Source organism: Lethenteron reissneri, chromosome 24, assembly GCF_015708825.2.
Source record: "Lethenteron reissneri isolate LAM-NWPU_2019-01 chromosome 24, ASM1570882v1, whole genome shotgun sequence".
NCBI lineage: Eukaryota > Metazoa > Chordata > Hyperoartia > Petromyzontiformes > Petromyzontidae > Lethenteron > Lethenteron reissneri.
The window spans coordinates 12,080,675-12,198,193 of NC_083802.1; the positions used below are offsets into that span (position 1 = coordinate 12,080,675).

At 43.6% G+C, this 117,519-nt stretch overlaps 1 protein-coding gene across 1 annotated transcript; it reads right to left on the bottom strand.

Annotated features, from left to right (window-relative positions):
* Positions 1-29,194: 29,194 nt before the first annotated feature.
* On the bottom strand, positions 29,195-108,411 carry LOC133346604 (fibrillin-2-like). Its single transcript, XM_061558292.1, has 65 exons — positions 108,184-108,411; positions 106,724-107,195; positions 103,497-103,579; positions 102,616-102,714; positions 101,662-101,757; positions 99,830-99,925; positions 95,678-95,875; positions 94,844-94,969; positions 91,134-91,259; positions 90,577-90,729; positions 89,756-90,097; positions 89,216-89,287; positions 88,920-89,045; positions 87,602-87,724; positions 87,311-87,433; positions 86,482-86,634; positions 86,118-86,168; positions 85,527-85,652; positions 82,830-82,955; positions 82,188-82,307; positions 81,896-82,033; positions 80,594-80,644; positions 79,910-80,035; positions 78,304-78,528; positions 77,522-77,647; positions 76,831-76,959; positions 76,333-76,458; positions 75,613-75,738; positions 75,113-75,235; positions 73,804-73,929; positions 73,114-73,239; positions 72,654-72,776; positions 72,248-72,370; positions 71,506-71,631; positions 71,279-71,401; positions 70,403-70,525; positions 69,828-69,989; positions 68,533-68,601; positions 68,143-68,268; positions 67,853-67,978; positions 67,045-67,197; positions 65,511-65,582; positions 65,257-65,382; positions 63,745-63,870; positions 62,674-62,799; positions 62,382-62,498; positions 59,726-59,854; positions 59,365-59,484; positions 58,088-58,213; positions 57,177-57,329; positions 56,113-56,181; positions 55,781-55,906; positions 53,544-53,663; positions 52,718-52,840; positions 51,929-52,060; positions 51,066-51,191; positions 45,173-45,379; positions 43,993-44,118; positions 42,462-42,584; positions 40,413-40,529; positions 38,857-38,985; positions 37,928-38,047; positions 36,558-36,789; positions 34,008-34,203; positions 29,195-31,826 (listed from the first exon to the last, which is right to left on the bottom strand). Exons 2-65 carry the CDS (start codon positions 106,897-106,899, stop codon positions 31,392-31,394), a joined length of 8,667 nt encoding a protein of 2,888 aa, XP_061414276.1. The 5' UTR covers positions 106,900-107,195; positions 108,184-108,411; the 3' UTR covers positions 29,195-31,391.
* Positions 108,412-117,519: the final 9,108 nt, after the last annotated feature.

The following is a 117,519-nucleotide window of genomic DNA, read 5'->3' on the forward strand; positions in this document are numbered from 1 at the left end:
TACCAATCAATTTCACTGTAGTGTGCCCCCAGGTGCCTTTTTGAATGGCTTCACACAATTATGGATAATTATTTGGCTAGAGGACTGGTACCCACTCAGAATTGAGGAAAACTGTCACTGTTTTGCCCTCATGATACATGTTTTATTACACTCCGCACTTACATATTACCGTTTTATTCACTGATGTAGATATAAATATGGTAATGTTGATGGGGATGGAATGTTTAAGAAATAAATGGAAATAATTAGAATTATTTAAGCACACAAATTAATGTGTTCCTTGACCACATTTTTAATAAAACAATAATTGTACATTCCATTTTTCATGGGAAACCATAAACACTTACAGCTTGATGTGTTTAAGATAACTTAGATTTATGGCTTGCATCAAGACTACACTGTGACATGAATGGTAATTTGTTGAGTTTGGAAGTTGGTACGTTTTCTCAAGTAACTCAGCATCGGTCCAGTAGTTCGCACATTGCACTACGACCTAAGTTTGTTTCCTGGCCGTGGCTAATATCAGTGGCGATATGTTAAGGGTGCCGTGGTGGCCAGATGTCAACTACTTCGAGTGGTATACAGGAGGTCGTGGGTTCGATCCACAACCCTGACGCCTGTATGTTTGCGATTTGCATGTCCTGCCCCTGGTCGCGTGGACTTTTCTCCGGGTTTTCCGGTTATTTAATCCACATTTAGAATCGACATGCGTTTAGAGTATTTGGCTGCTATACATTTCCACGTGCTAAGCCACTTCGTTGAGCTATCATTTGTGGCCAGGTCGTTTCTGAAAAAGAGCTATACAGCTCAGTGGGCCTTACCAAGTATGAATAAAAAATAGTCAAAACAAAACTCGTTTATCATCAGTGGCGAGTGAATCTGAGCAACTAGTTCTGGGGCCCTTTTTACAACCCACACTCACCAGCGTGGTAAAGTATGGCCAAACAACCTCCATGAATAAAAGCAGAAAACCAATCAAAAACTTAGGCTCCACTCCAAAAAAATCAAGGAGCCCTAGTGATAAAAATTGCTAATAAGCATACGATATCACGCCTCTATCTTGGCTGCATCTATCTTCTCCCATCCTGCTACACCTCTTCTTTGACCTTGACTTAAAGTTTTCGTGACTGCAGGAATTCATACTCGATGGGTCTTTCGGTAAAGTCCCAAATAGTACCTCTTCTTTTGTCTGCATTTGTCTTATCTCTCCTTGTGTATCATTACTATACCTCGAGTCCCCAATGGGCAAGTGCCACTCCTGTTTTATCCAGAGGTGGATTTACAAAGTAGTGGAGGTATTTTTTTTTACAAAATACCCTAAAAGAACATTCTAGAATGAAGATTGTTCCAAAAGTGAGTCTGCCAACAGTGGCTAGTACGGCATATGTATAGTGTGCCATTGTATACCACGCAGCGTTACAATTACAATGTTTCATGTAAACATGTACAAGGAATTTCCGCTGCAGCTACGTATCTGCATTGGAGATTCGTTGCATAATGGGTGTCTTTATTGCTATCAGTCGTAAATATGGTACCGCTGTGTAACATTCCGATCAACAGGAGTGAATCTAACAGCATCATTATAGTTACAGTCAATGTGCATGTACGGCCTTTGGGAAGGCCCTCTTCCAGCAGTGGATAGATCGTGGCTGATGATGAAGGTTGTTTAAGACTCGGTGTGTTGTGCATATAAAAAATGCCCTTTTAGATTTCACATGCTCCAAAACTGTGAGGAAGTGTACGTATGCTCTTTTCCCCATCCTAGGATCATTAAAGTAATGAAAACCACAATGTGGAGTATTGGTGCTTTGACAATGCAATGACAACGTTCTGAGTAAAGTTTGATAGCAGTTGCTTGTTATGTTGTACAAACGTTTCCAATACCATATTTATTTGTAAATAAAACAACTTACAATTAATGTTATATTGATACGCTAACTGTTTAAATAGCAAGGTGTTGTAGGATAAAACAATAACACTCTTAACAGTACGCGAACTAAATGTTTAGGTTTTATAGCCACTGACTAAAAATAACCCGACGCATACTTTCAGGAAAACATTAAGTGCGTTCTACTATATAATAAGGCCCTTGGAGCATAAGTACGCCGAAAACTGAATATTTATTTGTTACCAATAGTGAAATGTTCTAAACATCTGCCTTTGTATTGTGAGCAAGCTTTGGAGCTTGTTGTTTTATTGTACGTCTGCATTTAATTTCTTGGTAGGATAGTTTGTATTTTAATGACATGATTTGTGGGGTGCTTTTTCTGAGAAAAATTTTTTTATTTGTAAACATTTTGTTTATCGTGAATTTTCTTATAACATTTAGGTTGTCAATTTTGGTTGAAAAGTTATCCATCTTGATTTGATCAAATACGAGAAAAGGGCTCAAAATCACGCTGCATGAAGGGGCTAATAAAAATTCTGAAGGCTCTCGTTTATATTTTAATCTCCAAAACAACAACTTTAGAAGCATAAACAATCAATCTTTGTACTGCACTTCAATGCTTTACAGATCCATACTGCCCGCCTTCAGACCAGTATGCTTAAATAACCCTTCAAGAGCTGCATAGGCATGGTGAGGCCCTCATCCAGCAGGGAGTTGATAAAATGTGGCGCCACGGTTGTGAGATGTTAACTACATCGCCGGTTATAGAGGAGGTTGTGGGTTCAATGCCAATCCTGACGCCTGTATATTTGGAGTTTGCATGTTCTCCCCGTGGTCGCATTAATTTTTCTCCAGGTCCTTTGGTTTCCCCCTCCACATTTAGAATAAACATGCATTCAGAGTATGTGGCTCCTGTTATACATTTCTACATGATGAGCCACTTTGTTGACCTATCGTTTGTGGCCAGGGCGCTTCTGAAAAGAACTGTGTATCTCAGCGGGCCTTACCCTGGTAAAATAAAACATAGAGTTTGAGAACAACAACAACGATTTAAATATTCACTCTCGAGCTAATTTTTTTTTTAACTATGGAATCGTGAATCTGCAAGTATCCAGCAAAATGATTCCACCACTTCTCAAATGCGTGCAGTGTAAACATTTTATTTTTAGTTATTTAACTTCACCCCTAGCTCTAATTCACAGTAACCTTAAATCCCTTTACATAGACATATATTTGACAAATACCCCAGAGTAAATGTAGAACCCCAAACCTTCCAACATGTTCTCAAGGTTCTTGGATTATTATCTCACCATGTTTGACATAACTCAGCCTGGCATGCTTCCAAAGATATTATTTAGGTTGTGGGAAAAAGGTCTTGCAGCTATTCAGTGGCTTACTAAATAGTCTCGTACATAAGTCCATTAACCGATTAAATATCATAATAAACAAGTAGATGCAATTCTAGATTGATGCACAAACGTGTGTGTAACATCGGGCACTTTCTTTTCACAACTGAAACTTTTCAATGGCTTTCCTTGTGAGCTTGTTAGCTCATCGTATTTCTCCAGTCTTAATAAACATTCTGATTCTGATATTTTAGGGCTGAGGTTGCCAGGTAACCAGATCCTGTTGGGGGGGGGGGGTGGAGGTTTGTGGATTTCGAGGTCGTGGGAGACAATAGACTCTATCTGCCAAGCATGACAACCGATGTGTGTGTCGCTTCGTGACTTATCTCAGCTGGTGTAAAGCTTCATCCACCAAATCGTTCATTGTGATGCAGTATGCATTATTAAACAATCAGAATAATGTAGAGCAAAATATGTGTCCGCTTTGTATTTAAATGTTAAAAATATTTTTTTTAGAAACGTGGGTAAAAAGCTGCGTGATACTGTGTGCACACGATTCATGTCATGAGGTGAACAATCAGGGCGTGTTACATAAAACACAGCCTATGACCCGATCTTGTAAGAGGGAGGCCTTCATCCAGAAGAAAATAAAAAAAAGGACCAGACCGTGTTCATAACCCCCATTTAAATATTTACGTGACGTAATTTACGGTGATGTACTCTGTTGAAAAAGGCCAGGCATATTTTGTCAATTCCCGTTTTGTGTCGAATCGGTCATCAAGAAGTGCTTGTCATTAAAGCATGCATTATGTCATTATTTTCTATTTGAAGAATGAGACTGTTGCCCAGCCCATGGGTGTGTGCATGTCTGCGTGTTAAGTGTTTACATGTGCACGACGTTACGATATTACTATGCAATAAGCACCATTGGAAAAAAAAAAATTTGCTTCGGGCGAAGGAAGAGGCAGTAAGTGAGTGGGTAGGCAGGCAGGCGGCACTACATTACGGTCGGGCACGGCAATAAAGTTTGGAACGCTGCTCCTCCATGAACATTTGCGCTCATCGACGTCCGCCGCGTTTGAGCTGCGGGCAGCTCCTGGGAGCTGCCACAAGCATGTTTGGTTTTACGCGAACGAGTGTGGGGAAGAGACTTGGCCGAGATGCTAACCGCGTCTGACTTGTTGATGCCGCGTTGACGATTGGCCAGCCAACCCGGCACTCGACCCCGACACCGAGGGGGCCTCAAGCACGCCTGTGAGAAAGAACAGAACGTTCGTCTCCCACAAAGCTCTTGTGGATTTGTTACCTACCTCACACTAATCTGGAAATAATTTTTATGTATTTTCTTTGCAATTTTTTTTTTTTTGCCAAAGCATTCCAACATTTTATGTAATTTAAGCTGTTCTTCGTCGACTCGAATGGAGGAAGAGGAAGAAGACAAAAATTGACTGAATGCGATGTGTATTAATGTATTATGCGACGTAATTTTACATGGTATGCAATTGTGGTTGATGTTAAACAAAACAAAATGGCTAAATTATTTTAGCCACGTTTGTAGCAATGCCGCCAATATGGTTGGGACATTTTTCATGTAAACAATATATTCAATTTTATATCATATATTTCTTGTAACAAAACTGTTCATTAAAACATGGTTCAGGCATGTACTGTGTAATTAGACAATTACATGAAACTATGTGTGAACATTTAGGTGAATTTTCCATTTTGTCTAAATACCACTCTAATTAAAATGTTATATTTTGATTGACATTTTTTTTGCTTCTAAATTAGCAATACACAGTTATTTGCGTTATGGCTGCTTTTTATTGAGTTTGCTTTAAATCATGTCTGAGATGTTACTAAGCACACATTTAACTGTTTCAGTAGTGGCCAAAGAGTAGCATTGGAATCAAATGAAATATAAAAGTAAAAATGGAGTGTAGCAGTGGCACAGTTGTTAGCACATTGTAACCTCATCCGCGGTTATATGAATTTGATTTGGAGCCAAGGCTAACATCCGTGGCAAATTATGTTTGAACCAGTCCTGAAGACTGCCATCACCATCCCTCACTGATTAGTGTGATTAAAAATGGTCAAACAACCACCAGGACCAACATGGAATGGGGAGGTAGGTAGGTATGTATGTATGTTGCACTTCTTTTGCACCATACGTAGCCAACCGTGATAATCGGAGACAAAGAGATCTTCATCCAGAAACTGATTCGCAAAGGGATGTAAATTATAATTGCGAATACTATGAGAAAAATGTTGTCATGTGTTTACTGGCAACGTAGCCTTTCATGATCCGTCTGTACATTTTTTCTATCACCGCAATTGCTTTGCAAGTATTGCAAGATGTTAGTTGGATTAAAAAAATTCCCCCCTCTACATTGCAGAGATTTATATATATACACACACACATATACACTCGAGCACAAACCATGCAAGTATGAAATATAGTCTTTGCACAACTCGTGACATAGTTTAGCACATTTAATTAGTCTAATAATTAAAGACGCATTCATGGCAAATTATATGGTGTGAACAGTAAGTATGACGTGCGTTTGTTCGGTTCCTACCAACACCATGGAAACGTGTTCACGTCTCTTCCAGCATGGCCACGAAAACCCAGATATGTTTTTGTTGGCCCAGATCGAGCCCTGCTGACAACAGGGGAACCATTTCTCACATCGACTGGACAGGCGCCTTACCTGTACGGCCAAGCACTCTATTTTTGTATTTGCTTGTCACGCGATTAAAACAATTGCATTGTTGTCGTTGGATCTGCTACCTTAAATGTGTCGACACAAAGTTGATGTGGTGAACTGAATTTCCTCTTGGAACAAAACAAAAAAATGTTGCGGGCGGTAAGTTTTTGCTATGCATGAAAGGATTAGTGTCATGCTGCGTTTGCAATTAGGTTGTATCCTCATTAGGAGAGCACAGTTTGTCCACAGGAAACCCATGTTCTGTAATACCTTGCTTGAAAAAAAAAGCCATCTTAATAGAAGGGAAACGCGATATTTTAATGTTTAAAAATATGCACACAGTCTCAAATGAGCGGTGTTCATTTCAATTCGACGGTGTCCGTGTTCTATAAGAGATTCTGGGCGAGCGATTTAGAATGTCCACATTCCTGTGGCCGGGAGCTTGCTTTAGACACCTCGTGGTCAGGTTGATTAATAAACGAGCACTCAAAGATTCACTGAAGTCGTTTGCTCGCCAGCAGTCGTCGCCTCCTGTTCACTCTTCTGTCGCTACTGCCATCGTCATCGTTGCCATGAACTTTAATAGTTGATCCATACACCGATGTCGAAGACTTGGTCTAACAGAATCTCTGTTTTGTTTCACCCATACTCTGTTCGACCAACATACTGCAGGCGAAAACACATATTTCAACTTCTCTCCACACACTGCTTTAATTTGGAATTCACTCCCCACCATCTCTTTTCCCACATTCTTACAACTTTGCTCAAATCAAGAAAAGCATTCAACGGTTATATGTTACACATTCAATCGTGCTGTTTGTTTTCCGACCCCTTCGCATGTAGGGCCTATGGGCCTGTGCTCACCACCACCATGGAGGGATGCACGATGGACTTAGTCGACCTCCAACTGGAATTTGAACTCGCAGCCTCAGAAGTAGCGGGTCAAACTCTGCTGCAGCGCCATGCAGCCTAATTAACGTAAAGAGATCTATAGAACGTGAACCCGCTTTGACTGGAGTAGTGCAAACTGTGCACTGTGAACCTCAGTTTGAATCAGAGGTCGCAAACGGGTTTTGATTCCTTACCCGTACCCGTACCTGGCCGCACCAGGGTCGAAAATGGGTACCCGTACCCTACCCGTACCCTACCCGTACCCTACCCGAAGTGAGTGACAAACGGTTACTCACCAGTGACTCACGGCCTACCCGTACCCGGCCGCACCAGGGTCGCAAACGGCTACCTGTACCCGTACCCGGCTGGGTACGGGTAGCCGGGTATCGGGTAGGGTACGGGTATCGGGTACCCGGTTGCGACCTCTGGTTTGAATCCTGGTCACAGCAGAAACCGGTCTTGGGCCCTCCACCACCATCCCCTTCCCCAACCACCAGTGTGGTGAAGTATAGTCAAATCGACTCCCATGACTGACACAGAACGTGGGGAGGTCTTCATCCAGCAGTGAATTGGCACTGATGTTAACACTTTTACATGTTTTGTTATTTTTTTCTAAATGGAAAACATTCTAGTGAAGCACCACTAGAGGGGGACATTTCAAATATTTGTTTTAGAAAGTACACTTCTTTAAATGCTTCAATAAAAGTATGGTTTCGTGTAAGATATGGCAGATGCATCGGAAAAGGAAGGGGCCATATAAAATTCCAAGGAATGGTGATGTTTCCCTTTTTGTCCCCTCTTTAATTGCTTTCTTGCCAAGTGAAGCAAACAAATCCACTCATCATTCTGGAGTCGATGAAATTGGTTTCCGGTCACATGTGGAAATAATTACCTGTCACAGTCTCATCGCCTCTCTACCAATTCCGATTAGCGGGGGTCAGAACCCACAGTTTATGTTCAGGTTAAAATAAATTAAATTCTAGACTCTTAGTTGAAAAGCAGTGTGTAGAATCCATACATATATGTGCAGCAATGAATTGCAAAACAGGTTGGCCCCCAACACAGCTTTAGGCTCCAGTTTCATCTGTCCTATTAGAAACAACTTTAATGTATATTATGATGAATTGCTGCATTATACAGATAGAAAATATGCAAAATGCCTGTAAACAAAATGATGCGCAGTTTACACTTTACGATGCTCAAGGTTTTTGGAAGCAAACATCTCAATCAAAAACATCTGTTGTTCTTTTTTTTTAATCCACAATCTTAGATTCTCTTTTTTTAAATAACAATAATCACAATAAATAAAATGCCTGAATTAACACAGAACCCAATGTGATGAAATTTGTCAAGATGAAGATTGCAAGTAACCAAGTACAAAAGATCTCCCAAGTTGTGAACGAAAGAACAAAGGCTGACCAAATATGGACGCATTGTCTCTGCCAGGGGTATTAGCCTATGTTTTGATGTTAATGTGTAAAAAGTTTCTCCCACGCACACACACCCCTCTCCCACCCCTCCCAATCCCATCTCGCCAGCTCCCCAAGGGGGGAGCAGTGGCTGGCTCGATCTTTTTTTTTGCCAGAAACCAGACCGGCAATGTTGGTCCAACTCAGAAGTGATTGGTTTTAGTTCTTCTTTAACCTTGCATCGTTTGCCAGAAGAGGTTTAATTTTACAGCATGTAGAAAGAAAGGAGATTCGTTCCCATATGTCTTGTATCAGTTATGATATAACCAAATAGTGTGTTTATTCCCTGAAAGGTTCTCCACTGTAAGTTTATCGGCACAGTTAATGAATTGTAGTTCAACATAGTGCCATGTATCGGAGAATCAACAGGGGATATATTAAAGCCCTACAAATGTGTTTTTTTTAATGTAAAAATAGGCATCGTATGCCTTTTGATGTATCTTTCGTTTGAGACCGCACGATACGCGGTAGACACGACCAGCTGCTAAATTAGAAACTCGGGGATTAGGAGCAAAGCTTGCCAACTGTCTGATGTTTTCTTTTAATGAACTGCGAAGCTCCTTCCCATACCATGTCCGCCTCGTAAAAATCTTCCACAATGAGCCGTTTCTTCTGGGTTCAAATTGCAGGTGGTTTCGCGCAGGATACTCGACCGTTCGCACCGACCCGCCGTCGTTCCAGGGCAAACGTGGTTTGTCCCTGAAAATCAGGAACAGGGCTTTGATTCCTGCCCGAACGCTGGTGGATAGTGACCAACAAACAACCCCTGGCTCCTGGAAGAGACGGATGCTTTTGGAGGGTCCATGCGTCCGCATTCTCACGTGGTTCAAGTTACAGCGTCCCGTCTGCAAGGCTGGCCACGGCGCTAGGGCCCCCCTTGGTCTGGAGGATGAAAGCGCCACCGTCTCCTCTTTTGTTTTCTTCCAACGTACGCCGATAGCCGAACTCAAAAGGCTGAGAAAGTTACTGTACCTCCAGGAAACAAATGCCGCAAGATACGCGGATAAGAATTATTTTTTCTTCCTGATTTTTTTTGGCGTGACATGCGAGCAGATTCGGACAAAGATGGTCGAGGATTACTCCATGACATAGCAGCTGCGATTGTTTTTTTGCTGCATTGCCCACACCGAGGGGTAGACTCCCATCACCGGGAAAAATATTTGCGTGATGTATGTGCTTGAGAGTTTTACTGCTTGACTTCATTGTGTCTTATTGTTGCCAGTTTTACTTTGAGAAATGCACTATTATTTATTACATTTGTAACGTATGACTTGGGCTTCTAAATCAAACTGTGGAACGTAATTTTCTTCATATGGTTATGTGTTGAAAATTTTGTGTGAACATTTTAAATGATCCAGCACAATTCTCAAAGCCAGTGAAAGTTGTTTCCATTCTCAAAACAACAAAAAAGTCAGCACTATTTCTTTTTGGCCCACACTTATGGAAACAAAGATTTCAACAAGTGTTTTCCTAGTTAATCTATACATTGGGGGTTATTCTCATCCAAGTCAAACTAGTTTTCCCTCTCAAAATTAGCAGGGGGCTCAGACCAAACGGTTTGTTTCAACGAGTGCATTTGAAAAAAAGGAGCACGGTTAACCCGGACAAATTTTGTTTTTCAGGGTTGTTTTTTTATATAAGGGCCTACGTTATTACTACAGTGTGGAGCACTGGTTATGAGCCCACCAAAAATAGGGAGAGGGCGCCAAGGCTAGCGAGTGCTTCCGGAGATGGCTTCAAACTCGCAACGTTAATCGCACGACTGGCCCGTGAGGGGAAATGGCCCCCACACTGGGCACGAGTTTGCTTCGACCTGTGCCAGCCGTTAGTGTTAATTATACCCACTGGGCGTGGAACATTACAGCGTCCTGACAGCTGTCTGGTACAAGTGTAAAGTATTGCTCATGGTTCTTTTTTTAATCCCCTAACAAAAAAAATCTAGCATCATAATTTATATCCTTTACATTCATGTTTTCCATGTTCTGTCACACGAACAACATTTGGCAACAGCAAACTACGGCTAAGAGTTAGAAAGCCTAAAGGTGTTGTTGGACTCTTCACGAGCCCACTGAGAACATTTAATGACACTTCAAATTAATTTCCACCAAGTTTTCTTTCGCCATATTGTTTTACATTGCATTGTTCAATCCTAATGCAAAATACATTTGTAATTTAATGCCAATGCTCTGAAGTGGAATATTAAATTTTTGTATCAGAAGAGGGAGATTAATAATTATTGTTTGATATTTTACGAGTTAAAGAAGGCAATGCCCTCATGTTTGACCTATTTTTAAATCCTTTATATTAAGTTCGTTTGCTTGCTTACGACCGTGCGAATCTTTTGGTCGTTTTTTAAACCACTTCCCATGATCCAATCGAGCTGACATTTTCCACACAGACTCGTTGTGCGTGACAATTAATGTTCGTGAACATTTTTTTCCAAAATGTTACACTTTTTAGGACAAAAATATTCTATTTAATTACCAATTGCTTAATGGTGCAATGCAATCATCTGACCCATAGGTGGCAGCCATCTCAAGCCAGAGGACGAGAGGACTCTAGCCGCCACGCATATAAATGATTTATAGTGAAAAACTTTGTTTTTACGGGTTATACTTGTTACGCATCCACTTTGCGTCTATACAAGGTAAAGGTGCAGCCCGGCAATTGCTTGCTCACACCACCGCTGGTGGAAGGGTCTCCAATAGAGGGAGCTCTTAGAGAGCTCCTGGAGAGCTTCATAAATTTGGCCGACCACACGTCCAGCCATCTTGGAAGAGAAGGGCGTAACATATTTATACCAGCCCATACACGACCGGCCGATTTACGAACTGCGGTTTACTCGTCTATGCTTGGTGGACAGAGGCGGATGTATTTGTGAAATTCGCGTCGTGGTTTCAACGGTCACGGTGCGAGATCGAACGAGCGACCTCTGGATTCGAAGTCCAGTGTGTCAATCCTTCGCATCTTGGACAGTGTGCTGACCATTGCCACTGCACGTCATGACGTTTGTGTCTAGAGGAAACACTAACGGTAATATTTCGATTTAAAGCTTTTCGTGACTGCAGGGATTCATCTTCTTGGTTCTTTCGGTAAAGTCACGTAGAATGGAAATAATAAAATAATAAAAATCAAACATAATAAAATAATTCTCACGACGTTTCGGCCACAACGCATGCAGCCGTGCTCAGGTGAAGAACAGGTCTGTCGATAAGACAGAGTCTGAATGACAGACCTGTTCTTCACCTGAGGACGGCTGCTTGCGTTGTGGCCGAAACGTCGTGAGAATTATTAAATGTTTTATTTTTATTATTTTATTATTTCCATTCTACGTGACTTTACCGAAATAACCCAGAAGACTAACGGTAATGTTAGTGGTTATTAACTAATTATATTGTTATATTTTTTAAAGGCAAGTGTGTTCTTTCAGTATTCAAAATGTAACCCACCACTGTTTTCAATAAGTAAATGAACATTTACTTAATTTGCGCATGTATACACAGGTACCAAGAAACATTGTAACTTAGTATTTTTTCTCTCATGCTATTTGAATCTGGCAAGCTTGGAAGTGCATGATATTAAGCCAAGTAAAGCTTAGACGGTTACTACATTAAAATACCCAGACAGTTTGCTGAGTAAAAACTGGGCCAAATATGTCTGCATACGTGCAGACATTTGGTAGCTCTCTATTTGTTTAGCTGCCTGTCTTTAAAGTGGTATGGTGCATCCTGCCCATTCGGCCTCTTTTCACTTTACGTGAGATTAATGTAAACTTTGTGAAATTAGACTTAACAAAGTGTCGACTGTAAAGCACTGTTTAAAAAAAAATATTCGTCTGGGAGTAGTGGACAACACAATTGGTCCAATAAGACCTCGCACCGTATTTGTGCAGCTTTTTGTTTCCAAGCTTCTGCGCCTATTTTCAAAGCAGTTTCGGGTCCCATTTTAGGGTCTGATTTTGTAGGTCCGATTTTTTTGGTAAAAAAAAATTTCGTCCGATTATTTTGGTCCAATTTTTTTTGTCTGATTTTTTTGGTCTGATTCTCTATGCGGATTGGGGTGCAGACCCAAAGCCACACAAAGACTCCATCACAGCAATTGGGGAGTTCCGAGCAGAATTGGAGCCGCAGGTGCTCACGTCAGTACACTCATTCCAAGGACAGTCTGTGAGCCGACCAATCTGCCTCCCTTCCCATGTCACACACAAGTATCCGCACATGCTAATGTGCGTGCGTGAGAGTTACTCTGAACCTTTTTCTCGATCGGCTCAGCCATTAATGGGTGCCTGGTGTAGTGTACGCATGGTGCTTGTAATCGATCACTTCACAGGCATAGGCTGGTGAATCGCTGCAAGATATATGAAACTCCCAAACCACCGTTGCTGTGAGGATGATCATTAAAGTGTTAAATGCTCTACTCCTGGGTTTCTTCTGAGTGCTGCAGATTCTTCTCGCATGCCAAACAAGTAACATGAAGTGCTTAGGCTTGCTGATGCTTCCTATGGAACACTATCTCTTCTGCATCATCTCTATCCCTGTCATGAAGCAACAGAGGCAACATCAGCAGGGACAACAGGGGTAACATGTTGCACACTCGAAATGAAGGACGTGGGCAGGTGCTCCAAATCGAGGGCAGACATTTATTGTGGTTAATAGCAATCTTGTGAAGAACAGCACCGTCACTCTGTAAAATGCAACAGCACGTGTGTCACACAGCAATTCTTCTGAGTCGCCATTAACCATGTGGCTGGTGTCCAAGTCCGGTTAATCATTCACCCTGCAAGCCACCTACAGGCCCAACTCAGTCATCGCATGCTGCTGTACACACATGCATTGATGCACTGCACAGCACATCAGGACTTTCACAGAACCACACTTTACTCCCTTGCTGCACAAGGACATAATTAAAAGAGTGTTCCCTTCCTAATGTGCCACAATCAGCCACATCACTATGTATATAGTTGTATGTTGAACTTCTTTCGCACCGTACGTAGCCAACCGTGATAATCGTAGGTGCGGGGGAAGGACAACAAGCTAAACACAAAAGCAGTGTTTTCAATCTAAATGATTTAAAAGTGCATAGCTCCGGTGGCTTACTAATATCGGAAGGAAGAGCGAAGAGCGTTCTAGACGGCCGCAGAAGCACATCTGAAAGTGCGCGATGTGGTGACCGTCTTTATTCGATAGCTAAATTCTGATAAGGAAGTTTGATCTTCTTGGTTCTTTCGGTAAAGTCACGTAGAAGGGAAGTAATATTTTTTATTTTATTTTAATTATTTTATTACTTCCCTTCTACGTGACTTTACCGAAAGAACCAAGAAGATGAATCCCTGCAGTCACGAAAGCTTTAAATCGAAAAAGGAAGTTTGATATATCTAATTTTGTTTTTTGTTAATCGGCTTCATACCACAGCGATCCAACAATAGCAATAGTAATTTACTGCATTAGCACAATTTAGGCTGCGTTTCTAGTCAGAGTTGCCAATTGGAATTTCGTTGACCTGAGAGAGAAGCCCTTCCTTGGGAATTGAGCACAATTTCTTGTGCTTCCCTTGTTCTCTGATGGCATCCTGTCTAATAGGACAATACTGAATCAAGTGTTTAAAATGTGTTGCTTTCCTCAAAGATTGTATAGATAACTTCTCCATGCGCATTTGGATTGACATGCAGGATAAAATCAGTCCCGCTAGATTTTAGACTTGAAATAAAATAATGCACTTGTACACAGTATGGATTTGTTATTGTTACAATTGAATGTACAGACATCATCTGACAGGTCCGTTGTCAATACACTGCTGTGTGAAAGCCTCTCTACACATTGTGCTATTGATCATGGGACTGTTTGACCATACTTCCTTCACGCTGTTGGTCAGTGTGGCCTGATGAGGTGGGGTGGGCAGGCAGGACCGGTTCAAATGTCACTTTCCACTGATATTGGCTGTGGCTGGGAATTGAACTTTGGTTGCCAAAGTTGCTGGGTTCATAGCACAATGCACTAAACACCTCACCGTCAATCCACCCTGCTGTTATACAACGTTTATATCGTTTTTTATTACAACTAAATATTATTTTTTATGCATTTGACTGTTATATAGTGCTTAACAATGCACGATCATGTGTGCATTGTTAGGCACAAAATATGAGTCATTTTTATTATTTAAATAAATACTACTTATGCTTCCAATTGCTTCAGGATTTTGATGGGGTTGTAAAAAGAGAACTTATATATGCTGGGTGCCTAAAAGGACAGCAGGGGAATGTGCCTTTAACGTGAGGTTGCATGTTGGCCCGGCACACATGGGGTTGGGTTGTCAGCACAAGGCCCGGTCACCTTCATTCTATTCCAGGTTGTGTTGACCTCAGGCAGCCTCGAGTGGTCTCTGGTGACTGAGAAGACAATGGACGAGAATGCACGCTGCCCCTTTAAGCCAGGCCTGCATCTATGAAGGGGGGATGGGGGGGGGATGCTCCTTCACTAGATCATCACGGTATTTGTTACGTCTGTTGCAATATTGTGCCCTCCTGCTGAACACAGCTTGTCTCTGCCAGGACACAGTGCTGTGAATACAAATCAAAGGCACGATCATTGGCGCATTCAGCCCATGGCTCTGAACCTGATTTCTAGCTACGGCTAAAGCGAGTAGTGGGATATTTCTGAATCGGTCCTGGTTCTCCTCCCTGCTATCACTTAATTTAATTTCAGCAACTGACTAGCATTGCGATTTATTGTAAAATAACCCTCATCGACAAACCGCATGGATAGATGTGCATCAATCAATGGATTGAAATGAGCTATGAATGGAATTGTAAGCATTAACGATTCCTTGAATTGTTTGAGCATGATTTACAAGTTGCCGTGTTACCATTTTCTCCGCATTATAGGATGCTCCGGAAAGTAAACGTACCCTTAACTTGTGTTCATTGTCAATAAAGTCATACAAATCTGGCCACACACGTATATCTATGAGATGTTATGGTGGACCTCGAGCTTTTGCTTAAAAATACAGGGGGGGGGGGGGGGAAGTCTGTCTCATAATTCGGAGAAAATGGTATAAAACGTGTTTTTATATTCGAATGTCCATTTCACAGTTCATAGTGAGGGGTGTGCATGCTTACTGGATGTCCACACTGTTCAAGCAAGTCGTCTATAAGCACACGCTTTCTCCCATGACGTTTCGATTGCAACACAAGCAATCAGGGGAAAACCACAGCACAAAAAATATTCTTGCTGTGGTTTTCCCCCCTGATGATTATTGTGTTGCAATCGAAACGTCGTGATTTAATTTATTTTATTTCATTCCTACGTGACTTTGCCGAAAAGCACCAACGAGTATGGATCCCTGCAGTCACGAAAACTTCAAATCTAGATTCTCCCATAAGTGTTGTCAATGACACAATCTATGAATGCCTCCTCCTGTAAGGATGACTTTATGCTTTGCAAATATTTGGCATTGTCTGGATTTTTCTCCTCTTCCCCCCCCCCACAAAGATGGCACTCAATATAAACCACGTGCTTCAGTTTTAAAGCGAACGTAGCTTTATCATGAGCAGCCGTGCTTTATTTGAACTGCTGTCAGGAGGCCCATTCATTCACACACATTGCTTTTATGTTATTTTTTGCATATGCACGGCTCCATTTCCGGCAGGGTCTGGATTTGCGACCCAGAAAATGTCTCCACACCCTGTACACCACATCCAGTATTCTTCTCGCTATGGGTGCAACCGGCTATTACAGTTTTATGACAAAGTAAGCCCTGCACACGTGCAGTTTTCTAGCATTAAGCAGGTGAAGTGTCTTCGATTCGACAATGACCCAAAGCTAAAATGGTAATGGTATAGGATGTAATGTCAACAGTAGTTGGTCTGTGAGATCTCTTTTACCTAGTGGCAAAATATAGTAGTAGGTTTTTACCCTTTTAAACTGGTACAAAACTGACACCTTTATTCAAGGCATCATGTTTGCAATAACCACAACACAAGTAGTCAAAAAAGCAAACAAAAAGAAGCAACTCTGATAATGATAACAATATGCACTGTCCTTGAAGTTGATTGGTCCACACCCGAGACAGCTTTCTTTAGAGCCTAGTCCCCATTGGTGTTGAACCAGATGACACCAGAAGGCGTACAAATCAAACACAGTGCAATATCAGAGTATTGAGAGCTCGGGGTAAGCATTAACACTATGACTACTTGTGTTGTGGTTATTGCAAACATGATGCCTTGAATAAAGGTGTCAGTTTTGTACCAGTTTAAAAGGGTAAAAACCTACTACTAGTAGTTGGTCTGTGACCATCAGTGGTGATGCTCGACCACTGGGAGCCTTAAGTAGGCCTCTATCACGGTGTAAGACCGAAGAGATATTGACAAGAGATAGAGATTGGAGCAAGATGATATAAATGCGGACAAAAGATGGAGGTGTAACGAGGTGAGAGATACAGATGAAACAGAAATGTAGTGAAATGAGAGATGCAGATGAGATCAAGAATAAGTGAGATGAGAGAAGAGCTGTAGACAAGGTAGATATCCATCTTGATTTGAAGCTTTCGTGACTGCAGGAATCTATACTCTTTGGTTTTTTCGGTAAAGTCACGTAGGTAGAAAATAAATATTGGAAAGGCACTGAAAGAACCAAAGAGTAAGGTAGATATTAGATAGGTTAATTTGACATTATGTTCATTGTCTTTTTCTTTTCATTAGGATCTGAATTCAGGTTGATATATTTAGTGCATACCTGTTATTGTGAATGATACTGGGGGTTCCTTGTGCTGCTTGAGGCCCTAAGATTTTGCAGGGCTTGTCTAGCAGCACCACTGGTGACCATCACAATTGGTAGCATGTGAAAGCCAATGAGTCAACGATGAGCAGTGGCCAGATTTGAGTTCAGGAGCTCTGAGGTATCCAATGCAGTGCCACCATAAGGCTCTATTGTGAGTTTAGAGACACACGTTGTACTGATTTTCCCTGTATAAATAATATAATTAATTAATCGCAGCCCTTTGTCAATCCACGAATGGATGAAGGCCTCCACATGCAATGTTGGTTGTGGGAATGTGTTTGATCATACTTCACCATCCTGGTCAATGCAATGGCCGTTGATGCAAGTGCAGACGCTGGACTGATTCATGAATCGCTCATCGCTTAACGTTGACTTGCACACAATATCAGCGAAGCAACGTCAATACACTTTCACAATTGTATTTAGATATTTGACAATACGTTTGTGTTTTCTAACTGTCATTAATATTTAACGCTCTGGCCGTAGTGGCACCTGCGCACAGTCTTCTGCCTTGGAAGGTGATGTTGGTGAATCGTCTGTGGGACACCCAGCTGTAAGATTGTAACAGCCTTTAGGAGACACTGATTTTGTTTGCGTTCTCATTTGTAGAGGAAAATTTCCCCCAGATAATTCGGTTCCCTCCGACAAAGAATACTTCATAAATGTACCGAACCCTCGACGGAAGACACACTGCATATGTTTTCGCGGCTTGTGTTGTACGCCTTTCCAATGTGTGTGTGTGTGTTTTTATGGGTTGTTGTTCATGACCGTTTCCAACATTGAACGGGCAGAGTGAGATGTCAGAATTTATGCGAAACCACGCGAGGTAACAACTCGTAAACACATTCGAGAACCTCGAGTGGAATTCTGGAAAACAAAGTCTTGAGATGCAGGCACAGGCTTCCCGGTGGAATAAAGTACTGTCATCTATTTATGTATGTGTCCCACATTGATGTATCATTTTGGAAGGCGCAAAAAGTGCAGGCGAATCTATTGATAGGGTTAATATTCAGTGCTGTGCATTTACCTTCCTTTGAAGGGCCTAAATTCGGATTCTGCCCAAGCGTGTATTTACGGCGCATGGCTCAAGGCATGGTGTACCCCAGTAATGACAGTCACAATTTGGAGCCCATTCCCCTTCTCTCCGCCCCACTTTTTTTGAGCAAAAAAGGGGACCACATCATTCCGAGGCTTGTGGAATTTCCGGGCGTCTGTTTTACATTTTGAGATCACCGTTTTTTTAAACATTTTGTTTAGACTTGCCCTTTGGCATCGCAACGCTGGCCTGTGCCTCCATCGCTAAACAAAAGTTTTTTTTTTTAAAGTCCTCGACGTGCGAGAACTTTTTTTTACGGGTAAAGATTGAAACGATGTTTGCGCTCGGTGCATACTTTCTTGTGTGTGCTTTGTAGGTTAACATCTGCGATATGAGCGTAAAGTACCAACTTCCTCTGCAGATGTTAGAAGCGGAATGTAGCATCTTTCTAGGTCAGCCGCTCTGCATATCTCATGAAGAGTCCAAATGCGTTTAAATTTAAAATGTATTCTCATTTCCGTTTAACACATGTTAAAACGGTTAATGTGTTTATCCATTTTGTTAAATATAATTTTTGTTTTGTTTTAAAATGTAACTATTACAAGATTTTAGTCGGCATGAAACAAGCCAAATTTGTTACACATTGTTTTTTTACATGGATTTCATGGCTTTCAACATAAAAAAAATCCCCTTCCAAATATTTTTTTTGTAAGGGATCGTTTCCTGCAACGCCGTAAAATATTAATATACGATCTCATTGCCATTGATTCATGTTACATGTTAGTACCCGCGTTGTTGTGAAGTCTCAAACACCATAGAATGTATGTGTAGGGCTGTTACAGAGGGTCTGTTTGTGTAGGGCTGTTTACATAGGGGCTAATGGAAAACAGACACAGTGGGCGGGGTCTCCGTGAGCACACGGGGTGGTGCCCGCAACGACGTCCGTACTGGACGGCGTGAGGGGGGTTTCGATCCTCTAACGGGGTATAAAAAGGGTTGAGCCAGAGAGCTCGGGGCTCAGTCTTAGAGTAGTTAAGAGAAGAGAGAAGACCAGCCAGATAGGCCCTGGACTCCCCCTGGGACGCCGCCCTTGTAAGGGCAGTGCAGGCTGGAGCCAGTGGCGTGGTCCCGGAACCAGAGTCAGACCTCTGGGATTCCGGGTACCGTAGCCCGACTAACCAGTGTCGGGCCAGACAGCCTCCCCTAGCCCGTTAGCGGAGGACCCAGCTAGGAAGGCTAGCTAGGGGTGAATTCCCAGTTGTACGGGTGAGGGGGCCGATACATCCCTCTAGTACTGTAAGCCCTTTGTGTAAATAAATACGTGTGCCTTACCCCGTTGTCCACGCGTCTTCAACAACACTTCATCTGGTGTCAGAAGAACCAAGAACATGGACACGCGCCAAACAGCTCGAGCCAGGGAACAGCGGGCGGAGGACGCCGCCGAAATTGCCGAGCCCGAGATGGCTCTACTAGACGACGTGCAGCCGGGGCCGGATGCGGGCTTACCGGAGCATCGCCATGAAGAGGAGCAGCGGGGAGACGACCTGAGGCTGGCTCATGAGAGGCTGGCGGAACTGCTCTACGCCGCTGCCGCTGCGCTGGGGGACATCACACGGCTGGCGGCTGGTGGTCCACCGCGGGGCGAGAGGAACCGGCGTGTGGAACGCCTTCCCGCCATTTCTGAAGATTTAAATTTTGAAATTCCCGCCATCGACGCAGCGACCGCTAGGGGCGTGGCCAACCTCAACCTGGGGTCCGACATCGGCCGCGCTGGGGCTGCTGCATCAACGACGGAGGAGGGCGCGTCATCAAAGCTGCGACAGGCGATGCCATCTGCCATTCGCGCCGAGACGCAGCCGAGTCGGGGAGGCAGCAGTCCACGGGACTCCACGGCAGCCGCTGCGCTACACCAAAGGCTGCCCCCGCTTAAAGAATTCGTGGGCGCAGAGGGCGACTGGAGCGGCTTTCAAAGACGCTTCCTCGCCCACCAGGAGATGGCTAAATGGACGGACGAAGAAGCTCTCAGCGCCCTGCCGGCGCTCCTGGACGGCGACGCGCTTGCCGCCCTAACATCGGCACCAAAGGAAAGGCGCTCCACGTTACCGATGGCGCTGCAGCTGCTGGGAGGGGTCTACGGACCGTCGGCGGAATGCAGACAGGAGTTCTACGACCGCAAGCGGGGAGAGAAGGAGTCGCCCCTAGCGTACCGAACGAGCCTCCTGGCGATGGCCAAGTCGGCCTTCCCCCGGATGGATGACGACGGCATCGACGCTATGGTAACGGAGAAGATACTCCTCCTGGCCGACGATCTAGACATCGCTGTCGTCGCACAGGAGGACGCGGAAATGACATCGCTCCAGGCGGCGCGGCTCCTCCACGCAAACCTCCTGTCGCTTCGACGCAAAGCCAGCAGGGCATCGGCGGGGCGTGCGGTGGCTGCAGCCACCCTTCCGACGGAGGAACTCTACGCCGTCGACCACCGACGGCAACAGGCGACGAGTGCACGGCCGGGCCAGGACGGGTCAGGCCGTTCCGACCACTCGTCACCTCCGACGTCGCTCCCGCGGTGTTATAACTGCGGCGTCCGGGGCCACGTCGCCTCGGGGTGCCGCTCTCCTCGTCAGCGCGGGACGACACCTCACCGGGACGACGGGCCTCATCCCAAGCTCCACCGTCAAAAACCGGCGAGTCGCGGCACCCCACACGTTTGGCCCACACACACACCCGTCACGCACTCAAACACCGCGACGAGAGGGGGGCCGGTATCACGCACCATCGCACCATCACGCACCACTCCGGGTACCCATATCGAACCCGGCCAGTGGTCCGTGCTGGCCGATCGTGTGGTTGCCGCATCGTCGGGGTCGTCGGCCGTTGTAGGATATATCGACGGGGTGGAAGTGCGCATCCTGGTCGATACGGGGGCATCGGCGACTATTATTTCGGAATTAATTTACAATATTCTCCCTGTCCGGAGCCGTCCTTTGATGCCTGTTAACGTACCATTCTATGCGGCTAACGGGGGCTCACTTGGCATCATCGGACAAATTCGTGCCCAAATTTGTATTGGGGAAATTAAATTGTCTGGGCCGATTTTTGTTTCGTCCTCGCTGGCGGTTCCGTGCCTGCTGGGGACGGACTTCCTGGCCAAAATGCCGATTGTAATTTTGATCGACCAGGGGTGCATAGAGCTTCCATCGGGCAGATGCATGGCGTTCCTGCCATCACCAGTTGCGACTCGGACGGCGTTCGCGACGGTGCCGGCGTTCGTGGAGAGAACGGTACGCGTTCCTCCGGGAACGCAAATGTTGGTGCCTTTGAAGCTTCGGCGGGCCCTCGTTAAGGGTGCCGGGGCACAAGGGGTACTGTTGGGACCGTCTAGGGCCGGGGTTAGTGGACCTGATTTACTACCGGCCCAGACCATGGTGAGAGGGGATAGTGAACCCTTCATCGCGGTCCTAAACGTGGGCTCGCGGACGGTGGTGCTCCCACAGGAGACCGTGCTTGCTCACGCAACGCCGGTGCCGTGTGAGGAGCCCGCCGTCAATTCCGTCAACACTGTCCCTGCGTCGCGACCGCGTTCGGACAGCGATGAAGGGTGGCTCGAGGCGCTTTGTGCGGGATCGACGGACCTGTCCGATTCAGAGCGTCAACAACTTAAAACGCTATTGCGAGAATTTTCCGACGTTTTTAGTCGAGATAAATATGATTTGGGCTGCACTCACTTGCTGCGTCACCATATTGACACGGGTGACAGCGCGCCAATTCGCCAAAATCCGTTTCGGTTGAGTCCCGCCGAAAAGGAACATGTCAAATCGGCTGTTGATGACATGTTAGCCGCGGACATCATTTCTCCTTCCACCAGCCCTTGGGGAGCGCCGATCGTCCTGGTTAAAAAGCAGGACGGTTCGTTGCGGTTTTGCGTTGACTTCCGGCGTCTTAATAAAATTTCGGTTGCCGACGCATACCCGCTCCCTCGGATGGATGAATCGCTTGACGCTTTGGCGGGAGCGCGATTCTTTTCCACACTCGATTTACTTTCGGGATTCTGGCAGCTTCCTCTGGATGATGAGTCTAAGCCTAAAACTGCTTTTCGTACACCGCACGGCTTGTTTCAATTCAACAGGTTGCCGATGGGCTTGCACTCAGCGCCGGCAACTTTCCAGCGTTTGATGGAATTGGTTTTGGCTGGACTGCAATGGGAGTCGTGCCTCATTTATTTGGATGACGTTATCGTCTTTAGTAAAACTTTTGATGAGCATCTCCAGAGGTTGCGGGCAGTTTTCCTAAAGATGCGGGCTGCTAATTTGAAATTTAAGCCCCAAAAATGCCATTTGTTGCGTGATTCGGTGCGTTATTTGGGGCACATCGTGGGACGCTCGGGTATTGCTACCGATCCCGCCAAAACGCAGTGTGTCAGCTCCTGGCCGACTCCCACCACAGTGGGAGAGGTCAGGAGTTTTATTGGGTTCGCGTCGTATTATCGACGGTTTGTTGCTGATTTTGCAACAATTGCAAAACCCCTGCACGCTCTAACATCTAAAGGGGTTCGTTTCCACTGGGGTCAAGAGGAGGAGGCTGCGTTCCGCTCCCTTCGGGACGCCCTGGTGAAAGCCCCTCCCTTGATCTACCCTGATTTTTCGAAACCCTTTTTGCTCGACACCGATGCGAGCAACACGGGTATTGGGGGTGTGCTTTCCCAGGTGGTTGATGGCGTTGAACGGGTGGTCGCATACGGTAGTCGGGTGTTGTCTCCTGCGGAGCAGAGATATTGTGTTACCCGTAGAGAACTGTTGGCAATTGTTTTTTTCATCCAACAGTACCGCCCATATCTGTACGGTCGGCATTTCACCGTCCGCACAGATCATGCGGCACTACAGTATGCCCTGCGGGTTCAACAACCATCGGGACAGTTGTCTCGATGGTTGGAGGTTCTCCAGGATTTTGATTTTGAGACCACTTACCGTAAGGGCGTTCGCCATACCAACGCGGACGCTCTGTCACGCATGCCAACCGCCTCGGAATGTGCATGCCTCCTGGGGTCGGGACGTTGCAGACCTTCAGGGGACGCACCGGTCCCGATCCTGGCAGCCACCGACGATGACGAGCCACTGGCTGAGAATTCTATCGAACAACAGGGAAGGGATTCCCTGTTGGGGTTGCCCGTCACTGAGTGGGGGCGCCTCCAAATGGAGGACACCTCCCTCCTCGGGTGGCGTCGTCGCGTCGGGGGTGCTGGCCGGGTGAAAGGTGATTCGGGTGCATGGGAAATGGTACAGGGTCTGCTCATGCACTGGGACGCAAAATCACAGCGACATCGGCTGGTCGTCCCTTCGGAGTTGCGAGGCAAAGTGGTGTGGGCCGCGCATGAGCGCCTGTTACATCTGGGGACTCTAAAGACCCTTGCACTAATACAGCTAGATTTTTTTTGGCCTGGTATGACAAAGGATGTGGGGGATCTTCTGAGTTCATGCCCGCGGTGTGCGCAGCGGAAACCGCCGGCGCGGGAGTCTAACCCGCCTTTACAATCGATCAAGGTGTCCAGAATAAATGAGCTGGTCGCACTGGACATCTTGGGCCCATTTCCCGCCACCCCCAGGGGCAATAAGTATTTGCTGACAGGTGTCGAGTATTTTACGCGCTGGCCCATGGCCTGGCCCCTTGCCAACCAGTCGGCAGCAGCCATCGTGGACGCCTTTGTTCAGGGATACGTCCTGGACAAAGGTGCCCCGGAACGGCTGCTGACCGACCAGGGTAAAAATTTTTCCAGCAAATTACTTAAACAAGTCTGTGACCTCTTAGGCACAAAGAAAATTCGGACCTCCCCGTATCACCCACAGACTGACGGAATGGTCGAGCGCCTGCATCGCACCATTTCGTCAATGATGGCACAGCAGGTCTCAGATTCCCAGACTGATTGGGACCTGCATATTCAGGGGGTCTTGGCGGCATATAGGATGGCACCCCATGCAGCTACGGGGTTTTCCCCCTTTTACCTTATGTACGGTCGCGAACCCGACCCGCCTGTTCGCGCCCAGCTGCAGATCCCCGACCAGCAAGGAAAAACAAAATTGGCTGACCACGTCAAATTTAATTTGGCTAAGTTAACAGAGGCGCGGGATGCTGCGAGGTTAAACTCGGACCTCCGTCAAAAGGCGAACGAGCGCCTCAGGTTGGGTCGAGCGCATGTCATACAGTGGAAACCGGGGGACAGGGCATGGTTGCACTGTCCCCAAGTACCCCTGGCTACCTTCCCAAAGCTGGCGCGACCGTGGCGGGGGCCTGTGGAAGTGGTCGAGGTCCTGCGACCACAGTGCGTGCGCATTCGTTGGGGGAAGCGGCGATGGTTCGTGCACCCCTCTCGGTTGAAACCTTTCGTCGCGGCACACAAACCCACTTCACACATGCGTGGCCAGACGTGTGGGGGGTCGACCGACTCACTAGGTCCGTCCCCACCGCGCTCACCTAATGCCTTGCCGGCCGTGCCACCTCCAGGTGCATCGAGACTGACGGGCTCACGCCCGACCACCCCTTCTGGGGATACCAACAGTCACGAGGCATCAGAGGAGGCCCCGCTCCCGGACGGACGATTGCCACCTGACGGTCCGCCACCCGGGGTTTCCCCGTGTGAGGGGCCCGCCGCAAGGACACGCGCAAAAATGCGCAAACTGTTGTGAAACCGCAAGGACACGCGCAAAAATGCGCAGACTGTTGAGGAACCGCAAGATTTGTATATATATGTTGTGTTCATTGTGTGTTGTGTGGGGGGGGGGGTGTTCCCTGTCCATTGCATTCACGTACGTTGGGCTCACCTGCTGTTGTGTGCATTGTGGCTTCGCTACAAATTGTATATAGCTCGTTCTTACGGTATCCGTATTTATTCGGGGGGGGGTGCGTCGGATTGTTCCCTTTCAGGGTTGAGGGTTTTGTTGTTGTCATTGTCGTTGTTGTTGTTGTTACTGTTGGTTCCTTCAAGTTAGCGTTAAAAACGTTTTTTTTAAGGCACACGCGGGGATCCAGGGGTTAAATAACCTTTATTGAAAGTTGTTGCAGCCGGGACGGCTGCGAGCTGTACAGGGGGGGGTGATGTAGGGCTGTTACAGAGGGTCTGTTTGTGTAGGGCTGTTTACATAGGGGCTAATGGAAAACAGACACAGTGGGCGGGGTCTCCGTGAGCACACGGGGTGGTGCCCGCAACGACGTCCGTACTGGACGGCGTGAGGGGGGTTTCGATCCTCTAACGGGGTATAAAAAGGGTTGAGCCAGAGAGCTCGGGGCTCAGTCTTAGAGTAGTTAAGAGAAGAGAGAAGACCAGCCAGATAGGCCCTGGACTCCCCCTGGGACGCCGCCCTTGTAAGGGCAGTGCAGGCTGGAGCCAGTGGCGTGGTCCCGGAACCAGAGTCAGACCTCTGGGATTCCGGGTACCGTAGCCCGACTAACCAGTGTCGGGCCAGACAGCCTCCCCTAGCCCGTTAGCGGAGGACCCAGCTAGGAAGGCTAGCTAGGGGTGAATTCCCAGTTGTACGGGTGAGGGGGCCGATACATCCCTCTAGTACTGTAAGCCCTTTGTGTAAATAAATACGTGTGCCTTACCCCGTTGTCCACGCGTCTTCAACAACACTTCATATGTAAAGGTGAATTTGACCTCTTGAGAATTACAAATACTCATCACGTGTACGAGACAGCCATTGCTCACAGAGGCAATGGACATTTTAGGACATTTTGCTCCTTGTTGAGTTTGCAGTTATATCGAATGTGCCACTATCCTAGCTTATCCATGTTTTGGGTGCCTGTTGATTTGGCTGCAGGGTTTGAACATGTGTTTGTCTTGAGTGTTAATCATGCAATGCCACCGACTGTATCCTGTGTTTCCACATGTTAAAGGTTAATGTGGTAATGAAAATAGGCCATACACACACGTATTCTGATTTCACTCAGCTGACATTTATAATCCGAAGGTGGTGATTGTATAATGACATAAAGTTTGTTTTTGTTAGAGTATGTGTAAAATATTTTTTTTACATTATTTGTCATATTCATTTATACACTATGGATAGTTTGTAATGAGGTGCTCATTTGTAAGCTAAAGCCCAGATAATTAGAAACAGACCAATTCTGCTTAAGTAGCTACGGAATTATAACAAAAAAAATTCGGCGTTCTTATACATTATGATGATGAATGCCTCCACAAGGTGGTGGTAGTGGCAGCGACGGCTTGGGGGATGCCTTCATCCAGCAGTGAATTGATGGTGCATAATTATGATAAATGATTAATAATTCCATTGATTTATCACGAACCTGAAACCCAGTTAATTGTATGTCAGTTTCGGAAGGTGTCAGTAAAGTAAACACAAGTATCATGCTCTAAACTTCATTTAAAAAAAAACTCAACCTTCATCAATGACACAGTGCCCATAAGAGAAAGAAATATATTTACACGATCTAACCCAAAAAAACTCTATTATGAAATAAATATATATTGGTGACATTTTGGCCAATGGCTCTTCTTCATAGCACTTAAATAGAGGCTAAAAGGTTAGATTGGATAATAGAAGTTAAAGACTTTCTTAATAGTTTTTTAATTGGCATATGAAGCGTTACCCCTTTGGCTTTTGGGGATTTATTGTGTTACTTTAGTTATACTTTAAAGTGTAACACGAGCTGCATATGATATGCGAAAATATTAGCGCTGCATATGCATCGTATGGAATCGAACATCACACACATTTACCTGTAAGTTAATTAGAGTGCCATCATTAGCACCGAATATTTGTTATAAGTCGGAGAATTATATGAATATTCAATGACCCTGGGGACCTGTCTTTGAGCTTTACATTTTAAGTATGCAACCATACAATGTATTTTGAAGGCAAAATACTTCTGTGTGTCTATAATCTTGAAAGGCCTGTTATGTTTTTTATTGTCAATTTCACTTTTCCAAAAGCACTACATTATGCTGTGGTTTGCCTCTTTATTTCAATTTTTTTTTATCCTGATGCTCAGGTATAAAATATTTTACTGTTTTGTGTCTATCAAATATTGATTTCCTTATGTTCAGAAAAGTTGTTGTACTTGGATTTGATTTTGCGCATATGTTTATTGAGGTTTCAAAGTTTCCTGTAAATAGTGTTGTTGCGAATGTACCTCCTTGTCTGACACCTCTTCTGATTTGTATTAAATTTACTTTCTTGTACGGAGTCCTCCACGTATCCGTGGCATTCAACAGAAATCGTAATCAGAAGCAGACAATGTGCCCAAGAAAACTACTGCCATGGAGATGGAGTGATGAGATAAAGTCACGTGGAGGATTCAAGTGGAGCGTGGCATCATGGGACAATGTGGGATGGTGACGGTGTAGGGAGGCCTTTATCCAGCAGTGGGTAGAACTTGGCTGAAAAAATACACTTTGTTAAGTGTTCAAATGAGGTAACGGTGCCGCCTTGCAATGCCTTACTCACGCCCACTGATGGTGGAAGGGCCTCCACGAGAAGAAGCTACACATCTCACCTCGATATCCCACATCTGGAGGGTTATTTGATCCACTCTTCCACTCTGGCCAGATGCATTGGAAGAGTTGGGAGTTCCCACCATCCGCTACCTGCCGATCCATTATCCGTGGGGCACCCACTCACTTATACTACTGGGTGGGAAGATTTAGCAACTGGGCAAAGAGCTTTTCTAAAATTCTCAATTCTGCTTGGATATCTTCCGTTTTGTAATGCTATTCCGAGCTCCAAAGCAGCCATCATTGTCAACTTTAAAAAATACCGCATTAAGATTACCCTGATAATATCCTGTTCGTTGTTCAGTGACTGTAAAAATGCAATCGTTGGCATCGTGCATATTGGCTCATTGTCTAACCACTAGATTATCTTGGTTCACATTATTGTCGTTATTCGATATCTCTTTCCAGATCTGCTTGCTCAAGTGACATCCGCTAAGCTTATTCCAAGCCCTCATGACTTCCTGTGTTGTTATTGCCCCAGTTTGAAGTGATGCTATGTTGCCAACTTATTGGTGGGACTCTCTATTGCTTGGTTATACAACTGTATACAAATACCATGTGATATTGCGCTCTATGTCACTGATCGACGGTGTCTGTGAAAAATCTGTTCTTTGTGCTGCATGCTCATTTCAGCCCATTTCTTTTATTGAATTGTTTGATTTGCTATTTAACACACGTGCGTGCGGTGCCATGCGCTGGTGTCGCCTCTCGGGGTGTACAGTACGATTCTTCAATTCACTTCTTGACGAAGCTCCCACTGGCACGTGGAGCGAAACGTCGGACATTGGGTCACTCGAACGACCGAGGAGGCTTTCGCAGTCGCGCCGTACGTCTCTCCGATTCGGCGTTCGCTTTGCACCGCGTGTGGTTCTTTTTCCGCAATGTCTGACGTTTAAATCCCAGCAACACGTGGGGCGAAATGTCACACACCGTGAGAACAACAGGCGGCCCAGGCCAAAGGCAGATCAGAGAGTGATGTTTTTGCATGTACCGTGAAAGTAATTATTGACAAAAAGATAACGGTATATGATGGTGTAATGCCTTTCCTCATAATTGCTTTTGGATTCGTGTTCGCATTATGCGTAAATTGTGCAGTTGTGCTTTCTGTTCTTATCAAAAGTCGATCTGTTTTTTTTATTCTCCCTTACTGCGACCCATAAGCATCGTGTGACTTGAGTTTAGCAATTCAAAGAACGCCTTAGCCTGGTTATTATTTCATCATTGACATTGCCATTCACATACTCTTGTTATTCTTTATGCTACTGTTGTAACTGTACGTGTAGATTTTAATTAATTGGAATTAACATATCATACCAGGCCATATTTCAGTCCACACTGTTTTTTTATGTGTGTGTTTGTGTGTAGGGAATAAGATGGATGGCTCCAAGAGGCGGTCTGCAGGGCACAGCATTCTAAATATGACAACTGGCTACTAACATCTGGTTTACATTGAATGTGTACCCAAGCCACTGAATGTGGGGGTGAACATTCCTTGCTTATGAAGCGAAATGCATGTGTGTGTGTGTTATGGTTGTTTATTGAGAACCAGCTCCTAATGTTCTAGTCAGACTCTGAGGTTGTTGTTTTTTTCCCCCTCCTTTTATTCAAAAGGTCAAGTTACATTCTGTGGGACTATATGAAAATAAAAAAATATATTTGCTTTGTTTTTTTATTAAGTCAGGCTGTGAACAACGATACAGGAATTTAAACAATTCTCAAACGAACAACAACATATTTAGGGAACTCTTTGGGATGTTTTTGGTTAACCAACAAGTTTTGTGAGCGGCACGAGATTTTCATGTTTAATGTAGGTCTCATGATTCATATTATCCTTTACAATTTTTTTATGAATATCACATGGCCTCAAGAAAATAAATGCTTTAAGCACATTTTCCCCTTTTCACCTAAAATTCAAGGCTTGACACTTGGACACTGTGAGCTTGCATCCAAACATTACAATCGAGTCATTCTTTTCATATTGGTGTTGAGCTCCGTGCTTTTACAAAATATTGTATTAAATTGAGGCCGATTGCGATGTTTTTTTTTGTTCATTCAAGGTTTATTGCCGTGTAATATTAACAGTTTACGGACAATTACAAAACATTATATCAACAGTCTTTGCAGTGGTCTATTACTTCATTCCTCAGTACAGGTCACAGATTAGCTTTTACCCAGCATAAGGTTGTTTTTTATACATGGTTTTGTCATTTTTGACAGACGATAGGTGGAAAATCATCACCTACTGCAGACTTTAAAACATCCAAAAAAATAAAAGCATCATGTTTCTACAGCTACCCACTGTCGTTTGAATCGGTGCCGATATTATACAAGATGATGATTTCTTACTTGCAAACAACACACAAAAACCCTGAAGTAATTAACAAAAAATTGTAAAAACCCCACAGATACTAAAATACGCTAGCTTGTGATTAACAAAGAGCTTCAAGTTCAAAAATGGAAAGGAATTAACATAGATCACATTAAAGTATTTTACATGTAGTTTTTTTAATGTATATAATGTAATGTATTTTTAGAAAAAAATTATAGAATCAAAACGTACAGTAATTCTTTCATATTCATTTGTACGTTTGAAATACGGCTTAGCAGTGCAGTATTCTTCATAACCATATTACTAGCACCATTTTTTTTAAATAGCGTGTTGTTAGTCAGCGAATCTTACAACAATTGCATTCATATTAACTGTTTGTGTAATAGCTAGTAAGCCAAACAACTCCTGTTTCACGTTTTTGAGTTACTCTTGTAATCTGGCGTCAAATGCACCACTTCTTTTTGGGACCACAAATGGCTGTGCAGACTTTCACGCTGAATTGATTAACTTTTCTGGAAATGTTTATATATATTTTTTATTTGGCAGTACTTGAGTTGCAAACGCCAATACATCATTGCTTAATTAAGTTGTGCTTTTTGGAATTACTGGCCTTAACCCAGGAAAATGCACATTGACATATTTTGACCAACAGGCAGACATTTATTACCATTTTGTCACAATTCACTTTTAAAAACGTTAAGTTTAATTCTTATTGCAGAAAGCCTGACTGTTACAATTTCAATTCATGTATGATAACATTTCATAGTTTTTGTCTTGCCTATCATGATGCAAAGAGATCAACTTATAGAAAATGTCATTAGACTATTACTCCAGTATTGATGCAAAGCTAACATAAAATTGACAGTCTCATTGGGCATCTTGCATTCAAAAGTTTGAATCTGAATAGCGCAGAATTTAGAAATACAGAGCTAAAGTTGAAACAAAGGGGGCAAAAATATTGTTCAAAAATAAAATAGAAAAGGCATGTACAATGATATCTCAATTATTTTATATAATACTTTTAATACAGTACCCAGTTTATTTCAAGCCAATTTGTTATTATTTAGTGTGTGGCGCACAGCTTCACAACCGTAGTTATATATTGTAACAACATCACTGCTCTTTGGAGTAGACAATGTACATGGTTAATATTGTACTTTGTGTTTGCGGTATCACTAGGCAGCTTTCTAAATGCATTATTATTATTATCATTATTGGTAGTTTTATTTCAATCAACCCCCAACCTTTATTCCCCCACCTACCCCACCCACATAACAACACTCCGTTTTTTCCAAATCTCGTATTCCTCACACAATCTCTCAGCAATGACCTCAACCCTTACTGCTGTCTAACTCAGTGGTGCGCGCACACTCACACATACACGCGCGCGTGTGTGTGTGAGTGTGCGCGCGTGGCGTGCACACAGGCACGAGCGGCGGGTGCGATCAATGCAGCTGGATGCGCAGCTTCAATCGCAGAGCCTGACCGAGCTCCCCGGCGAGGTAGTCCTTCTCGTGAGCGGCCTCCAGCCGCCGGAGCTCCTTGCGGCGGAAGGTGGGCACGCCGGTGACCTCGAGGGTGTGAGTGGACGGACGCTGCACGGCCGCCGCCTTGCGCTTGGCAAGCAGCAGCGAGCTGCCGAGGTCGCTCCGGCTCTCCGACTCGCTCTCGTCGTCGGCTAGGATCTGACCGATGCGGAAGATGCCCGCCTCGTTGCCAGCCACGATTGAGTACTTAACGTGGTTGTTAAGCGGGGCGAGCGCCGGCAAGAGGTCGAGGATGGAGTCTCCGTCCTCCAGCGAGCTGATGTTGACGTGCACGATCACGGGGCGCTCCACGTCCAGGCTGGCCATGTTGATGTCTGTGGCGTTCTCGCGCAACTGCGGCACATCGGTGGGAAGAAAGGAACACGAGTGCGCTCGGTTAACCTCTCGTTTTTTTTCTCACTCCCCTGCGGTATGAAAACGATGTAATTTTGAGAGCTCGGGTAGATGAATGCATGTCCAAAGTTATATCGTTCTCGCTGAGATAAAACATTCAACCATAATTGGAAATTAAGCCACGATGAAGCACGATGAAGCAAGGCAATGCATATAACGACTCTATAAAAAATAATGACATCGGGTCGATCCGTTGTATGTCTGTTTATTGGACTAGGCATGGGAAGAAACAATGGTGTGATATGCAACACACTAGGAATAGTTGCCTAGCACAAACATGCAAAATGTTCTTGAGTCTCTTTTATGTCAAGGGAAATGGCTGCACCCAAGGCAACAATTTTAAAGAGCCCTGGGCTCTTAACGTCAACAAATCTTCCTCGAGCCACCCTGCCCTGCCCTGCATTTATTTATTCAGGCTTCCTTCGAAGTGCCAACAAAAGCAGCCTCAGATGTTTAAAGCTGTGTGTGCTTTTGTGCTCAGCAAGTATTTCCAACTTTTCCATTGGTTCGCGAAAATGTTTTTAGAATCAAAACTGTGGCACAATCACATTTGGGAAGGCCATTGCGATCCTTAATGGAAATGATTACTGCCAAGGCGGTGAACTGTGAGTTCCGAGCATCCTTCCATTGTTGAGGGTTTTATTGGTCAGTTAATTCAAATAAGCCCGTGTGTGCATCTGAATCTGGCACAGAGTTTACGTCTTGGTTCACTTCGGCAATTCATAATATTAATCGCCCGCCATGGTCAATACACTGCTGGCTGTCTCCATCTCTCGTGGACTGACGATGCAACAATCCACCAAGCACCTCATTTTAAGCATCGGACATCATCGCTTCTGGCGACATGTCCTGCTGAAAGCCCCATTATTATAATTAACAATATGTTCATTTCTCAAAAGAAGATTGTGATGTTTCAACTCACTGGCCTTTCTGAAGGAGGCTGACTGGTCTGTTGACCTTTTTCATAATCAATGTCAGCTAAAATTCCAAGGTCTTTCTTTCCTACCAATGATTGTAAAGAAAAAAAAACCTTGTATTTTTCAACCTGTCATTACAATATATTCCATCTTCTTATGAATGCTCTAATGAAACGATAGAACAGTCTTATTTCTGAACTGGTCATTTAAAGCAATTTCCATTAGTTTACATATTTCTCCAGGACATAATCACACAATGTCCCATCTTCGTGAAATATGTTACAAATGGTTTGGAGTTTTACTCTTCAGCAAATAACATGTGTCGTCAACATTGCCATGTGGCTGTCAATTGGAACCCAAGATCCGTGCTTGCAAGCAAATAGAGTGGCTCACTGGAAAGAACAGAAAACACTGAAAGCTATATAAATAATTGCTCGGTGAAGAGTTCTCCATGTCCAGACATCAACAAACATCATCTGCTTGTGACAATGCCAGTGAGTTTGGAGACACTCTGGCCAGTCTGCACAGTGGTTGCATCTTCTCCAACTTATAACATTCCCATTTGGTCTTCAATAACTTTCCTCGCCACCCCCATTGTGATTTGATGAATTGTCAGGATTCTTGATTTTAATTCGATTCAAGATTTTATTGATTTTACATTGTGGTGAATGTCGTGAAAGTAGCCTAGTTGGAGCAGGAATCGCTTGAACCCATTAAATGCAGAGCATCTGAATATAAAGTAATCCATTCTTACGCTTATAATTGTATGCATGTAAGATGAGTGAAAGACTAATTTCAATGAATGAGTTGATGCAGCGTGAGACCCCAAGTTCCCATGCATTAATTTCGCCTCGGCACCAGGTTGTTATCTCAAGTGCTCAAAATGGGTCAGAACGAATTCAATGCTCAAACGAGCATTGAGGCGGTGCGCATATCCCGTTAAAATCCCTGAGCCAGTGGTGGAAATTCCACATTCTTGTGGTGGGGTTAAGTGTCTCCATAGGACAACCACTGTTGACTTCCCCACAAAAAGTTCTTACTCATATTATTGACCCCCGGAGGTATGAAGGACTGAATCAACCCTCCGACCAGGATAGGAACCCTCACAACCTCCTGATTGTGAGCCGCTCGCTCGCCTTACCGCCGTGCTGGGTGGGTATAAGACTCACGGAAGGCGTCAAGCCCGCGGGCGCACTGTCCATACCTCTGCAGGTTGCGCGTTCGGCCCGGCATTTCTGCGCTGGCGGTTGGGCTTGGGGTAGCCGTTGATCTTGCACTCGTAGCACGTCTCCGACGACAGCACGTTCTCATCCTCCTGCAGCTCTGCGGGCCCAGTCCCCGGCGCGGACCCCGGTCCGTACGCGCTCTTACCGCCAGCGCTGCCTCCAGACACACAGTGCCTGCAGGGAAGTCAAGCGCAGGGTGATTAATCCCCGCCACCCTCCGGCCCATCATTTGCGCATCCACCAGCTCTTCACCCGTCGTGTCCTTGGGCGCGGCAGTGAATTTACAAATAAAATCTTGCATTTATAATTTTTAAAAATACGTGGGTTGGATCGCGTAAATGTTATTAAACCCACCACCATCTGACACAGCCGATTTGTAAAGTTCATCACTTAAAGAGAACATGCCAATTTGTTACTAGTACAGCACACCGGTGTGTTGGACAGCAAAGCGACAACATTTACAATCTGAGTACTGTATTATTTAGTAAGGGTTGTCATGTGAAAAAACGTACCAATTAGCTATTACTTCAGCACATCGGTGTGGTGGCGAGTAAACCCACAACGTTACCAATTGAGTAGGAAGTTTCACTGGTGATTACAACCAGATTCATCAGGAGATTCGCCAGAAATGTCAGTCTCACCATCACACCTATGTGCTAAAGTAATAGCTAATTGCAAGGTTATTTTTTTTTTAAGGTGCGCAGTTGTTTCCTGGCGGAATTCAGTAAACTATCAAAACAATTGTGTTTTAATATTTCTTAATAGATGCGCTTATGGTATATAACAGCTTGGTAGTGAAGTAGTGAAACTCTCTACTGCACAGATAAAGCGGTGAAAGCATACATTTTATTTATTTATTTTGTTTATTTAATCTCCATTCAAACTAATGGTGTTCTATAGGACGATTCTTTTGCATATAAAAGTCAGTGTGATTGGAGATTTCAACGTGGGAATCGTTCCATAGACGAATTCATATTCATGTAGGAATTGTCCAATGCGTGATATGTGCTTCGAAGAAGGGGCATATTGCCCAAAGGCATCACCTATCGCTTAACTCTCCTTGACAGGCCACAGTATCGGTGATGAATGCGTTGTGTGACAGTGGCATTAGGATGCGATCCCTAGCAGAAATCACGTGGCGCTGGAGAACAACGGTGCCCTTTACACTTGGCATTGATCATCTCGTAAGAAGCTGAAACAAGTTCATTCACTTAAAAATATACAGTCCCTTCCACATGAGGCACTGCCTCGGGCAGATAGAGCAAAAGGAAATGACTTGTGAAGGTTTGTGGTAACTTGGCATGATAGAGTGAAGATGAAAACCATATCGCCAAACATTCTTTACGCACGCGATCTGAGAGATGAACTACTTAATAAAAGCAGCCTTTTCTTTTATAAGGCAGGGTTAACGATGAACGTGGTAAGCGATTGTGCACCACTGCTAACACAGTCCCTTATTTTTACGTGTTATTGAATGGTGGTTTAGAAAACATAACCTCACACTAAAGAGGGACCACTGCCCAGAACATCACCCTGTTATAATTACTTTCTGTAATAAGGCAGTGTGTTGGGGATTTCTTTTTCAGTTTGTGCTTGTAGAGCCCCGCCAATGGAGTCCCATAGTTTACCGTTTATTTAACACAGCTTTTGTTTAATTGCCAGGTTAGACATCTTTGCTATAAACACATGTGCTGGGACATCTGCAGTACACTTAATTATTTTCAATAATGATCTCCAAGAATTTTGGGACTGCTTGAAAACCAAAGAGCTCCAGGCCAACCATCTTTCCATGAGCGCATATTAAACTGAAACGAGCGCATTCGAGCGTGGGTGGACCGTGTACAAAAACACTCGTAATGTCCAAACTCTGCACTGAATGACTGCTCGTAGTCGTAGACCCTAAGCGGTTTGTTGGTGCAACTCAAAGCACTCGTTGTGTATTCAAATACGTAATGTATTTCCCTCTGCGGAATTCCACCCCCACTCTGCTGCGCTAAGAATTTGAAACTTTTATTTATTTATTTTACCTGGTAAGTTCCCACTGAGCTATGTAGTTCTTTTTCAGAAGCGACCTGGTCACAAATGATAGTCCAACGGAAGCGGCTTATCACGTGGAAATTTATAGCAGCCAAATACTCGAAATGCATGTTGACTCTAAATGTGGAGGAAAAAACCGGAGTAGCCCAAAAAAATCCAGGTGACCACAGGGAGTCAGGATCGAACCCACGACCTCCTGTATAACAGGCGAGCTAGTTAACATCTCCCAGCCACCGTGATGATGATGATGAGAGAGAGACGCAGACTCCAAATATACAGCAGTAATCACGGTCGGGATTGAACCCACGACCTCCTGTATAACAGGCGAGCTAGTTAACATCTCCCAACCACCGTGATGATGGTGAGAGAGAGACGCAAACTCCAAATATACAGCAGTAATCACGGTTGGGATCGAACCCACGACCTCCTGTATACCAGGCGACGTAGTTAACATCTCAAAGCCACCGTGACGCAAAGGCTTGAGCACTTACCCCTGGCCGGCACGGAAGTAGCCGGGAGGACAGCCGCACAGGTATCCACCCTCCGTGTTGGAACAGCCAAAGTTGCAGGGCGCCTTGGAGTGTGAGCACTCGTTGACGTCATTGCACCCGCCGGAGAACTGATCGAAGTTGTATCCATTTGGACAGGCGCACTTGAAGCTGCCAAGCGTGTTGTAGCACGACGCCGAACCACACACCTGGGGGTTCGTGCACTCGTTCTCGTCTGCGGGAAAACGCAAAGGGGCAAATTAAACAAGGGGGCAAACCCGCTAAGGCCAGCAATGGTACGTTTCTAACATTAATAATTCTAATAATTCAATTTATGTTGCGCCTTTCGTCGTGGACCTCAACGCCTCTGGCACTTAAACTGAATTCTAAAAATTCTCAACGCAGCACATCATGGTTTGCCTTAGGTAACTAATCATAATGGTAATAATAATTTCAACTTGTAATGGGCACGGTATTGACTCACTCTCAAAGAAGGAGAATGACTCAGAAGTGCGAAGAACCACAGACAAGAAGGAAGTCAGCCACGCAGTGAGCGGACGCCAACAATTGGCCAAGCTCTGCAGTGCTCTATATATTCAGGTGTTATCGGTCATTTAATGAGTCTTTAAACGTGGGAAGAAATCGGAGCACCCCATAAAAAGCCACATGTGGAGTCGACATTTTTGCATTCTTCTGGCGAGCCAGGGAATGGCACCCTATTGATGCACACGGGAAAGAAGTTTCGCAACATTTGTCCGAGCCACAGTGCTGGATAGCCACCACAATACAATCCCTTAAAAAACATGTTTTACAACTTTGGTTCGTGGTGCAGTTGTTAGCAAAATTCACTATGAACCCAATGTCCTGAGTTCACTTCCTGGCAATGGCAAAACATTGGTGGCAGAGGGTGAGGGTCTTTCCATAGTGCAGCCATCATCATCAACTGCCTTCAACAAAGCCTGACCTCATGTCATGTTATCGACCTCAAACGGATGAAGGGATCGAGTCAAAACCTTGTCCAGACTTTAAACTCGCAACCTTCCAATTGCGAGCCTCGCATTCTGTCGCCGCTCCACCACACTGGAAGTAAATTCAGGAAACGAGTGCACCGTAGTTGGTCGGCAGGTTGCATGCAGTGGGGTCACGTGTGAGTGCTCCCACCTCTTCCCGATACGTCTTGCCGGCAGGGAAGAGTAGGCCAAACAACCTCTATATGGCCTCTATAGAGCTGTCTCAAGCAGAAGCCCCTTCCGCCAACAGATGCGTGAGCAAGCAATCGCAAGGGCTGCATATCTCCCTTTGCGATCTTATGTTTAACTCTGTTGCCATCAGTTGTTTGGCGGCTGTTGCGTAGCAGACGACTGTGCACCCACCGACACACTGGTTCCATTGGAAATGCTGCAGGTATCCCGAGGGGCAGCCGCACCGGTAGCCACCCAGCATGTTCTGACAGCCGTGCTGGCAGCGGTGGTTTCCAGAGCACTCGTCCATGTCTGGAAAGAATAATACATAAAAATGTCCACCATTAAACTAAACTACTTATTTTATTTCACCAGTTTAGTCCCACTGAGCTATAGAGCTCTTTTTTAGAAGCGACCTGGCCACAAATGATAGCTCAACGAAGTGGCTTATCATGTGGAAATTAATATTAGCCAAATACTCTGAATGCATGTTTCTAAATATGGAGGAAAAAAACGGAGGACCCGGAGAGAAATCCACACGTCCACGGGGAAAGAAACATGGATACTCCAAATATACAGGCGTCAGGGTCAGGATCGAGCCCACGACTTCCTGTATACCAGGCGAGGTAGTTAACATCTTGCCACCGTGGCACCCACAATTGGTGTTTGTGCCATTCTTAAAGCAAAGGCACAGACATAGTCTGCAGTAGTTTCACAGTAGAGGAGGGCCAATCGAGTAATTTGCAGGTATCTTTATTTGGCAAATATTGAACGACTTTTCGAATTACATCACACGATCTTTTAACGTCCACTGTGAAGCAAACAGGGGATATATTTTACGGTTAATATTTCTATAGTACTAGCCAAGGCGGCCTACGGGATGCGAACCACGAACCTCTGCAATAAGTAGAAAATGCACTCCCTCTGGGCCGTGCCATCGACGTGTACAGTACAACAAAACGACGCTTCAGAATGAAATGTGGGGGACAGCAATTCAATAAATACCGCTGTGTCGTAGTGCACGTCCATACGAAAGCTTCTATGCTTACTGTGCTCGCGCGTTGCACACGTGCAACCGACTTCCCAACAGAGGGACAACTTGGTGCTGCAGAATGTGTTACCTTCACAGTTGCTGCCACTGTTGTCGAGGCTGAAGCCCTTCTGGCACTCGCACGAGAAGCTGCCCGGAGAATTCTGGCACACACCCTTGGAGCCACATGTTCCGGGCTGGGACACGCACTCGTTGTTGTCTGTGGCCATTCACAACAACAAGGAACATAAGCCATCATCACACGCAAACTCCGGTCATCGTCGCAGCGGCTTTTGGCTGGCTATCGAACAAAGACGACCACTGCATTGGGCGCTTTCAGACACGCTTCTGCGGTCGTCTGGGGCGCTCTTCCTTCCGATATTAGGCAGCTGCTGGAGCGATGTACTTTTAAATCTCGATTTAAAACTCATTTCTTTAGAACTGCGTTTTGTGTTAAGTTTGTTGTCCTGCCCCCATACCTCAGATTAACACGGTTGGCTGCGTACGGTGCGAAAGAAGTTCAAAATACACACACATACAGCAAATAAACATACCACTCTGAGTTATTGTTAAGTTTGTGTCACAACTTCAGTGTCATGGTTAGCACACTGGAATTTCAATTGGTGAGATTCGATCTCCCAGAGTCGCAGCTGAAACGATGGTGCATGTTTATTAAATCCACCCTGTACTGTTCATCCAACAGCATAAATGAGTACACCACAGGTAGCTATGGTCGCGTTAAGTGTGGATATTCCTACTTATTCGAAGACATCGGGCCAATGTGAAAGAGTAGGCCAATTACCCTCTGGAGGGGCTCACTCTCCTCTAGTAGATGCTCTTCTGCTAGCAGTAGGATGAGGGAGACATTTCAGGGCTGCACCTTTGCCTAATTACCTTTACATGCAACTGGGATTATTTTCATTTTAACAATTCCACAATTTTGGCCTTTTCTACAGAAGACGGGGGTGGGGGGGGGTAACCACAATGTATAACGTTTTTTTGTGGCTCCAGCCCACTAGAAACTTGGTTTGAATTACTATTGGCCACTCACTCAATCAGTCACTCACAATCAGCAAATATAGAATTCCTGTGCATTAAATGTGCCCATTCGTTAACCTGTCAAAGTGACAGGAAACCTGCGCTGGCAGTTGAGAACAATTTCATTTCCCTCCCCACCTCACCACCTATGCCCCCTTTGCCTCTCAACCTCAGCATTTCGAAGTAATCAAGTTTACGGCCATTTGTGAAAGCCAAAGCCAGGGTCTGCTCCAGCCAATAATTGCACGCGTATTGCGAGCGGCAGTGTAGCGGCTAGCGCGCTGCGCTACAAACCCGGCGATCTGGGTTCCATTCCCGCTCGCGATCCACACCAGTGACGATTATCTGAACCGGTGCTGAGCCTCAAATGAGTACGTGATGCGGTGTGTAAACATCACCACTGGGAGGATAAAGGCGGCCGGTCGGGCGTGGTGCTAGCCACCAAACCCCCTTCGTGTGCCGTGCCGGCCTTCATAGGCGCTGCCCGCTAAAAGCACTTGCCCCAACACTCTGTTACAGGCTGCAAGAGGGGGGGTGGGGGCGGATCTTTGTCTTTGTTTTTTGTGTGCCGGGATGGTGGGGGCGTCGGGGGAAGTGCGCGAGACTTGCCAATGCACGCGGTGTGATGCTGCGTGAATCCCGGGGGACACTTGCAGGTGAAGCCTCCGATGGTGTTCACGCACAGGAACTGGCAGTTGTGCTGCTTGCTGGCACATTCGTCGAGGTCTGCAAGCAGCGGTGAATAAACGAGCCGATTACTCGGGCGAACTGTTGATTGCAAGAACACGTTTCCTGAAGTGGCTATCAAAGTAGTGCGTTTACAGCTGAGCGGGTGTAATTTTAAACGACATCATTAACTATGATTTCATTGCTGCCTCTTTTTTTTTTACTTCGTAACTCTTGTAAATGTTGAACAAAAATTCCAACCTCCCACCATGACCCCAGGAGAGGCACGCAGACAGATTTCCGTTACTGGAATGAAGCCGTGCTCTTTTATTAGTTTTACCCCCCTTCCTTTATACCAAAGGGATTCCCACAGCTCGTTTTGAACGTGACAGAAAGCAGTAGTTTATATCCAAATAAACAACTGTTGTTGCTCGTGGGATACAATTCGAGGGTGTACTTTATTCTGGCAGTAACTGCTTGCATTGTCATTGTGTGACAGACTAAACATGTCTCTGGTATACCACCGGTCAGGGCAGTTTGAGTTGGGATGCCAGTGCACCGCTGCAGGATGAATTTAATCGGCATTAGGTTGTGCAATTCGAAAGGGAAAAAAATCCCACGTTTTCGAATATCTGTTGTACATTTAGCAGAAAATTTCAGTCACCGGATCATTTATTTGTGTATGCTGGCAAAATATAATACGACCTTGCAGCAATAAACGGAGTCAAATAAATAAAATGGCACGTTATAGGTCAACACATACCATTTCAGAGAAGTGTTGGTTTACATTTCATTTACTGCCAGTTCCATTTCCAGGGATAAAATTGAATGTTATGCAAAACATGTCAAAATTCATGTTAAAATCACACTTTATTAGGAGTGCTTCAATTACTGTTTGATGTAATAGCAGCCGATATGATGAACGTTTATTTTCAATGTTAGAAACTAACGTGTGGCTATTTGTATGATGTAAATAGGCAGCAAAAAAAACCTCTCCACAGTTATTTTCTTCTCTCCCAAGTGACAATAAAAAGGAAAAGTTAAAACGTATCGCAAAAATATCGTCCATATTGGACATTCAACGTTTTGCTCTTCCTTGCCTTTTTTGTAGAACATTCCTCTGCAGACCATCAACACTTGGGAGGGGGGGTAAGTAAAAACAAATACCCTCTGGATGCCTGTGACGGTTTTATCAAATGATTGTTTATGTTTTCGTTGGCGCTTGCATATTTCGTAAACTCATTTGATTTCAATGGTGTGACAAGTACGCAGACCAATTAGATGCTTTTAGAAGAGTTCGCTTAGCCAGTGTACGTTTGGGCAGTTGGCAGGGATTTTAATGTTTTCTTTTTTCCCTTGAAATATTTCACTGATAAGTGTAAACAGGTTTTCAATCCAAAAAACCATTATGTAGAATGTGTGTAATGCACTCTAATTCTCTGTGAAAATTCTGACGGTGAAACATTATGTTTATTTTAAATGAAGAATTGTTTGTCTTTTGATTTTCACATGCATAAATCACTAATTTAGACATTGTTAAAACAATGAAATACATTTTTTTGGAATTGCATAACGCTTTTATATATATTGGCCTTTTCACATTTGTAAAACATTAGTGACCAATTAAACAATGGTACACAAATGGCATATCAGCTTAAGGATATGAATTCTTACAACGGATGCTCACTTTTAACACAACGGATTTGAAACAATGCCACCGTTGGTGATGTAACATTACATGCAAATATATATGTGTCTGTACATGTGGGGAGTGGTAGTGTAGCGGTTAGCGTGTTGCACTACGAACTAGGTGACCCACTCATGGCCAACACCAGCGACGGTTATTTGGTGGTTTGGTGTGGTGCTGGCGACCCACCCCCTCATGTGCCATGCCGGCCTTCATAGGTGCTTTCTAACAGCACTGACCCCAACAGTCTGTTTAGGCTATATGGGGGATTTTAGTGTTTTTTATATATGGGTAGATGATCTGACCTCTGCATGTCCTGCCGTCCTCCTGCATGATGTAGCCACGTGGACAGGCACACTGGTAGCTGCCTTCTGTGTTCTTGCAGATGAAGTTGCAGGGCTTTGGCGATTGGGCACATTCGTCCAGATCTATTGTAAAAGCCGCAGGTTAGCCGTGATGCAGAAGAGGAACACATCTTGAGTGAAAAAAGAAAAATGCGAGTAAAATTGCACTTTTTGGCAGCATTATTTGGTTAGAGAACAAATACAGCTCTGATGTGCTTTTCAGTTGTTCCGCTTGTTTGCGGTACAACCAGAAAACACATCAGAGAGCTATACAGTACAACCGCGAAAGCCTATGCAGTACTACAAAAAATATTGGCAGTTTGCAACTGATCGGCTCGCTTTCTGCCCAATATGTGCAGAACATCATGTGTGTAATGGCCCACAATAACACTACTTTAACAAAAACTCTACATATGCCATGTTGCGTATTGGCTTGTGCAATTTTTTTACAAATTTACGAATTACTTCTCCACAATAGTTTACTTTAGAAATCAACAAATCTGAATGAATACCCCAAAAATAGCATTTTGCTAATTTTATTTATATGTTCATTGTAGGCATTTCCTTTCCACATATTCTTATGTCTAATTCTACAAGACAAGAATCTAGTTACAAAATTACAGATTCCAATTGTATGTGTGGACATTTATAGCAGGCCAATACTTTAAAAGCACGTTTCTAAATATGGAGGGAAAACCCGGAGAAAAATCCATGCGACCACAGGGAAAATAAGCAAACTCCAAATATACAACAGGCGTGAAGGTCGAGAATGGACCCACGACCTCCAGCGCACCATTTGAGGGATTTAACATCTCACCACCGCAGCGCCCAAAACCCCCCACCACCAACACAGCAACGAGATGACTTCACACAGCACTTGAATTATTATCATAAGCACTTGGCGTATATGCCCAAGTGAATGTTTGAAGTATATGTTTCAGACAATGGGATTTGTATTAAAATAAATAAGAAGTTATTTACGACAATAATAATAATAACACAGTGCTCCGTATGATCTGTTCTCCAATATGAATGAAATATTAACGATTACAAAGACTTTACAAAGCAAACAAAGGAGCAATAGAAATGTGTGTTTTGTGAATGGTAAAAATGTCACGGACAGACAAGATGAGTAACATGAATGTATTACAGATATCAGGTACGTTTACAAATATTTCATCATAATTAGAGGAAGGCAAGTTTGATTTCTTGGTCATGGAATGAGAAAATAAGAGACTTATTATAATGCTTTGACTGGGAAAATTACGTCGCTAGAAGGTAGAGAATAGCGAAAAATAATTACATAATTAACTACATAAGCAATTTCAGCATTTGAATGCAACTGGGAGTAGCCAATGCAAAGTTCTTGAATGACATCATGAACGGAAATAAATGCAAGGCCACGATCACTGACGCCTTTGAAAAAAGGACATGGCACATCAATATAGAGAGAGAGAGCGGGTTGTTTGAAGTGATGTGAATGGGTACGTACCCACGCAGCCCGTGCGGGTTATGTCGGTTGTGTAGCCGTTGTTGCACATGCAATGGTAGGAGCCCTCGCTGTTGATGCACTGCCCGTGGTGACACATGCCCGGCATCACCGTGCACTCGTCGATGTCTGCAGCGCACGGGAAGAGTTCTCACGCATCTATCTTTTCTCGTGTGTCACGTGTGTCACGTGTGTGTGTGTGTGTATCACGCATTCCTGCACGGTTGGTTATGTACGGTACGAAAGAAGACCAACATACATACTGTACACACATTCGCTATTCATTTCATATATATTAGGTGTGCAGAAATATATCATCCATATTTAAAGGATATAACTTAGCTGTTTGATTTAGGTCAATAAAACGAAAGACTAGCAAGGTTGGTAGTGTGAAGGTTTTATCATACGAGTTTAATTCCTATAAACCTCTGCATGTCTGTCATGGCAATAGTGACATACATTGTAGCTTAATTCTAAATGATACCCTTAACATTGACAGTTAATTGCATTGTGAGGCCTTGAATCATTACTGGCCTAGTCAGTGCACTTCTGTAAAGGAGACATCTGTGTAGACAAATGTAAATTCTGTACGTGTGAACCATCTTTCTATTCTGTGTTCAAGTCAACCGCGCACATTTGCACGATTGTCATACTCATTCATTAAGAGCTAGCTGTATGTACATCATCCACACCTCAGTGCGGGTGTGTGTCCATGTCTATTCTATGTTCATTATTGTAGTTTGATGATAGAGCTAGTGCTCCGGTTACATTGTCACAACTGAATCGGCTGCACCGCATATAAACTAAAAACGATATAAAACTAAACAATTTCTCATTTTACCAGCTAAGGCCCACTGAGCTATGTAGCTCTTTTTCATAAGCGACCTGGCCACAAATGATAGCTCAACGAAGTGGCTTATCACGTGGAAATGTATAGCAGCCACATACTCAAAACGCATGTTTGTAAATGTGGAGGGAAAAACCGGAAGACCCGGAGAAAACTCCACGCGACCACGGGGAGAACATGCAAACTCCAAATAAACAGGCGTCCGGGTCGGCATGGAACCCACGACCTCCTGCATACCAGGTGAGGGAGATAACATCTCGCCACCGTGGCACCCCTATATAAAAAAAAAGACTGGGATTGAAACAGGTCACATGAGCAGTCCATTGAGCTGCTCACCTCGCCCATCAGTGGTGTAGCCGGGACCGTGCGGGCACAGCTTCTTGTACTGGGCAGTGCCAGGCAGCGGGCAGATATCGCACTGCTGGCCCCAGCCGCGCCCTCCGTCGCAGCAGCACTCGGACTTGGTGACTAGGTTGCGGCTGCTTGACACCATCTGGCACAGCGACTGGATGACCTCCGTGAAGCAGAAGCCCCTGCGGCTGTCTGCGCACGACAGTCAGGCACATCGTGCGTGCACGTGTGGGTTAGCGGTGGCGTTAATTGTCGTCTGCAGAGGCATAACCTGCACAATTAACAACATCTGTGGAATGATTTATGACGTTACGGAAAATGTATTTGGTGACAGTGCTTTGGCAGTGGTGCACGATCACACAGAGCCAAAATGTTAAAACATTGGACAATAACTCTGCCTTAAAAGAATAAATATATACAAGTGATGTTTCTGGCAATAGCCCTTCCTCATAGCACATAATGTACAACAGCTATGCAAGGTACAATAAAACAATTACAAATTCAGAAATCCTGACTCGCTTATAACTCAACATAGCCAGTTATTTAAATTAACTGCATCACCCCCCACTCCGACACTGCCACCCCTCCCACTGACCCATAATGACTATATTGTGGTGAAGTATGGTCAAACAATAACCTCCACGATCAACGCGGTGTGGGGGGGAGGCCTTGATCCAGAGGTTAAAAATGACATGTAGGAATTATTTTAGTGATTCATTGTTGAATACAAAAAATGCAATGCATTTGGGATAACACACCAAAGGGGGATTATGATAGGATCACATATCACTGGGGGGCTTTCTTTTTTCCTGTCTTTTTTACTTCAACGCTTCAAGGAAAACGAATTCAACAAAAGAAACCACCACGGGAAGACTTTGTGGTCAACAACAGACTGAGAATGGCAAACAAATGCGATTTTGTTTTTACCTTTTGCTCAAATTTATATTATTATTGCAAAGGGCCACATATAAAAATCTGTCATCAAGTGTTATATTTGAATTTGTGTGAAGAAACTGGATACTCCATGCTTAAGTAGACAACAAAATAAATTCCTTTACGGAATGTAAATTTCCTTTCCGTCTCATTTCACTGACACACGATTAAACCCGATACCTAAAATACGTTTTTGGGGGTGGTGAAGGTGCCAAAAAGCAGCATAATATATTTCCCCTTTTGGAAATTCAAAATCAGTAGATATATGTTGAACTTCTTTCGCACCATACATAGCCAACCGTGCTAATCGGAGTTTTCAGTGGCTTGTTAAGACAATAAGGGGTGGAGGGGGGTGCGATGCAGTGGTTCAGAGTCTGCACTATGAACACAACAAACCACATTTGATTCTCAGCCATTACGAATATCAGTGGCGAGTGATATCCGAATCGCTACTAGCCCTCCCGCCAGGCTGACACTTTGCCAACCCACACTGACCAGCGTGATGAGGCATAGTCAAATAGCCCACATGTATGACATGGCTTGAGAAGGCCTTCATCCAGCAGTGGAGTTACAAAGCACTGTACATTATTATTGTACTGTAATCGTAGGAATTGACATGCAGTTAGGTTTATACGTACACACGTGAAAATGCTTGTTTTTTTTCCTATCCTTAGCAGTGGATGTTGCCAGGTCCATAAGTTTAAGTGCACTGGTTCTTTCACAGCTTCATTGCTCCAGAGGCTGAGTGTAATGAAAATATTCTCAGGCTATAATCCCACGCTGTCTTGGAGCCTTGTTGAGTGAATGACTGCGTGCTCTGTGAGGGTTACTTAGCTGCAATGACCTCCGGCTCGTCCAGATTTATGACCCATGATCCATCAGCCATGAGAAACCTTGGCTCTCTTGCCATTGCACAAACCAAGATACGCCACTCTGAATGTGTTGATCAACACCCCTTGCTAAATGTATAAACATAGCACCATAATTATTATTGCATGCTTACCGATATTTTATTTATTAGTTTCCTCCCTTCAATACCAGTCACGTTGCTTACGGCCAAATATACTAACATACTGTGTGTAACACATAATTTAATAAGTTTGCGCGTAAAGAGAATGAAAACTGCTTCATTCAACATCCTTTCTCAAGAAGTTGGATACACCATCAAATTATTCTCCAATTATTTGAAATTCCGAGGAGTTAGTATGATTATAAAAGTTATTTGGAAGTTTTTTGGACTAGATTGGCAATCTTTTGTTTAGGCTTACGTATAATTATTGTGCACGTTTATTGTATAAATGTGAGGTTTTTAAAAATTTGTGGCACAGTGACTGGATGACCTCCGGTGTTAGACCAGACGACGCCAAAAGGCCTTTTGGCATCCTCTGGTCTAACACCGTTTTGAGACTAGACTCAAAAGAAAGCTGTCTTTGGTGTGGATCAATCAGTTTCAAAGACAATGCATATATTACTCTTTGGTTCTTTCGGTAATGCATATATTATCAGAGCATGTTTTTTTTGCATTCTGACCACAAGTATTGTGGTTAATGCAGACATGATTCCTTGTAAAAGGTTTCAGTTTGGTGTTTTAACATCTTAACACCTGCTTGTTGCCAGAAAAAAAGGGAAAACTACATTTTAAGAGATAGACAAGTTTTTTTATCCAATCTCAAAAATTGGACCACAAACCAAGTAATACATTTAATGACCATTCGTCAAACACTATATATTCCAAAACAGGTATATATTGCATATATGTGACTTTGTTAAAGTATTATAGATAAGGGTCTTTGAGTACTATGGTTAGCAAACTAGATTTTCAATACAGAGGTCACCAATTCGAAACAATGGTAAAGATGCTTAACCCCCCCCTCCCCCCCCATGCTCCACCGAGCACCATAAATGGGAACGCCACTGATCAGGTCACGTGTGGTTGGGTAAAGTGTTGGTACTTTGACCGCTTCCAAAACATCTGGCAAAATGCCCTCTAGAGGGCTTGCTGACCCACCCATACCGGGCATCTGTGCAAAAAGAGCTTAAAAGCTTATAGGATTTCTCCAGTCTAAGTAAAAAAATCTGATAAAGAGCTCTCTTTGGTGAAGGCCCTTCCACCAACAGTGGTGTGAGCAAGCGATTGCAGGGCTGCACATTTACCTTTAACTATCTTCTATCTATATATATCTTCTTCTTATATATATAAAGTCAAAAATTGTGTGTAGATTTGTGTATGGGTTTGTGTGTGGTCGCACGCTTGGCTCTCCAACGGTGGGGTTTACATTAAAAAAAAAAATTGCCAGTTATCACGCCGTAAGCCCCGCGGTCAGCAAGCGCGATTCCTTTTTCACATCTGTCAACTTTAAATTAGTTTCATTAGCGATTTAGTGCGATTTTTCTGCGTTTCCTTTTATTTATTTATGTATGACACGTGACCGACCATACCAACTCACGCTCCTTTGGTGGGGGGGACGACCCATGCCAAGTCGCACGCCTTCGGTGGGAGTGAGGGGGACATTTTCTTTCGCGTTAAAAATGCTATAAAAATACACTAAACGCTGACGTTAATTCTTCACTGTGTGACGTCCCCCCCCCCCCCCACCGCGATGCATGCAGTTATTATTACTATACAGGCGCTAGATGCTACCACTATAGGCCGTAGATATTACTGCAGAGCGGCCGGGGAGATCGTGGCTGGGGGGGGGGGGGTCAGGGGTAGCAGCCCAGCCCCAGCCTGCCAAGGTGCCACCTCGGCCGGCTGGACAATCTAGGCGAGGCCGGAGGCTTTGCACGGGACTAGGCCTCACCATGCCACTCTGTCAGGTGAGTACTTTGTGCTATAGAGTTGATAAATACTGCTATAGGGTCAGCATGCACTGCTGTAGTGATAGCAGGTACCACCACAGTCAGAATACACTGCTGTAATCATAGCAGGTACCACCACAGTCAGAATGCACTGCTGTAATCATAGCAGGTACCACCACAGTATGCACTGCTGTAATCATAGGTACCACCACAGTATGCACTGCTGTATTCATAGCAGGTAGCACCACAGTCAGTACGCACTGCTGTTAGATTTTGAAGAGTAGTTTTGAAATATTTTTAAGACCCGGGCAACGCCAGGTACTTCCCGCTAGTAGTTAATAATTTACAACCTTTGCTTGTCCCGGGCTCTTAGCTTGTAAAGTATCCTCAGTTTCTCATGTGTCCTACTGCCTTGCCAAGTGACCAAAAGTGTTGGCAAATGACCCAAATTCTTGGCCAATGAAAGGCATTGTGTGAGTGAATGTTAGAACTGATCGCCAAATTTGAGACTTATGGTCTTCCTTTTGTAAACTATTCCACAGGAATGCAAGAGCGACATAAGGTTCTGTGAACAGTTCTGCATTCCTTTCAGTCTCACAGTCATCTTGTGAGTAACGAAAAGAGAATCTGGATACCAATGGTATAACATCTACCAGCCATGTAAATAAATCACTGAGCATCATTTCAAAAAATATATTTTCTTTTTAAAAAATGCCTTTTTTAAACAAAAAAAATCATAGACTATGCATGTGAAATATGTACTGTCCTTAAGGCAAAGTCAAATGGAGGGTTGGAGGAAAGCCAACCTGGTGTTGGAATGTGTGAGGAAGTATTTAATAGCATGAAACACTATTCCTTCGGGACAGTTCTTTTTTACAAGATAATTGGTCATTTAATTTTATAATACACCATTTTAAATCCAAGATTAAGCTGTCTCTTCAGCTCAAGCGGAGCTGTTTTCTGACTGTTTTTTTTCTGGTCAGAAAAAAAAACCTGGACGGGACCTTCAAGTGATTTTATGTACAAGGAGATTTATGGAAGACAGATGAGTGAGGTGAATGTTTACGTGTCAGGCGAGGATTAACGATGATATGGCATTTGAATGTGTTTGCGCTGCCCTGTCACAAGGGAGACGTGCCGTTTGCCTGACTGAGGAAAAGGAAATCATATTTTCTTCTTCTACCCGAGCCTAAACTGTTTTGTTATTCAGGCTCTCAAGCACATGCCAAACATTGTTACGGTTCACCAGCTCACAAGCATTTGCGAATGTTGCTGCAAAACAAATTAATGTATTTATATTTTTTAAATATACTTTTAGCTTGCAATTGTTGTGAAGAGGTAGTATCTTTCCTGTAATAAGAACACAGGAAAGGCTTCATCACTATTTTACATATGCCAACGTTGCCTATTGTGCTCTGAATTCATCAATGAAGTATATTTCTCAAGCGCTCTGTGAAAGTCACAAGAGACCAGGATCATCTTATTTGCAAGAGTTAGTCATCAGTCTGCCAGTAGGGACGATAATTCTAATGAATAATCCCAATTGAGTAACTTTAGTAGAGGGTGTTTAATGGTGTACCAATCAATCGAGGAATCTACATTTTTTTTACTAATTTAATCGCATCTGTAAGAAACAATGTTTTCCTGTTCATATATATTGTACGTAATGAGTTCACATGGACCCCACAGCCACTGGAAGTGCTACCATTCACTGTGCCGTACACATAAAAAAATCTACTCTTGAATTGACTGTGAATCACGACAATTCATCGAATCGCTGAGGTACACCCTTTAATAAGCACGATACTACCTTGAAATATAAGCCAGAAAGAAACCCCAAATGTCTTTCTGAACCAGAGTGTTTTAAAATACGTAAAACAATCAGTGAAAGGATCACAATCCAAAGCTTTAGTTTTCATTAATTCTTGACACTGATATATCGTGGCACTGCTGTGTTGTTCCTTTGTTTAGCCTCACGAGACGCATCGTGCCTTGGATCTTTGAAGGCCGCGTAGACAAGAGGAAACCGATCTGGATCCCTTCCTCTAACTCTGTCCATTACCAATGGAAACGAGCCGCAGTGAAAGAGCCACAAACGCAACTTTAGACAACAGCAAAAAAAAACGTCGCACTGCGCAGGCCTTACCGACACACTCCGTCTCATCCTGGTTCAGGGAGAAGCCCTCATTGCAGACGCACTTGTAGCTGCCAACGTTGTTGATGCAGCGGCCGTTCTCACAAATTCCAGGCTTCAGACGGCACTCGTTCTCGTCTGCAAGACAGCGCGCAGCACGGCGCCTCGTCCCGGTGAATGGAGGAATTCGAGGAGCAAAAGTGCAGGTCCAACATGGCTGCCAACACCAACAATTTTCCAATAACTTACCTTTGTTTTAAGACATCTGCATCTCACGCAGCATTAATGGAGGAGAAAATAAAAATAAAACATCGCGTGTGTTTCTCAAGTTGCTTGAGATTTTGTTGAAAAAAATATATATACACACATTGTGTGGAATTCTTTGTTCATATCGTGCTGTGGATCTTGAAAGGTGTGACAGTGGTTACATTTTAAATATATAATAGTTTCTACATGATGATAGACTAGAGTTGCCACCTCCGCGGAACAAAAAACCCGGGACATATCATGAGAAAAAGAATATCTCACGAAAACATAGAGAGGAGGGGAGAACTATGTGCAAATGGCACTCGCTTGAGTGGGGTACGATTGCACGACAAGACAAAAACAGGACTTTTAATGTTCTGGGAAGACTTACAGGTTTTCTAAGACATCTACCACAAAGAGGATGATCCTGGGAACATAGGACCAGTGGCAACCCTTGCAATAAAATGTTGAGTCCTTTTTACCTCTTTACCCAGCGACCCACCTATAACAAAAGGTTGCCCTGTGCTCTCCAATCGTGAAGCTCAGACTTAAAGTGTCCATTTATTTACTCCTGAAATAACAACACCCCACAATAAACAACGATGTTTGCTTAGGCTCTTCATTCTTACCAATGCAGCCTTCACCATCGGGCCGGCGTGTGTACCCAGGCGGGCAGATGCACATGTAGGTGCCGATGAGGTTCTTGCAAATCATGTTTCTGGATGCACAGTTGTCGAGTGCTTCTTCACACTCATCCTGGTCTGTGGGTGAAATGGGATGAAGATGTTCATGGAACTCAAAGAAGAGGGAGCCAGTGACAACGAGAAGAGAAAAAATAATTCCCTTCCTGAGAAATATTTAACAAAATTATCTACTACTGGTCATATCAGGCTCCAATATTGGAATATAATAAAACAGTCTCCACTGCAAGTGAGCTGCCAGTTGACCTAAATTAACCGTAACAAATTGCAGCGATGACTTTGCAGAGACCACAGACAGTGTAGAAACGTGTGGAAACTGTAATCATATCTGCTCGTGATTATACTCTTATCTTTAGGTTTTTAAACTCGGCGTGTATTAATCTTTTGAATAATATGAAGATGAATCATATATCATCGGTGTGGTCACCAGGGTAAAAACCATAACGTACCCTCGCATGCCCTTGTTGGAGCATACACATATACAGCAAACCTAACCCAAACATCTGGTCAGCAAAGGAATTCGGTAACTGTATTGTTTGTTTCACCATTTAAAAAAAATGTATATCAATGGCACAGATTCGCTCTGCAACCATTGCCTGTTCACCACAGTGGGCCCCACTGTTGAGCAGGCACAGGGGCTGAAAGCCGCACTTGCATTCCTCCTGCTTAATGGACCCTGGGCATGCCACCAAAATCCGCGGTGTCTCCTCCTCCCACCTTTGCACATGCGGCGATCCTCACGCAGGACGTAGCCAGTGGGACACATGCACTCGTAGGATCCGAAGTTGTTGACGCAGCGGAAGGCGCACAGGAGAGGGTTCAGGGAGCACTCGTTCAGATCTGTGGGTGTTCGCAAAGAGCCGCACAACCCGCTGTTTGAACCGGGTGGTAATTTACGACAATCTTTCAAAGTGGCGCGCGACAAAGCCATAAACCGAGGGCCTTTAGAAAGCTGGCATTATGTGAATTTACTTTAGCGAAACGATTCCCACATGAGCTGAGCATAAAGGAAAGCGCTGGCCTGAACGCTGTTTTTTTGCATTAAACCGTAGCGCTATTTAAAACAATCAGATAATCCCAAGGAAGCCATTACAGACCACAAGGGCCTCACTCTCTAATGTCTCCAGCAGCCAAACATTTTCAAAGGAATCAACATCAAAACGTATTTTTGTAATCTAGTTTTCACACTGTAGGACATAATACAAACTAGGTCAGTTTGGTTAAATAAAGGAATATGTTGTAGCAAAAATTATGGGAGTCAGTTCAGCAGGTTTTAATAAAGTAAACATCAGTTTGCCCTGGACTTTATAAGGGCACAAATTTTCCTGAAAAAAGGCTGGCTTGGAATAGGGCATATCGATGTAAGGCACTGCCCCTATAGTACATCGTATGCCAATTCATAGCAGTGCTATCATATTTGCAGCTTATATTTCCATAATCCAATGAGAACAACGTAAGTATGACAAGGAAAAACGACGGCGGCAAGGTGGACGTGGAGAGACAAAATCATTCCCAAAAACAGCGTTACGGGCATTGTTCTGACCTTCACAGGTCATCATGGGTCCCGGCTCGAACCCATCATCACACGTGCACTCGAATCCTCCGGGCACGTTCAGGCACGTGCCGTTGCCGCACGGGTTCCCAATGGAGCACTCGTTCGCGTCTGGGAACAAACGCAGATCGGTGAGAGAAGTGCGGCGGAGGTAAAAGGTGAGCAGGCGTTTTTGAGACAGTCCCTGGATGGAAATTGAGAAGGAGAGGTTTGTGAGGTAGGAGCAGAGCCGGGAGAGAAGTTTGCCAGAGGCGCTTACATAGTTTTGGAGATGCTCGAGGAGGACGGATTGGTCTGTGGTTTGAAAAGCAGCAGAAAGGTCACGAAGAACAAGAAGTGTGAGTGATCCACAATCTGAGCAGAGAAGAAGGTCATCCAAAAAGTGGTGTAACGAACGATTTACCACATGCACTCTCCCTGCAAATCCGGCGATTGAATACGTTCTCATAATTCAGGGTTGCGATGAAGAATCAAGCATAATTTCTGATTTCTAACATTGCAGAGAACGTAGCACTGCTAGGGCTGCAGGAAGTCACGTGAACCTATTCGTGAATTGAAAAACATGAATTTGCGATGCCGATATATGTATTGTGAGCTTGATTATTTATGCTAATGCCTGAACTGCCACTGTACTACACTCCAAGCATAATTGCATTTATTGGCAGACTATTATACATCATTTACAACCTACAATGGCCGTATATTGCCATGCATAAAATGCCAAATGATTCGGAGGAATACTCTATATTTTCTACTTTGCCAGACTGCTTAGTGTACCAGCAGATGCTACCTTCAAATAAAATACATGAGAAGGCTTACATTTTCAGATCAAAATAGCACATAAAATGCCTGGTAGTTTGTTGCAATATTTAAGTAAGTGCCCTACAAGAGAAACATTCACCGATTTAGGATGTCCGCACATTTAGCTCCAAGGTGTACTTGATGAGATGTTTAAGGAACGCGTTTTATTTAGAAGCCACCAAAGGTCCTAAAACAAAACAGAGCTGTGGTGCACGGAGCCCTGACATTGGGATATTTCCAGGGCGTGATCTCTCTACGTGGAAGTGGGCAGTTACGTATCAGCCACAGACATCGCTATTTCAAGATGTATTACAGTTTTTTTTCCTTTCGTAAATTGCATTATACTTTTTTTAAGCCAGTCTAATTGCCTTCCATTATTTTAAAATCAGTTAAGTCCAAAAAAACAGAACTCACGTTAAAAACTAAACTTGTTTTAAAACGCTGTGTACATTTTCTCAACTTCTTGGCTAAAGTCATGGAATCCGCCAAAAGCTGGCTGGGACATTTTTTGCACACTTCCTAACAATCACTGGCATGGGTTCAACTCTGATCACATTTGTTAATCTTGATGCCTTGGCGCACGCACGGACCGTGCTTGGCACAGCCTTCCTTTATTATAGGAGACGTTAAAGTACTCAGGGAAGTAGACCTTATTTATTTCTCACAGGACTTAGGATTATTGGAACAAAAAGAGGAGTAAACGTCTTTTTAAAGTACAAGACGGTGTTGCTTTAAGCAGGTGACCAGCCAGAGCTGGGTAACAAAATATAAGTTTGTGCAAAACACTTTGCAACGAAAGACATTCACTTCACGGCACTCTCTTCTCGGCCCGTAACAATGTTTCAATCAAATCGACTGATGACGATTGCTTGCGTTGCGATCGAAACGCCGTGATCTATTATTTTTTTTACCTACGTGACTTTACCGAAAGAACCAAAGAGTATGGATTCCTGCAGTCACGAAAGCTTCAAATCAATAATAAAATGTATTATTTAAACTCACGACACGTACATCAGAGTGTGCACATATTAAATCATTTATTTAGTTCATATCTGTTGTGGGTAATTAGTTCATATGACTCCGGCAGCCACTGGAGGCACTGCCACGCACTACAGTTCCAAATACAAAGAATCGATCATTGAATCGTCGAATCAAATCATGATCCCAAATTGTCAAAGGTCATCAAACCACGAGATGAGTGGGGAGGGGGGGGCGTAAAATTACAACAGCTCCACTCCCATTATATTTCAACGGCAGCATCGTCCACCAATGTGCTCCATGTGTCCTACGTGAAAGGTCCAAGGAAACCATTACATTCGCGGGAGGTGAATGGACGGCTGCCGGGAGGGAGAGAGAGAGAGAGACGACTTGGCTGCCCGTGGCCGCACTGTTCGCACGAGTGTTATCTGGTGACATCGCGTACTGACCCACGCATTTGAAGCCCGCCGCCTCGAGGTTGTAGCCCATCGGGCAGTCGCAGCGGAAGGAGCCGTCTGTGTTTATGCACCGCCCGTTGGCGCAGATGCCCGGGTTGGCAAGGCACTCGTCCAGATCTGGGGAGCGAGAGGAAAGTTAAAGGCATACGAACATTGCGGTCGAGATATGTCTCGGCAAAACTTTCCAGATATTGTACCAATATAATTGGCCCATTTTGATAAGTTATTTGTGTTAACTTTATTTCTCTCTTTCTTTGGTGGTGGTGGTGGTGGTGATGGTAGAGGTGTTTTTGTAACGCATTTATCTTCTAAGATGCACTTGCCTTCTCGACTGTCATCTCGTCCAACGACCGTTCCAGGACCGTATGGGCAGAGCAACCTGTACGCCTCCTCTGTTGAGTGTGGGTGAGAAACGTTGCCTGGTTAGTGCACATTCTGAATGCCACGTCGGGGATTGTGAGCACATTTCATGTTGACACTTGAAAAAGTATCATTGTGCATCCGTGCAAGAGCTCTGTAAATACACCTTACGCTTCGTTTTTCTTCAACACTATAGCCGTGAATTATATTAATGACATGAATGACTTTACGTATAAGAGAAAGCATGAAAGACCATAAATGGTTTTTAATTTGTTCTCATATCTGTCCAGAATTTTGAGTATAAGCAAGGTTTTACATTGAGTTCAACACCCTTGTTGATTTAAGGTTAATGGTCCGTTGCTGATTTATAAGCAAAAAAAAAACGCGTCAAATATATGTTAAATATGATCAAGAAATGTGATTCACTTCGTAAAATTGGTAAGATCGAGTTTAAATATCGGCAGCCGACCACAAAACACAAGATTGGTGTAGAAACATGGTACAGTACAACGTTGTGGGAAGAGGTTCTGAACCTTGAACGCAGACTCCCATTTCTCCCTCACCACACCCTTCCATATCAATTGGACTTCTTCTCTCGTTTGGTGGGAAGTAGATCAGCAACGTCTTTGTATTTCTATCGATGCTGGTGTGCCATGCTCTTTAATTCGATGGCTTCACGAATATGAGTAACCTGATGAATGTCTCAAACGCTGCCAGGGAATCATCGGAGCGGGCAATGGTGTTGCTGGGTGGTTCTCGGTTTGAGATTGGTGACCACGGTTGCACTGTGGGCTGTTCTTAATTGTCCGTCGGTATACACACGCACGCATGTACGCACGCACGTATGTATGCTGAACTTCATTCGCACCGTACGTAGCCCACGGTGCTAATCGCAGGTGCGGGAGACGAACAACGAACTCAACAGATACGGCGACGCCTGCCATCGGGCCGCTGTTTCAATGCGAGTCAGCACAGGTCCAAAAATGGGTAAAGGCCCGGGACGTGGCGGCTCTCTCCAAGCTCGTACCTTCGTTCTGTTTGGGGCACGGTTCACAGGGGTCGCCCCAGCCATCGCCTGGCATCATGCTGCAGCAGCAGCCGGCTTTGCTGGTGTTGAAGGGCTTCGGGGTGGAGCATTTGCCCTGGGCAAACTCCGAGAAGCAGTAGTTGACGCGGACGTCTGTAATTAGATGCAATCATTTACGCGAATGCAGCCGAGTGGAGTTTCCAATGATATATGTCTACATTGATCTTCAACACTGATACGTAAACATCTTATATATATTGCATGTGTCTCTTGTGTATATATGTCTTGTGTGTGTATATATATATGCGTCTACATTGCCATGGCTTAATTTCAGCTGGAGATGCCTGGAGGTGAGCTCCTGAAAATGTCCCCGATCCCTCCCGAGAAAATATTCCACGAGAGAATTAAGTCCCGTTCACGCCGACATAGGTCTTATATATTTATACATTAATTGCTCTTCGAAGTTTAATCTTGGTTTATTGGCTGACATCCCATAATCTTTCTAATCTTGGTTCCATTAATGGTCACGAAAAATTAGTCTGATCTGTTTCTGCTCCAGTTTGGTCATAGAAAGTGGCAACACGAGACTGACGGGTCACTGTGGAACCAACTTTTTGCTGTGGAACTTATCATCTGTAAATTACCACTGAGCATAATTTTCCTTTACACAAGTGGCCAAAAAAACCACAGTACGTGAGCTAAAAAATATAAACATGGCTTCACTTGTTTTCACATGTTAGGAAAGGACAAACAAACATTACTTGAAATATTAACAAGAATAACAAATTCCAACGATGGCTATTTTTGAAATGACTTCACATTCATTCACGCTTCAGTCAGCTCGAGCGTATTCTTGCTTTGCTTAAACCAAAGTATGGTCAAATGCGGATCAGCAATGCACGTGTCCATACCGTAGCACTTGCGACCAGTCTCAGAGAGGATGAAGCCCGAGGGACAACGGCATTCAAAGCTGCCGAATGTGTTCAGGCACGAGCCCATCATGCACAGGTCCTCCTCCGATGAGCACTCGTCAATGTCTGTGCACCACACACCATGGAGGGGAGAAAGCAAGGCACGACGACGACGAAAGTTGAAATCGCTTGTCAGAAGGGAGCCAACGAGATTGATTGTTTCCGCTCGTCCACACGGCTGTGACCTACGTTGTTGTACGGCGTAACATTTTCTCTTTCTCCTCGTCCCTTCGTTCTGCAACTCCCTCCAATTGTCTCTTTCCCCAAGTTCGTATGACTTTGCTCAATTCAGGAAACTTGTCGAGTCTTACGTAAATAATTAAAACTTGCACAGCCCCTTTGTCAATCCACTGCCGGATAAAGGAATCTCAATCATTGTTTTTTCTCTTCTCCATCCTTCACCCCAAAGGTCAGCGTGAAGCAGGGAGGCAACTCAGGATCCGTTCATGTATCACCCGCCACTAATATTAGCCGTGGCTGGCAATCTAACTCAGGTTGCTAGATTTTACAACACAGACTGCTGACTACTGCACGATTGCTCCTCCAATAATTCCCTTCTGCTAAACAAATCGTGAGTGCTCTTTGTTGCTGATCGTTTTGTAGTATAGGCCATTGGGCCTGCACACAACAACAGTGATTTAAAACTAAACATGTTATTGAGGGCACTGCTGCGTATGTGCTCTCACGGTCGTGCGGTTAGAGCTCTCTGTGACGTGTTTTACATACATCACGCTGAACAGAATCAGAATATTTATTGATACTGGAGGTATCCGATGAGCTATAAAGCTCTTTTCACAGATGTCCAGAAGGGGCGGGTAAGGACGTTACAACAACAAACAGTACAAACACATGATAGTAGTACAGAGTACAAGAAAGGTAAACAAATCACCCAGAACAGCACACAAATACAACACCAAACCATCCACATCCTACCAGGCAAAGCCCGCTGAGGTATTAACTTATTTTTGAGAAGCGACCTGGCCACAAATGATAGCTCAACAAAGTCGGCCATCATTTGGACATTTATAATATCAATGCATGTTTCTAAATATACAGGCGTTAGGGGTTGGGATCGAACCCCCGACCTCCTGCATATCAGGACGAGGACGATAACATCTCGCCACCGTGGTGAGACCAACGCGTGGTAAACACCCGAAAATACATTGTAGACAGCGGTGCATTGTGGGTGTTGACCTTCAGAGGTCAGTGTTCTGCACCTGTGCATGACTCTTCCTTGACCTCGTAGCCCGGAGGACACACGCACCGGAAGGAGCCCTCCAGATTCTGGCACGTTCCAGGCGCACACATGCCTCGGAATTGCTGACACTCGTTAATATCTGTAAAAAAATATATAAATTCCGCGTGAGTATTAAAAACCAACCCTTTTGTGGTCCGCATGCGGTGTAAACGGTTCAGCCGTTTTGATATAGATGTTTCGCTCACGCTATGCGTAGATGATAAATAAACAAGGAACTGTATATTGTTTTGTTTAGGTTTCCGAGTACGATTAATGCGTAATTATCAGACGCGAGAGTTGCTTCTTATAAATTCACGTTTCATCATTATGCGTCCACATACCTCTGCAGTTCTTCTTGTCAGCGGTGAGCTCAAAGCCTTCATTGCAAAGACACTTGAAAGAGCCCACGTTGTTGATGCAACTACCAAACTTGCAGACGTGAGCAGCCAAAGAGACACACTCATCCTTATCTGTCAGGGCAAGGAGCAGAGAGAGGGAGAGACGTTTTTAGGGCAGAAAATAACAAACAAAATACAAATTAAAGGACTCAAAAACGAAAATGGACAGATGTGCCAAAAGGTTTTTTCCATGTTTATGGAAGTGTGTTGTGATGAAATGGGTTCTGCACGTTTATGATAGTCGACTATGTTTCATAAACACATGGGTGGCTGAGTGGTTCAGCGTGCTTGAAGACCTATGGAAGATGTTTGGATTCTGAGGTTTAAGGGATAAAAAAACCCTTCATCTTGCATTTGATTACTTAACTTTTCATCCATAATACAGGTTTTTTTGGGTTAGATCGTGTCATATAAAAAATGTGTCGTTTAACCCGCCACCACCCAACACAGGTAATTAGTAAGGTTTGTCACGTAAACAGGATGCCAATTCGTTAGTACAGAACACCGGTGTGTTGGAGAGAAAAGCCACGACATTGACAATCTGAGTACGACGTTTCGCCAGTCATTACAACTCGCTTCATATGTGTTTAAATTAGTAACTCAACTTAAAATCGCTACGTAGTTATTGTTTAATTCTATTCTATGGGTATTTCGGTGGTAAAGCCACGTAGATAGAAAAAAATTATATATAATATCACGACGTTTCGATCGCAACACAAGCAATCGTCATCAGGTGAAAAAATAGCGCAAGAGCTACTGAGGCAGGATGTTATAAAGGTTTGAGATGGGTGCAGCCCAAGGGCCATAAGCGAAGTGGGCGGGGCTAGAGATGAAATTAGCATGTCAATGTAAGATCGGAGAGCTGAGCTACCTCCACGACGACGAAGCTGTGGAGGTGGCCATTGTATTGTGAGAGATTTGCATGTCAATGTAAGATCGTAGAGCCACCGTCACATCAAGGAAAACGAGCAACAGTGGCTGTGTTAGTGTGAGACATTTAACCTGTTAACGTAAAGACATTTAACCTGTTAATGTAACACCAGAGAGTCCAAAATAACTACTAAACGTCACAGCCAGTTATGACTTAGCCTGGTTGATAACGTCCTTCCAATTATTGCTCAGTTTGTACCCATCTTCCCGTTTAAAATTGTGTCTGTGTTTATATATCTGGATGGCTTCATGAACGAATCTTTGCTGATAGCCAATGGGTTTGCAGAGTACCTTCCACTTGGAAACATCAATTTCGTGTGTGCCCACAGCATTAAAACAATGATCAGCCACGGCTGAGGTATAAGTCCTACCGTGTTTCAGTTCTGCCTTATGTTCACGAACACGGTCTGAGACATGTCGCTTAGTTTCCCCAATGTAACTACTGCCGCAGACACAGCTTCGTTTGTAGACGCCGGGGTATTGCATGTCAGGGATCACATCCTTCACAGATGGGATCAGATCACAAATTGTATGTACTGTGTTGAATCGAACCTTGATCTCGTATTTGCTCATGATTTTGGAGATCTGTCTGGTGACCCCTGCTATGTATGGAAAGGTGATGGTTTTGATTGGTTCCTCAGATGGTTCTTTCCCAATGGTTGGGGTGATAGCTTTACGGATTGTGTAGTCTGAATATCCATTCATCTTGAGGGCTTGGTGTACGTGTTCCAGTTCACTGACTAGGTGGTGATGGTCAGAAATACATCAAGCTCTATGGTGTAGAGTTTTGATGAGGGAATTCTTCTGGGGTGGATGGTGGTGGGAGTCAGGTTTTAGGTAGGAATTCATATGTGTGGCTTTCCTGTAGACTGTGTCCCATTGAGCCATCTGGTCTCTTTTCGATTAAAACATCCAAGAATGGTAACTTGCCATCCTTTTCCACCTCCATGGTGAATTTGATGGCTGCGTGTATGGAATTGATGTGGTTGAAGAATTGGTCCAGAGCTGGTAGGCCATGTGGCAAGATGATGAACGTGTCATCTACATACCTCTTCCAAAAGGATGTAGGGTGGCTGCCTGGATGGCATCTGCCTCAAAATTTTCCATGAAAACATTGGCTTAATTCTACTTGTGAGGTGCAGAGAGGTTTAATGAATGGACAAAAAGGGAGCCTCCTGCACTTTAGCCACAACTATGCACAGCCTCCTGCACTTTAGCCACAACTATGCACAGATAAACACTATGTGATGAAAACTTAAAGAAGACAAAAGTGGTTCCCATGTAAACATGCTTCTGACTTCTTTACGTTTAATGCACTTTTTTTAAAACCACGATGATAGATTGTTTTTATTCAAACAATGTTTTTTTTTAAATAATACTAGAAAAAAATTACAGAACGAGCATTCTCACACGGCTAAGCTTCAGCTATTCTGCTGCGGAAAGACGCGTCCGCGTTTACTCAGCCGTGTGCTTGGTGGAGAAGAGAGCGGGCACTGCGCTTAAAGAACACACGCCGTGCCCTCTTAACGCACAGCTCGTTGACACAACGACTTTAGACTCCCGAGCCCCAACCACCGTGAAGGATTTCGAGGAGGTAAAAAGAGGGGCACGGTACGGCGGCGGTTGTTCACCATGGAAATATCGTGCACGTGCGGCGACGACGACTTACCCATGCAGTCATTGTTTGCCGAAATCTCGAAGCCGGGGAAGCAGAGGCAGTTGAACGACCCCACCGTGTTCCTGCACGTGCCATTGCCGCAAGGTTGGCGCTCGCATTCGTCCACGTCTGATTGGAGTCGGGTGGAGCGGGGTCGGGGGGAAGGGACAGGGTGGATGGGGGAAATCATAGTGAACAAAAACAAATTCACGTGTAGTAGATATACACACGCCCTTGTGTGTGACCGAGGTTTTAAGTGTTTGTTCAGCTGCAGAGGGTGACGTGTTGACATCAGCGGGGTTACCCATGCACATGCTCTGGTCCTCCGTGGCCTTGTAACCGTTGGGACACATGCAGCGATAACTTCCTTCCGAGTCCTGGCAACGCCCAGGGCTGCAAATCTCCGGCTTCTCGGAGCACTCGTCCCGGTCTTGAAAAGAAAAAATTAAATGAAGAAGACAACGACAAGAAATCATGAAAGGTGTCTCGCGAAAAGATTCCTGTTTGGTTTTTTTCTTTGCCGACTGTGCGCTTTTAAAACACACAAGCTCGATGCTCGCCATCACCGGGACACCAGAATGCACTGTAGATGTCTGCACCGCGCGAGGCGTCGTGGCACGAACATAAACTCCCATCGGTGGCATCCAAGAAGACGACAGTTTGCAATTATGGTGAGAATATTCGAAACCTCAAGTGTGAATAATGCTTCATGATAATAAATAATACTCTTTTTACGACCCAAAAATTTGGAACCTAATCCGATTAGTGCTGCCAAAATTACGAATGCAGCAGAGGCACAAAACAATTACACCCGGGGGTTTCTCTCTCATAGAGTTTATATTATGATGCAGGGAACATTTAATGGCAACGTTTTTACTTGTTTAATGCCTGATAAATCTGAAGTTAAAGAGCAGATGGCCAGTGTGTAAATGAGTAATTAGTGACATAGCTGTCATGAGGGGAGCTGGCCAGATGCCTGTATTCCGATGATCCTCAATTACTTGTTTCATCACTACCATGGTATTAAATGTCTTCTGGCTGACCGTACATGATACTCATAGCGTTTTTTGTTATTTGGTATGAGTCATACTTGTGAATTGTTCATGGTCATCTAGACTATGGTCATATGGACGACAGAAACAAGTGCTTTCAAGGCTGGTTATGCTACCACATCAGGTGAATATTTAAGGTTGAGATATACATTGCCATTGAAGTTTCATAATAATTTAGTATATTTGGTATTCGTGTCATTCTTATAACACAAGGCTATCACAAAGGCAGTTGTGCACAGTCATAAATTGAACCCAAGTTGCTGGGACTGTAGCATTCACAAAGACACACACACAGCTATAGGCAGACGTAAAGATATACCCACCTATGCAGAGACCGAATGGAGTCTGCGTATAGCCTGCAGAGCACTCGCAGCGGTAGCTGCCAACAGAGTTGATACACTCAGCATTACGCTGACACATCTTCTCAGCACTGGCACACTCGTTGATGTCTGTGAAGGAAAATGCACATTGGTGTTATTGAACAAATATTGATTATAATTAGCTTTCTTAGTACCTAGGAGATAAATACGGGCCCATTGAGACACATGATACATTGCCCGTTTTTGACGGGTGACCTGGGTTATATCAGGTAACAGAATTCACGAGTGATTTGTAGGTGAGATGGCGAAGTCAAAATAAATCTGTCATAAACCCTCCTTTCACCCGACACAGCCAATTAATAAAAGTTGTTCCGTTGGCAAACGTGTCGATTTATTATAGCTTGAGCACACAGGTATGCTGCGGAAAAATACGACATTTACATTTGGTAATATAAAAGTATGCAGTGTATACTTGCACAGTGAAACAAGTTAGTCATGGTTAATTAGTTACCCTCGATGGTTATGTTAGATGATAATACATTACGTAAGATATGTTGATGTTATGTACACATATTTACGTGATGATCTGTTTAGTCACAGTTAATGTTTTATATTAAATGTTATAAATCATATTATAATGCCGTGCTAATTTATCAAGGTTGTCACGTGATCACTTACTATATATTTCTAAGCCATGCTAATCCTATAGCCATCGAATTGTTTGCATTTTTTTGTAATTTCCCTTTCTTTCAATGGATGCTCTAATTAGTCTTCACCAATAGTAAGTACTCTTTGGTTCTTTCGGTAAAGTCACGTAGGTATGATACCTACGTGACTTTACCGAAAGAACCAAAGAGTATGGATTCCTGCAGTCACGAAAGCTTCAAATCAAGATTCAATAGTAAGTAGTTTTGCATAAAGCATCAAGGCCATCAAAATCAATCGGATGTTGTTAACAGCCAGGTTCCCCAACAGCCGATATAATTGTGTGTTGTGATTATTCGATGTCTCCCTTGTGTTCTTTTATTATCCCGCTCATATTTCATCCCATCTGGCCAACATAGCATTTGTCGCAGATTCAAATAATCTGGTACACTAAATCTGTTGTTTTCTTGGATAAAGTTCTCTGTTAAGAGTTATTGTATTTTTGTACGAAATTTCATATGGATATTTTTTTTTCAAAAATCTCCCCAATGTATCAGTGACTCCCGCAATATATGGGGAGTTTAATTATTTTTACTGCATTTTCAATTTCTTCTTTTTTTGTTCCACTATTTTTTCTTAACAGTCAATGATCAGCGTTGATGTGTGAATTGTTGTATCCATTCAATCACAGAGCTCTTTTTCCACTTTCTTAATTCCCCATCGCTCAAACTTTCAACAATCTGACACTCGTTGTACGCATGAATGATCGCTAAGCGTGTCCTGCAAGTAACACAGTTTCGGTGATGCACAATGGAGGATGTGTTGAGACCACAGCGGTGGTAAGAGTCAGTAAATATGATGATGTCGTACCCTCGCAGATGATCTGAATGTCGTTGTAGAGGAAACCCATCGGGCACTCGCACCGGAAGCTACCAGGCAGGTTGACGCACATCCCGTTGGTGCATATGCCCTGGATCTTGGAGCACTCGTCAATATCTGTCACGGTAAACTCAGATCAATTGCTTTGCATTCAAAGCATAATGCAGCAATACACATGTTGGTTAAATGTTGTGTACCCAATTTGGGTGGATCGTGCAGTAGTATAAGGAGGATAGAGCACTCACCAATGCGCTCGCCTGTATTGATATCAATCTCGTAACCAGGTGGGACACCTCCACAGAGCTGATTGTGGGCCTCTGTTGGGAGAAATGTCTTGTTTACACAACGAAGTAAATTGCAGGTTTATTCGCAGTACAACCACGGATAAGTGACCCATTTATTTAGCAGTAGTGGTAATAATATGTTATGTAACCAAATCTCAACCTCATTTGCTGATTTTTTGTCACCAGCTTGCAGCCAACTTTTATTTTCTCTCACTGGATTATTTCCCATTGGCTTAAGGTCAACTCAAGTCTCAACAAACGTTATTAGCATGCAATTACAAACGCAGGTATTCAGTAAAAATTCCAGTGTGGGTTTAACATCATGCATATCGACTTCCTATCTCAAACCTATTTTATCTATATTATTTTGGGACCTTTTTTTGACAGTATCAAAGTATGAAAAATAAGAATAGGCTGTATCCTTTCTGGCAATACAACAAGTGTTAAGATGTTCAAACACCAAAAAGATACCTTTTGCAAGGAATCAAATCTGCATTAACCACACACACTTGTGGTGAACATGCAAACACACACCTCTGATAACAAACAATGCATATATAAGACAATGCATTTATTATCAGAGCATGTTGTATTTACAGCAAAGGTAAAACCTATTCATATTTCTAATACTTTATCTATAGTCATATTATGTGGGTCTTTCGGTTAAGTCAAGATTGATCTATATTGTTGGCCTAGAATTGTGCTATTTCCTTTCCTAAAGTAATCGGATTCAGCATGTGGAGAAGAGCATGAGGATGGAAACCCCCCGAGATTAAAATGACTTGATTCATGAGAAGTAAAATCATGCAGTGGCCTCGCTCCATAAGAAACGAATTTATGATTACTTGCGCTGGAGATATTCTGCTAGCACAAGTGCAAGTGCTATAATATTGCCACCTAAATGCATAAAAGTTTGGCTACCTTGTCCCTTAATGTGTTAACCTGCCCTTACTGAGATGCCATATTGAGCTTCATTGGTCTTAATCCAAAAAGGTAGCTTAATTGACATTGCAGCCCACCCTCGGGAGAAAGTTTAGGGTCACTACAAAGCACTTGAGGAAGCCGTGTTGAGACATTTATCCACCACGAGCCAAGGGGGTTGGTCAGTATCGCCTGTGGTGGCTAATGCGAAAACAGTCCACTATGGGCACTGTCCGTCATGAGAACTAAAACATATTAGCATATGTACTGTCTGTTTTATAGATACTATTTCTATTTATATTCATATTTCATAGCTGTTTCGTATCACACAGTTGTTTTTCTTCTTCTGAAATAACGGTATAGTCTATGGAAAACATCCTACCTTGTCCTTCTTAAAGGAGCTGTTTTATAAATAGCAAATTTGCAATCATATATATTTGTGATTTAGAGATGAAATACTCGTAAAAAAGATCCTAAGGATTTGCCACTGAGTGGTACCAATAAGTATGTTTTTGGCCCAATGGTTCAAGGGCTAAATAGCTACGTGCAGACAGCAGAATGGTGGTTGCATTACTGGTGGAGATGGTTGGGCAGGGCGCACAGGGCCTGTTCCAGGCTTTGCCCACGTTGTAGCTGCAGCAGCACTCCTTCTCGGTCAGGTTGAACGACAGCTCGTTGTCGCAGCCAGCCGCGTCGTACGTCTTGTAGCAGAAGCTTTTGCGCATGTCTGCAATGTCAGTTGCCGTGTTGAGAGACATCAGTTTGAATGTGCACCGAATTTGGTCAGTATTTACAAAAAAATTGTCTCAAACATTTCCTTGATCCTTCCGTTTCAGATACAGTTCGTTTTTTCGAAGCAAAAACAGATGGTTGCCGGTAACAAGTGCTGTCATGTTATATCACAAAACCTCAACCCATTCATTCACACGACTGCCTATTCTTTATGGCAGTGTTATTGCCCTGTTTAAGGACGCAGTTTTTAGGTAGAGTTTTTTTTTATTTGTGCATGTGAAACACTGTCAATGTAGCTACACAATGAAAGCCTATCGTGTTATGGGTAATTTTTTTAAACTTTGCTTCATCCCACATCGAAGATGTAAGTGATTTACCAATTAAATGAGCACGGGGTAGAGCTCATCTCCTGTTTACAACAATAGTCAACACTTCCACATTCCTGTTGTGGTGACCAGTCTGTGCGTACAACAACAATTTGTGAGGTTCCAGGATAAATTGGTGCTCGTTTTACAGACCCCAGAAGTAATGGAGGGCAGCGTTGTCTCCCGCGCATCATTATAACTTCGCAACCTTCCAATTATGAACTGCGCTGCCCGCCCTCGGTGCAAGAAACGTGTTGCCGAGCAGCAACACCGCGCTGTACTCACCCATGCAGTTGTTCCCTCCATTAACCTGCATGTAGTCAGGTGGGCAGACACACGTGTAGTTCCCGACAATGTTGTAGCAGGTGCCAGGACCGCACACCGTCGGGAAGTTGGCGCATTCGTCGATATCTGAAAAACAACCACCCCCCACCCCCCGCGCAATTGAAACCCATTGTCTCAGCAGATTTTAAATGGCGAACATCGTTAGGCTCGTGGGACACACATCCGCTGCTGAGGAAGCATAAATGAGTCACTGAGGTGGCCCTGGGAAAGGACGTGGCGAGACGTGTTACCTTCGCACTGGCGGTTGTCCTCGTTGAAGCGGAAGCCTGGCTGGCAGACGCACTTGAAGCTGCCAAAGGTGTTTTGGCAGTTTCCACCCTGGCACAGCCCCGGCAGCTCGGTACATTCGTCAATGTCTGCACGGACGGGGAAATGGGGTTCAGTGGAGTATTGTGGCCAATATTGGCAGGAAGAGACCGTCTTTGTGTATGCTTTGTGAAAAACATGCGCCACTGGAAACAAAGAATCGTTTTTTGTTGCCTCTGCACTAACTTGAATTTGAACTGTTAGATTCCACGTTTCGAAATGTGCGCATTGTGTACGCACAGGAAGCAAACGATAGCGTGCATGAGTTAACAGCATTGCTATTTTGTTCCTAGTACGTGATTTGACCGACTTACCTTCCAAGATGACGGTGTAGGGGTTTGGTCTGAAGCCTTCACCACCAGGACAAAGGATCCTGTATTCAGCTGGAGTTTGTGGAGAGACAGAAAGTACATTTAAATAGATAATATGCAACATTTTCTTTGAGTAATCCTATTATTATATAAGTTGTGTCCAAACGAATTATTTTAAAACAATCATCCTTCATTGTTGAAGTAACATTAGCCTATGCAGGAGAGATAGTAAAGATATCAGGAGCAGTCATCCAAGTCAAGTAAATTAATTTTTGCTTCAACATGTGGTGCCTTTCTGGCACAAATCTACCATCATCATATTAATACTTAACATAAAAATAAAACATTCTATACAATGAGAATATATATTATCTATAGTTATTTCAAATATATGAAAATAAAAGCAAGTTGTGGCTGTGAGTTAGTTGTATGCAAGTGCAAAGAGATGCGTTTTGAGTTGCAACTTGAATGTGGCGATGGAGTCGACTGTGCGTATTGCTTCAGGGAGGTTATTCCAGAGGTGTGGTGCTGCAAATGATAAATATTTGTCCAACCCCATGGTTTTGTGTTCGGTTTTTGGTGGTTGGAGGAATGTTTCGGTGACAAGAGCGAAGTGATCTGTTGCCACCTCCTCAAGCTGCCACCACCTCTCATGGTTTTGCAATGCAAGAATTAATTCTAGCACGAGCAGATTTCGTTGATCCATCTCCGTGCTCCACACTTCTCTCTAAGCAGGTTCCCCCCTCTAGGTTTATTTATTTATTCATGAGTCTCGAGCACCGACAAACCTCCCTTCTAGCAACATGCTCTCTACAAAATTACTTTTGTACGCTCTCTAATCCACGTGTTTCGTTTCATGTCTCTGCATGTGCCTAGGGTTCAGAAACATGGACATTGACAACGAAAACTGAATATATACGCTGAAAACACAACGAAAAAATATGGAGAGGTGCCGTCCGCTTGGATTGACACTGAGCGATAATATGAAACACACCACCGAGTAAAGGGGAGGATAGAGCCAGTGAAGCAGTGGTTTGCGCATTTCGCTTTGAGCCCAAATTCAATTTCTGGGTCCGGCTAACGTCAGTCGTGAGTGAAATCTCAACCGATCCTGGGCTTTTCCACCTTCACGAACCAAGCACTGATCAGTGTGGTGAGGTATGGTTAAATATCCCCAGCGGGGCCAAAACAGCGTGGCGGAGGCCTACGTCCAGTGGAGTACAGATGACGATTGGCGGTTGATGATTAATGGAATGAGGAGTCGCTGACGTGGGGGACACAGTGCCGCGGGTACGCACTCGTGTTGACGACTGGACACAGCTCGCACGGGGCACCCCAAGCTCGGCCCAGGGAACAGCAGCACGACGAGCGTGAGATGCCGATGCCAATCTCCACGTTGCAGCTCAAGGTGCCGTCTCCTCTCTCCGTAGACTCCAGGAAGCACTTCCCAACTCTGTAGTCTGTCCCGGGCAAACACATGTGTAGATCAGTAAAAAAACAAAAAGTCGAAAATATTCATCGGCAATAAATAAGCTTTTTCTGCATTGTGCCTATCGCTGAATGAACATCGTAGGTTGCTGCCAGAGTGCATAACCATCCTTTGCCTGATTTTATAAATGAATACATGATGTAAACTGGTTGTTCCGGCGTACAGATATCAGGACATGTGAAAAGTTAATTGTGAAGCTGGTAGAACAACTCAACCACTGTGGGAGAGCAATATCAGGAAAGTTTAAATATACACAATTTTTCCATGTCTGCAAGGTCCATCCACGCGACCCAACATTTCAAGTCTTTATTTCTACTTCACCGTGCGGATTAAAATTGTCGAGGTCTGACCCAAATACTGCGGAGCGAAAACAAAAAAACGCACCCACACATCCTTGGCCTGAGGGACTCATTTGGTAGTCGGCAGGGCAGGTGCAGAGGAAGCTTCCTTGTGTGTTGGTGCAGATGCCATTGAAGCAATTGCTGGGATCAGCACACTCATCTTTGTCTGCACAGGGTTTTGCACATTTCCATGAGTTAATACATTTTCTAACTTGTCCCCCCCCCCCCCCCCCCACTGTCAGCGTGTAACAGTAAATGTGATTCAATGATATTCTCAAGAAACAAAGGGGGAAATGTCGTTTACTGACCACAGTTTCATGCATTTAGGTTAAGAATTCTATTGTATGGCTACTAGAAATGGCCACATATGAGAAGAGCCACTTTGATGAGCCATCTTTTGTGGCCAGGTTGCCTCTGAAAAGGAGGGCATAGCTCAGTGGGCTTTACCTGCTGAATAAACTAAAATCGTTTCACAGTTTAGTCCATGTCTGGTTGTGTTTGAGGCTTCCTTGGATCAAAAGGGTAGCACTGTGTTAATGCTAACATTTTAGAACGTAATCCACAAAGTAAAACGTATAATTGATGTCACACACTTAGTTAAACAGCAACACAAATGCCAATATGGTGGCACTATTACATAACAACAACAAAAAATGCACTCATTTATAATAAAAAATTTATTATTTTAAAATTAAATATATTCTAAGATTCATACATCCAGGTGGGTCGTTGTAGCTGCCATATGTGTAAGAACAACACAATTATGACAACTGCGAGTGGAATCCATGCAACTCAAGGTCTGATGGACAACCCCTGGGAAAAAAAAAAACACGCAGATAAGGTGCCGTTTACACTGTAAAAACCTCCCAGCCATAGTCTTGGCTGATGGGACGAAATTCGATTAAGTTGCATTCCTCACCTGTGCAGTTCCCTCCGGTCTCGTCGATTTCATACCCAGGGTCGCACACGCACCGGAACATTCCGGGCACGTTCTCGCACTTCCCAAACACGCAGATGTTGTCGAACATGCACTCGTCGATATCTGCAGGGAGATGAGAAGAGAGACAGTCGAACCTTGACGCTTGAAACCCCCGACTACGATGCTTCCGCAGGCTGTTGGCGCTTTGGCAAATGAGTGCTGCTCACCCTTGCAGGATCGCCCATCGACGGTCGGCACAAAGCCCATCTCACACTCGCAGCGATAACCGCCGGCCGAGTTGAGACACTGGCCAAATTCGCAGAGATTCACGTTCTCTGCACACTCGTCCATGTCTGTAGAGGAACAAAGAGAGCAACAGAAAATGTATGTTATATTCATGCCAATGTGTGGGGGGCGGGGCAGGGTGGGGGAGGGGGGGAAGTGGGCGGGGGGGGGAGCGTTTGACTATACTTCACCCCACGGAAGTCAGTGCGGTTTGGTGAAGGGAACATCTTTTGTCTTGTCTCTTGCCTGAGTACCGGACCAGTATGGGTGCGCATATCCAGTACTCTTACTACTCAGTTCGCTAAGGCACTCTAGCCTCTTTTCCACAGTGAAGCAGTGCACATATATATGAAATTATGCAACATGTCTCCGCTCAGATGTGAATGTTTTATTGAAAAGGTCACGTAACAAGCATCGGGTATTATGAAGAACATGTTCCAGTTTTCTGGAACGTGCAAAGAAAATATGCACGCACGCACACAAAAAAAGCATTTGGCCCAACGCTCCAGGCAGGACCTTCTTGAAAGAGTCTTCATAAGTGATTGAGACTTTGCCGAATAAATTTCACACCAAAAAAGCCGTAAAAATACGTCGCTCGTATTATCTCATCTCCCTCGACGTTGCGTTGCTTGGCAGGTCGTGGCGGCGGCCACGGCGGTCCGCGTGTGCTAAGTGCAGCCTTACCCACACATGTTTGTCCATCGCCCGAGAAGCCGTCTCTGCACACGCACGTAAAAGTGCCAGGAATATTGACGCACTTGGCCTCTGGGATGCAGTTGTGCGTCCCGTTGGCGCACTCGTCGACATCTGCAGGGGGGCGCGGGGAAAAGAGCGGAGAAAGTAGAAGTAAATCCTACATGGCAACGTTTTTGCACGATTCTCAAAATGCTTCAAGGTTCTTTCAGCGGCGCTTGAACTATAACTGTATTATTTCCAACCTGAATGCTGCTGAGTTGAACGAACTAAAAAGTTCCAAAGAAAATACTTCTGAATGTGTTTGCCTTATTCATAACAAATTAATTCTTATTATTTCCTCCTAATTATTACACCGAAGTTTGCTGTGTTGAGGACAGTGAAGACATGTGCTTACCTTGGCATTTCACTCCATCTCCAAAGTATCCTTCGATGCAGGTACACTTGAAGCTGCCCTGCACGTTTGCGCATGTCGCATGCATATCGCAGTTGTGCGCTCCAATCTCGCATTCGTCCACGTCTGAAGGAATGAAAAAAACTAAAATGAGGCCAAATATCAAAAAAGAAATTCGATGCGAAAACACATTTGCCGTGCAACTACACGGCACAGTTTCTCGTAGATGATGGAAACCTGCTGCGCACGCTGCACTATGCAATATATTAAGCTCTCTCTGTGCGCTAAATGTCAAAAAGGCCACACACTCAAGGCTGCCGCATGGACCCTGCCACCAACGACTTTTCAACTTTTCAACATTTTTTGTATGCAAAAAAACAAAGCAATTTTCACTCGTGCGTGCGGACGCATAACTAAATTACATGTGCCTTCCACTCAGAGGAATGTGGCGCGCGCATCAAACCTGTGCATCCTGTGGAGCCCTTCTTGACGGTGAATCCGACCTTGCAGTGGCAGATGAATGAGCCGCGTGTGTTCTCACACTTGCCGTGGATGCAGATGTTGGGGTTCAGCTCGCACTCATTCACATCTGCCGGACACACACTCGTTTATTGTTTTGTAGTAATTATGCAGCAGCACCGATACGCCCTTTCCAAGGACTTGATATAAACAACTGCACTACAGATGTATCTGTTTGCTCCGCATGTTATCTGCGGCTGGCTGCACTTGACCATGACAGAGTCACTGGGGTCTCTAACTTTGGCCTGTGTTCAATTTTCTTATATAATTATTCGGAAATAATAAATTCGTGTTGACAGAACTAGATTAGGTAACAATAGCCTATTTTAACCCTGAACTATAATTTGCTCGCCTATTAGTCACAAACTCAGCAATGTCGTTCTGTAAGTCATTACATCACACGATATTTGTTAATGTCCAAAAGCCTGTCATACCATTTACTCCCTTGCCCATCATTTCCACGCTATTTATAATAAGGTACCAGGACGAAACTCCGCAGCCACAGGAGAGGCCCAACACAGATGTTTCATTGAAAAAAAAAAAGAAAAATGTGCTCCCATGCCAAAGACGCTCGTTCTATTTTCATGTCAAGAGAGGCAGGAAGCTTGTTGGGAGCTCACAGCACGCGGCTCACCGGAACAAGTCTTCATGTCCACGGAGGAGATGAAGCCATCATAGCAGAGGCATCGGTACTCTCCCGGAACGTTGGTGCACTGCCCGCCGTCACACAGGTACGGGTTGTCCTCGCACTCATCAATGTCTGAAAGACAGAGTGGGAAACACTTGACCATTATTCGTACATCGTGAAAAGCGAAAACATTTGTCAATAACACTGGCCTTAAAGGGACAAAAACATGATATCTATGATTCTTAGAAGTTATGAAGAATGGCCATTGCCTGAAATGTCTTTTATTAAATTAGTAATATACATTTGGACTTTTATGACAGTGTCATTGTTGCGTGTGTTGAGTTTCTTCGTGTTTTTTGTTTGTGCACCGCCGCCAATGCGGTCTCGCATGAAAACATATTCACATATGGTGGAAAATTATCACGATAGTATAGAATAACTTATCTTATTTATGTACGTGAACGCTTAAGGGCTGACAGAAGTCCTACGTATATGATCAGTCACCTGCTTGTGTATTTGGTCATTCTTTTTTAAAGCAGTGTTCACAGCTTCATGTCATAGAAAAAGTAAACAGTCTTGAAAGTGTAAACGCTCGATTGTGTCGATAATGTGTTTCTGGCATAAGGTAATATGAGTCTACGGAAATTAGATATGTGTGAAAAGTGCAGTCGTAATTATAATTGCTATTATATAATTGCTATTAGCACTTAGTAGTACGTAGCCTATGAGGCACAATTTTAAATTTCCAATTAAAGGCTATTTTCGTTCCATCATGTCTAATATGGAGAGTGACTTGTGAAATTCTGAGGGGAAAAAATGGCCATAATAATAATGTATGTATGCAAGTTTAAATTCTTTCGCACCTGACGTAGCCAACCGTGCTAATCAGAAGTGCAATTTCGACAAAAACGTTGAGTAAATGATCAATATGAAAATGAAGCATGGAGAGATGCATGCTGGGAATTAGACAGAGAGACTGAACGAGTGGCCCGTGGATTTAAGGAACAGACGCAAATTATAGAGATAATATTGACTGTCAAGGATGGTCATTTGGTTTGAGCACAACGCATTGCTAGAAGCGATGATAGCAGATGGACGAGGCTGGTGACAGGATGTCAAGCCAAAGGAGGAAACTCACCCAAGAGGGTGACCGCCACATGAGATGCTGAGCTAAGATGATCTCATGGGCCGGTGCGAGATGGGTCATGACATCGTAGGACCATGAGAGATGGCGATGAGGAATTAATTCCAGGAGTGGCGAGAATATGACTGACGGTGGAGGTCATATAACTGTCTATAAATTGACGTCACTCACCAGAGCAGCTGCGTGTGTCTGGCAACAGGGCATAGCCCCGCTCACAGCTGCACTCATAGCTTCCGTCTGAGTTTGAGCAGTGGGTGTCACAACCACCGTTCATGATTGTGCACTCATCAATGTCTGTAGGAAAAACATAACAACAACAATAACCACAATTCAACGCAGAATATGAACAGCTTTGTTGATAAAATACACACAAACACAACATGTGTTGCACCTGTTTTTAAAAGCATAGGATAAACCCCTTCCATATTAATTAAGACAATTTTACATACAGGAGTAAACAACCATTTATATATATTTATATTTATTTTAAACGTTAATCGGGCACTATGGCAACATGCTTCGTTTCACCTTCCCCCACAGTCGGATTTCCATGGCCCGGCAGTTGGCCACAAGTACAATGAAACGGTGCTGTATACTGAGTCTGATTTTTGTAAACAGCTTGAAGTGACACTAAAAATGTTGTACATGTAGATCAGAGACAGGTCACTTACCCACACATCCCTGGCGGTCTGGGGTGGCACTGTAGCCGGTGTTGCAGGAACACTGGTACGATCCAATCATGTTGACACAGCGGCCATTTCGGCACAGATTGCCACTCAGAGAGCACTCATCCACGTCTGTTGAACGGACACACGCGCACACACGCACGCACACAGGACCAGCACAGAGGTAATGTATGAATGTACATAGATTATGATATAAATTCCTCATTTGACGTATATCGGGTCAGCTTTGAAAACAGGCTAAAATACTATCTAAATGGTGTTCTAGAGCTTTCTTTATTGGAGGCCCTTCTGTCAACAGCGGTATGAAGAAACAATTGCAAGGCTGCACCTTTAGCTTTTACATTCATGCTGCGAAATAAGCAGGATAATTTTGTCCTGTTTGCTGCTAAGTTTGTTGTTTAAGTATGCAGAACTAACAGAGTCAAATGGGTGTTTATATTTGGGCGAAATACTAATATTTACAGTATTTTAAAAAAAGTATATATTTTTGTCTTTTTCTCATTGTATTAATGCATTATTAAATGAGGTAAAATGTGTAACTAAGTCGGAGATTGGTATATATACTGTAAATCTGGCATAGTTGTTAAAGGTCAGGTTCATGAAAAACACTCATCTGGGAGGGGGAAAAATACGTTGACGTATGGAGCAGCGATAAAGAGACCAATAACGGTGTTGTTGCCTGCGAAGGGAGCGGAGGAGATTTACCCATGCACACGGTGCCATCTTCATTCAGGTCGTGTCCCGGTGGACACAGGCACTTGAAGCTGCCCTCCGTGTTCACGCATGTCCCACCGCGGCACAGCAGCGGGTTCCGCTCACATTCGTCAATGTCTGCACGGCGGCACAAAACGTGCCCAAAAAAGCAAGCAGCTCATGTCACGAACGCGACGCAAGACAGACAACGACATATCCTAGGCAAGTGTGCGATCGTGCAATGGTGTAGCTCTGAAGTAAAATGAACAACTTAGTAGATACCGTGAGAAGGCAAAAGAGGCAGAGGAAGAAAGCGGACGAGATGGAAGAGATGCAATCAAAGTATTTGGAGGCCCTTACTGGACCAGAACAACTCAGGAAAGGGAGGAATGTAAGAAAATTGGAGAGGCCCTTTCCCAGCAATGGGAAGTTACAGGCTGACAACAACAACAACATTAACCAAAGTTATCGCGAGTTAGGATGCTGTTGATAATGATGTACAGATCATACCCATGCAGTTCTTCATCATCATGAAGCCACTCTCAAAGCCCTCCATGCACTCGCAATCAAAGCTTCCGGGTGTGTTCACGCAAGTTCCCATTCCACAGATGTCGTGAGAGATCTTGCACTCATCAATGTCTGTGAAGGAAGCCATCAGAGGGGGAGAGGTGCACAAACGACAGAGTTCAGTAACGTGAGTCAACTCGGCGCTGGAAATGTATTCATACACATCTTAGCACACGTGTTAAACAACTTGTTGGTACAAAAGTGCTTAAATTAGTGGCCTTTACAAGGTGGATATTTTAAAAACAAAAGCGTTGGCCTGGTTGGGTATATTATTCTCATGGTGCCTTCGAATCCAATATTCATCAGTTCACACTTTGGCACGAACGTATAGTATAATTTGGACTAATAGCGCCCATGTGGATATTAAGTGCCTGTGATGCTTCACACATTCACGCCTCTGAATTTCACTACAGTTCATGTTTATGCAGCCCAATTACAGCAACAAGCACCCTAATGTGCACTGCCAGGAATCCTCAAATTTTATACAAGTGTCAATGATGTTATGAAAACAAATGCATATATTTTGTCATGGCGACATCAATCAAAGCACATAATGGTTATTCTGGGACGAATGTTTACTGGATATGTTTGTTCTTCCCTTCCCAAGAGGTGTGTAAATTGTGTTGGATCATACCTGTACAGTTCTTGCCCTCTGCGTCCAAAACGAAGCCATTTTCACAGTTGCACTTGAAGCTCCCAATGGTGTTCCTGCACTTGCCATTGGAGCACATTTGTGGAAAAACTTTGCATTCGTTGATATCTGTGCGGAGAGGATAACGTATACACATCGCTAATGAGGGCAAGCCCAAAGCACAGTTTACACAAGAAGTAAATAAACATACTTTTGTCCACCAGATCCTCTGATTTTGTTGATACTGTGCTCTCAAAATTACAGGATTTGGGCCTAAAACGTTTCATTAGGTCAATCTTTCCAAGCGCTCTTATCTTGTTTTGAACAGATCACGTTCAAACAACTGTATGATAATTTTCCCCACTGTAAAAAAATACTTTTCTTTTTAAAGTTATCATCTTCATAAATCAAAGCAGCAAGCACGAAGTAAAACACTGCTGCTTCCAACCAACCCTGTATAGCATGGCCTTGTTTAAAGGGGGGGAATGACACAGTCAATGTGAAACAAACTTGAAACGAACGTTGAACGCAAACAATACGACGACGAGTAACGATAATCTACTTGTGTCTATCGTGCGCTCCACTCCAACTCTCACCACCCTATGTGTGTGAGGCAAGGCTGTGTTGGCCATTGCTTGGAGCTTTTAGAAGGGAAGGGGGGGGGCTCAACTACTTCCAGCCCCCCCCCTTCTCCCCCACCAAATTGTACAGGGCTACAAACACGAACCCGCTACAAGCCACCATTACTTTAAGATGCAGCAGCAAGGCCACCCCCCCGCCGTCACCTTTGAAAAAGTGTCGGCCGATGGGGTCGCCACGGTTGGAGTAGCCAGGGCCACGTGGGCAAAGGAAGGCGTACTCCGCGCTGCCCTTCTCGGGGCAACCCTCGCATTCGGGCCCCCAGGCTTTGCCCAGGGAGCAGCAGCAGACGTCGCTGCGGAGACGCACGGCCAGCGGTTCCTCGCACTCCTCCTCTTCGTACGACAGGTAGCAGTTCTCCAGGCGCAGGTCTGCGTGACATGTCACAAGAGAGGTCCGAATGAACGGGTGACGCGGTGGTTACACGGCGGAAACTTCTCAGAAGTAAAAGTGTGGTCGCTCAAGCTATATTTTTTTCGATTTAAAGCTTTCGTGACTGCAGGGATTCATCTTCTTGGTTCTTTCGGTAAAGTCACGTAGAAGGGAAGTAATAAGATAATACAAATAAAACATAATAAAATAATATAATAATATAACTCTCACGACGTTTCGGCCACAACGCAAGCAGCCGTCTTCCCTTCTACGTGACTTTACCGAAAGAACCAAAAAGACGCTCAAGCTATTTCAACGTGTCTGGCTCGTGCGGAAACACCCTCTAGAGGGGCTCTTGAGACCGATCTCTCGTGGAGGGCGTTCTGCCAGGTAGTCTCACGAGCAAGCAATTTCATTATTTTGTCATTTTATTATAAACTAGAAAGCCCGCAATGTTCTTTGGCCGTGAGCGTCTGTCCGTCCCTGCTTCCCTCCGGACGTCACGTCCTGCCAGTCAGTCAGCCAGCCAGCAAAACATTTTATAATATAGTTAGATTTTTTTTTTAAACTGACCTAGATTAGCTTTGACTTGGGCCTAATGCTTTCTGTACTCTTGTGGTAAGGAAGTAAGATACATGCATTAACAATATAATTGCAATGCGATTTCAGAATATTTTATACAATTCCTTTTTTGAGCACATCAAAAATTCCATAAAATAATTCAGCAGTAACTCCATTGACAATCATAGTACTTATTTTTTTTAAATGCTCTTAAGAATGTTTGTTTATATATATGCTGTACAAGCTAAACACATTTCAGTCAAACATTTTATTGATACTGCCTAAAAATATATATTTAGACTATTACCATTCAGACTGCCTAGAAATTCAGGCAGTCTGTGTGAATATTTAAGTTGCCTCTCAATTGCCTGAGCATGTACTTCGAGTGTAGTTATCCCATTAAAGCTCCTTAAATACAGAAAAAAGTACTCCTGGAACTCAATTCAAAATATCCATAATAGAGGTTTTTTGGTGAGATCACGTAAAATGTGTCGTTAAATCCGCCACCACCTGACACAGCCAATTAGTAAGGTTTGTCACGTAAACAGAACATGCCAATTCAGTTACTAGGACAGCACACCGGCGTGTTGGAGAGTAAACCCACAACATTTATAATTTGAGTACGATGTGTTGCCAATAATTACAACCGGCATCATCAGGCGACAGACAGATTTGCCTGGCTCTCACCGTGGCGAACAATATACCTTCCTTCATCCTAATATACCTTCCTGCATTGCGGGCAGCGTTGGTGTAAAGCGTGTTGCTTAACTGAGGAAAAGTGTTTTGCTTTGAGTGTTTTTTTTTTCCCATCAGGCTTACCAATGCAGGTCCTGCCGGTGCTCTCAAGGGTGTGGCCAGGTGGACATTCACACTTGAATGAGCCGGCCGTGTTTATACAGCGAGAGTTGACGCAGATCCCCGCGAACACCTCACACTCATTCACGTCTGCAGGTGCGGAATGTGAGCACGAGAGAGAGAGAGAGAGGTCATCTTTGGTGAACTTGGGGAAAAGACAAAAGAGTGAGATGCATTCACTATACTTCTGTTGAAATTGTGCAAAAGATCACATCCTGTGCGAGACCATTAAATGTTTGTTCAGCCAGAACTTGGTCAGACTGCACCATTTGCGGTCCAACAGGTCAACATATGTATTATCTATTACAGCGGTTCCCAGCCAAATAATTTGAGATGCAATATTATACGAGCATGTGTAAGTGTAATTTAACTTGTGTTTATATAACATATTTATTCTATAATTTTACATCGCCCTTCATGAAACAAGGGAATAGAATATCACGCTGAGAAAGAATCATTCAAGATGTTCAGCACATGGCTGATTGAAGCCTACTGGCTAACATGTCGACGTTGTTTGCTTTCGTCTTCCCTTGTGTACATTTCATTTCCTTGTAACGTGTTGGAAACTTCACGGGGGGCGGGTCCGTTTTATGCAGTGAGAGTGAGTCCTCTAAAGGGAAGGAAACAATGCCACGCAAATGACGATACCTTCACACTGAGTTCCTTTCGCTCTGGAGAAACCCTTGGGGCAAATGGTGTCTGCAACAAAGAAGAGAAATTGCGTTTGGACATAAACAAAACAAAACAGTGAAAAGCACATGCTGTCCTTATGAAAAATGAGACAATTTAACAATAGAGGTGCCAGACACATTTGGTAGGGGAGCTCTTTTGGAAACCAAAGTTTCCGGAAAAGTGGATAATTAAAAGCAAGCGTTAATATAAAGTAGTATGCATGGATATTCACTTGCCATAGGAAGTCAACAATAGTATTTAATGCCTACTCGGCAGAGGTCTATTTTTTAAGAAGTTAGAAGGAACTGTCTCGAGATTGGTCACTGGTGAGCAGGACGATGCAGGCGCTGGTGCATTAATGGAACCTTTGGATGGCTTTCCTCCAAAGTTGCCATCGGATGCACAGAGAATTTCAATCAAAGAATAAAACATCCAATTAGTGATGCGAAAATAAACTCATTCATTGTGGAAGTTGCACAAACACAGATACATAATATTTGGGGAAGTTTAGGTCATTTGAATTTACAACACACGACTACACTTGGTGCATTTACATTCAGAGTGAATGTTGGTTAAAAAATAAAGGAATATTTGTTTGGGCCAAACGAATGGGAGGGTTTTACCTCGGCTGCAAATAGGGAATGGCTAAAACAAATGCTAAGTATTTTTTTTAATGCAACATGGTCCGGTATTTCTCCGATGCATTAAAGTGAGTTCGCTATAATTTCCAGCAACAGCTGCCATCGCTCCACCCCACGCACTGCACTCTGAATCCAGTGACTGGCCACAGCTTACGTTAGCAGAGAGAGATATCTCAATTGGCCGTGAGTCCCTCCCCCCCCCCCCCCACTCGCTTCACTGTCTCACACTGACCAGCGTGGTGAAGTATGGTCAAAAACACCCCCAAATCTGACACGTCACCAGAAGGATTGCTAAGGGTTGTGTAAACCACTGTTGTGATTATGTCGCTCCTTGTGCTAGGAGCTTCATCAGGAACCGAATTCCCAACACCTGGAGCGAATAATAATAATTTACACTTGCAAAGTGTATTTCACTCAGAGGTCGCAAGGCCTTGCGCAGAGCTAAAAGCAAGTAAATAACTAACGCAAATCTAAAACCTAATATAATCACGCAGGCTCATGATTTAACCACGGATACAAATACCCCCCCTCCACCACACTGCCAAAACACATACAAAAAAATAACCCACGATACATTTGTAGTGAGCGGCGATATTTATTGTTGTTGCGTTGCCGTGGGGTGCACGCCAACTCGTACCGAGTTCGCACGGCTCGCACGGGCTGCCCCAGGCGGCGCCCAGCGTGGAGCAGCACTCCGACTTGAGCGTGGCACCATTCACGTTCACCTCGCAGCGGTTGTCGATGATGTTGAGCCAGCACGTTCCCTTGGTGCTCTCTGCGTGCATTGCGATTTGCGTTGAGTGACGGAGGGGGTGGCGAGGCACGTTCGAGAGAAACGATTAGAGTGCCGTACGCAGCGTCCAAAGGGTGCAAAGTTACAGGAAAGAGAATCAATATTCGTGGAAATAGAATGTCACGCGAGGGCTTGCCAATGCAGATGGTCTTGGTTTGGTCGAGCTTGCTTGTCGACAGGCACACGCAGGTGAATGAGCCCACCGTGTTCTGGCAATTTCCATTGATGCAAGGATTAGACTCACACTCGTCGACATCTAAGAGGCGACGGGGAGGGAAGAAAACGCACGGCGATGCTCCGCATCAGATATGCACGCCACATCATTACAAAAACAAGCATACTGCACATATATAATAGACAGAATTATGCGCCAATGGAAGTGAAAACATAATAATAGTAATAATAAATCAAAGAGGAAAATATGTAGTATCGGGGCATGGCCATAGCTGGACTTCCAACTTCAACAAATTGGGAACTTGGCATCATCTGTCAAGAAAGATATATATACAGTGTTTATATTTATATAACTTAACTGAAGCCAACTCTATCAACCATAGGCTCCAATGTGGCACTGAAACCAGGAAAACATTGTCCGTATAGCCCCGTCTATGGCCGCTATGGAGAGTCGCCCAAAAGTGTATGACTCCATTGTTCTCATCTCACTGCTGTTCTTGCATTGCTAATGGAATAGATTAGATCACCGAGTTAATGAATGAATAGATTAATGAATGAATTCATCATGTTCATTGCATCTCGGGTGCACGGGACCCAAGCCCACCTTCGCACATCTCCGTCTCGTGCTTGAAGAGGTATCCCGCCGGGCAGGCACAGGTGTAGCTGCCAGGTGTGTTCCGGCAGCTTCCGTTATCACACAGGTGAGCGCGAAGCGTGCATTCGTCGACGTCTGTTCAACATTTTAACAAAGGCGACAGTAAAACTCAGATCAAAAAAAGGGTCAACAACGGTGATGTTTGTTGCTATTTTCAAAATGAGGCCTTCATCCAGCAGTGGATAATGTCTGTTTTTGATTATGGTGGTGGTGGTGGTGTAATGCCCTACACTAAACGAAAATGTCAACATCGCCAGTTACTGTGTTAATGACGAGAGTGAAACGAAGATGCTGAAATGGATATTCGTTGATTACGGTGATGGGGCTTCTAGTCAAAGCTCTTGTTTCATGTGCTGGCAGTCACTTTCTGCTGGTATTTTGTGCTTTTCCACCAATATGAATCAGTCCCCATCCTGTTACATACACGATGATCTATTAGTGTTGCTGGATTTATTTTTCAGACAGATTGACTTCAATTAATACCAGGTGAACTGAAATATTAATTTCATTTAAAAAAAACTCGTTAAAATGTACATTTTCCATTGTTGCATGGAACCAAGATTACATCCCTAGCCATGTTGACCATTTTGCACATTGATATAAATCGTCTGTACTCAAGGGTCACTTGCATCGCCTTGCCTAAATTCACAAGGGTGAGTGGCACATCGTCTTCATATTGACGACGTGATGCTGTCCGGTGAAATAGCAAAACATCTATAAGCGTGACGTTACATTCTGATCTGCAGTTGGGAGTTTCTAGGGATGTGCAGTGAGCAAGGGTGGACAATCATTCAGCAGATGTTCCATCGTTTGAAGTTGTTCACCACATTTGCAGTGTGGCATGTCCTTTGAGTCTTCATTTGTGCGTAAAGTACCAACGGAATCCATAAATATAAATACTTAACTTTGTGATATTTTGCAACAATAAAAAATATACGCTTTAATTTAACAAGGAAGTAGATTCATATGGGGCTTCTCTGAAGGGTTTTTCACATGGTTCATGGAGCCCATTGCACACTGGTAATTTTGATAACATTGGCCAAATAGACGAATCACAAGCACTGCTATTTTAAATTTAAAGCATGTCGAACCCATTACATTATTTTTAATATGTAATCCAACGTGAAGGCAATCTATGGGATTATTTCTCCTCTGTGGGAAAGCAGGTAAAAAAAGAAATCCTCCCATTTTGTTCGTGGTCGGCAAATTCCCAAAATTGCAGAAGCAACGCTGAACCACTGAGCAGAATTCCTTTTGCTGTAATCCCTTTTCCCCGAGGCTCTGATTTATTATGTTCTCAGGCTGCCAATCACTTAGCATTAGGAAAAAAGAGCGGACCGTGCACATATGCTTTTCAGGCGTGACTTAGTCTGGAGCCAAACTATCATCTTTCAGTCGGGCTTTGTACCAGCAAATCATTACCTCGCAAAAAAAAAAGCCAATCCCTACGTCCACAGGGACTGCCGGCAGACTTTGCAGTCAACCCTGTCCTTATTAAAAAAAAATAACTAGACTTTATGACCAGAATCTCAAGAAAAAAAAAACTCTTCAGGAGTGTAGGCTCAACCATGAAACGTGTGATTTACACCCAGCCGGTTGATTGTTTTCGGTGCGTGCGATAAACTCTACCTCACTGTTGTATTTTTTATTGGAAAAAAAAATTGTGGTCCGGTTTTCTTGTACGATGTCGAGTTTCGGATTGTGCATGTGTGTGTGAATGTGCTGCTTAAACAATGGCACTCATCACAGTGCCGGCCTCCATAAAACACGTAGCAGACGTCGCAGTGACCCTGATCTCTGTAAGCATGTTCGCCCACAACGGCCGTACATTGTTACCAACGCAGGTAATGTCACTTCAGAACGTTATCTTAGGGCTCTAAGTGCTGTGATGTAATAATGATAATTGGTTTTTTACCCTTCTATCTGGCAACAAAACTGACACCTTTTTACAAGGAGTCATGTTTGCATAGACCTCTAAGGAAAGCTGTCTCGGGTGTGGGCCAATCAACTTCAAGGACAGTGCACATTATCAGAGTTGTGTTTTTTGTTTGCATTGTGACTGCAGGTATTGTGGTCTATGCAAACATGACTCCTTGTAAAAAGGTGTCAGTTTTGTTGCCAGATAGAAGGGTAAAAAAACAATTATCATATTTTTACTGGCAAATAAGGTTCCAATGGTGCTGTGATGTAATTCGGCTAAAGGACAACTGTGAATTTTCTTTTGAAAAACAATCATCTCAACACATTGTTCGTTTTTCATGTCCTCGAGGGGATGGGGGGGGGGCTCATCTAGGGAAGATGCGCAAAAGCCAAACAACCACAGAAAATGTGCAAACACACATCCAACCCCGCCGTTGATTTACGACTTCTCGTATTTCAAGAGCGTGTGAAGTGAAATTGTTACCAACTGAGCTTGTAATGACAAACGTGTGCAAGTTTCACATCACGTGCCAACGTATAAAAAATATATATATACCTTCCCAATGTGTACCGTGGGTTGCTCGGGATGGCGCCCGATGTTTCGCTCCAAGCACGCGGAGTGAAACATCAGGGGGAGTTACACGGCGCGTGGAGTGAAACATCGGGTGGAGTTACAGAGCACGCCCGTGGAAAACCTACGCAGGGGTGAAATTGTCGACCACTCACCGACACACTTCTTGCCCGTGATGTCAGATTCGTAGCCAATGTTGCAGACACAACGGTATGTGCCCAGTTGGTTCTCGCACTGTCCATTCGTGCAGATCTCCGGGTTCAGAGCGCACTCATTGATGTCTGAAAGGTACATCGCAGAACTGCTTAACATTTGTAACGAATGAGACGGTCAGGAAGGGAGCACAAAGAGTGTGCAAACGTTTAAAAACATGTTAAGAATTTCTTTCGCGCAGTGTAATCTATTCAGGATACACAGCATATGTGTCAACAAAAGCTTAGTCAAGGTTCTACGCTATTATTCTGTCTTCTTAATAATGGTCTTATACTTCTAAAATGCAATTAGGGTTTCTTTGGGAGTTTCTTTACAAATTAAAAAAAAGTCATAATAAACTAATGTGCAGTACTTGGTATGAACTAAAAACTGCTTCATTTAGAATTTCTAATGATAAAGATATACACACCAGAACACTTTTGTTGATGTCACATTTGTGCAAAACATTAAACACGGCCCAACGCATTGCATAAGTGCACGGATATTCAGGAAGTACAAATAATGTCCACAAAACATTGGAAATGCATGCTTACCTTTCCCCCCGTTGTCGAATCCAGGAGTTGGGCAAAGCATCTTGTAGTCATCTGTGAAAATTGGGTGGCAATATTAATGGGTGATATTTAACCAAATTTGCTCGTGTTTTTTTTTCTCACCCACCCCTTGTTGCCATCCTTCAAATGTGTCTCTTTTTTAATTTTCAGCCAACCCAATATTTGAACCTTGTAAAACTGGACACGCACGACACGTAGCTATACCGGGCAGCGTGGTTTATTGTTGGAACGTAGCATGCGATAGAATCGTGGCAAAAAAACATCTTAAACACAAAATAAAAGCAAGCAAATTCACGAGTGTATTGAATCACCGCGTAAAATGTGCACTTGCGCTGCTCCTCCTTACCAGAGTTGACCGCGGGACAGGGCAAGCACGGCTCCCCAAATGCAAAGTTGGGGTTTGCGCAGCAGCACTCGGACTTAGTGTTGGCCCCAGGGAAAGGGGTCAGACACTTTCCCATCATGTAGTCGCCGTAGCAAGTGCTGCGCATGTGTGTGTCTGCAGCAAAACAAACACCGGGGCATAAACTGTGTTTAAAGGCGCATGGCCCCAAAATGCACGCATTGAGACTTGGGTATAAACAGAACTGCCTTGTTGGTTGCTTATTGGACTGCCAATAATGGCTGAAACTCGGCAAATAAACACGGACAGTATTTGACAACTTCAATGTCATAGGGCCATCTGTTAAAGGCGCTAAAGGTTCACTGGAATATGTGTGCTGGCGCACTCAGTGACCTATAAAATTGCTAGTACCATATAAAAGTTAACTTGGGGGATAATTGGGTGCCACGTGGTGCAGTTTGACTTGCTGACCCCGCACTATGAGCCTATGGGTGTCCAATGTCACCGTCTCCCCCACAGCTTACACAGGGTGTGTCCTTTGAAAAGTGTACCCAAGTATATTGAAAAAAACGTAACTTGGGTATACTTTTAAAAGACAAACTCCAAAAGTTACTTTGAGGTGATCCTCCAATTTATACAGAAGCTGAAATTGGAGTGAAGCGTATTGACTGCAGTGGCACCATATTGCATGATGGCCTTGTCACAATTCGCTTTTATTTTCCACCCTACAGCCCGCAAGGAATTATGGGTAAAAAAAACCTGTAATAGATTTTCTTTTTTTTAATACATAGAACTAAATGTTGTGATTGAATTGTGATTGTAGTCACCGTACCGATGCAGAGGCGCCCGTCCATGCTGACAATCATGCCTGGAGGACACTCGCACTTGAAGGAGCCCTCGGTGTTGATGCATCGTCCGTTCATGCAAATGCCGTGCGTCTGACACTCGTCAATGTCTGCCGCAGAGTTTACAAATCGTTAGATCGACAAGGGGATGCGCCATTCTGACCGAGCCATATACACTGGCAAATTTCACTCAGCTAACGGGAGAGAGTTTATCATGGTTCAACGCATTCAATTCGTGGTCGTGCTGAAATTTTCGTTGTAAAGCAGTGCTCATTTACCGAGGCAGTATCGTCCGCTGGGCACCAGGTAGAACCCAGGTTTGCAAATGCACTTGAAGCTCCCGTCCTCATTGATGCACATCCCGTTCAGACACATGTTTGTGGTGGAGCACTCGTCATGATCTGTAAATATGGAAAAGTAAGTGTTTAACTGGTATGCTGCCGTTATGTAACAGTTAGCATAGTAGACTTGCAATCCAGAGGTCACAGGTTTAGTTTTACTGTGCGGCAGTTAAAACAAAGGGCGAGCTTCTTAAATTCCCCGGAATCTTTCCATTCAGCAGTATAAATGGCAACACCACAGTTGATCGGCAAGTCGCGCCCCGGGTGAGTTAAATTGTGGGCACTGCCACTGATTCCAGAATTGCCTGACGAGACGTGCAAGAGTAGGCTAAAATAGCCTGTGGAGGAACACTCTTGAACTCGATTGAGCGGGAGACCCTTTTGCCAGCAATGTCACGAGCAAACAAAAGCAAGGCACTTTTACCTTTAACTGCTCAATCACATTCGTGTAATCATATGTAAACATTGTAATAAGAAACATACGGTACTGTTTTACGTACCAGTCCACTATAGTATCTTCTTGGTTCTTTCGGTAAAGTCACGTAGAAGGGAAGTAATAATAAAATATTATGTTTTATTTTTATTATTTTATTACTTCCCTTCTACGTGACTTTACCGAAAGAACCAAGAAGATGAATCCCTGCAATCACGAAAGCTTTAAATCGAAAATCATAAATAGTACCTAAATACTGTAGTACCTTGTTAAATGTTACAGCAATATTTATTTTGTCAATTATAGACTTCACTGATTTGCAATCTAGAAAGTGGAAGGTGCTATGGGTAACGCTTTTTTGATACTGTTTTGACTACAGTGCAGCTCCTCTTATCCTCAGCCCTATTACCCACAATGTCTCTTATCTATCGCCCCCGTGGAGCCTTGAAAAGCCTATTATGCTCAGCTGGATGCTTCCCATTAGCCACTGTTACCCTTTATTCAGCCATGGTCTTCCAGGAGTGCTGCATACATTTATTTGATCCACATCGTTTTGCAGATAAGAGAAGTCACCCGGAAGTAGTGGAGAAAATAATCCTATTGGTGTCTGTACACGGATAAGAGCCACCCGAAAGTGATCTTCTCAAAGCCCCGAGTTCAGAAGTGGTGGACAATTACTTTATCTGTGGATAACCACGTAGATATCAGGGATTTATTATTGCAAGATAGGGGCAGATAATTAGGATGCACCGATAAATAGTGCCCGCCATTTTGACGTGGACAAGGAGAAATTTAAATCGTAGATACACTCGGAGCACTCACCAAGGCAATTGCGACCATCAGCAGTGAGCTCAAACCCTGCATTGCAGATGCACTGGAAGCTTCCTTCCGTGTTGACACACCGACCGTTCTTACAGACCTGCCCATTGTACACACATTCGTCGATGTCTGCAAAATAAATCAATAAAATCACACTTCGAACATTGTGAACGCCGCAAAATGTATCCGCACGTTGAAATTGAAAATGCGAACTTCATGCGAGTCAGTAGCTGCGATGTGTATTAGCGTCTTACGTGTTACTACGGTGTTTCAGTCAGCATTGAAGGAGTAAATCTTACCAACACAACCACCACGGAAGTCTGACTTGAATCCCCGGCCGCAGTGTGTTTGGTTCAGAGCACCAATCCCTCCTGGGGAAACCACACAAAGTATCAGATTTGCACACCACATTCATGAAAAGCTCAAATGTATGATGTATAAAAGGTTGGTGTGCATGACCAAGTGGCTAAATATAGCAATGGCTTTTGTACAAATGACAGCCAAAGCTTCAGAATATATTGTGCTGCAGTGTAATGCACATGGTTTCTTTTTCACACTAGAATGGTTTCTGTAAGGACAAAGGAGTTAAAGATGAAACACTGTGGGTCTGGTTTACGTAGTTTCGCAGATATACATTTTCCAGCAAATATTTGTCAGAAAAAGAACAGCAAATTACACGAATTTCAGCAGTGAGGTTGGAAATGCCGTCACACCAACACATATAGCGGGCTCAGTATATGTGTTCTGTAAATTACTTTATAATGCAGATTAAGTGTTTGCATTACTATGGTGCCACTGTATATGTTGTATGTGTATAGATAAGAAACAAAGATACTCACCAACGCCAGGGTAAGGTCCTACTTGGCCTCCTGGCCCTCCGGGTAGAAATTGGCTACCGGGAGTGTCTGGCCTTGGGAGTCCACCTGGCAAATGCGTCCCACCAGGCCCAAAGGGTACACCCGGCAATAATGGGTCTCTTGGTTGATGTGGGCCACCAGCCTGTCCTGGCCTGTGAGGCCCGCCTATGTAACCCGGGCCACCCGGTCCAAATTGATCAAGTCCGCCTGGTACGCCTGGCCCGCCGGGCCCGTTGGGATCACCGGAGACATGTGGCCTGTCTGGGTAGCCTTGCCCAGGGCCGGGTGAATATGGCAAGCGCTCGCACATTCGCTGGTGTTCCTCTGCACGGGGATGAGACACGCAAGCGTTGATTTTTTTTACGTGTTTCACGCACGTAATACAAAACACATACGTACGTAAATATTTCAACAAAACACTTAAAAGATGCCAAATGAGCTGGATATGGTGGCGTAGACAATAGAGCAATATGTATGTGCATACTTATTTAATAATATTATTTGTTCGACTGTTATTTCTTGTCTGCTTTCACGCGAAGAGTTTTTAATAACTTCGCAAGGAGGTTCATCAGCATCATCACTTCACTGTCTCATTATTATTTGCATTCAGTTGCGCATTTACAAGCTCTTAAAATTGTCACGTTAAAATCAGTCTCAAAATCTATAAACACACACATGCAGACAAGCATAGGATACTGGAGATCCTCTACAATAAGGGTGGTGGCAGAGGATCTGGGAGGCAGGCAGGCAGGCATAGATAAGATGCAAATGCACGTAGGAGGGGGGAACGAAATGTCTTTCACCTGCGCCACGAATGGGACACATCTCCGGTGTAGGGCCATAAGACCAACAGCGGCCCGAGTCACAGCAGCACTGGGTCCTCGTGAACTGTCCTTGCATCACTGCGCTGCACCGTCCATTGGCGAGTGATGCATAGCAGGCCCCTGTGCGCTGGTCTGGGAAGAGTGAAACACAAACATTGCTGTGATTTGCAAACACACTTGATGTGGCCTGTGCCATGTAAAAAATATGGTATATTGACAACGGGAAAGTCAGTTCTAAGAAATATAGTGAAATACAATCGCTTAGAATTGAACAAATAAAAAAATATAATCGTATTTGAAGACAACTCTACTGAATGTCAATACATACAGCTCTTGGGGAGTACACGTTGACGACCCTTCCAATTATTCACGTCAAATACATTATGAAAACAATAAATATTTTTTTTATATTTCAAAAATGTCGGCCTTTAGATTGATACATAAACACGTGATTAATTCTCTAAAATGCTTGCAGTCGTTCTTCACGCTGTGCGTGCCAGAGTGTGTTGCACTATACATTGAACGTGGCCACCTACCAAAACAACTTGAGCGGTCAGGTGGCGTGGAAAAGCCGGCAGGGCAGTTACAAAAATAGCTCCCGATGGTGTTTTTGCACTCTCCGCCGTTGCATATGCCAGGGATGGTTTCGCATTCGTCAATGTCTAAAGAAGGGTTTTTGCAAGCACACAAACAAAGCAAGGATTATCAAGAGAATCTCAGCTGGTTACAATTCTTCTGAACGTCATAATTATCATTGAATGTTTCGCTTTGTGCACATGGGGTGTAGGATGTGGAAGGACATTACATTCTTCCTCTGTGAACGTGTTTGATATGATCTGGTCCCTATGCCATTTGAAATAATATTCCTTCTTTGTGTAAAACTGGATTTCTCTCAGGAAATCTCACCATGCTTTGTTAAACATATTAAGTGTCATTTTTTATTTTTACACTTATCTAACTTTTTGCATTTGTATTAAGCACAGATGGCTTTTTAAAAGTTACCCAGCTGCAGGAATGTGGCAATGATGTGGCCACTACAAGACATTTAGAGTTTGCATATGTTTCCAGACATCATCAACTCTTTGACAAACAACTTTCGAAACGTTATTTTACACACGTTATTTACTCGTATTCGCAAACGCACATCCTTTGCCATGTTTAAAATTGCACACATATAAGCATTTTTTACTCTCAAACAATTTTCAACGTTTTAAAAATGTATTTCCCATGTCCATTGATGGAGCAAATCAAATGAATAGCTGAGCAAAAACGGACTTCACATATTTTTTAAAGAATGTTATTTAAATTAATGTAGTGTGATTTTTTTCTGGATATTTAATACAGTAAATTATATAAGCAACTGCCGATTTAGAACATGAATTGCGCATATACTTTGAAACATCATACTTCTTAGAACTAGAATTGGACGTTAACTTTGAAACATCTCACTTCTTAGAACTAGAATTGGACGTTAACTTTGAAACATCTCACTTTTTAGAACTAGAATTGGGCATAAAAGTTGAAACATCTCACTTCTGAGAACTAGAATTGCATGTAAACTTTGAAACATCTCCCTTCTTAGAACTATCATGGAGCACAAACTTTGAAACATCTCACTTCTTAGAACTAGAATTGGGCACAAACTTTGAAACATCTCACTTCTTAGAACTAGAATTGGGCACAAACTTTGAAACATCTCCCTTCTTAGAACTAGAATTGGGCACAAACCTTGAAACATCTCCCTTCTTAGAACTAAAATTGGATATAAACTTTGAAACATCTCACTTCTTAGAACTAGAATTGGGCACAAACCTTGAAACATCTCACTTTGTAGAACTAGAATTGGGCACAAACTTTGAAACATATCACTTCTTAGAACTAGAATTGGGCACAAACTTTGAAACATCTCACTTTGTAGAACTAGAATTGGACACAAAATGTGAATACACGGACTATATATGCAGCTAACAATGTTGCTGTTTTCGGACAATAGCAGAATGTTGTGTGTATCTATAGTACTTTTAACCGACACTGGTAGGCTTAGGGCTTCATATGTCGAACTTTATTATCAACTTTCATTCGATTGAGAATTTATTTACCAAACGTTATACAACTGAACTTACATTTATTGTCCCGTTGTGTATTGTATCGTGTTTTTTATGCTCAGTTTAGGTCACAGTTTATGACTCGTGAGTTTTTTCTCTTTTAGTTGTATTACTTTTGCAAAAAAATAGTTTCATAAATTCTCTGCTTAACAATACTTTCAATATCGTATTTCGTTTAAACTGAAATATTACAGCCATTGTCTCGCCAGGTTTTTTTTTCCTCCACATTTTCTCTACATTTTTTTACTTGAGTGTATATTTATGTAATGTTGACTTTGTGGTCTTTTAGTTCTAATAAACTTAAGTTATTCAACTTATATTTAATATTATTGAAATGTATTATATTATCATCAACATCATTGGCCATGATCAATCCCCTTCCGGATGAGGGCCGCTCCAAGCCATCGCCATCCCTCACTGTCCCAACACATGAACTGATGTCTACATTTTATTTCAGGCTTACATAGTTTTGTAATCTTACACAATACATTTTTATCACTTGCTCTTGTTTATGGATGTACCCTGTATGTTAGCATCTGCATTTACCCCTCTATATGCCTTACCACGTACGCCTTGTAACAGAAATAAACTGTCGCAATAAACTCTCATTGGCTTAAGTAAATGGCACCACCTTTCTTACTAATTCATATTTAATCTTGAAATTTGGAGGCATACATTCATAGACTCCCACCTCAACCAAGACGTCTGCCCAGCGTAGAGGGTAGGCAAAATAACCCTCTTAGAGGTGCTCTCTAGAGCTCATTATAATGGAGGCCCTTCTTGCAACAGTGGTGTGAGCAATAAATCAAAGGGCTGCGCATTTGCGCTTTATAAACACAGACAGTTGTTGATCCTACATGTAAACGTATTGTAGTTTGAAGCTTGTGTATGAATCGCTCAAGTGAGGAGGTTAAAACGTCGTGAATGTTGAACTCCGTACAACGTACAATCAGGCAGCGTTGGCTCAATGTAGATTGACGTTTGTGGAATGAGTGCCCAGCTGTGGTGTTAAATGGAATTCTTTGGAATTTAAGAATAATGAACAACATGGAGGCTGCCAATTTTAGCATTCATAAATGCATTCAACTGCAATTTCCCATTTTCATTCTGCATCGCATTATTTATGCATTGACTATTTGTTTCAAACTGCCTGGCATATGCCTCACTTTGCTGTAGATTTCCTTGAAAGATAAAAACACGCATTGAGTGTTTCGAGATTAAGTGAAACTATAGCTGCCACATTGCAAAATGTTCAAATGTGACCTCTACTCTTCCCATTGCTGTTACCAAGTTGGCTCATAAATAAATAATAAATAAATTTCCATGGGAATAACATTCTTGTGAATAAGAACATAGCAATTTTACCAAAATGAGCACTGTATTCAGTTTCTTATGGAATATCTCAAAGTATTGTTTGTGTATACCTATTGCCATGAGACTGTCCCTGAAATAGTATTACTTTTATCTACTGTATAGCCCAATACAAAAATATATAAATGAACCTCATGGCAGAACCCCAGGGTCCTATTAGCCCCCGGCTCTCACATAAACTGCGTTGCGACGTCATTTTATGTCTGTTGAAGGCGAACGATACGGCAATGTATTCCTCTCGACGACCTCTTGACGATGTGCTAATCAAAGTTGAAATGCGCATTCGTCCTCGCTGCTGCGCTTGGACGACGTGACAACAAAATGATCCGCGCCAGGTGGGTCGCGGCGTTTATGTGCGCGGTGGGACGGAGTCGCCGTTTATTCCCGCCATAAGGTTCATATATAAATAATGTGAGTCCGCTAGACTTGGAATGTCCTCCACATTTAGACTGAATAGCAGGAACTGAGTGATTGTTCTCAGCCAGGCTTCGCTGTTCTCTTGCGTGCTGCAAACTCACATCCAGCAATTCATTCACCATCACATTAAGCGAGCACGCCACCAGCCCCGTCGCCCACCACGTGCTGCCAAAGTAAATGGACGTGTTGGGACGAAGCCGGTGCAGTTACAGCACTTTACACCCAGACCGGTTGTGAGCTAATGGGCTTGCTGGTTTCTCTAAGAGGCGTAAATATATTATTTGAAGATTTCGATACGTACATATGTTTTCCAGTGTATGTGCGTGTGTAGCAAGAGGCGCGGCATCGCTCACCCTCGCACTGCTGGGACAGTTCGCTCTGCTTGTGTCCCAAAGGGCATTTGCACTCGTACGATCCCACTGTGTTCACGCACGTGCCACCCTTGCACATGCCAGGGATGGCCTGGCACTCGTCCACATCTGCGAATCAACAGATACAACACAATTGCAGATGGTCAAAAAACAAAACCATCCTTCTGCTAATGGTGTGAAGCTAATTGTGCGTACAAACAGATGTGCACACAAACATCTCTATCCCACGTCACTGTGGTTTCCCGTAACCGTGTGTACGTATACATGTACTCTCGTGCCCGTGTGCACATATCATATGTATGTGCGCAAGTAAAAGATGTATGTACATATGTATTCATGCATGTACACTGTATGTATGCATGTTGTACTTGTTTTGCACCATACATAGCCAACCATACTAATCGGAGGTGCAGGGAAAGGACAACAAACTAAACACAAAAGAGCTATTCTTAGAGAATTCGTTTTCAATCTATATTAAAAAGGGCATAGCTCCAGGAGCTTCCTTATATCGGAAGGAAGAGCGTTCCAGATGGCCGCAGAAGTGCATCTGACCATCTTTGTTCGATGGCCAGCCACAAATCGCTGCGAGGATGACTGGAGCTCGCGTAATGGTTTATGCTCCTTGACGAGATCGGCAATATATTATGGTTCATTTGTGACAAGCACTTTGCGTATAGTGAGTGTATTCGTTCAGCAACCGGAACCTAATGCAGCACTGTACAGACATGGTCGGATCTGTGTATTGCATGCACCCCATGCGTACATAAAATACACATGTGCACGAGTGAAGGATTGCTCATGGGCAGGCGGGTTTACCTTGGCAGGCACCGGTACGGATATTGGGGATGAATCCCCGGCGGCAGGGATGCGGCTGAGCAGGGCAGACCTCGCATGGGTGGCCCCAGGCTCGGCCAATAGTTGCGCAGCAGAGTCCCTTTGTGCACACAATGCCACTGACCTGGCCCTGGCACATCTGATTGCTCACCTGCGTGAAGCAGGGCCCGGTGCGGTAATCTGTAACGAGGTCAGACAGACGTGGGTCAGCGCGCCCGTTCAGTGTCGTCGTGGCACGCTCCAGATTTGCATTTCTTGTATAAATCTTAATTTTATTGCGTTGGTGTGTTGTTCCATGCTGAGAATATAGCTAATAATAATCATAGTAAAGCTGCAGCAAGTGCTGTAGAATGTTCTCATAAAGGTTATTCCAGATGTCCAAGATATTTATGGGCGAGTTTCTAGACATAATGTGTAAAACCAACTAACATTGTTAAGTATATGTAATTAGCAATTGGTAAGGCCTTGTCCATAACTTATATGTTATGTTATTGCCGCTTTTTTCCCATGGTAAGTTTATTTTCGGCCAAGGATGACAGATTCGATTTATATTTAGCTCTTGAGAGTGTAAAACGTGCCAGCAATTGATTGTTAAAGGTAATACTCTGGTTATAAAAATGCGGCCACCTGAGTTTGATTCACAGCCATGGCTAAATGCAGTGTTGAGTGATATCCAAACGGGTCTTGGACTCCCGTTTACACAAAACCACACCAATAAATTTGGTGAATTATGGTCAAACATCCCCCATTACCAGTAGCATCGGGAGGTCTTTATCCAGCAGCGGATTGACAAACATATGTAAATTGTAAATTATTGTTATAAAATTCAGTCCCGTTAATGGTCAGCAGTTGTGCCAGCAAGGATAGATGCTTATCGGTGGCTTGAGATGTAAAAAAATCCACCCGTTGGAAATTATGTAAGCTGTACGAATCATATTTTGGTTAATACTCAAAGAACGATGTCTAATTTGGCCATAATTCACAACATTCATGAAGCATGACTTAATCGGAAAGTTGCATTTGTTACTCTGTGTTCTTCTGACATTTGGTCATTTATTTTTGCAGGCTAAAAAGTCTGTGCCCATCTCCTCTGGAGGGAGGGTTTTGCAATAAGTGGCAAGTGATATTCCAGGATACATCACAATGTCATGCATGACACCTCCTAATAGCTTGGGAACATATTCAACAAATGTAATGGCAAATTCTAAAATAGCCCACCACGGAATGGATCACAGAATAATTTCCAAACATCATAATATTCCAGAATGTTTTTTTTCTGATTAAACTGTGGGCATGTTATCATCCACTTCCTTTGGAGGCTGTGTTAAATAAGTTCATACTTCTGTTTGGTGGGGTCCTTTTTTCCTCTTCTGAGCCCCTTCACCAAAATAACTCACTTATGGAGAAAAGCAGGGTTGTCAACTTAATTAAGATTAGTGAGCACAAAAACTCTGTACTTGTTCAGGAAATGGTGCAAAAATGTCCCAATCTTCGTAGAAACGCATGACAAATATGAAATTCAACTTTAAGGCAATTAATTTATTATTTTTTGCTTCTGGAACGTAAATGAGTACCAGCCATGCCGAGAACCTTCCAGCAAGCACCTTAGGGGGTCAGTTTAGGTGATTAGTGATGGTGGCACAGGTCCAGTGCACACAGGCTCCCAAATAATGACGTTCATATTTCTGTGTTCAATTAATCAAATAAAATTATGCTTGTGAATGATTTCAGTAAAAACATTACCCGTGGGAAGCCGAATGGGACTTTGCTGAATAAGCTGTATATCTGCATCATCTTTATCTTAAATCAATACTATGCCCCAAAGAACTGAACATTACGAAAAATAAATAATTTGAAAAAAATTGGTTGCAAAAAATAATTCGGCCTCATATCAAATATATGCTGCCAACAACAATTCCAGTTGTTTTGTTGTGAGTAATAATTCCAGCCTGTGGTGCGTTTTAACTTAACAATTTATTTATAATCGGATGTAGAATACTATACTCATTGCCAAATGTAAGTTTTGTTTGGTTGGGTGGAGCTACTAAATAAATAAAATTTCGCACATTCAATCAAGAGTTTTAACAATGTAGAGGGAAGTGTGCCGACATGGAATGTACAATTGACTTTTTTCTTGTATTCCTTAACCCGTTGTTTGTGAGCACAGTCGCCCCTGTTAACTGGAGCATTAATAAATGCTCTCAAACTGCTGTGAATCGCTCTCAGAGACCGCTTGGCCCAACATCCACACAGGTGTGAAACATCTGGCCACACGGAACCACTATGGCAGGGAGTTATTTCCGCAGAGTGTGTTTCACGGCACGGTGATTTGTATCTTGTTAAAGGCTTGCTGCTTCTGCTGCAAAGACGAAGAAGTGGTATGGTTCGCATGATGAAGGGGCACATGGCAGTGTTTGAATGTTCACAGACAGGCACACCCATGAGGTTAAAACCCCCTCCCCCTTGGGAGGCCTTCTCCCTGAGCTCTACCCACCCACCCTGAAGTCCATGACTCAAAGCTGGCAGATTTCTTCCATATTTTTATGCTTGGCTCACGTACCAGCCACAAAGGGCAGCCTGCAGAATGATGTTGTAACGTCTGTTGCTATGGCAATCACGTTTTCCAGGCCAGTGTTGGTGTCTGTTGTTATTGCTACTACTACGATGCAAGATCAAATATAAGACTCGCCAAGGGACTGAGTTAGAGGCAGATATGTGTAGAGGTCGGATATATGGCCATTTACAGAATGAACATTAGAGTGACACTATGCCCAGGCTGGCATTGGACAAAAACATCGAGCGCAAACTTCTGCAGAATTGGGAAAAAAGCTTCGCTGTATGTTGAAAATAAGTGAATGTGCGCGAAGTTAAGGACACGTTGCCGTGTGTGAATGGGCCACATTTGTGAACATCTAGAGAGAAAGACGGTTACCACCACGCGTGAATACTGGTCCGGGAACCACATACGTACAACGGTGGGACATGCGGCATTGCGTTTATATAATTACCGTCCATTTTTGTAAACGTAAAAAAATGTTGTATTATTAGGCAATTATTTGATGCTCACAGGCATTCCTGTGCCGAAACGTAACGCTTGCACGTAACATGACTCTTCAATGTTAGGATTAGATGTGCATGTTTTGAATTTGCTGACTCTTCCTTTACAGGAGCTATACGTGTGGTTTTATTTATTTATATATGGCAGAAGTGGAACATTTGAGTAAGTAGCTGTCATGAAAAATACTATAATTTACTAATTTAAAAAAAGTGGAACAGAATACGTGCTGCTCATGCTTCCTCCTTAATGTGTCGTGTACTTGAGGAATGTTTTATTTTAAGCACCTTGTTATTAGCTAGTCTTTGGACAGCCTGTAAATGTGACATGGGTTCGTTTCCAAAAGATCAACGCACTAGTAGCTTAACCCTGTGGCCAACAGGTGATAAATTCCGCTGCATAAAAGATGTTTCAGGGTTCTTTACCCAGAATTAAGGTTTTAAGCGAATAGAACAGCAGCATCTGTTTTGTTTTTAAAGTACAATAATCTTGGCTCCACATGCCTTTTTCCACTTGATCATTTATCCTTTAGTACTACTACAATAATAAATTATGTAGGAAAAAAGAACATTATCTCTGTATTCCAGTGCAGTTTGTTCCGATGAGTACTCAGCTATAATAAGCAATATGCACTGCATACATGGTACACCAGATATAATTTTCAACCAACAATATTTCCCCAGAATTTCTCAGAACCTTTGCCAACAGCCTGAACCAGGAACAATGTAAGAATGCAGACCACAACATTTAAAAAATAAATTGGCATGGTAGATAATTGTTTTAAAAAAAATGTTTTTTAAGAGTTTGTCGATCGGCAGGTTTCGTGTGGTAGGTTAAAGTGTGGGTACCCCCACCTCTTGCCAGACGTCTGGATAGTGTAGAAGAATATGCCAAATTTGCCCTCTAGAGTGGCTCTCTATAACCACCTCTTGCAGAGGGCTCCTTCCACTAGCAATGGCAGGAGCAAACATTTGCAAGGGCTGCACCTTTACCCCTTTTATAATAACGTTGGTTCCACCCTGAAAGAGACAATTGCTGCTGAAGAGTAAGTGGGCATGCACGAACACTCGCTCACTCACCTCGTTCGCAGTGTGGGCCTGTGAATCCGTAGACACAGGCACAGCGATTTGGCCCAATGCATCGGCCTCCATTCTGACATCCCGTATCACACACAGCTGCGAAATAGATCAGCTGAGATTTACTATTTGCTTGTCATCAAAACTTTATGTTGCAATGTCTTGGGACTAGTCCTACAGTTTGTATTTATTTCCCAGTCTGCTTGTAAATCTACCATTTCAAGACAGATTCCGGATATATTCCAGATTCCGATTTTTGATAAATTATTGATACTACATTTAATAATTTGTGAACTAACTTGTATGACTTTACAATGCCAATCAGCTTAAATAAAATATATATTTATCATAAATGTGGACACGTAGACCATGAATACACTGTGGTAATACTCTAAATACAGAATGTGTGGGTAGCTTGTTGTTGTGCGAACGTTGATCTCAGCTGAGATCAACATTTTCCTGCAGCTGTTTTTCATTATATTTGCTTCTCATAGTTTAGAGGTTGCAGTTTTACAAAGAATGAGGCCAGATGAAAAAAAAGATTGCTCAAAATGGTTCGAGCAAACAATCGTCTTTATAGACTCGGATTTTGTGAAGAATCTTTTTTACATTATAAAAAAAGAACATTTGAAACAGAGCCAAGTCTGCATTCACAGAAAGAATCGGGACTGGCTCCAAGTGGCTGATGAATAGAGAAAAAAATGGGTCTCAAATATTTCCCAATAAAAAGAATGAGAGAGAAAATGCACAATCAGCAGATCTCCAGTCCATGCGTGACTTAAGAGACCACATCTGCAACGTAATTAATGTTCGCATTAATTAATCTTACATTTTTGCCACTTAGCTGGGCCAAGTTTGGTCGTGACTGGCTCAGGGAACTGATCTTTAACGAATGCTGGAATGTATATCTTTTTTTTACTCTTTACAACAACATTTATAATGGGTGAAAATCCATAGCGATCTCCTTGAATACTTTAAATAAAATAAAACTGTTGGCAATAAAGAACTCCAGTTATGCTGACATAGAGCACGTGAGAAAGTGTTTCTTTTGGCAATTTAATTCTCCCTGCAACAAAGGAAATATTTAAAACGTACTGAAATTGTTCAGTGACGTCTTAAAGTAATCTCAATTCATCTAAGCGTGTTTCACCCGTAAGATATGTACTTCCTAAATAATTATTCATATTCTCAAATTTCAGGTTTCTTTCAACCTTACATATTCATTTTCTTCTTGGCTCCACACTAATTTATAAATACTTTGGTATTGATTACGGGAGCCAAATGGGGAAGGCTTACAAATATTATATTACCACAGAAACCAATTATTAGCTTCATTTACAAATATATCTCTGAAAGTTAACTCATCACGGGCGAGCTTATGTTTTGCCAATTCTAGAGTATCTGGCATGTACCCATTATATTACACATATATATTGGTTGAGTATATGTTTTTATATTTCGTGTATATATTACTTACACTAGTGAACTCATTAGCAGCGTGGCATGCACAACATGTGTAACGAAAGTTTCAAAGGATGATAACATTTAAGAGTCTTTTTTTTACACTTATACACAAGTCAGTTAAAATTGTGATGCGGGTGCCTTTTTCAGCACGTAACTTTCCAAGCTTGCTGTTTCGTAGAGTCGTAGCTCATCTTTAAAAAAAACCGTTTACACGCACACTGCAGTTCACCAACACATGCATTAGCATGAGGACAAAATAAAACAATTATAACGTCAGCGGCTTAGGGGACTGTCGTGGCGGCTGCGAGAATGCGTTTGTCACGTGGGCGACAAAACAAAAAAAAAACAATTCGATTATGGACAAAACTCACGCTGTCCGCAGTGGGTGCCGGTGTAGCCCTTTCCACATGAGCAGTGGTCGTCCGCGCAGCTACCGCCATTCATGCACCTGATGTTGCATTGGCTGACTGTGAAATGGCACACCGGTGATTTCCCCATGTCAGCAGAAAAACAGCAGACACCCGTTGAATTCGTACACACGCGTAGTAGATACGCGTTGATTTTTTTTACTGCGCAAAAAAATATTGTGACGTTAATAGGCCAACTACTGGTTCAGTCAAGTCAGTCTTTATGAAATCATTTATCAGTCGCAGAATTATATAAAAGTCACGTAGAGCACACTGCACAAGAAGTGATTTTATTTTAGAAAGCCGCAAGATATCAACCATCGCTAAGAATGTCGATCCGTCATTTCTCATTGGCAATGCAACTCACCAAGACTATCAGTTTGTTGTTGGGCTGCCATTGCCCCGTTCAGCGTCATGTGCGACTATTGAATGTGACAAGAGCATGGTTTGACGTGGCCTTGTCAATGAGCCAATCACAAATGACTAAGAGATCACATGCTGCTCGGTGCCCTTAGTCTCATTCCTGCACAGGACGTTACATCGTATAGTTGCCAGAAATTATTCTCCAGGCTTGTGAATTCACTTTGGGCAACAGCAATCGTGATTTCCTACTATTTAGGTTTTCGCCGTTGTGCTGTATAGCTCACCGATATCTTTTCGAGTTGTACCGCGTGTTGGATGGCATGATGTCTGAATTCCGTTCCTGAGGAGCCCCCAACACTTGGAGCGAAACGTCGGACATCATGTCAAACAGCACGTGGGAGAACCCGAAAACACACCTGAGAACTAGAATAAATTCCTCGGACGAATAGGTGACTGGAGGAGAAACACTGTAGTAAAATAAAATAAAAACCTATCGTACGTCTGGGACAGAGATTTAGATACACCGGCGCGTGTGCTGGCCATCCTGGAACTCACTGGACTTGGAGCCGCAGGTGGATGAGATCTGCCCGCTGGAGCAAGTGCACATGTTGGGACGCGAGCAGAACCCATCGCCGCACGAGTGCCGACAGATCGCTGCAGCGCACAGAGCGAGAGGTGCAAGAGAGGGACACGTTAGGACATCGCACACGGTGGATGCGCGTAGGCTTCCACAGTCGTGCTGCAGAACTCTCCGCTGCGTTTGCTGGGTTGTGCCGTGTGCGTTTGCTCGGCACGCATGTCTGACATTTCACTCCGAGCTACCAGCAGGCCATGGGGCGAAACGTCAGACACCGTGCCAAACAAACACGCGGGCACAACCCGAAAACACATCGGAGAACCGTACAGTGCAACTATGTGTGGAATTTCCACGGGAGAGAGACTGAAAGCAGACACAAGTTCGTTGTGTTACATGTGTTACTCTTCGGCAAATCGCACAGGCCTAAGAGTCATAACGCAGGAAAGGATTTCGGAGTAATAATTTTTTATTAAGTGAACACCTACGGAAAATGACAGCTACACCATGAACAAATAGGTTACCCGGACAAATGTAAAGAGCAAACTGCATTAAACGTGGACAGATATTTTCTGGCCCTTTAGAAGTGAATAATGTACGTGAGATTAAGAACACATCACTGCGTGTGAGGAGGTGGGGTTTATGATCATCGATAAGGCAACGACAGTTGGATGTGTTGCGCTCAATTCCTCGGTGTGGCTGTGTGACGGTCGGGACTTGTGACGCTGTGGTGCTGTATGAACGTTTTCAGCATTGCCGGTAAACGCAACACGTCATGCTGTCACATTGCCTAAACTGCGATCAACCACATTGTATCATTAATTTGCTGTTGAGTTGGCCAGGGAGGGTGTGTTATACTTACGCACGATACACTGGTTGCCTCCAGGTAAAGTCTTCCAGCCGGGACAACAGTAGGAATGAAACCGGGATCCGCACACATTTGGTCTAAATTACATGAACCAGAACAACAACAACAAACAACACAAACATTTTTTTCAATGTACAATTTTGTGTGCGTTTTATTTGAACAAATTAAAATGCAAACGTCCAGGTAGGCGAGCGGGACAACTCAGTGAGTTTGTAGATATTCCACAGCAGCCTCGATTTGGCTGAGAAGCAGTGACACACAGAAAAAAATGTTCTCCAGGACCATGTGGTATCATCATGTTACTGATAGTATCTGCCAAATGAAGTCCATTTTTACACTCGACCATTCCAAAAAAAAATAGAATTCCTTTTATAAGCGTGCATGCATGTTGCGAGCGTGTGCATTGCTCGTACATTTGTATCATTGTTAAATGATTTGCTGGTTTAACGTTTTTTTTTTTTTAAGGCGACTAAAGTGCCGATGTTTTGATACGTTTCACTTTTAGCATTCGGTTTCCCAGACACACACATGAGCAAGAATCGACGGAAAAGAGGGGCCGTGCGAATGACCGATGAGTTGTTATTCTTTCCATTTTACCCATTTTATGGTGTGCGTGTGTGTGTACTTGTCGCCTATGCACAACACAAGGATCACACGGAGACTTGTTTGCGTACCAGTCTGGGATACGAAGGCCGGCAGGGATTTTGCTGTTGTTGTTGTAAAAGTGCCAGGGACAAAAAATAAACAACCACCACCCCCCCAACACCCAACAGCAACACGCACGCACACACACAAAGATCCCCCGTACAGCCTTAACACACTATTGGGGCAAGTGCTGTTAGCGAGCACCTATGAAGGTCGGAACGGTACACGAGGGGGTGGGTGGGCAGACATCACGCCCGGACCGCCTTTGTCTCCCCCAGTGACGATGTTTACACACCACACCAGGTACTCATTTGAGGCTGAGTCGACCTAGGTGAGGCCCAGAACCGGTTCAGATAATCGTCACTGGCTGTTGGCCGTGAGCGGGAATCGAACTCGGGTCGCCGGGTTCGTAGCGCAACGTAGCGCTAACCGTTGCACCACCGCTCCCCACACAATATAGACACACGCACAGACACACGCACACAGACACACGCAGAGACACAGACACACACACGTGGGCTCTCGACACGCGCACTGTCACGCCGCTGGGTGTGTGCTCGTAATTAAATGCGCGTAACTGAAAAGTGAGGGGGAAATAAATAAATGTAAGGCTCCTGGCCAAAAGTGGGTCCAATTAAAATAACACGCAGTTTTAGAGTTCAATTTCCCAAACGCATTCGGACATCGGACTGCGTGTGGATCACGCTTGCTCGGTCGGTTTTGTTTTTATTGCCGCTTCTGATAGGTAGCAACAAAGCTATTTTGCTTCTTGCACACAAGCACTCAAAGTCATAGACGGTTTACCTATTCTTACACAACTTGAACAAAGTGTTTACTTCTTTATGAAATATACGAGACTATTTCGGGAGTGGAATGATTCACTCTCCTGACGAATCCACAGATTGTCATGATTCAGGCTCCCGATTTAATTCAAGAATGGCTTTAATCATTTTTTTTATTGTCCACTGCAGTGCAATGAATGATTAGTGCCTCCATTAGGCTGCAGTGAGTCACGTGAAGCTGACATAGCATGCACACGAATTGAGATACAGCGCATGTTAAAGAGGCGATTGGATACGCATATCATGATGTTAACATTGGTGTTCATCGATCAGTCAGTATATGTTTCTACCCCGAATATATTTCATAGAAAGCACTGTTGGAGAGCCAAGCCACAACATTGTACTCAGATTTTAAATGTCGTGGCTTGGCTCTCCAACACACCGGTTAGTGCTGTACTAGTGACGAATTGGCCACGTTCTGTTAACGTGACAACCCTTACTAGTTGGCTGTGTCGGGTGGTGGCGGGATTTAACGACACATTTATATATTTACGCGATCTAACCCCAAAAACTCTATAATGGATTATATTGGTCGCGAAAGCCTGCTACGTGTTAAACTGCTATTACTTATAAACGTGGTGTATGCTTTCTCACCCCTTGAAATCGAAGTTTTTACATTTGTGCAGAAAAACCCAGAAGTGATTCGCAAAAACGACTTATGTGGAGTCTTGTGGCCGGTTTTGCACGTGGGAGTATTTTAGTTAAGCGGAATGGCTGGAGAAAGCACAGTTTTGCAAGGGGTGAATCAAACTCTGCACGTAACACGAGTTGTATTGCCTCCTAGAGGCACCATGTGGCCCTGCATGTAGTTATCGCATGCGGACTCCGTCTCTTTGTGGTCCACCAACCTCAAACACACTGGCAAGACTGTGCTACACGATTGTGCTACCAGGAAAAAAACAAGAACCCTCTTAAGGCCAGCCAATGGCCATGTTTGGCAAGTGGATGTGCAGATGACAATGCTGTTAATTTCTACAAGCGCTTGTTAGCATGTGTTTGGCAAACAATAAACTGATGCCTCAGAGGAATGTTGCTAATTCCATAGGAGGATACGCTCATCTGGTGTAACGTAACTCTACAATGCGTTCCCAAACCAGTGCCTATTTATTTCAAGGGATGGCCAGCACTTGGCCTCTGGACCATTTCCCCACAATATTAAACCAACAGTGTAGCTTGCTTTGGCAGGTTCAGACAAGTCTGATTTTCATGTATAGTGCCTGATGTTACTTTACCAGTCAAAAACAATCAAGCGGATTCAAAGCAGCGCTGATGTCTCGGGGTGAAAACACGCATTTGCAAAAAAACAGCCGGTTAATTGGAAGAAAACTACAAAGACACAAAGTCAATGTCACGAATTTACAGTGATTCTCTGCCATTGCGCCGCTGCAATAAGTACTACGACTATTATATTAGGGAAAGCGTAATTGCAGCACTGCCGCATCAAGGCATGCCTGGTTTCATTTCCTCTCAACATTTTTATTTATTTAAACGCAACAGCAACAACAACAACAAAACTCGAACGAAATCATATTAATGTGAACGTTATTCCCGGTAATTTTTTTTTTTAAACCACAGTAACAATTTTGGTCAAATCTCAGGAGTATTCCTGGACAGAGCCAAACGTGCGTAGGCGGGCGGGCGGGCATTCGAGGAGGCTCGGTTTTGGCATGGGTAGCTTTTTCGTTGTTGAGGCTGGTGCGTGCGTGCGCGTGGTTGTGCAAGTCCCTGGCTCACCCTCGCAGAGCGTCGTGGCGGCCCCTTCGTGGAGCCCGTGCCACGGGGCCCTCCTCGGCCGGCGCGAACCGCTCCGCTTGGAAGTCACCCTCAGCCCCGAGCGTGCCTTCGACGGCGAAGCCCAGAAACGCCGAGAGGCAAAGGGCCAGCCTCAGCAGCCCTCTCCTGGCTTCCATTTTCACTCGCGATGCTTTGTCTGTGTCTGTCTGTGTGTGGTGTTTTTTTTTGCTGTTCCCACAGATCCTTAATTGAACCTCTCCACACCCACCCCCCCCAAAACCCTCCCCTTACCCTTGTCTGGGGGTTTCCGGCCGAATTAAGAGCGCAGAGCGCAGGCTTTCTTGGAGCGGAGGAAGTGTATGTGTTGTGTGCACGCTTCCCTAAGTGGTAAACTTCAGAAGATCTGCGCCCCTTTTTCGATGTTGCACAAACGCTCTTGATACGGAGCTTCGCTGCTTGCAGGTTCACACTGCTGTAAATGAAAACAAGAAAAACAATGCCACATTTGACAATTCTGCTTGCTAATATGAGTCAAATTTGGCACGGCATGTGCATCAAGTGAAAAGTTTAATGTTATGACTTCTAAAAAAAGTGCTATTATTACAATACTGCTATTTCATGTCAAACGTTGATATAGTTTCACGAAGCTGCATTAGACACGCACATGCAATTCGCCCCGACGCTAAACATTCGCATGGACATAGGATGAGAGATAACAAACGACCTCCCGAAAGACGAGCGAACTGAACAGGATGCTGGCAATGTGTGGCATGCGGTCACCGAAAGTCACTGCGTTGACATTCTTTCCCATTTCATGGAGAGCACAAATAGAAAAAACGCCATGAAAACGCCGACGGCGTCTATTTTATCGCTGTATTTTGCTTGCAATTAAACTATTTTGTGAACGTGAAATATTTCAGTTAACAAGCGCCACAATTTTGTTGAAATTAGAACATTTATTTGTTGCGCTTACTACGAGAAAGGGGTTTTAAGGGTGCGTTTTAAGCGACTTTTTATTTTCCCTGTTAACACAAATCAGTGACATTTTAAACATTTTGACACATATATATAAAATCTTTTGCAAGCTGATTTACACATAGGAATACCAATGCTAAACTCAACAGTATTTGTACATTTGATTCGCATCAAACGTTTTACTCCCGCATACGCATAACGATACTCAACAAGATGCAAGACATCTGTTAGCAATTTAAACTTTCCTGTACTGCGCTCCAAAAAAAATACATTCTTTTAACAATGTCCCTTTTGTGCAAGAAATATACCATCGAAAACTCCTCTACATTGGTGGAGGATATTTTAAAGCAATCTATTTCAAATAAAACAAAAGGTTTGCTCATAAATACCGAGTCCAAAGGATCATCATACCTGCGATCATTGTGTGCGTGTGTGCTCCAGAAAACGTGCGCGCTTCTTTGCAAGACAAGAACGCCGTTCGTTACCTTTAACTCCGATTCCCCCTTCCTCTGCGTCGGATGTGGGGTGGGTGGTGGTGGTTAAACGTCTCGGAGCTTGCGGTGTTGCTCGGTTGGGGCCGAGTCTACTGTGGGTGTTCACGGTCCCTCGGCACTGGTGCGGCCTCGCAGTGAGCCCGCAGAGTGCGACTGAAACCATCGGCTCTCGCCGCCGCCGCTTAAAGGCTTTCCAAGGCGAATCGCGTGCCTTCGCAAAAGGCGGATCCTATGATTGACAACGCGCTGTAGGTTAACAGAGAGGAGGAGGAGGAGGCGGCTTGCGGAGTGAAGGGGGGAGGGGACGTGATTGGGAGGGGAGGGTTGAAGAAGGAGGGAGGTAGAGAGTTGTGCGTTTAGGATAGAGGTTTTGCTGGGGTGCCAAGTGGGGATTGGGGGTGGATTGAAATGCAGGCGGGGAGGGGTTGGCAGCCTTAAAAAAAAAATCCCCTGCCCCTTGGCTCATTTTTTGGGCACGAGCCACTGCTGCAGAACTCACAGAGTGTGCAGACGTCCAGCAAACCACAGCAACATTGCTGCTGTCCGCCCCGTTAGCATAAGTAGATGGTTATTAGTGTTGTGTTTACCAGGGAGTAAAAAAATAATACAACGTTCTGAACTCGTTATGTAATAATAATTATAAAAAAAAACTGATGCAGAGATCTACATGAGCTGATTTAGCTTTCACCTAACGTATTAGTTAAGCTGCATGCTCTTTGCGTTCATTCGTAGCTTGAACAGTTGTGCTGCAAATACGTTCCCTATGAACTTGTTTCGAGTTAAAGAAGACACGTTTTCATGGTGTGAACTACACAAACGTATACACAGGGTGAAATAGGCAATCCTTAATGCCAGGAACCAAAGTGGTCTGTTAACTTACAGTCATTAATCAATCCAACACTGGATGAAGTCCTTCACACGCTGTACGTTATGGGGGGAGGCGAGGTTGTTTGACCATACTTCACCACACTGGTCATATTAGGGTTGGTGAAAGTGGTGCCCAGAACTTAATTCAGATATTATTCTCCACTAACATTGTCCATCACCAGGTTCAAACCACAGTGCACTAACCACTGTGCCACAATTCCACCCTGCTTACCAATATTCAGGATTATAAAAAATACACTCTAAAGAAAAATTATGATAATAGATCAATACATGAAATATTACATCTCAATAATGAGCACTGCTAAGTCACAGCATGGGTGTGTGCGCGTGTGTGGCGAATGTTGCGATGGGGTGGCACAACGCGTTAGCGTGCTGCACTACGGACCTGACGACTCGAGTTCAATTCCTGCTCACTACCAACACCAGTGACAATTATCTGCACCAGTCCTGGGCCTCCCCTAGGTCAATTCAGCCTCAAATGAGTACCTGGTGCGGTGTGTAAAAACATCGCTTCTGGGGAGACAAAGGTGGTCGGGCGTGATGCTGACCACCCACCCCCCTCGTGTACCGCGCCAGCCTTCATAGGTGCTCGCTAATGGCACTTGCCCCAATAATCTGTTTAAGGCTATACGGGGGATCTTTGTCTTTGTGGCTAATGTGGCGATGGGGGTACACAGTGCTCTCACGAGGGAGCCCCTTGTGTGCTGGGATGCTAGGATCTTGGCTCACTCTCAGACCATTAAAAGGACGTGTATCAATCACTGGGCCTTGGGGGGAGACGTCTCAGTGCTTATGTTCGAATAGAAATAGTTTTTCCCTTCCAAAAAATGTTGTTTGTTTGAGACCGACACCAAGTGATGTCGCGTGGTTTTGGCAAGTTGCAGGTGGTCCCCATCTCATGTGAAACCTTGCATGTTCTCAAAAGCAATTACGTCCAGATAGCACAGAAGTAAGCGCTAATGTTTAATTACAATATTCCTGCAATTGCTCATTACTAAAATAATGATATTACCATATGCAGGCATGCGTGCAGGATTCAATTGCAAAGTGAATAACTCTGAGTTCAATTTCACAATTTTTTTAAAATTATAATTATTACTCGGTTAAATACTCGGTAATTATGTACCACTTTCAAAATTATTTCTAATTGCAGTAATTGTCCTTTTAATAGTCTACATATAGGACATAATTGTGGTAGCATTACTGCAAATGTTTAAGAAAACATTGTAATCTTATCAATTGTGTTTCTTGGTAAATGTTGATACTAGGTCTGTTGCGTAGATTTATCCTATGCTGCGCATTGTAATTGGCCATATGCAACAGACATCATGAAATAAAATCTCAATTTGGGTTTCTCACCATTGTTTTTAAGTACAGCACCAGTTGGTTATGTCTTCAACTGAATGTGTAACGTTTGTCAAGTGCATATTTCATAAGCATTCAATTTAACATACTTTTAAGTCGTAACAATATGTTACCACAGATATCACAATTGCATATTTGAGAATCATATTTTTAAAGCAAAACATTGTTGCAGTAATACGTATAATAAAAATACAACTGTCTTTTTTCAAACATGTTATAGCCAGGTATTAATGTTCTACATACAATCATCTCCATTAGAACGTCTTATGTTAAACACCACATACAGTACATTTCTCTTGGCATGCGAAATAAATAGCCATTGTTGGCATAGACTTTTAAGAAGCCCCCTTAAGGGGTGATATGACTGAACAAGCTGCCAGACCAAAGAGGGCCTGGCATTGATGGCTCCAGCAAACCCAACCATTGTACCCTGGTCTGTTACCAATTTGCTTGGGAGGGTCTACTGCATGCTCCTGGTGGCCCATGTAAAGCATGCCTCAGCCTTGACCTTTATTAGGAGTGGGTTTATAAGCTTTGGGGGTGATTCGCCAATTGCGAATGTTCAGAATGTTCCTTCTGCCCCGCCAATGTGGGCTTTGTCATAACATTTTATGGGCTCGAATCCCTCAGAACGGCCAGATATGCAAATTATTCTATGGTTTAGTTTTAACCAAGAGACTTAGGAACCGCACGACTGCTTGAAAGTCATGTGTCCAATGCTTTAAATAATCACAAACATAGATTCAGTTATTTTGACCAGATTCGTGGCAAAGCTGCTAAAAAAGCAGGCAAACATGTCAGCCATAATCACACATCATCACTTTGTTCATAAAACCAGCAATTTAACATAATTTACCGTAATAGGGTGGTTTACCGAAAAAAAATACAATAGCTCCTTCATGAATGACGTCAGTAAGGGAAAGGAACGCACTTTAGGGGAATAGTAGTTAGGCTGACAAGCAGGGGATGCATTGTGAATATGAAGCACGGTTACAGGGAATAATTTGTGTTGCCGTGTGTCACGTGGTCAAATGTACAAGTGTGCCATGCCGTATTGATATTCAAAATAAGGTTACAATGTAATTAAGTTACTAGATGATGTGGGTGATTGGAACTGTGTGATACAATGAATGTCTTTTTTGGGGGGTTTTTTTTCACACAAAAATCGCTGATGACCACAAAGTTATACTGGTCTTTCTTTGAAAGACTTCAATGAACAATAGAACAAAAAGAGCCTTTTATAAAAATCATGGCAGGGTTCCTGCTGTTCATTTCATCATAAAAAGTAGAACATCGTATCATGTTAATTTTGTATGGAGATGGCAAGAGATACGCAGAGCACGATTACCCTAAAGCAATATAACGTGGCCTAAATTAAACAGAAATAATGAGTCGTCAAGTTTCACACAGTGCAGAATTTCTCCTCTGAAATGCGTGGCATCTTAAGCAAATAAGGGAGGCCCCACTGAAATTACCGTCGTGTTTAATGTGCCACGGATCTTCACGAGTAAAAACATTCTCAGTATCAGCACCAGCCTGTACAATTTGAAAGGCAAATTGAGTCGTTATACTTATTACACATATGTCGTCTCAAAAGTAAAGTCCATTACACCGTTACAAATAAAACAGTGAAGCGTGTGCAAGTTTTCTGTTAAACTGTGAAATACTTATTCTTAGGTGTTTTCGGTAAAGTTACGTAGGTAAAACATTAAAATTAATAAAAGTAAAATAAAATAAAAATCACGACGTTTCGGAGGCAACACAAGCTTCCGTCTTCAGGTGGAACCGTCACAGCCACGACAGCTGTATCAAGTAAATGAGAGATTACAGGAGCTACCACTCCGTTTATACTTCATTGTGTTAGTTATGAAACACAATGCTGCATTAGTGCACTGCGCTATGAACCTCGCCGTCTGAGTTTGACTCTTGGCCATGGCATGGTGTGACATCTGAACCGGTCCTGGGACCAAACTCCTTCACCAACGCACACTGGCCAGAGGGTCTGAGTGGCGGCACAATGTCTAGCACACTGCACTATGAATCCAGCGGCCTCAGTTTGATTCCCGATAATGGAGAGTGATATTTAAGCGAGTACTGGGACTTCCTACTTCAAACACATTACACACGAATGCTCCATCCGTGCACATCCTGGTGGTGTTGCGGCGCTCTGTACAGCATCTGTTGCCTCCTTGGATTGGTTGAAAAAAGTTAGCATTCAACTATGACGTGTTTCAAAGCTGGGTTTTTTTTCTCCCATCCTGCCATGCAAAAGAAGAAGATTGACCAGCATGGCGAAGTATGGAGAAAACAATCGCCATGACTGAAACAGCGTTGAGACGCCTTCGTCCAATAGTGGATTGACAAAGGGCAGGCAGTAAGCTATAATTCTTGCTGCAATGGAATGAGTGTGGTATTCAGGTGGGTCTGTTTGGCATGCGAAAGTGCAGATGATTTGAACCCTTTCAGAGACACCATCAAAATTACGTTGGCAGCTGTATAAACTATGGGCAGTTATTGATGCCATTATAAGCCAGTGGAATAATCTGGCAAGAGCGTCACGATAACTACATCGGCAAATAGCATACTGCTGGTTAATAATAATAGATACGCCGACTGGCTCTGTACTCTGTGGCACTAAGTAGTTCCATATATTCGTTAAATCACTGAACATCGGATTTCAAACGTTTAACAATCCGGAACCAAAATTATGGTAATATTCAAAGGTTGATTCAGAATCATTGTCAGTGCAAACTCGTTTTAACTTTTACGCATATTATGAATGTTTTAATTGGAAAGCAATTTAGCAATTTTTTAGTCAACGTCAGGATCTTAAAATGGCCATTTTTGAAGAGGTGATCCATGATAGATGTGATCTCACGTTCGAGCTGCTGAGTCACTGCCGTATTAAAAAATGTCACGCAAAACTAACTCACTTTGTCAATCGCCACGAGTGGCACTGCATTTTTTTCTCTCTGCAATGGACTAATGAATCGAGTTGAATGTTATCGTAATTTTGTTTTCATAAAAAATTGTCCTGATTATTATCTTAAAACATTTTTTTTGTAAGGAAAATGTAAAGATCAGAGGATTTAGAGTGGCACCACAATGTTTAGCAACACTGCATCATGAGTTTGATTCCTGACAAAAGCTAATATCAGTGAAGAGCGAAATCTGAAGCAGTGCTGGGACTTCCCACTTCCACTTATCACAATGACCAGCATGGTGAAGTATGGTCAAACACCACACATGACTGAAGTAGTGGATTGACAATGGGCCCGTACAATACGACTATAAATACACAGCAGAAAGGCCACTTTCGATATACAGTACGTCTTAGTCAATGCAGGAGTCTAAATGAAATATTTACAATGAAAGTAAATTATACGTGTAACATTGCAAGCTTTCACAAACCACACAAAATAACACCTGCAAAATGTAGAAAAAAATTACCTCGTGAACATTTGTAATGTTGTCCCACGTTGTGATACTCAGAAGTTTTTTCGAAACCGTCGAATACGTTCAACCCAATTTTTTATCCCACTCCTCTCACTCTGCTCTACAGCGCTACCTTTCTACAGCCACCCTCAGTTCATACACTCGGGCACAAAGTTCTGTCTGCATGGTCCAGAGCTGTCCAGGCCCTCCACAGCCCCTCCAAAGTCTGCACAGAGGTGTCTCTGCAGAACTCAAAACAAGACTGCTCAGACAGACTGCTCAGACAGACTACCCAGACAGACTTTCACTCTCCTTAAACATTCCCCAAATAATTGCTTTTAAAACCCCTCCTGTTCATCCCTCCCAAACAAGACATTCCTTCTTTATTAAGAAACCTCTCCTTCTGATGTTTAATCCCTTTCAACTGACCATTGTTTCAATCCCTGTTGGTCTTTCATGTTACCAGACAGTTCAGACGGACTTTGACCAGGCTTTGTGATTTATCCAAGATTCTTATCCCGAGTTACACCAGGATGTTAGGAGCTGGCTTCTAGAGGCCGTGTATACCCTTCCCATTGATACAATTTTCATTCATGCCCGTCCATTGCAAAATTAGTTTTTGCATCTCTGTCTTCATCATCATCATCATCACGCATGATAATCCACTGCTGGATGAAGGCATCCACAAGCCATTGCTGTCTCTTCCGATCCTGACGATGAAACATTCACCTCACACCAGCTGTCATTGCTCGCTTCATCTCCGCAGGTGACGTCCTCCTCCTGGGTGCTTTCTACCCTTTGGCTGGCACATTGGTGAAGAGGAACACAAACAGCGACAGAGATGTAGCTGACATATGCAGTCATAGATTTGGTTGAATATAGTTCATTGTGAAGATAATTCATTACCTATATGGAATTTACGGTCCTATTTCAGACAACCGTTAGATGGAGGCCTCCTCGCAATGTGTTGAACAAAGGGGCTTGTTTTATATTCTCTTCTATTTAGGATTTATCTAGGGTCCTTTCCGGGGCGCTTTACAATGCCAGCCGATGGCGGTACACAAGGGGCAAAGAGGGGAGCAACGGGTGGGGTGGAGCGGCTGTCAGCGAGGGAGGTGACTGAATGGATGGAGAGACAGGGGCTAGGGATGGAATTGATGTTGCTGGGGAAGGGAAAGCAGAATAAGTTGGAACGTGATGGTGAGTGAGGGTGTCTGATGGGTGCAACGTGGATGCATGCGTGAAGTGGTCAAATGGGCATGGGTGAGGGTAGGTGACGGGTGGTAGGTGCAGAGTTCTGGTGACTGGATAGTTGAGCTGATGGAGGAGCACAGCGTAGGTCTGGGGGAGAGATGTGGTTGGATGCACATATAAAGTCACCATGCTAGCCACTGGTTCAAATCTCACTCGCTACTGATTGCAGCCACCAATGAAAGTCGGGTCGCTGTGATTTCCCAGCCCATCGTGCTAACTGATGTGCCACACTGGTCCCCACACCGAATACCCACAATGATTTTATGGACATACACCATCTCATTGCAGGCCGATGATGCAAGCACGCAAAAAAACATCCCCTGTAATGTGTTACACCTGGCCTTTTGACCCGAAATCTCTTCCCACTGTTTGTTCAGAGATATGGAACGTCTGGCTGTTCTCACGAAAAATGTGGCCCATCTCATTTTGAGCACTTAATTTTTGTAAAGCAACATTCTGTCACGATATAATGATAAATATGCCCACACATGTTTTTAAAAGATAATGCTGTAAAACTCAATCTAGACTTAACATGACCATTTTATAAAGATGTAAAAAGAAAGCAACGCATTCATGTTTAAATGTTCTTTGTCGAAAAGTGGCTGTTACCGTTGAAGTCCGTTAAGACGTTGGAATGTGTCTAAAATTACCGGGGTTTTTTGGCGTTGTTTATGCTACGCCACCCCCTAGTGGAACTTGCCTCATAAACGTCTGAAAGTTTATTAAAATATTTTAAAACCGAATATCTGCAGATGTCGTAATTTTATCGGGGGGAGGGGGTGGAAAAAAATATGCGCCTCTTTATTTTAACACTATTTTTTCCTGGCTAAAAGTTATGATGACATGTCTGTCACACATGGCTCAGGATTACATATAGTATATCTGTTTAGGGGGGGAAAAAAACCCTCCACTCAATCCTTTGCTCCGCGGCTTGCCACCTCTGCCCCCCTCACCAACACTACCCAACCTTCCCTCCCACCCTTTTCTGCCCTCTCCGGCCCCTTCCCCTTACTAAATTCCCATCTGAGGCTGTCACTGAAAAACGCACCCCATGCTGACTCGCATTCCGCCGTCGGCCGAGCTGCACGAACAGCGTTCTCCCAGGAATTGATTTAGCGGGTGAACACGGCCAGTTTTCAAACTGCTTCTCAAGCGCATTGCTTTGGCATGAAGCTAGAGATATGCAACAGTTCAAACTTGTGTCATGGCACCTATGCTTCTTCTTAATATGGCCAATGAAAGCAAGTTCATACCAGCCAGAGATAACACTTAATTTGAAAACATTTCAAATGTGCGCAAAAAAGGTTTTACATTTTTTTATGTTACATATCAAATTTAAAACCACACTGCCACACATTACATTTTTTTCTTAATTAAATATACATGTATCCGTAAATACAATTCAATATCAAACGTTCGTTGTCGTGAAGCTGAATTTATTGACTTAAAATGGAAGTAAGAGTTTTTAAAATCATAAAGTGTATTGAAACTTGTAAATCACTGTCGTATATATTTATTCCTCCAAATGTGAGAGAAGAGCTGTCGACACAACGAAGCTGTTAAGGTCACGCTGCAAAGTCACGCGGTATTTATTTTAATTCATTCTGGGGTCGCTGGCAATGGCACTCTGAAGACAAAAATCTAAATAAATATGAACTTTGCCAAGGATAATTTAATTGGTCAACGATTCAAATAAATAAATAATCTGACAATTTACCGTAAAAACAAACTACATAAAACAATCTGAACTCTCAATCTTAGCCCTGGAAGACCTTAAAGGCAAAGTCTACAGAATCTCTTAATCTCCTGAAATGTGTTAAACCGTGAGATGAAAAAAAACACACCGTGAAAATTACCATTCCACTAGTCCCAGGTGACAAAATTAAGGCTCAACAGACCGAGACGCTTGACGTAGGGGTGTTAAGCATAGTGTAACTCTGTGCCGATTGACTGTTTTCATACCTCCCTGTACCCCTGCGATAGGACACATTTAAAAGTATTTTCTACTATTTATTACAAAACATTTACATGCTATATGTCACTGTCAGCCTTTTGACATATTTTCAGGTCACTGGTTTTTTTTCTCTCTCTCTCTCATGTAAATCTCAAATTATACTGGTGAAAACCATGTTTAATTACTGTTTCAAAACAATGTACAGTATTAGTTCCTCAAATAAATAATATTTGTTCACATTCTCTGTCATTTTATGCAACTTAAGACCTTAATGAATCACGCAATATGATGATGATGATGATGAATAAGTATTTTACTGAGCTAAAATGTTCCCAATAGTTTAGAAACAGCAGTGGCTATCATTCTCTTGGAAGGGGGCGGTAGTGGTAGTGCAGTGGTTAGTCCACTGTGTTATGAGCCTAGAGACTTGG

Excerpts from the sequence above, each read along its gene's own strand:
- LOC133346604 (XM_061558292.1), bottom strand. The coding sequence starts at position 106,899 with ATGGAAGCCAGGAGAGGGCTGCTGAGGCTGGCCCTTTGCCTCTCGGCG. Across the intron at positions 90,098-90,576 it reads GTGTCCCATTCGTGGCGCAG|AGGAACACCAGCGAATGTGC; the intron begins GTGAAAGACATT and ends ATCCCCGTGCAG. Across the intron at positions 82,034-82,187 it reads AACCAAGACCATCTGCATTG|AGAGCACCAAGGGAACGTGC; the intron begins GCAAGCCCTCGC and ends CAATGCACGCAG.